Below are 144,179 nucleotides of genomic sequence, written 5' to 3' on the forward strand. Positions count from 1 at the left end.
TCGACTTTTTAAAGTCGAAACGTGATTCGACCTATTCAATGCTATTCGACAAGCAGATGAATTCAACTTGTCGAAAAGCACGTGGATCGGTGGAATAGCTGCCGATCCACGTGCTTGTGTTGAAAACGGGGCCAAAACCGACAGGACTGAGATGTAGTACCCGAGAGGAGGAGAGGGGAGGGGGAGGCGCAGGGAGACAGCCGCTGGCATACAGGGGAGATCAACGCTACAGTAGTGCTGCAGCAGGATGTAACACAGCTGTGCCGCTCATGGCTGTTTCCACCCGGCTCCAGCAAGTGAGGTCACGCTTGCTGGAGCCGGGTGGACACTGCCGTGAAGTCGGGCGGCTGTGTGACATCCTCCTGCAGCGCTACTGTAGCACTGATCTCCGGCGGCTGTCACCGCTGGTCTCTCCGTGCCCCCCCCCCCCCCCCTCCCCCTCTGGGTACCTCATCTCAATTCAACTTGAGTCAAATTGAGATGAGATTTGAATAGGGGTTGTCGGATCCATTCCGACAAATGCATGTCGGAATGGATCCGACTTTAATTGAATATACCCCTATATATTTGAGATATATGAATATATAAATATATGTGCATATAAATATATATTATAGCTTAGTAGCTCTTCCAACACACTTATGAGGTGCGCCCGTGAACTATAGCACATAATAGAGAAGCCATGGCTGCGGGAGGCTGTATTATGCCACAATGCAGCAACACCACAGGGCACAGTCTCCTGCAGCAATAAAGTATGAGCACACATCTATACATACATGTAATTTTCACTTTTATATATATACTAGCTGAATACCCGTGCTTCGCTATGGAATTTCAAGTATAATCACAAAGAGATGAAGGGGGTAATTCAGACCTGATCACTCGCTAGCATTTTTTGCAGTGCTGCGATCAGGTCAAAACTTTGCATGCGTATGCACCGCAATATGCTGGTGCGCCGCACAGGTACAAATGGATAGCCGCTCAGCGATGCGTTTGTGTGAATAATCCATTCGCACGGGCAATTGCAAGAAGATTGACAGAAAGAAGCCATTTGTGGGTGCCAACTGACCGTTTTCAGGGAGTGGTTGGAAAAAGCAGGGGTGTCCATGCAAATCAAAGTGTGTGGTGGTGTATCTGGGGCGCCCTCTTTCTGTGGTCATATGAGAAGACCAAAGCAATGGTCATCTTATCAAGTAGATGGATACATGAGCTCAATATAGGTATGATACCATTAATCTCGAGGAGTTTCAATATAAAATTTACACAAATTTAATAAACAATCACATACATAAAACAACTAATAAAAGCGTACCAATAAGGTAAGCTAGGAGCCGCAGGTGTTAAATAGGGCAGGGTGGTCCAAGCTTCACCCTGCTCTGGCTCCCAAGCTTATCGACGGGTCAATAACCCCTGGATGGATGATGGTATTCAATAATCAAACAACTCGTGATGTACTTTTTCAAAACATAGGAAAGCGTACCAGAGAGGTAGCTAAGGAGCCGCAGGTGTTGTAATAAGCAGGGTGGTCCAGACTTCACCCTGCTCTGGCTCCCAAGCTTACCACAAGGTTGGTGTCCGGTGCATGAAAGGTTGTGATTCCTAGTAGATCCAATATCCAACGCGTTTCGAGATCTATAATCTCTTCCTCAGGGCTTGATGGTTCTTCTTGTCTCCAAAGCAGGCTTTTAAAGATGGTGAAAGGTTGGTTCCGGGTCATAGGTCACCAGGACCGGAAGTAATCAAACGGAGTCCCAAACTGTCTTCATTTAGTTAAATAATTGCTAATAATAGTATGATATTGCGGTGGTCACGACTTGTGATAAAAACTGTGTGCAGGTTTAGGAGTTAAACATGCTCAAATGGAAAAAACGTCCGGCCCGGCGACCGGAAGTGACTCGGGCCGGAAGTCCTGGACCAGAAGTGACGAGTAGGAGTGTCCATGCGTTTGCAAGAAAGGTTCCTGACATCATAGTAACATAGTAACATAGTATTTGAGGTTGAATAGAGGCAAATTGCCCATTGTGTTCAACCTGTATTAAGTTGTGATGATTCTACATACTTGCTAAATAATGTTTTATGACTACTTAGCTACTATAACTCATGTTACCGCCGGATTAACCACGTTGATATTTTAAATAAGAATTTACTTACCGATAATTCTATTTCTCGGAGTCCGTAGTGGATGCTGGGGTTCCTGAAAGGACCATGGGGAATAGCGGCTCCGCAGGAGACAGGGCACAAAAAGTAAAGCTTTAGGATCAGGTGGTGTGCACTGGCTCCTCCCCCTATGACCCTCCTCCAAGCCTCAGTTAGGTACTGTGCCCGGACGAGCGTACACAATAAGGAAGGATTTATGAATCCCGGGTAAGACTCATACCAGCCACACCAATCACACTGTACAACCTGTGATCTGAACCCAGTTAACAGTATGATAACAGCGGAGCCTCTGAAAAGATGGCTCACAACAATAATAACCCGATTTTTGTAACTATGTACAAGTAATGCAGATAATCCGCACTTGGGATGGGCGCCCAGCATCCACTACGGACTCCGAGAAATAGAATTATCGGTAAGTAAATTCTTATTTTCTCTATCGTCCTAGTGGATGCTGGGGTTCCTGAAAGGACCATGGGGATTATACCAAAGCTCCCAAACGGGCGGGAGAGTGCGGATGACTCTGCAGCACCGAATGAGAGAACTCCAGGCAGGGCTGTATCTAGGGGTCCGAGCGCCCCTGGCAAAGTAGGGAGCTGGCGCCCTCCCTACACACATTTGGAATAAGGTGTGAGTATTGGAAAATGGGCATGGTCTTGTGGGGAAGGACGTGGACACAATAGTACTTACAATTCAAATTATGCCACACAGTAGTGTCCCTCATTCACATTACACCGCACAGTAGTGTCTCGTATTCACGTTACACCATCCCTCCCCCCTAACCCACCTTTCCCACAGCCTGACCATAACCCGCCCCTCCCAAAAGCCTCTTCAGTGGTGCCTAACCTTAACCCACTCTTCCTAATCTCCCTCCCTGCAGCCTATCCCTAGCCCTCCTGCCCTCGCAGCCTAACCTTAACCCTCCCACGTAGCTTGCCAGTGGAGACTTTGGCACCAACTCGATCCTGATTTTGGCATTCTGCATCGCTATCTATGTTGGGATGCCAGCATCAGCATTCTGAGCAGTTTCGGGATGCTGGCGTCAGCTTTCCGACCACCGGGATGCCAAACACCGGCATCTTGACTGCATCCTGAATGAAATGCTAATGAGATGCTGTGAGATGAGCCTCAAATTGACCCAGCCATTAACCAAACACCATTAGTTGGGTGGAAGGAGTGCTTCCTGTTAGAAAAAACATCAGGGTACCATCACTTCCAAGATAAAATGATAAATTATACAATTAACTGATATACATTTCCTTGAACATGGCCTTGAAATAGATAATATATGTATTTTCTTTATTACACTCAACAAGTTAAAGTTTTCATTTACTTTCTACTTACTTACATCTAGCATACATGAAAATCGTGTAGTTTTCCAGGTACTACAGACCCTTCTCCCAAACACTACCACTTTTTTATTATCTTAACAATATCTAACAATTGCTGTGTACCTGGTGAGAGTCTGTTACTGTAGTAGTAACAGACTCTCACCAGGTACAGTCTGACAGTACTGCTTTTCTATCCTTTGGCCGCGGGTGGCACAGCCAGGCGGCGCCCCCTCCTTGCCTGGCGCCCCTGGCGAGTGCCATCCTGGCCAATAGGAAGATACACCCCTGACTCCAGGTCCTCCTTAGCCAGGGTATCAAATTTGTAGGATTTTACAAACGTGTTTGCCCCTGACTAAATAGCCGCTCGGCAAAGTTGTAAAGCCGAGACCCCTCGGGCAACCGCCCAAGATGAGCCCACCTTCCTTGTGGAATGGGCATTTACATATTTTGGCTGTGGCAGGCCTGCCACAGAATGTGCAAGCTGAATTGTATTACACATCCAACTAGCAAAAGTCTGCTTAAAAGCAAGAGCACCCAGTTTGTTGGGTGCATACAGGATAACAGCAAGTCAGTTTTCCTGACTCCAGCCGTCCTGGAACCTATATTTTCAGGGCCCTGACCACATCTAGCAACTTGGAGTCCTCCAAGTCCCTAGTAGGCGCAAGACACCACAATAAGCTGGTTCAGGTGAAACACTGACACCACCTTAGGGAGAGAACTGGGGACGAGTCCGCAGCTCTGCCCTGTCCGAATGGACAAACAGATATGGGCTTTTTTGAGAAAAAAACCACCAATTTGACACTCGCCTGGTCCAGGCCAGGTCCAAGAGCATGTTCACTTTTCATGTGAGATGCTTCAAATCCACAGATTTGACTGGTTTTAAACCAATGTGTTTTTAGGAATCCCAGAACTACGTTGAGATCCCACAGTGCCACTGGAGGCACAAAAGGGGGTTGTATATGCAATACTCCCTTGACAAACTTCTGGACTTCAGGAACTGAAGCCAATTCTTTCTGGAAGAAAAATCGACAGGGCCGAAATTTGAACCTTAATGGACCCCAATTTGAGGCCCATAGACACTCCTGTTTGCAAGAAATGCAGGAATCGACCGAGTTGAAATTTCTTCGTGGGGCCTTCCTGGCCTCACACCACGCAACATATTTTCGCCACATGTGGTGATAATGTTGTGCGGTCACCTCCTTTCTGGCTTTGACCAGGGTAGGAATGACCTCTTCCTGAATGCCTTTTCCCTTAGGATCCGGCGTTCCACCGCCATGCCGTCAAACGCAGCTGCGGTAAGTCTTGGAACAGACATGGTACTTGCTGAAACAAGTCCCTTCTTAGCGGCAGAGGCCATAAGTCCTCTGTGAGCATCTCTTGAAGTTCCGGGTACCAAGTCCTTCTTGGCCAATCCGGAGCCATGAGTATAGTTCTTACTCCTCTACGTCTTATAATTCTCAGTACCTTAGGTATGAAAAGCAGAGGATGGAACACATACACCGACTGGTACACCCATGGTGTTACCAGAACGTCCACAGCTATTGCCTGAGGGTCTCTTAACCTGGCGCAATACCTGTCCCGTTTTTTGTTCAGACGGGACGCCATCATGTCCACCTTTGGTAATTCCCAACGGTTTACAATTATGTGGAAAACTTCCCCATGAAGTTCCCACTCTGCCGGGTGGAGGTCGTGCCTACTGAGGAAGTCTGCTTCCCAGTTTCCATTCCCGGAATGAAACACTGCTGACAGTGCTATCACATGATTTTCCGCCCAGCGAAAAGTCCTTGCAGTTTTTGCCACTGCCCTCCTGCTTCTTGCGCCGCCCTGTCTATTTACGTGGGCGACTGCCGTGATGTTTTATCCCACTGGATCAATACCGGCTGACCTTGAAGCAGAGGTCTTGCTAAGCTTAGAGCATTATAAATTTACCCTTAGCTATATTTATGTGGAGAAAAATCTCCAGACTTGATCACACTCCCTGGAAATTTTTTTCTTGTGTGACTGCTCCCCAGCCTCTCGGGCTGGCCTCCGTGGTCACCAACATCCAAAACTGAATGCCGAATCTGCGGCCCTCTAGAAGATGAGCACTCTGTAACCACCACAGGAGAGACACCCTTGTCCTTGGATATAGGGTTATCCGCTGATGCATCTGAAGATGCGATCCGGACCATTTGTCCAGCAGATCCCACTGAAAAGTTCTTGCATGAAATCTGCCGACTGGAATTGCTTCGAAGGAAGTCACCATTTTTTTACCATGGCCCTTGTGCAATGATGCACTGATTTTAGGAGGTTCCTGACTAGCTCGGATAACTCCCTGGCTTTCTCTTCCGGGAGAAACACCTTTTTCTGGACTGTGTCCAGAATCATCCCTAAGCACAGGAGACTTGTTGTCGGGATCAGCTGCGATTTTGGAATATTTAGAATCCACCCCTGCTGTTGTAACAGTATCCGAGATAGTGCTACTCCGACCTCCAACTGTTCCCTGGACTTTGCCCTTATCAGGAGATCGTCCAAGTAAGGGATAATTAAGACGCCTTTTCTTCGAAGAAGAACCATCATTTCGGCCATTACCTTGGTAAAGACCCGGGGTGCCGTAGACAATCCAAACGGCAGCGTCTGAAACTGATAGTGACAGTTCTGTACCACGAACCTGAGGTACCCTTAGTGATAAGGGCAAATTTGGGACATGGAGGTAAGCATCCCTGATGTCTCGGGACACCAGATAGTCCCCTTCTTCCCGGTTCGTTATCACTGCTCTGAGTGACTCCATCTTGATTTGAACCTTTGTAAGTGTTCAAATTTTTTTAGATTTAGAATAGGTCTCACCTAGCCTTCTGGCTTCAGTACCACAATATAGTGTGGAATAATACCCCCTTTTCTTGTTGTAGGAGGGGTAATTTAATTATCACCTGCTGGGAATACAGCTCGTGAATTTTTTCCCATACTGCCTCCTTGTCGGAGGGAGACCTTGGTAAAGCAGACTTCAGGAGCCTGCGCAGGGGAAACGTCTCGACATTCCAAACTGTACCCCTGGGATACTACTTGTAGGATCCAGGGGTCCTGTACGGTCTCAGCGTCATGCTGAGAGCTTGTCAGAAGCGGTGGAACGCTTCTGTTCCTGGGAATGGGCTGCCTGCTGCAGTCTTCTTCCCTTTCCTCTATCCCTGGGCAGATATGACTCTTATAGGGAAGAAAGGACTGAAGCTGAAAAGACGGTGTCTTTTTCTGCAGAGATGTGACTTAGGGTAAAAACGGTGGATTTTCCAGCAGTTGCCGTGGCCACCAGGTCCGATGGACCGACCCCAAATAACTCCTCTTCCTTTATACGGCAATACACCTTTGTGCCGTTTGGAATCTGCATCACCTGACCACTGTCGTGTCCATAAACATCTTGTGGCAGATATGGACATCGCACTTACTCTTGATGCCAGAGTGCAAATATCCCTCTGTGCATCTCGCATATATAGAAATACATCCTTTAAATGCTCTATAGTCAATAAAATACTGTCCCTGTCAAGGGTATCAATATTTTTAGTCAGGGAATCCGACCAAACCACCCCAGCTCTGCACATCCAGGCTGAGGCGATCGCTGGTCGCAGTATAACACCAGTATGTGTGTATATACTTTTTATGATATTTTTCCAGCCTCCTGTCAGCTGGCTCCTTGAGGACGGCCCTATCTATAGACGGTACCGCCACTTGTTCTGATAAGCGTGTGAGCGCCTTATCCACCCTAAGGGGTGTTTCCCAACGCGCCCTAACTTCTGGCGGGAAAGGGTATACCGCCCATATTTTCTATCGGGGGGAACCCACGCATCATCACACACTTCATTTAATTTATCTGATTCAGGAAAAACTACGGTAGTTTTTTCACATCCCACATAATACCCTCTTTTGTGGTACTTGTAGTATCAGAAATATGTAACACCTCCTTCATTGCCCTTAACGTGTGGCCCTAATAAGGAATACGTTTGTTTATTCACCGTCGACACTGGATTCAGTGTCCCTGTCTGTGTCTGTGTCGCCCGACTAAAGTAAACGGGCGTTTTAAAACCCCTGACGGTGTTTTTGAGACGTCTGGACCGGTACTAATTGTTTGTCGGCCGTCTCATGTCGTCAACCGACCTTGGCGCGTGTTGACATTATCACGTAATTCCCTAAATAAGCCATCCATTCCGGTGTCGACTCCCTAGAGAGTGACATCACCATTACAGGCAATTGCTCCGCCTCCTCACCAACATCGTCCTCATACATGTCGACACACACGTACCGACACACAGCACACACACAGGGAATGCTCTGATAGAGGACAGGACCTACTAGCCCTTTGGAGAGACAGAGGGAGAGTTTGCCAGCACACACCAAAAACGCTATAATTATATAGGGACAACCTTATATAAGTGTTTTCCCTTATAGCATCTTTTTTATATATTTCTAACGCCAAATTAGTGCCCCCCCTCTCTGTTTTAACCCTGTTTCTGTAGTGCAGTGCAGGGGAGAGCCTGGGAGCCTTCCCTCCAGCCTTTCTGTGAGGGAAAATGGCGCTGTGTGCTGAGGAGATAGGCCCCGCCCCTTTTTCGGCGGCCTCGTCTCCCGCTCTTAACGGATTCTGGCAGGGGTTAAATATCTCCATATAGCCCCCGGAGGCTATATGTGAGGTATTTTTAGCCAAAAAAGGTTTTCATTTGCCTCCCAGGGCGCCCCCCTCCCAGCGCCCTGCACCCTCAGTGACTGCCGTGTGAAGTGTGCTGAGAGGAAAATGGCGCACAGCTGCAGTGCTGTGCGCTACCTTAAGAAGACTGAGGAGTCTTCTGCCGCCGATTCTGGACCTCTTCTCGTTTCAGCATCTGCAAGGGGGCCGGCGGCGAGGCTCCGGTGACCATCCAGGCTGTACCTGTGATCGTCCCTCTGGAGCTAATGTCCAGTAGCCAAGAAGCCAATCCATCCTGCACGCAGGTGAGTTCACTTCTTCTCCCCTAAGTCCCTCGTTGCAGTGATCCTGTTGCCAGCAGGACTCACTGTAAAATAAAAAACCTAAGCTAAACTTTTCTAAGCAGCTCTTTAGGAGAGCCACCTAGATTGCACCCTTCTCGGCCGGGCACAAAAATCTAACTGAGGCTTGGAGGAGGGTCATAGGGGGAGGAGCCAGTGCACACCACCTGATCCTAAAGCTTTACTTTTTGTGCCCTGTCTCCTGCGGAGCCGCTATTCCCCATGGTCCTTTCAGGAACCCCAGCATCCACTAGGACGATAGAGAAAGTATTATAACCTTGGATAGCTTTTTCAATTCCGGGGCCGGACAGGCTGAAGTGTTCACAGCGGCTGAGTAAGTCTTGGGCTGTGCAGAGACTGCACAAGATCTGTTTGTACAGCTCTGCTACACATACATTCGCACACTTGCAAAGTGAAAATACACTCCTTTATGGCTGGCGACTATCTGTTCGCAGCAGTGCAAAAAAAACCTAGTGAGCGATCAGGACTAAATTAGGCCCCAAAAGCGCAGGTATTTAAGCAACTTTAATACAGCTCCACCCTCTGTATGTTAAATATGTACGGTTTGCAGGGATAGGCTGATTCTATTCCAAAGGGCCCTATGTCTCCTTGCTTAGCTTCTTGCTCTCCTTAGGGATCCTCTTTTGAGGTAAAAAGGTAAAGATTTTCGCACAACACTTAAGGTCACTGGGAGAGCTGTCGGTACCCTTTACACAGCAGATAAGCAATTGCTTACTATCAAGCTTTCAATTAATGCATTTAAGAGCCAAATATCTATCCTTTCCTCCTATTGCTCCCTGAGACGTTCGGCAATATTTAGACACTATCCTCTCTTGACTGGAAACAGGTTGGTTAAGTACTTATATCTGAAATCTATATATAGAAAAGGCAAATACCACGGACTGATCACACAATCTCCTGAATCATAAGGCTGGACTGCCTTGCCAGTGGCAGTTGCAGAGCAGTCCATTATTCAAATAGGGGAGCCACACCAAGTGATGTTTGACAGTGTTTAGGGGTGGCAGTTGATGTGGCTCCCGCATTTGAATAATGGACTGCTCTGTAACTGCCACTAGTCCAGGAAAAGAGCACTGTGTCCTCCACCCTAACTCTCCTCTCTGAGGGGGGAATTCACAATAATCCGCTCACCCCTTTTAACCCCTTTGTGGGTAGAATTTTTAAAAATCCCTTCATAGTCGGTGCTTACATCTCAAAAGTAAGTTACTGTCCAAATATCAAGTTCCTAGTCCTTATGGTTCAGGAGAATTTTTGATGCGTCAGTGGTATTTGCCTTTCATAGATAGATAGATAGATAGATAGATAGATAGATAGATAGATAGATAGATAGATAGATAGATAGACTGTAGATATGGCTATGTGGTGTAATAGCTTAATTATTTTATGCTAAGTACTGTAACTGACTAAAATTTGTCATCTTCACTTTGAGAGCTGTGGAAGATATTTGCAAACAAACTTGTTCTTTTATATACACTATATATATATATATATAGTATAAATATATATACACATATGATATACAGTATCCATACATATAATTTGGGTGAGACACACTATGTCCTTGGACATAGTGGGGGGAGTCCAATTGTTTCTTGTGTGCCATAAGTAATGGCTGTCTGGCAGAGCTATTCAATTGTAATGCAAATGTAACTGACTGTCACGAGGACCCGTTACTTATCAAGCCCAAAAGCACTGGGTTTAGCTGCGTAAAGCGGTTAAACCCCTCTAAACATTGGGCATGCAGCCGAAATGGCAGTTTGGGCGCTCCAGCAAACAACCTTTTACAGATTCCTGCTCACCACCTCAAGAGGCTGTGAGCAGAAATCATGCGGTCATGTCCTATTGGTAAAACAATTATATATTTACGTCAGGCATCCATTACGTATTTGCGCCCAAAAACCAGTTGAATTCCCCCCAGTGACTGGCTTATATTTCTCTATCTCTCTCGCAGTAAAGATATATATATAGAGAGAGAGGGAGATAAAAAGATTTTTCTATATTTCAAACATGCATACACACACACACACACACACACACACACACACACACACACACACACACACACATATTTAAATACTGCACTGGTCACACACCCATATCAGTAGCACCCCCATCACACTCCCACACCCCCTGCGGCAGCCCACAATATGCCCTTCATAAATTTCAGCTCCAGGCTCATGAGGACTTTAATATGGCACTGTGCACATTTAGGGGGTCATTCCGAGTTGTTCGCTCGTTATTTTTTTCTCGCAACGGAGCAATTAGTCGCTAATGCGCATGCGCAATGTCCGCAGTGCGACTGCGCCAAGTAAATTTGCTATGCAGTTAGGTATTTTACTCACGGCATTACGAGGTTTTTTCTTCGTTCTGGTGATCGTAATGTGATTGACAGGAAGTGGGTGTTTCTGGGCGGAAACGGGCCGTTTTATGGGTGTGTGTGTAAAAACGCTACCGTTTCTGGGAAAAACGCGGGAGTGGCTGGAGAAACGGAGGAGTGTCTGGGCGAACGCTGGGTGTGTTTGTGACGTCAAACCAGGAACGACAAGCACTGAACTGATCGCAGATGCCGAGTAAGTGTGGAGCTACTCAGAAACTGCTAAGAAGTGTCTATTCGCAATTTTGCTAATCTTTCGTTCGCAATTTTGATAAGCTAAGATTCACTCCCAGTAGGCGACGGCTTAGCGTGTGCAAAGCTGCTAAAAGCAGCTTGCGAGCGAACAACTCGGAATGACCCCCTTAGTTATTGCTCACAGTGTCGGACTGGGACATGTAAGGCCCACCAGGGAAATGCAGTGGTAGGGGCCTATGTTAGGGGTGTGGCCAGTCTGCAGAGGGGGTGTGGCCGGCCACCTCATTGGTTTGATTAACCATTAGAGAGTGCAACGTCTGGGCCCCTTCATAAATATATACAGTAAATTCAGCTGCTGCATTCATGATAATGTACCAGATTAATAACAGATTAATAACAGCAATGCACTGTAGAAAATACACCATAGTCCAGTATAAGGTAACATATGTATAATGTATATAATTCAAGTGCACAGTCTGGAACCTGATCCTTAGAGCAGGAGGTGGGCCCCCAGGCAGTAGGGCCCCACCGGTGGTTTCCCCTGTACCCCTGTGAGCCAGTCCAAGCCTGATTGTGCATAACTAAAGAGTTCTTCCTTTACAAAGCTGATCTTTCTAGTTCATTTGGTAAAATTTTGCTTTAATGAATAATATCACATTCTAAAAGGTTCTCTATTAAAATCACTTAACTGACTATTTTTCTCTTCAAAAGCATTAACAACATTGTTTTTTAAAATTTATTTAATTTAATAAATTTGAAAATGTATTTTTTTAAAATATTTAAACATTATATTATGCACATCTGCAGAATGGATCTCTCTCGTCAAAAACGGGGGGAGAGGGTGGGACGGCGCAGTTGCATGAAATCTGACCATGCCAGTTAAGTAGATATAAGTAGTGCTGGGAAATAATCCGCCCTAGTGTAAAGTAAAGAATTACGATATATATATATATATATATATATATATGACACCAATAGCATAGTACTGTATAACAGAATGTTCACCTTAATATATAATAACTATGCAAAATAGTTTAAAACACTCTAATCCCTCATACTGTTGGCCTGATGTTGAGGTTTTTAATTGTCCATTTTCAACCAGGGCTTAAGATCTAGGGCATTTTTGAAATTTCTATTTTCAGCCAAAATCAAGTCCGGGGCTTAGCAAAAATCTCATATAATGTAAACTTGTTTTCATCTTCTGCTTCAGAACCAGGTACCACAATCTACTTCTGTGACCTTAGTGATACAGTTTAGATAGATATCCGAAGTTTAAAGAAGAAATATGATCTTTTTTTTTCTTTTTCTTTTTTTTTTCCAGCCAAAATGAGGTCCTGGGTTTAGCAAACATCTCATACTGCAATACACTATCATCTCCTATTTTAAAACTAGGTACCAGAATTAACTTCTGTCAATTCAGTAATACATTTGGTATAGCTATTTTAAGATTCAAGCAGAAATTGGGTGATATTGAAACTTTCATTTTCAGCCAAAATAGAGTTCGGGGCTTAGGAAACATCACATAAACTGCTAAATTTTTATGGTTTTCTGTTTCAAAACAAGACAACAGACCCAACGTCTGTCACCTTAGTGATACATTTTTTATAGTTGTCCAAAACTGAAATCAGAAATTGTGTAATTTTTAAAATGCTGCAAAGTAAGAATGCTTTCAAAAATAGAAGCGTTAATAGTTTATTTTTATCAAATAACAAAATGCAAAGTGAATGAACAGAAGAAATATCTAAATCAAATCAATAGTTGGTGTGCCCACCCTTTGCCTTGAAAGCAGCATTGATTCTTCTAGGTACACTTGCACACAGTTTTCAAAGGAACTCGGCATGGAGGTAGTTCCAAACACCTTAGGGAACTAACCACAGATCATCTGTAGATGTAGGCTTGCTCAAATCTTTCTGTCTATTCATGTAATCCCAGACAGACTCGAGGATGTTGAGATCAGGGCTCTGTGGGGGCCATATCATCACTTCCAGGACTCCTTCTTCTTCTTTACGCTGAAGATAGTTTTTAATGACATTAGTATTTAGATAACAGTATCTGGCTACGCATTACTGTCACTTAAAGAACCCACATATACAATATCCTTTATTAATATTTAGCCATTGGGATCATTGTGCTTTATTACCAATGCAGGGAAATGGCACTTATGATCCAGTTTCAGTTTATATATAGGTTTCTCTAATTTCTTCTCTTCCCAAATATAGACAGGGAGACAGGGAGATTGCTACTATTTCAGGGAGTCTCCCTGACATTCAGGGAGGGTTGGCAAGTATGGCATAACCAGAAGGCTTTTTTCATGATGGATCTAAGCATTGCATATTTAAGCATTGCAAATTTAGTTATTGCGCATAACTAAAGACTACCACAAGAAGAAAAAAAAGCGCTGAGAGAGTATATTTTAAAATATATTTATGTTTTTATTTAGCTATTTTAACTTGCTATAGTAAAATATATACTTTTAAATAGCTCACTGTGAACCAATTACACTAACAATAATTAAAACAATAAAAAAACAATATTTAATTTTTAAAGGAGCATGGCCATGCGTATTTGCAATTGCACCTTTTAAAAATCCTGCATATTAATCACCTTTATCTGCATGCCTAAAACAACATTTGCTAAACACATACAGGAACCGTTCCAAATTGAATTGCATACTAACCCTTCTATGCTTGGCAAACTAATCAACAATCTTCCTTTTGCTTGGCAAATTGCAAAATAATTTAACCTGGCAAGAAAGGATCTATAGCAATTTGGATAAAGATCTTGAAAGTACGGACTATCTGTATTAAATGATTATTTGCAAGTAAGATATAAGTATCTGCATGCCGCAAGTTACTTTGGTTAGGAATTGGTTGTTATATTAACAGTATATTGACATCATGCCGGTATTTTATAAATAACAGTTTTCTTTGTGATGATTTGTAAAGGTAAAGGATGCATTGAGCTAGAGAACAATTAAATATTGTTTTTTTATTGTTTTAATTATTGTTACTGTAATTGGTTCACAGTGAGCTATTTAAAAGTATGGGTGGTAGTCATGTGACCGCCGGTCGGCTGACCGACAGTCACATGACCTCCTCCGTGAGCCCGATGGCTCACTATCCCGATGGTCGGCATGCCGACCAACAGGGACTATTTCCACTCGTGGGTGTCCACGACACCCATAGAGTGGGAATAGAACCCGTGGCGACCGCAGGTCGCCACCGAGCCCGCAGCGTGGCGAGCGCAGCGAGCCCGCAAGGGGCTTGCTGCACTCGCCCTTCCCCGCCGGGATCCCGGCGTCGGTATGCTGCCGGGATCCCGGCGTTGGTAAGGTGACCGGCGGTCAGGAGACCGCCGGTCACCCGTACTACACCCAAAAGTATATATTTTACTATAGCAAGTTAAAATAGCTAAATAAAAACATAAATATATTTTAAAATATACTCTGTCAGCGCTTTTTTTTCTTCTTGTGGTAGTGTTTGTTCTTTGAAGGGGGGGAGTAGCCCCTTCGGTATAGAAAAGCTGCAGACAGTTTAGTATTCAAGACTGAGCAATTAATTGGCGCCTGGTGATACTTGGTATCTCTTTTTTTTTTATTTTTTGCATAACTAAAGAGTTCTTCCTTTACAAAGCTGATCTTTCCAGTTCATTTGGTACAATTTTGCTTTAATGAATAATATCACATTCTAATGTGTTTTTCTGTTAAGTAGTGCTGGGAAATAATCTGCCCTAGTGTATAGTAAAGAATCACGATGTGTATATGACACCAATAGCATAGTACTGTATAGAATATTCACCTTAATATACAGTATAATAACTATGCAAAAATGTTTAAAACATTCTAATCCTTCATACTGATGGCCTGACGTTGAGTTTTGATTGTCCATTTTCAGCCAGGGCTTAAGATCTAGGGCATTTTTGAAATATCTATTTTCAGCCAAAAGGAAGTCCGGGGCTTAGCAAAAATCTCATATACTGTAAAATTGTTTTCATCTTCTGCTTCAGAACCAGGTACCAGAATCTACTTCTGTGACCTTAGTGATACAGTTTAGATAGATATCCAAAGTTTAATGAAGAAATACTGTATGATCATTTTTTACATTTTTATTTTCAGCCAAAATGAGGTCCTGGGTTTAGCAAACATCTCATATACTGCAATACACTATCATCTCCTATTTTAAAACTAGGTACCAGAATTAACTTCTATCAATTCAGTGATACATTTGGGATAGCTATTTTAAGATTTAAGCAGAAATTGGGTGATATTTGAAATTTTCATTTTTAGCCAAAATAGAGTTCTTGGCTTAGGGAAAAATCAAATAAACTGCTACATTTTTATCGTCTTCTGTTTCAAAACCAGGCAATAGACACAACATCTGTCAACTCAGTGATTCATTTTATATAGGTGTTCAAAACTGAAATCAGAATTTGTGTAATTTTTGAAATGCTGCAATGTAAGAATGCTTTCAAAAATAGAAGTGTTAGTTTATTTTTATCAAATAACAAAATGCAAAGTGAATGAACAGAAGAGAAATCTAAATCAAATCAACAGTCGGTGAGTCGACCCTTTGCCTTAAAATTGATTCTTCTAGGTACACTTGCACTCAGTTTTCGAAAAAAGAACTCAGCATGGAGGTAGTTCCATACATCTTGGAGAACTAACCACAGATCATCTATAGATGTAGGCTTGCTCAAATCCTTCTGTCTCTTCATGTAATCCCAGACAGACTCGAGGATGTTGAGATCAGGGCTCTGTGGGGGCCATATCATCACTTCCAGGACTCCTTCTTCTTTACGCTGAAGATAGTTCTTAATGACATTGGTACGTACATAACAGTATCTTGCTTCGCATTTCTGTCACTTAAAGAACCCACATATACAAAATCCTTTATTAATATTTAGCCATTGTGATCATTGTGCTTTATTATCAATGCAAGGAAATGGCACTGATGATCCAATTTCAGTTTATATAGCTCTACTTTCTTTTGCACAAATAAAGACAGGGAGACAGGGAGATTGCTACTATTTCAGGGAGTCTCCCTGACATTCAAGGAGGTTGGCAAGTATGACATAACCAGAAGGCTTTTTCCATGATGGATCTAAGCATTGCACATTTAGTTATTGTGCAAAACTAAACAGATCTTCCTTTACAAAGCTGATCTTTCCAGTTCATTTGGTACAATTTTGCTTTAATGAATAATATCACATTCTAATGTGTTTCTCTGTTAAGTAGTGCAGGAAAATAATCCGCCCTAGTGTATAGTAAAGAATCACAATGTATATATGACACCAATAGCATAGTACTGTATAACAGAATGTTCACCTTAATATATAATAACTAGAGATGAGCGGGTTCGGTTCGCCGAGAACCAACCCCCCCCCCCCGAACTCCACGTGGCAAACACGGGTCCGACTCGGAAAACCCGAACGAGGCAAAAATGTCATCATCCCGCTGTCGGATTCTCGCGAGAATCGGATTCCATATAAAGAGCCGCGCGTCGCCGCCATTTTCACTCGGGCAGTACAGAGAGGACGTGGCTACGGTCTCTCAGCTGTTCTCAGTATCAGTGCTCAATATCAGTGCTTATTGTCTTGTGCTGCATGGTGCTGCTCAGTAATACTAGTACAGTGTCTCTCTTGTGCTGCATCTTGCTGCTGTAGGGTGCTGTGGTAGTAGTGTCCTGCATCGGTTATCATCATTCAAGTCACAGTGGTATCTGGGGGGTGAAAATTCCAGAGTGCTTTTGTGCTGCTCACTAATACTAGTACAGTGTCTTGTGCAGCATTGTGCTGCTCAGTGTCAGTTCTCAGTAGTATCATCAGTGCTCAGTATCACTGCTCATTGTCTTGTGCTGCTCACTAATACTACATTATTAATACTAGTACAGTGTCTTGTGCTGCATCATTCTGCTCAGTGTCAGTTCTCAGTAGTATTATCAGTGCTCACTAACACTGCTCATTGTCTTGTGCTGCTCAGTAATACTACATTACTAATACTAGTACAGTGTTTTGTGCTGCATCGTGCTGCTCAGTGTCAGTTCTCAGTAGTATCATCAGTGCACAGTATCACTGCTCATTCTCTTGTGCTGCTCACTAATACTACATTACTAATACTAGAACAGTGTCTTGTGCTGGTCAGTGTCAGTTCTCAGTAGTATCATCAGTGCTCAGTATCACTGCTCATTGTCTTGTGCTGCTCAGTAATACTACATTACTAATACTAGTACAGTGTCTTGTGCTGCATAGTGCTGCTCAGTGTCAGTTCTCAGTAGTATCATCAGTGCTCAGTATCACTGCTCATTGTTTTGTGCTGCTCAGTAATACTACATTACTAATACTAGTACAGTGTCTTGTGCTGCATAGTGCTGCTCAGTGTCAGTTCTCAGTAGTATCATCAGTGCTCAGTATCACTGCTCATTGTTTTGTGCTGCTCAGTAATACTACATTACTAATACTAGTACAGTGTCTTGTGCTGTATAGTGCTGCTCAGTGTCAGTTCTCAGTAGTATCATCAGTGCTCAGTATCACTGCTCATTGTTTTATGCTGCTCAGTAATACTACATTACTAGTACAGTGTCTTGTGCTGCATCATGCTGCTCAGTGTCAGTTCTCAGTAGTATCATCAGTGCTCAGTATCACTGCTCATTGTCTTGTTCTGCTCAGTAATACTACATTACTAATACTAGTACAGTGTCTTGTGCTGCATCGTGCTGCTCAGTGTCAGTTCTCAGTAGTATCATCAGTGCTCAGTATCACTGCTCATTGTCTTGTGCTGCTCAGTATTACTACATTACTAATACTAGTTCAATGTGTTGGTCTGCATCATGCTGCTCAGTGTCAGTTCTCAGTAGTATCATCAGTGCTCAGTATCAGTGCTCAGTAGTATCATCAGTGCTCAGTATCACTGGTCAGTGCTCAGTGTCTTGTGCTCCATCTTTCTGCTGTAGGGTGCTGTGGTAGTGTCCTGTCACTGTGCATAGGTCATCATCATTCCAGTCACAGTGGTATCTGGTTTCTATCTAGTGGTATCTAATTCCAGACATTACTGCCGTCTAATTCCAGATATATTACAGGCATATAATTCCACACATTAAAAAATGAAGAACAAAAATGTGGAGGGTAAAATAGGGGAAATATCAAGATCCACTTCCACCTTATGCTGAAGCTGCTGCCGCTAGTCATGGCAGAGACAATGAAATGCCATCAACGTCGTCTGCCAAGGCCGATGCCCAATGTGATAGTAGAGAGCATGTAAAATCCAGAAATCAAAAGTTTAGAAAAATGACCCAAAAATCTAAATTAAAATTATCTGAGGAGAAGCGTAAACTTGCCAATATGCCATTTACGACACGGAGTGGTAAGGAACGGCTAAGGCCCTCTCCTATGTTCCTCATGACTAGTGGTTCAGCTTCACATGACGATGGAAGCGCTCATATTCCCACTAGAAAAAAAAGAGTTAAGCTGGCAAAAGCGCAGCAAAGAATTGTGCGTTCTAAATCACAAATCCCCAGAGTCCAAATGTGTCGGCGGGTGCGATGCCTGACCTTCCCAACACTGGACGTGAAGAGGTGGCTCCCACAGTCCAGTTCCTGATATTCAAATTGAAGATGTCACTGTCGAAGTACACCAGGATGAGGATATGGGTGTTGCTGGCGCTGAGGAGGAAGTTGACAAGGAGGATTCTGATGGTGATGTGGTTTGTTTAAATCAGGCACAGTTGTTGTCTGTGGGATGAATAAGGCCATTGCTATGCCTGGTCAAAATACAAAAAAAATCACCTCTTTGGTTGGAATTATTTCAACAGAATTACGGACAACATGTGTCAAGATGTGTGTTGCCTTTGTCAAGCCATAATAAGTTGGGGTAAGGACGTTAACCACCTAGGAACATCCTCCCTTATACGTAACCTGGAGAGCATTCATCAGAAGTCATTGACAAGATCAAAAACTTTGGGTAACAGCGGAAGCAGTCCACTGACAACTAAATACCTTTTTCCTCTTGTACCCAAGCTCCTGCAAACCACACCACCAACTCACTCAATGTCAATTTCCTCCTTAGACAGGAACGCTAATAGTCCTGCAGGCCATGTCACTGTCAAGACTGACGAGTCCTCTCCTAACTGGGATTCCTCCGATGGATCCTTGAGTGGAACACCTACTGCTGCTGTTGCTGCTGGGAGTCGATCGTCATCCCAGAGGGGGAGTCGGAAAACCACTTGTACTACTTCCATTAAGCAATTGACTGTCTAACAGTCCTTTGCGAGGAAGATGAAATATCACAGCAGTCATCCTGTTGCAAAGCGGATAACTCAGGCCTTGACAACTATGTTGGTGTTAGACGTGTATCCGGTATCCACCGTTAGTTCACAGGGACTTAGAGAATTGCTTGAGGTAGTGTGTCCCCGGTACCAAATCCCATCTAGGTTCCACTTCTCTAGGCAGGCGATACCAAGAATGTACACAGACATAAGAAAAAGAGTCACCAGTGTCCTAAAAAATGCAGTTGCACCCACTGTCCACTTAACCACGGACATGTGGACAAGTGGAGCAGGGCAGACTAAGGACTATATGACTGTGACAGCCCACTGGGTTGATGTATTGCCTCCCGCAGCAACAACAGCGGTGGCACCAGTAGCAGCATCTCGCAAACGCCAACTCGTTCCTAGGCAGGCTACGCTTTGTATCACCGCTTTCCATAAGAGGCAAACAGCTGACAACCTCTTACAGAAACTGAGGAACATCATCACAGAATGACTTTCCCCAATTGGACTCTCCTGGGGATTTGTGATATTGGACAATGCCACCAATATTGTGCGTGCATTACATGTTGGCAAATTCCAGCATGTCCCATGTTTTGCACATACAATTACTTTGGTGCTGCAGAATTTTTTAAAAAACGACAGGGCTGTGCAGGAGATGCTGTCGCTGGCCCGAAAAATTGCAGGCCACTTTTGGCATTCAGCCACCGCGTGCCGAAGACTGGAGCGCCAGCAAACACTCCTGAACATGCCCTGCCATCACCTGAAGCAAGAGGTGATAACGAGATTGAATTCAACCCTCTATATGCTTCAGAGGATGGAGGAGCAGCAAAAGGCCATTCAAGCCTATACATCTGCCTATGATATAGGCAAAGGAGGGGGAATGCACCTGACTCAAGTGCAGTGGAGAATGATTTCCATGTTGTGCAAGGTTCTCCAACCCTTTGAACTTGCCACACGTGAAGTCAGTTCAGACACTGCCAGCCTGAGTCATGTCATTCCCCTCATCAGGCTTTTGCAGAAGCAGCTGGAGAGATTGAAGGAGGATCTAAGATGGAGCAATTCCGCTAGGCATGTGGGACTTTTGGATCGAGCCCTTCATTCGCTTAACCAGGATTCACGGGTTGTCAATCTGTTGAAATCAGAGCACTACATTTTGGCCACCGTGCTCGATCCTAGGTTTAAAGCCTACGTTGTATCTCTCTTTCTGGCAGACACAAGTCTGCAGAGGTACAAAGACCTGCTGGTGAGACAATTGTCAAGTCAAGCGGAACGTGACCTGTCAACAGCTCCTCCTTTATTTTCTACCGCAACTGGAGCTGCCAGGAAAAGGATAACATTTCCAAACCCACCCACTGGTGGTGATGCAGGGTAGTCAGGAGCAAGTGATGACATCTGGTCCGGACTGAAGGACCTGCCAACGATTACTGACATGTCGTCTACTGTCACTGCATATAATTCTGTCACCATTGAACGAATGGTCGGAGGATTATATGGGTGACAGCCCACTGTAAGCATGTCAGACAGTCCATATGTATACTGGCAGGAAAAAGAGGCAATTTGGAGGCCCTTGCACAAACTTGCTTTATTTTACCTAAGTTGCCCCCCCCCCCCCCCCCTCCAGTGTGTACTCCGAAAGAGTGTTTAGTTCAGCCGGTCACCTTGTCAGCGATCTGTGTAGGAGGTTACTTCCAGAAAATGTGGAGATGATGTTCATCAAAATTAATTATAAATTCCTCTGTGGAAACATTTACCAACAATTGTCTCCAGAATGTGCACAGGGATGGTGGATTCCAGTGGGGACGAATTAATACTTAGTGAGGAGGAGGATGTACACAGTGAAGGGGGTGAGGAATCGGAGGATGATGATGAGTTCGACATCTTGCCTCTGTAGAGCCAGTTTGTGCAAGGAGAGATTGATTGCTTCTTTTTTGGTGGGGGCCCAAACAAACCAGTCATTTCAGCCACAGTCATGTGGCAGACCCTGACGCTGAAATGATTGGTCAGTTAAAGTGTGCATGTCCTGTTTATACAATATAAGGGTGGGTGGGAGGGCCCAAGGACAATTCCATCTTGCACTCCTTTTTTTATTTATCTTTGCATCATGTGTTGTTTGGGGTCTATTTTTTTAAGTGCCATCCTGTCTGACACTGCAGTGCCACTCCTAAATGGGCCAGGTGTTTGTGCTGCCCACTTGGGTCGCTCAGCTTAGTCATCCAGCGACCTCGGTGCAAATTTTAGGACTAAAAATAATATTGTGAGGTGTTCAGAATAGACTGGAAATGAGTGGAAATTATGGTTATTGAGCTTAATAATACTATAGGATCAAAATGACCCCCAAATTCTATGATTTTAGCTGTTTTTGAGTTTTTAAAAAAAAATCACCCGAATCCAAAACACATCCGAATCCAAAACCCGAAAGGGTGGTTTTGCCAAAATGCGTCTTAATCCAAAACACGACCGCGGACCCGAATCCAAAACCAAAACACGAAAAATGCCTGCTGCACATCTCTAATAATAACGATGCAAAAATGTTTAAAACAGTCTAATACTTCATACTGATGGCCTGACGTTGAGGTTTTTAATTGCCCATTTTCAGCCAGGGCTTAAGATCTAGGGCATTTTTGAAATTTCTATTTTCAGCCAAAATGAAGTCCGGGGCTTAGCAAAAATCTCATTTACTGTAAAATTGTTTTCATCTTCTGCTTCAGAACCAGGTACCAGAATCTTCTTCTGTGACCTTAGTGATACAGTTTCGTTAGCTATTCGAAGTTTAAGCAAGAAATATAATTTTTTACATTTTTATTTTCACCCAAAATGAGGTCCTGGGTTTAGCAAACATCTCATACTGCAATACACTATCATCTCCTATTTTAAAACTAGGTACCAGAATTAACTTCTGTCAATTCAGTGATACATTTGGGATAGCTATTTTAAGATTCAAGCAGAAATTGGGTAATATTTGAAATTTTCATTTTCAGCCAACATAGAGTTCGGGGCTTAGGAAAAAATCACATAAACTGCAAAAGTTTTATCATCTTCTGTTTCAAAACCAGACAACAGATCCAATGTCTGTCTCTTCAATGATACATTTTATATAGGTGTCCAAAATTGAAATCAGAGATTGTGTCATTTTTAAAATGCTGCAAAGTAAGAATGCTTTCAAAAATAGAAGTGTTAATAGTTTATTTTTATAAATTAACAAAATGCAAAGTGACTGAACAGAAGGCAAATCTAAATCAAATCAATAGTTGGTGTGTCAACCCTTTGCCTTGAAAACAACATTGATTCTTCTAGGTATACTTGCATGCAGTTTTCAAAGGAACTCAGCATGGAGGTAGTTCCATACAACTTGAAGAAATAACCACAGATCATCTGTGGATGTAGGCTTGCTCAAATCCATCTGTCTCTTCATGTAATCCTACACAGACTCGAGTATGTTGAGACCAGGACTCTATGGTGGCCATATCATCAAGGACACCTCGTTCTTCTTTATGCTGAAGTTAGTTCTTAATGACATTGGTACGTACATAACAATATCTTGATTTGCATTTCTGTCACTTAAAGAACCCACATATACAATATCCTTTATTAATATTTAGCTATTGGGATCATTGTGCTTTATTACCAATGCAGGGAAATGGCACTGATGATCCAATTTCAGTTTGTATATCTCTAATTTCTTATTCCCCAAGTAAGAATCAAGCAGAAATTGGGTGATATTGAAACTTTCATTTTCAGCCAAAATAGAGTTCGGGGCTTAGGAAAAATCACATAAACTGCTAAATTTTTATGGTTTTCTGTTTCAAAACAAGACAACAGACCCAACGTCTGTCACCTTAGTGATACATTTTTTATAGTTGTCCAAAACTGAAATCAGAAATTGTGTAATTTTTGAAATGCTGCAAAGTAAGAATGCTTTCAAAAATAGAAGCGTTAATAGTTTATTTTTATCAAATAACAAAATGCAAAGTGAATGAACAGAAGAAATATCTAAATCAAATCAATAGTTGGTGTGCCCACCCTTTGCCTTGAAAACAGCATTGATTCTTCTAGGTACACTTGCACACAGTTTTCAAAGGAACTCGGCATGGAGGTAGTTCCAAACACCTTGGGGAACTAACCACAGATCATCTGTAGATGTAGGCTTGCTCAAATCTTTCTGTCTATTCATGTAATCCCAGACAGACTCGAGGATGTTGAGATCAGGGCTCTGTGGGGGCCATATCATCACTTCCAGGACTCCTTCTTCTTCTTTACGCTGAAGATAGTTTTTAATGACATTAGTATTTAGATAACAGTATCTGGCTTCGCATTACTGTCACTTAAAGAACCCACATATACAATATCCTTTATTAATATTTAGCCATTGGGATCATTGTGCTTTATTACCAATGCAGGGAAATGGCACTTATGATCCAGTTTCAGTTTATATATAGGTTTCTCTAATTTCTTCTTTTCCCAAATATAGACAGGGAGACAGGGAGATTGCTACTATTTCAGGGAGTCTCCCTGACATTCAGGGAGGGTTGGCAAGTATGACATAACCAGAAGGCTTTTTCCATGATGGATCTAAGCATTGCATATTTAGGCATTGCACATTTAATTATTGCGCATAACTAAATAGTTCTTCCTTTACAAAGCTGATCTTTCCAGTTCATTTGGTACAATTTTGCTTTGATGAATGATATCACATTCTAATGTGTTTCAGTTTTAAGTAGTGCTGGGAAATAATCTGCCCTAGTGTATAGTAAAGAATCATGGTGTATATATGACACCAATAGCATAGTACTGTATAATAGAATGTTCCCCTTAATAAATAATAACTATGCAAAAATATGTAAAACAGTCTAATCCCTCATACTTATGGCCTGACGTTGAGTTTTTAATTGTCCATTTTCAGACAAAATGAAGTCCAGGGCTTTGCAAAAATCTCATATACTGTAAAATTGTTTTCATTTTCTGTTTCAGAACCAGATACCAGAATCAACTTCTGTGACCTTATTTATATAGTTTAGATAGATATCCAAAGTTTAAATCAGAAGTATGATCATTTTTGCATTTTTATTTTCAGCCAAAATGAAATCCTGGGTTTAGCAAAAATCTCATATACTACAATACACTACCATCTCCTATTTCAAATCTAGGTACCAGAATTAACTTCTGTCAATTCAGTGAATCATTTCAGATAGGTATCTTAAGATTAAAGCAGAAATTGAGTCATATTTAAAACATCAATTTTCAATCAAAATAGAGTTTGGGGTTTAGGAAAAAAAATCACGTAAACTGCTAAACCAGTGGTTCCCAAACTTTTTTGAATCATGGCACCCTAGAGTATCAGATTTTTTTTTTCACGGCACCCCTAAGCAAATAGTTTCATATTGAAAAATTTAGAAATAAATATTAAATTAAGTAAATTGTCTTTATATGTCATCCTTAGGGTAACTTATGTGGTGAGGGACAAGATTTGCTTCTGATTGTCAATATATTTTATGATTGTCAGCCATTAACACTGGTTTTGCTTTTTACATTGATCATGCAGAATTTGAATTGGTTCTGGACCACCAACCCGAGGCGCCCCTGCAAGTGTCCCAAGGCACCCCAGGGTGCCACGGCACACAGTTTGGGAACCACTGTGCTAAACTGTTCTTATCTTGTGCTTCAAAACCAGGCAACATGCCCAACTTCAATCAGCTCAATGATACATGTTATGTATATTAGGTGTCTAAAATTTAAATCAGAAAATGGGTAATTTTGTAAATTTTAATGTGCAGCCGAAGTGGAGGGTACCTGGTCTTAAGGAAATCTGACATATTGCAAAATTGTTATCATATCCTATTTTAAAATAAAGCACAATAATCAACTTTTACCAGCTCAGTGATCCAATTTGTATAATTATCTAAAGATTAAAGCAGAATTGCATAATTTTGCAAATTGTAGTTTCCGGTCAAAATGGGGAGCCTGGGGTGTATACTGCAAAAATGTTATCTTCTGTTTCAAAATCAGGCACCAGAATCAATTTCTATCAGCTCAGTGATGCATTTTAGATAAGCATCCATGTTGTACAGTAGAAACTGTGCCATTTTAAAAAATATTAATTTTCAGTAGAGATGAGCGGGTTCGGTTCTCCGAGATCCGAACCCCCCCTCGAACTTCACCTACTTTACACGGTTCCGAGGCAGCCTCGGATCTTCCCGCCTTACTCGGTTAACCCGAACACGCCCGAACATCATCATCCCGCTGTCGGATTCTCGCGAGATTCATTTTCTATATAAAGAGCCGCGTCACCGCCATTTTCACTTGTGCATTGGAGATTGAACGGAGAGGACATGGCTGCGTTCTCTCCCTGAAAAGCTCCGTAATCTGTGCTCAGTGTGCTGCAAATATCTGTGCTCAGTGTGCTGCAAATATCTGTGCTCGGTGTGCTGCAAATATCTACGTTCTCTGCCTGAAAACGCTCCATATCTGTGCTCAGTGTGCTGCAAATATCTGTGCTCGGTGTGCTTTATTGTGGAGACTGGGGACCACCAGTATAATAGTAGTACAGTACAGTAGGCCATTGCTGTATCTTGCAGTTCTGTGTCACTGCAAGTATCCATTCCATATCTGTGCTCCATTTTTGTGAGCAGTATATATAGTATTACAGTGCAGCATTTTGGTGACCAACAGTATATAGTTGTACAGTAGGCCATTGCTGTATCTTGCAGCTCTGTGTCACTGCAAGTATCCATTCCATATCTGTGCTGCATTATTGTGAGCAGTATATAGTAGGACAGTGCAGCATTTTGGTGACCAACAGTATATAGTTGTACAGTACAGTAGGCCATTGCTGTAGTATCTTGCAGCTCTGTGTCACTGCCAGTATCCATTCCATATCTGTGCTGCATTATTGTCAGCAGTATATAGTAGGACAGTGCAGCATTTTGGTGACCAGCAGTATACATATATAGTACAGTACAGTACAGTAGGCCATTGCTGTATCTTGCAGCTTTGTGTCACTACAAGTATCCATTCCATATCTGTGCTGCATTTTTGTGAGCAGTATATATAGTATTACAGTGCAGCATTTTGGTGACCAACAGTATATAGTTGTACAGTACAGTAGGCCATTGCTGTATCTTGCAGCTCTGTGTCACTGCAAGTACCCATTCCATATCTGTGCTGCATTTTTGTGAGCAGTATATATAGTATTACAGTGCAGCATTTTGGTGACCAACAGTATATAGTTGTACAGTAGGCCATTGCTGTATCTTGCAGCTCTGTGTCACTGCAAGTATCCATTCCATATCTGTGCTGCATTATTGTGAGCAGTATATAGTAGGACAGTGCAGCATTTTGGTGACCAACAGTATATAGTTGTACAGTACAGTAGGCCATTGCTGTAGTATCTTGCAGCTCCGTGTCACTGCCAGTATCCATTCTATATCTGTGCTGCATTATTGTCAGCAGTATATAGTAGGACAGTGCAGCATTTTGGTGACCAGCAGTATACATATATAGTACAGTACAGTACAGTACAGTAGGCCATTGCTGTATCTTGCAGCTTTGTGTCACTACAAGTATCCATTCCATATCTGTGCTGCATTTTTGTGAGCAGTATATATAGTATTACAGTGCAGCATTTTGGTGACCAACAGTATATAGTTGTACAGTACAGTAGGCCATTGCTGTATCTTGCAGCTCTGTGTCACTGCAAGTATCCATTCCATATATGTGCTGCATTTTTGTGAGCAGTATGTATACTGTACTGTGCGACGTGTTATACATCCTGTAATCTGTACTGAGCGATGTGTGAGATACACCTGGGGATTATACATCCTATATACTGTACTGAGTGATGTGTGAGATACACCTGGGGATTATACACCCTATATTATTATTATTATTATTATTATTAATATTATTATTATACTTTATTTATATGGCGCCAAAAGTGTTCTGCATCGCCCAATTACAGAGTACATAAATAATCAAACAGGAAAACAGCAACTTACAGTTGATGACAGTATAGGACAAGTACAGGGTAAATACACATAGTTACATCAGCAGATGACACTGGAATAAGTATCAGGTGGCAGAAGACTGCTGGATGTGGTGCAGTTGAAGATTATTAAAGTAAGACAAAGGATAAGCATATGAGGGAAGAGGGCCCTGCTTATGAGCAGGGACGTGCAGTCAGGGGAGGCAGTGCCTCCCCTGTAATTAATTATTAAAATAATATAAAGAAGACACTTATGACACATATTCTGTGTCATTAGTATGTCCTTTATTGAATTCTAATAATTTGCTGTGCTAAAAATGTGTTTGGGAGGCACTGATAGCAGTGCCTCTCAAACACAATGCAGACGGGATAGAGCGGGGGGCGGGGCCAAGCACTGCGCTTTAAAAGGCCATTCAAAACCAGCCTGAAAGCGGCACTGAAAAAAGTGCCTCGCTGACAGGGACACCACCCCCATGTCAGCGAGGCACCTGTGATTGGACAGCGGTTCCAGTGCTGGATCCGCTTGCCCAATCACCCAGACGCGGCGTGTCCCGGCGGTGAACGGCGTTGGAGGTAGCCGGGATGGCCCTGCAGCGTGTCCGGCTCTCCCCCCGTCCTCTCCTCCGCCCTCCAGCAGTAGCGGTGTCCGGCTCTCCCCCCGTCCTCTCCTCCGCACTCCAGCAGCAGCGGTGTCCGGCTCTCCCCCCGTCCTCCAGCAGCAGCGGTGTCCGGCTCTCCCCCCGTCCTCCAGCAGCAGCGGTGTCCGGCTCTCCCCCCGTCCTCTCCTCCGCACTCCAGCAGCAGCGGTGTCCGGCTCTCCCCCCGTCCTCTCCTCCGCACTCCAGCAGCAGCGGTGTCCGGCTCTCCCCCCATCCTCCAGCAGCAGCGGTGTCCGGCTCTCCCCCCGTCCTCTCCTCCGCACTCCAGCAGCAGCGGTGTCCGGCTCTCCCCCCATCCTCCAGCAGCAGCGGTGTCCGGCTCTCCCCCCGTCCTCTCCTCCGCACTCCAGCAGCGGTGTCCGGCTCTCCCCCGTCCTCTCCTCCGCACTCCAGCAGCAGCGGTGTCCGGCTCTCCCCCCGTCCTCTCCTCCGCACTCCAGCAGCAGCGGTGTCCGGCTCTCCCCCCGTCCTCTCCTCCGCACTCCAGCAGCAGCGGTGTCCGGCTCTCCTCCGACCGACACCAGGTTAGGTTAGTACATATGCGATTAGTATCACTGCGGTAGGCGGCGAGGGGCGGCGATGACATATAGTACATCCCGCCCAGGGGGAGAGGATGCAGCAGGAATCCCTGCACTGGCGATAGCTGCCAGCAGGCGGCGCCCTCCCCCCTCTCTCTCTGGGCGGGATGTACTATATGTCATCGCCGCCCCTCGCCGCCTACCGCAGTGATACTAATCGCATATGTACTAACATATGCGATTAGTATCGCAATGCGGTATAGGAGGCCCCCGCGATGATGTGTGCAGGGGTCTGCGGGGGTTAGCACGGGTCTCCGTCACCTCCCAGACCCGGGAGGTGACGTGTTCAGGGAGTCCCCGGGCTCCTCCTCCTCCCCCCTGTAGCCTGAAGGAGATAAGGCTGTGCTGCGGGGGAGAAGGAGGAGGGGGGCCGCAGCAGCACAGGTATGCCGGGGGAAAAGGGTCGTCGTGTGCGGCGCGGCGGGATGCGGCGGTAAGAATCCCATAGGCTTTTATAGGGTATCACCATAAAAAGATGGCGATATCCTATGGGGCGAAAACGCGGCGGTCGGGGGTTAGTACATACGAAAATGCGGTAAAACAGGGTTTTACCGCATTTTCCCTTTAGTACATCCCGCCCTCTGTCTCTATCTCCATGCTCTATGTTGCATCATCATTACTATGTTCTGCTGCTGGTGACGTCTGTAGAAGGAGGCGAATAAAACCTGTGCGGCGGGTGAGGGGGTGGGTGTCATACAAAAGGCGAGAGTGACCCGTGACAGTAGCTCACTCTCACCCACCATCACTGCAAGGAGCTGTGGTGTCCCGTGGAAGGGTGGAAAGCTCACGCTGCATCTGCCTGGGTGTCACAAGGGGCCACAGCATCCAGGAAGTGCACAGTGGGGGACCACGTGGTACTATTGTGATGTCATTAGATAAGTGATGCTCTGGGGGAGTACGTGAACACTAATTCATTGTTTTCTTACCTCTCCTGTTTCTCTCTGTGTGTGTGTCTCTCTCTCCCCACTGTGTAAGTATAATGTTAATTTTTACAGGTCCCCCTACCCTATTGGATTCTACTGGACAAGTGGACGTGACCAGCGTGGGATGTAGGTAAGTAATCTGTCTCTCATTTTTACAGGTATCGGCCCTATTGGATTCTACTGGACAAGTGGACGTGACCAGCGTGGGATGTAGGTAAGTAATCTGTCTCTCATTTTTACAGGTATCGGCCCTATTGGATTCAACTGGACAAGTGGACGTGACCGGCGTGGGATGTAGGTAAGTAATCTGTCTCTCATTTTTACAGGTATCGGCCCTATTGGATTCTACTGGACAAGTGGACGTGACCGGCGTGGGATGTAGGTAAGTAATCTGTCTCTCATTTTTACAGGTATCGGCCCTATTGGATTCTACTGGACAAGTGGACGTGACCAGCGTGGGATGTAGGTAAGTAATCTGTCTCTCATTTTTACAGGTATCGGCCCTATTGGATTCTACTGGACAAGTGGACGTGACCGGCGTGGGATGTAGGTAAGTAATCTGTCTCTCATTTTTACAGGTATCGGCCCTATTGGATTCTACTGGACAAGTGGACGTGACCGGCGTGGGATGTAGGTAAGTAATCTGTCTCTCATTTTTACAGGTATCGGCCCTATTGGATTCTACTGGACAAGTGGACGTGACCAGCGTGGGATGTAGGTAAGTAATCTGTCTCTCATTTTTACAGGTATCGGCCCTATTGGATTCAACTGGACAAGTGGACGTGACCGGCGTGGGATGTAGGTAAGTAATCTGTCTCTCATTTTTACAGGTATCGGCCCTATTGGATTCTACTGGACAAGTGGACGTGACCGGCGTGGGATGTAGGTAAGTAATCTGTCTCTCATTTTTACAGGTATCGGCCCTATTGGATTCTACTGGACAAGTGGACGTGACCAGCGTGGGATGTAGGTAAGTAATCTGTCTCTCATTTTTACAGGTATCGGCCCTATTGGATTCTACTGGATAAGTGGATGTGATCGGCTTGGGATGTAGGTAAGTATGTGTGAGTGTGTAAGTGTGTTTTAATAAAGTTAAACTTTCACGGTGTGTGTGTTGTGTTTTTATTTGGGTATTTTTGTTGTTGTAGAACTACAGGTACCAGTGGCCCATTATTTCCACGCATGCTGGTACTTGAGGTTCTGCATTGGCTCAGGGGCAGTAACGGGCATTGACTCGGCGGCGGTAGTGGTCATCGGCAGGATTCGGCGGCCATTATGGCTGTAGTGCCTCACCAGCCACTGACCTCACCGCACGCCACTGCTTATGAGAGTTTACAATCTAAAGGGGAGAGGTAGACAGACATGGGTGACACAGATGGGGTACACATATAACATGGAACAGAGGGTTAGGATGAGATTTGGCTGGGTTTGGTGAAGAAGTGAACCCCCAGAAGGCACAAGTCAATACTTAACATTGCAACATTTTACTGGGCTATGCAGGAGAAAATTAAAAATAGGGGGGAAAAAAAAAAAAAAAGAATCGATAACTTCTACCGCTTTCAAAAAGGTCAATGGAAGCTGAAATAATGGACAACTACCTCATGGAAGCCAGATACAGTATACCAAACAGTACTTAGCAGAGTTAGGAATGAGTGCTTAAGAAATACAGTAACATTTTGTCATAATATTTCAGAAACTGCATGGCTGGTCTCTTGCACTCTTTTGCTCTAATACACCACCTGCTTTAGGATTTATATTCAAAAACATTATGTCTCCATAATCCCAAAAACGTCAGTCTTCTTGGAAAGTGGTTTGTTCCTTTGTAAGGGAAAGAGAACAAACGTTCTCAACCAACGGTTTCTCAATTTCTTTTTCCTCTGGGAAGGGATTGTGGATTCGCAGGAATATCTGAGCATTTCTGTAATCAGAAAGCAGCGACTTTCTACAAATGTTTACGAATAACTCCAGTGATTTTGTCATTTTCTTCCAGTGATTTGGACCAATAATACCAATGATTAGAATGAATAATTCCAGTGATTTTGTTATTTTCTTCCAGTGATTTGGACCAATAATACCATTGATTAGAAAAAATAATTCCTGTGATATTGAGGTGTTTGTGTCGCTTAGCTTAGCCATCCAGTGACCACAGTGCACCTCTTTTCCTCTTTTCTTTGCATCACGTGCTGTTTGGGGACAATTTTTTGAAGTGCCATCCTGTCTGACACTGCAGTGCCACTCCTAGATGTGCCAGGTGCTTGTGCCGCCCTCTTGGGTCGCTTTGCTTAGTCATCCATTTTTTAAGTGCCATCCTGTCTGACACTTCCGTATATGTCCAGTGGTACTGCCATTTGATATAATTCCCGACATTACTGCAATTTAATTCCAGTGATTTTGTCATTTTCTTCCAGTGATTTGGACCAATAATACCATTGATTAGAACGAATAATTCCAGTGATTTTGTCATTTTCTTCCAGTGATTTGGACCAATAATAACATTAATTAGAACGAATAATTCCTGTGATATTGAGGTGTTTGTGTCGCTTAGCTTAGCTGTCCAGTGACCACAGTGCACCTCTTTTTCTTTTTTCTTTGCATCATGTGCTGTTTGGGGCCACTTTTTTGAAGTGCCATCCTGTCTGACACTGCAGTGCCACTCCTAGATGTGACAGGTGCTTGTGCCGCCCTCTTGGGTTGCTTTGCTTAGTCATCCAGCGACCTCGGTGCAAATTTTAGAACTAAAAATAGTATTGTGAGGTGTGAGGTGTTCATAATAGACTGGAAATGAGTGGAAATTGTGGTTATCGAGGTTAATAATACTATAGGATCAAAATTACCCCAACATTTTATGATTCAACTTGTTTTTGAGGGGTTTTTGGGGAAAAAAACACCCGAATCCAAAACACACCCGAATCCGACAAAAATTTTCAGGGAGGTTTTGCCAAAACGCATCCGAATCCAAAACACGGGCGCAGAACCGAATCCAAATCCAAAACACAAAACCCGAAAAATTTCCGGTGCACATCTCTAATTTTCAGCCAAAATGGCAGTTCCACAGTTTAGGAAAAACACACTACAAAAAAACAGCCACTAGATTAAACTTACAGTATGTCAACTCAATGATGCACTTGGGATATGTATATTAAAGCAGAATTTGGGTCAATTTAAAAATTTTCACTTTTAGCCAAAATGTAATCAGGAGCTTAGGAAAAATCTCATATACAGTACTGCAAACACTTTTATCATCCTTAATTTTAAAACTAGACAGCCAACTTCTGCCACCTTAGTGATATATTTTGTAAATGTACAGGATCTGATGATTGAAGTAGAAATTGTGTACTTTTTTTTATTTTTTACTTTTCAGCGACAATGGAGTCCAAGGTTTAGGAAAAATATCAGTGGTACATAATTTTCTTTAAAGAAAATGACATTTGATTTCTGTGTTACTGTAGATACTGTATCTACGTATCATGTTCCAAGACTGAGAGGGTGGAGATAGAGAAAAATTGCTCCCTCAGAAGCAATCCAGCTGGATATTTGTATTGGATAGATTCCTTCAAGGGAATGTAGGAAATATTTTTAAGTTATTTTTGTGAACAAAATGTACAATTATTAGAATTAGTTTCTTTCATTATTTCATTTTTTTAATGTTCTTTGTAATTTGTGTTTTGAATTGTTTTTGGGTAGGTTTACTTGTTTTTATTATTATTTATTTGTTTATAATAGTTGATTACTGCTGCACCATTGTGTGCCTAATGCAAGACTTTGAAAGTATATACAGAACTGCGCAAGTTTTAAGCAGATGTGGGGAAAAATACTGCAATGTGAGAATGCTTTAAAAAATATAATAGTTTATTTTTTATCAATTAACAAAATGCAAAGTGAATGAAAGGGTGGAAAGGGTGGTTACACCAAATATTGATATGATTTAGATCTCTCTTCTGTTCATTCACTTTGCATTTTGTTAATTGCTAAAAATAAAATAGTAACACTTCTTTTTTGAAAGTATTATTGCATTTTAGTATTTTTTCCACTTAAAAAGGAAAAAAAGGGGAGGCTGCGCTTCAAGAGGAAATGAACAATATCCACTAGATGTGTACAATTTTATGACAATTTATTAAAAACACCAACTCGTTAAAAAACAGTATTAGTCTGTACAGTTATATTGTGCCATGTGCATGCTTAAAAGAAATACATTTTACCCAAGATAGTGTTTCAGGACATATGTCATATGAGCTCTAAAGGATCCGTTCCAAATATTGCCCTTAGGAAGTATAAATCCAGTAATATTCCACTATGCAAGTCCCTTTTGGATGGTATCAAGAGAGTCCTTTATAAATTCCATATGCCGCTAGAGGATTTTGGATGGAATAAATGTCCCATAAACAGTGGGTACCTCATGCAGTGCGGTAGTTGGATGGTGCCTCTCTGGGACTCCTCTGGGTAGCTGGAAGATGGTATGGGCTGGTTCGGATCCAATTGAAGAGAGTCCTGCTCCAAAGGTTAGAAAGCCTGACGCGTTTCGCTGCATATGCCTTGCAGCTTTTTCACACAGTAGTATTTTTTCCACACCTGCCTAAAACTTTTGCACAGTACTGTATAACTGTATATATATATGTATATATATATATATTATATAGAAAGAAAGAAAGAAAGAAAGAAAGAAAGAAAGAAAGAAAGAAAGAAAGAAAGAAAGAAAGAAAGAAAGATGTGAGCCGACCCCCGGTGTTTTGGTTTTGGTGTTGAATCTGTATCTCCTTCGTGTTTTGGATCTGTATTTGGTTTTTCTAAAACCTCCCATTTTGAGTTTTGGTTTTGGATCTGGATTTTTTTTTTTAAATCATAAAAACAGCTAAAATCACAGAAGTTGGGTCTGATTTTGTTCTTACAGTATTACTAACCTCAATAACAGTAATTTCCAGTCATTTCCAGTCAATTTAGACCACCTCACAGCTCACAATATTGTTTTCATCTAGTTTAGGCCAAAGGTTGCAACGAGGTAGCTGGATGACTAAGCTAAGCGACAGCATTGGGCTGCACAAACATGTGGCCCTTAAACTTCCAACATGGCACATCTAGGAAACAGAATGGCACTGCAGTGGCAGACAGGGTGGCAGTTTAACAAGCTATGAAAATGTTTCTTGTCTACAAAAGATTACAGTCAGCAATGATCCAAACAGCGCATAATGCAATGAAAAGAGGTGCAAGATGGAATGGTTCTTTGGCCCTACCACCCACTTCAGTGACAGGGACTGCCACTTGTGACTAAAATGATTGATTTGTTTGGGCCCCCATAAAACAAGCAGGCAATGGTCTCTACGTACATAAACTGGCTCTACATAGACAAGATGTAGCCATTGTCACCATTATCCGATTTCTCACCCCCATCAGTATGAACATCCTCTTTTTCACACAATATTAATTTGTCCTGGCTGGAATCCACCATTACAGGTACTTCTGTATTTTTTGGACTTAATTGCCAATAAAGGTTTTCATTGTGGAATTGGTAATTCATTTTGATAAACATTCTCTTTTTCAAATTTTGAGGAAGTAATCTCTACGCCAATCACTAACAAGGTTCCTGGCTGCACTGAAAATTCTTTCTGAGTACACACTGGAGCATGGGCAACTAAAATAAAGCAAAGCCAGTTTGTGCAACTGCTTCCAAATTGCCTTTTTTTTCCTGCCAGTAGAGAAACAGACTGTCTGACATGTCTGTTTGGATGCTATAACTAAAGTAATCATCAACCATTCTTTGGATGGTGACCATATCAGATGGAGTCACGGTAGACATGTCATTAATTGTGAGCAGTTATTTTAGGACCAACCAGATGTCATAAGGTTTTGCTGACTGATCTGAATCACCACCAGTGAGTATCTTAGGAAAATTGAGTGATTCCTGGCAGTAGCAGTTGCCAGAGAAACCGAAGGAGGAGATGTTGCCATGTCATGTGCCACTTAAGCTGACAATTTGTTCACCGACAGCTCTTCGCATCTCTTCAGATTTGTGTCCATCAGAAAGAATGATACAATGCATGACTTAAACCTAGGATCAAGTATGGTTGCCAAAATATAGTCTCATTTCAAAAGATTGACACCCCTTGGATCCTAGTGAAGCAAATGAAGGGCTTGATCTACAAGTCCGATATGCTTAGCATACTTACTTCGTTTCATCTCCTCCTTCAATTTCTCCAGCTTCCTTTCTAAGAGTCTAATAAGAGGAATTACCTGACTCAAGCTGGCACTTCACTTGTTGCAACTCCAAAGGGTTTGAGAAACTGGCACAACATGATAAATATTATCCACTGCGCTTGAGTAAGGTACATTTTCCCTCCTTCCCTATATCATAGGTCATTGTGTAGCCTTGGATGGCCTTTTGCTGCTCCTCCATCCGCTAAAGCATATAAATGGTAGAATTCTATGTAGTTACTATGCCTTGCTTCAGCTGATGGCAGGGCAAATTCAACACTACTTGTAGGCACTGCAATTTTTTCGACATGTACTTGCTGAATGTCGAAAATGTCCCGACATTTTTCAGGCCACAGATAGCATCTCCTGCACACCCCTGTTAATTTTTGAAACCTTTTGAACCACCAACTTACTTGTGTGAGCAAAACAGGATACGTGTTGGAATTCACCCAGCTGCAATGCTCTCACAATATTGGTGGCATTGTCCAAAATCACAAATCCCCAGGAGAGTACATGACATTAAGAGTAAGACATTTTGCAATGATTTCCCTGAGTTTTTCTAAGAGGTTGTCAGTGGTATGCCTCTTAGTGAAACCGGTGATAAACAGAGTAGCCTGCCTTGAATGAGCTGGCATTTGTTAGATGCTATTGCTGCTGCTGCTGCTGTTGGTGCTGCTAAAGGCAATACACCTACCCAGTGAGCTGTCACAGTAATGTAATCTTTACATTGCTCTGTTCTGCTTGTCCACATATCTGTGGTTAAGTGGGCAGTGAATATAATGGCATTTCAGAGGACACTAATTAAGTTTTTCTTAACGTCCTTGTACATACTAGGAATTGCTTTTCTAGGGAAGTGGAATTTATATGGTATTTGGTAGCGGGGACACAGGACCTCAATTAACTGTCTAAAACCCATTGCATTATTGGCAGATACTGAACGCACATCTAATACTAGCATAGTTGTTATGGCGTCAGTATTCCACTGTGCAACTGGGTGATTGCTGCCATACTTACTTCCCCTTGCAAAGCATTTGCAAAGTCAATTGTTTTGTTAAACTACTACAAGTAAACTTCCTGATTCACTCACAGCAGCAGCAACAACAACAACAACAACAACAACAACAACAGCAACAACAATAATAACAACAGGCATAGCACTCAAGGGGGTAAATTTACTAAGATGGGAGTTCTATTTAAGATGGGATGTTGCCCTTAGCAACCAATCAGATTCCAGGTTTTATCTTCTAGAAGGTGCTAGATAAATGAGAAGTAGAATCTGATTGGTTGCTATGGGCAACATCCCATCTTAAATATAACTCCCATCTTAGTAAATTTACCCCAAGGATCCTTTTGAAGAAGCCCGGATACATAGCCAGATTAAGGGGAGGATGCAGGGCATACTGTACACCAGCCCCCCCTTTGTCAGGGGGCCCCCCGTCCAGAGCCCACTGACATCACTAGCTTTCCCTCTTAAGCAGCATCAGAACCAGCAGCCAGAATTTGAGCAGGACAGTATGCAGTGCAGCAGAGACACAGGAATATCATGTTTCATGAGCTACCGATGGGGCTTTCTGACAAAATGAGAGATAGAAGGGTGGAGAGAGCTGTAAGTGACACAGGGATCCCAGCCTCACCTTCTCCCCACCTGGGTGTCTGAGTACTGTATAAACTGTTATGCAACTAAACCATTTGGGTCTAGAGCTAGAGACACACACAGGGAGTCCTCCTGAGTCCTGCCCCAGTGTGTAAGTAGTACAGAGGCTGCTGCTAATATTGTATGTGACAAGATAAATTATTTAACTTTTCTATGTGTATTTTACGGTTGTCTTTTTTTTCCACTACAAGAAAAGTTTATAAAATAGTTGTCTTTCAAATATGTGGAGCTATAAACAGTACCCAGGCATTATTAAACTATCAGTAACACCATTGGTTAAAATGTAATATACACAATCTATACCTCCCACCATGACCCATTCCAGGAATGACAAAATGGTCTCTACCTGGACTTCCTTCTTAATTTATAATTGCAATTACTGTGTTGAAGTACCTTTCTTATCAATTAAATAGTTCAACACAGGTGATGACAATCATATATTAAATGGGAAGTCAAGTTAGAGATCATTTTGTCCCTTCTGGAATGGGACATGTTGGGAGGTATGCACAATTTAATCTACATCACCCACATTCCATCGGGGCCCCCGTCTTAAGTAGAGATGAGCGGGTTCGGTTTCTCTGAATCCGAACCCGCCCGAACTTCATGGTTTTTTTCACGGGTCCGAGCAGACTCGGATCCTCCCGCCTTGCTCGGTTAACCCGAGCGCGCCCGAACGTCATCATGACGCTGTCGGATTCTCGCGAGACTCGGATTCTATATAAGGAGCCGCGCGTCGCCGCCATTTTCACACGTGCATTGAGATTGATAGTGAGAGGACGTGGCTGGCGTCCTCTCCATTTAGATTATAAGAGAGAGAGATTTACTGGAGTTTAGGACTAGGAGGAGTACTGTAGAAGTGTAGAGAGTGCAGAGAGTTTACTAGTGAGTGACCACCAGACAGTGCAGTTTATTTAATATATCCGTTCTCTGCCTGAAAAAAGCGATACACACAGTGACTCAGTCACATACCATATCTGTGTGCACTGCTCAGGCTCAGCCCAGTGTGCTGCATCATCTATATATATTATATATCTGTCTGACTGCTCAGCTCACACAGCTTATAATTGTGGGGGAGACTGGGGAGCACTGCAGTGCCAGTTATAGGTTATAGCAGGAGCCAGGAGTACATAATATTATATAGTGAGTGACCACCAGACAGTGCAGTTTATTTAATATATCCGTTCTCTGCCTGAAAAAAGCGATACACACAGTGACTCAGTCACATACCATATCTGTGTGCACTGCTCAGGCTCAGCCCAGTGTGCTGCATCATCTATATATATTATATATCTGTCTGACTGCTCAGCTCACACAGCTTATAATTGTGGGGGAGACTGGGGAGCACTGCAGTGCCAGTTATAGGTTATAGCAGGAGCCAGGAGTACATAATATTATATTAAAATTAAACAGTGCACACTTTTGCTGCAGGAGTGCCACTGCCAGTGTGACTGACCAGTGACCTGACCACACTGACCACCAGTATAGTTAGTAGTATACTTATATTGTGATTGCCTGAAAAAGTTAAACACTCGTCGTGTGACTTCACTTGTGTGTTGTTGTTTTTTTTATTCTATAAAAATAAAACTCATTCTGCTGACAGACAGTGTCCAGCAGATCCGTCATTATATAATATATAATATATACCTGTCCGGCTGCAGTAGTGATATATATATATTTTTTATATCATTTATCATCCAGTCGCAGCAGACACAGTACGGTAGTTCACGGCTGTGGCTACCTCTGTGTCTGCACTCGGCAGGCAGTCCGTCCATAATTGTATACCACCTAACCGTGGTTTTTTTTTCTTCTTTATACATACATACTACTACGACATCTCTTTATCAACCAGTCTATATTAGCAGCAGACACAGTACAGTACGGTAGTTCACGGCTGTGGCTACCTCTGTGTCTGCACTCGGCAGGCAGTCCGTCCATAATTGTATACCACCTAACCGTGGTTTTTTTTTCTTTCTTCTTTATACATACATAGTTACATAAACATCTCTTTATCAACCAGTCTATATTAGCAGCAGACACAGTACAGTACGGTAGTTCACGGCTGTGGCTACCTCTGTGTCTGCACTCGGCAGGCAGTCCGTCCATAATTGTATACCACCTAACCGTGGTTTTTTTTTCTTTCTTCTTTATACATACATAGTTACATAGACATCTCTTTATCAACCAGTCTATATTAGCAGCAGACACAGTACAGTACGGTAGTTCACGGCTGTGGCTACCTCTGTGTCTGCACTCGGCAGGCAGTCCGTCCATAATTGTATACCACCTAACCGTGGTTTTTTTTTCTTTCTTCTTTATACATACATAGTTACATAGACATCTCTTTATCAACCAGTCTATATTAGCAGCAGACACAGTACAGTACGGTAGTTCACGGCTGTGGCTACCTCTGTGTCTGCACTCGGCAGGCAGTCCGTCCATAATTGTATACCACCTAACCGTGGTTTTTTTTTCTTTCTTCTTTATACATACATAGTTACATAGACATCTCTTTATCAACCAGTCTATATTAGCAGCAGACACAGTACAGTACGGTAGTTCACGGCTGTGGCTACCTCTGTGTCTGCACTCGGCAGGCAGTCCGTCCATAATTGTATACCACCTAACCGTGGTTTTTTTTTCTTTCTTCTTTATACATACATAGTTACATAGACATCTCTTTATCAACCAGTCTATATTAGCAGCAGACACAGTACAGTACGGTAGTTCACGGCTGTGGCTACCTCTGTGTCTGCACTCGGCAGGCAGTCCGTCCATAATTGTATACCACCTAACCGTGGTTTTTTTTTCTTTCTTCTTTATACATACATACTACTACGACATCTCTTTATCAACCAGTCTATATTATTAGCAGCAGACACAGTACAGTACGGTAGTTCACGGCTGTGGCTACCTCTGTGTCTGCACTCGGCAGGCAGTCCGTCCATAATTGTATACCACCTAACCGTGGTTTTTTTTTCTTTCTTCTTTATACATACATAGTTACATAGACATCTCTTTATCAACCAGTCTATATTAGCAGCAGACACAGTACAGTACGGTAGTTCACGGCTGTGGCTACCTCTGTGTCTGCACTCGGCAGGCAGTCCATAATTGTATACTAGTATCCATCTCCATTGTTTACCTGAGGTGCCTTTTAGTTGTGCCTATTAAAATATGGAGAACAAAAATGTTGAGGTTCCAAAATTAGGGAAAGATCAAGATCCACTTCCACCTCGTGCTGAAGCTGCTGCCACTAGTCATGGCCGAGACGATGAAATGCCAGCAACGTCGTCTGCCAAGGCCGATGCCCAATGTCATAGTACAGAGCATGTCAAATCCAAAACACCAAATATCAGAAAAAAAAGGACTCCAAAACCTAAAATAAAATTGTCGGAGGAGAAGCGTAAACTTGCCAATATGCCATTTACGACACGGAGTGGCAAGGAACGGCTGAGGCCCTGGCCTATGTTCATGGCTAGTGGTTCAGCTTCACATGAGGATGGAAGCACTCAGCCTCTCGCTAGAAAAATGAAAAGACTCAAGCTGGCAAAAGCAGCACAGCAAAGAACTGTGCATTCTTCGAAATCCCAAATCCACAAGGAGAGTCCAATTGTGTCGGTTGCGATGCCTGACCTTCCCAACACTGGACGTGAAGAGCATGCGCCTTCCACCATTTGCACGCCCCCTGCAAGTGCTGGAAGGAGCACCCGCAGTCCAGTTCCTGATAGTCAGATTGAAGATGTCAGTGTTGAAGTACACCAGGATGAGGAGGATATGGGTGTTGCTGGCGCTGGGGAGGAAATTGACCAGGAGGATTCTGATGGTGAGGTGGTTTGTTTAAGTCAGGCACCCGGGGAGACACCTGTTGTCCGTGGGAGGAATATGGCCGTTGACATGCCAGGTGAAAATACCAAAAAAATCAGCTCTTCGGTGTGGAGGTATTTCACCAGAAATGCGGACAACAGGTGTCAAGCCGTGTGTTCCCTTTGTCAAGCTGTAATAAGTAGGGGTAAGGACGTTAACCACCTCGGAACATCCTCCCTTATACGTCACCTGCAGCGCATTCATAATAAGTCAGTGACAAGTTCAAAAACTTTGGGTTACAGCGGAAGCAGTCCACTGACCAGTAAATCCCTTCCTCTTGTAACCAAGCTCACGCAAACCACCCCACCAACTCCCTCAGTGTCAATTTCCTCCTTCCCCAGGAATGCCAATAGTCCTGCAGGCCATGTCACTGGCAATTCTGACGATTCCTCTCCTGCCTGGGATTCCTCCGATGCATCCTTGCGTGTAACGCCTACTGCTGCTGGCGCTGCTGTTGTTGCTGCTGGGAGTCGATGGTCATCCCAGAGGGGAAGTCGTAAGCCCACTTGTACTACTTCCAGTAAGCAATTGACTGTTCAACAGTCCTTTGCGAGGAAGATGAAATATCACAGCAGTCATCCTGCTGCAAAGCGGATAACTGAGGCCTTGACAACTATGTTGGTGTTAGACGTGCGTCCGGTATCCGCCGTTAGTTCACAGGGAACTAGACAATTTATTGAGGCAGTGTGCCCCCGTTACCAAATACCATCTAGGTTCCACTTCTCTAGGCAGGCGATACCGAGAATGTACACGGACGTCAGAAAAAGACTCACCAGTGTCCTAAAAAATGCAGTTGTACCCAATGTCCACTTAACCACGGACATGTGGACAAGTGGAGCAGGGCAGGGTCAGGACTATATGACTGTGACAGCCCACTGGGTAGATGTATGGACTCCCGCCGCAAGAACAGCAGCGGCGGCACCAGTAGCAGCATCTCGCAAACGCCAACTCTTTCCTAGGCAGGCTACGCTTTGTATCACCGCTTTCCAGAATACGCACACAGCTGAAAACCTCTTACGGCAACTGAGGAAGATCATCGCGGAATGGCTTACCCCAATTGGACTCTCCTGTGGATTTGTGGCATCGGACAACGCCAGCAATATTGTGTGTGCATTAAATATGGGCAAATTCCAGCACGTCCCATGTTTTGCACATACCTTGAATTTGGTGGTGCAGAATTTTTTAAAAAACGACAGGGGCGTGCAAGAGATGCTGTCGGTGGCCAGAAGAATTGCGGGACACTTTCGGCGTACAGGCACCACGTACAGAAGACTGGAGCACCACCAAAAACTACTGAACCTGCCCTGCCATCATCTGAAGCAAGAAGTGGTAACGAGGTGGAATTCAACCCTCTATATGCTTCAGAGGTTGGAGGAGCAGCAAAAGGCCATTCAAGCCTATACAATTGAGCACGATATAGTAGGTGGAATGCACCTGTCTCAAGTGCAGTGGAGAATGATTTCAACGTTGTGCAAGGTTCTGATGCCCTTTGAACTTGCCACACGTGAAGTCAGTTCAGACACTGCCAGCCTGAGTCAGGTCATTCCCCTCATCAGGCTTTTGCAGAAGAAGCTGGAGACATTGAAGGAGGAGCTAACACGGAGCGATTCCGCTAGGCATGTGGGACTTGTGGATGCAGCCCTTAATTCGCTTAACAAGGATTCACGGGTGGTCAATCTGTTGAAATCAGAGCACTACATTTTGGCCACCGTGCTCGATCCTAGATTTAAAGCCTACCTTGGATCTCTCTTTCCGGCAGACACAAGTCTGCTGGGGTTGAAAGACCTGCTGGTGACAAAATTGTAAAGTCAAGCGGAACGCGACCTGTCAACATCTCCTCCTTCACATTCTCCCGCAACTGGGGGTGCGAGGAAAAGGCTCAGAATTCCGAGCCCACCCGCTGGCGGTGATGCAGGGCAGTCTGGAGCGACTGCTGATGCTGACATCTGGTCCGGACTGAAGGACCTGACAACGATTACGGACATGTCGTCTACTGTCACTGCATATGATTCTCTCAACATTGATAGAATGGTGGAGGATTATATGAGTGACCGCATCCAAGTAGGCACGTCACACAGTCCGTACTTATACTGGCAGGAAAAAGAGGCAATTTGGAGGCCCTTGCACAAACTGGCTTTATTCTACCTAAGTTGCCCTCCCACAAGTGTGTACTCCGAAAGAGTGTTTAGTGCCGCCGCTCACCTTGTCAGCAATCGGCGTACGAGGTTACATCCAGAAAATGTGGAGAAGATGATGTTCATTAAAATGAATTATAATCAATTCCTCCGCGGAGACATTGACCAGCAGCAATTGCCTCCACAAAGTACACAGGGAGCTGAGATGGTGGATTCCAGTGGGGACGAATTGATAATCTGTGAGGAGGGGGATGTACACGGTAATATATCGGAGGGTGATGATGAGGTGGACATCTTGCCTCTGTAGAGCCAGTTTGTGCAAGGAGAGATTAATTGCTTCTTTTTTGGGGGGGGTCCAAACCAACCCGTCATATCAGTCACAGTCGTGTGGCAGACCCTGTCACTGAAATGATGGGTTGGTTAAAGTGTGCATGTCCTGTTTTGTTTATACAACATAAGGGTGGGTGGGAGGGCCCAAGGACAATTCCATCTTGCACCTCTTTTTTCTTTTCTTTTTCTTTGCATCATGTGCTGATTGGGGAGGGTTTTTTGGAAGGGACATCCTGCGTGACACTGCAGTGCCACTCCTAAATGGGCCCGGTGTTTGTGTCGGCCACTAGGGTCGCTAATCTTACTCACACAGTCAGCTACCTCATTGCGCCTCTTTTTTTCTTTGCGTCATGTGCTGTTTGGGGAGGGTTTTTTGGAAGGGACATCCTGCGTGACACTGCAGTGCCACTCCTAGATGGGCCCGGTGTTTGTGTCGGCCACTAGGGTCGCTAATCTTACTCACACAGCTACCTCATTGCGCCTCTTTTTTTCTTTGCGTCATGTGCTGTTTGGGGAGGGTTTTTTGGAAGGGACATCCTGCGTGACACTGCAGTGCCACTCCTAGATGGGCCCGGTGTTTGTGTCGGCCACTAGGGTCGCTAATCTTACTCACACAGCTACCTCATTGCGCCTCTTTTTTTCTTTGCGTCATGTGCTGTTTGGGGAGGGTTTTTTGGAAGGGCCATCCTGCATGACACTGCAGTGCCACTCCTAGATGGGCCCGGTGTTTGTGTCGGCCACTAGGGTCGCTAATCTTACTCACACAGCTACCTCATTGCGCCTCTTTTTTTCTTTGCGTCATGTGCTGTTTGGGGAGGGTTTTTTGGAAGGGACATCCTGCGTGACACTGCAGTGCCACTCCTAGATGGGCCCGGTGTTTGTGTCGGCCACTAGGGTCGCTTATCTTACTCACACAGCGACCTCGGTGCAAATTTTAGGACTAAAAATAATATTGTGAGGTGTGAGGTATTCAGAATAGACTGAAAATGAGTGTAAATTATGGTTTTTGCTGTTAATAATACTTTGGGATCAAAATGACCCCCAAATTCTATGATTTAAGCTGTTTTTTAGTGTTTTTTGAAAAAAACACCCGAATCCAAAACACACCCGAATCCGACAAAAAAAATTCGGTGAGGTTTTGCCAAAACGCGTTCGAACCCAAAACACGGCCGCGGAACCGAACCCAAAACCAAAACACAAAACCCGAAAAATTTCAGGCGCTCATCTCTAGTCTTAAGTGCCCTGGGCACCCCTAAGGCTTAGTCCGGCCCTGCCCAGGTAGGAGAGGAGTTAGTCATGCTTATGAAATTGGATGTAGGACTACTTCCGATCATGATTGAAGATATTGACAATTAAGGTGTTTGTGGCAGAGATTGCAGGCACTTGAATCTAACAGAGAGAAGGGAGCTAGGTGATGCTGGACTGGTTGTTGTTATGTTTTTAGTCAAAGTTTCTGAATTGTAAAAAAAAAATTGCAGGAATGAGCTGTAGGTGACATAACAGGAAGGAGGTTCTAGATGGTTAAGGTCCCTACTGCTACTTTACAAAGGGTACAGATGGCTTGACACTTGTCCAGATTTGGGTAGAAATAATTCCACACAGCAGAGGTGGATTTTTTGTCTTTTGCCCAGGCATGACTTTGGTTTATTAATATTATGAGCAACAAATATTTCCACTGGTGCCTGATTTACACAAACAACATCTTCATTAACATCCTTATTATCACAGTTACACAAATATACTCCTCATCCTGGTGCATTTCCACTGAAGCATCCTCAATTTCTATGTCAGCAGACTTTTGCAGCTCATGCCCACATTTTCAGAGGGAGCACAAATGGTGGAAGGTGCCTCCTCTTTGAGTATAGTATTGGTAAGGTCAGGCCCACACATGGCACCTGCAGACACACTTAGACTCTCCTAAGGTATTTGTGAGGTTTCTGAGCACACAGTTGGTTCCTGTGCTTTTATGAGTTCAATTTTGTTTGACCCTTCTACAGAAAGAAGGGCTTACATCATCATAAGAGGCAGAACCTCCAGTCATAATAAAGGCCAAGGCCTTAGTCTTTCCTTGCCACTTTGGGGGTCATTCCGACCCATTCATATGCAGCGGCTCTTTGCTGCGGTGCGAATGGGTCTGGAAAGCGCATGCGCGGCATGCACGGCGCTGCCTGGCAACAGAGGTTGCTGGTCAACTACGCTTACAGAGAAGAAAACAGTCGCAGTGGTGACTGCAAAGAAGATGGACAGCAAGAGGGCGTTCCGGGGCATCAACCTACCGTTTGCTGCCATTTTCAGGGAGTGGTAAGCAAAACGCAGGTGTGTCCAGGCAAATGGAGGGCGGATGAGTGACATCAAAGCCGGGCCCATCATAGCTGGATCCATCGCACAGGGTAAGTAGTTCTAGGGCTACTCTAGTTTTGAGTGAAACATTTTTAGCATAGCAGGGCTGCACAAGCAATTGCAGCCCTGCTATGCTAAAATACACTACCCCATAGGTGGCGATTAGTTGATTGCACTAGCAGCAAAAAGTTGCTTGGTGCGATCAACTCGGAATGAGGGCCTTTGTGTGGTGAATGGCATATTGCCAATTTTATGTTTCTCTGTAACTATCTTTACTTTTTATGTTTTTTCTTTACCACTGTCAAATTATATATTTTTTAATTTTACATACTCTGACTTAAGCCCTCTATGCCCTTGGACATAGGCACTAGTATGTGCTTCCTGCTCTCCCTTCAACTGTTCATCCTCCATTTCTATCAACAAACACGAATGAAGTAGGGAACAGCACACACCACAATTTGTACAAAAAACGTACCACCTAGAGTGTCACAATACGTGTATGAGTAAGAAATAATGATCTAACACTGTGGTTTACTTTCACCTACAGTGTCACACAATACATGCATGAGTTAGAAATAATATAGTGCTGTTATTTACTTTCACCTACAGCTCCACACAATACACGTGTGATTAAGAATATATATCAAACTGCAGTTTACTTCAACCTACATTGTCTCAATACAGATGAAGCCTCCCTCATTGTTGCAGTTTCTCTGCCTAAACGTAGGATTAATCGCACCTAGGCAATAGCTTAGGTTGTTGAGTTTATGGACTGACAGGCGCATTGAGGCACGACTACATACGCAGCATGCAGTACACATCTCCACCACTGTGTGGCTAATGCTCCATTAATTCAGTATTGTAGCACGAATAGCGTAAGATTGATCTACAAGCTCTGGCAAAAGGTCAGTGACGATGTAATGTTACTGTATACTGTAAACACAGACGAATGGTCAGATGGAATCAATAAAAATATAAAAAAATCCATCAATAAAAATAGTTTATACAGACGCAAATGAATGTGTTAAAGCAGTGGTCCATTTCTGAGTTACTGTATGTGAGTGTCCAAGTCCTATAGACAAATCAATATATAAAAATAGTGTATACAGATGCAACTAACATGTTAAAGCAATACTGTAGTTCATTGACATTGACAAGTCAATAAATAAAAATAATGTTTATAGTTGCAACTAATGTGTTAAAGCAATACTGTAGTTCATAGACGTTAGAGATACTGTACTGTATATGAGCGTCCAAGTCCCATAGCTACTGTAATACTGCATAAGCAAAACTAATGAGAAGAGATCACTGCTTATATTTACACATGAGCTTGTGTATTTGTCATGAAGAGTCGTGGCTGAGCAGTGCAGTGTATCACTCCCTATGCTCAGAGTCCCAGGTTCGATTAACAAAGTGTGAAAGCCTTTTTTATTTCTGACACATTATTAAAAAAAATTCTATTGTAATATACCTTCACATTCAATGGAAATATGCACACAGGTCGCTACAAATTCTGTTGTGTCTGTATACACTATTTTTATTAATTGGTTTGTCTATGGGACCTCGTTGCCACTGTGCATTTGAAATAGCATAATATGATGCTCCTACAGCATTGCCCTGATTCATGCAAAACGTATGCCATCGCTCGCTCCATAGCTGTCTGCTTCCACAAAGCACAGGGTGATGAGCAGCAGACAATTTATGATCCCGCTCTGCGATCAAGTCTGGACTGCTACAGTATTACTGTACGGTGCCCACAGCTCGCTTATCCTCATAGCTGCTGTGTATTTTAGATAGAGGAATGAGACACTCCTACAACATTGCCCTGATTCGTGTAGAACCTGTGTGTATAGTTCGATTGAATGTGAAGGTATATTACAATAGAAAAAAATTATAATAAAGTTTCAGTATAAAAAAAAGGCAATCGCACTTTGGGAATCGAACCCGGGACTCTGAGCATGGGGAGCGAAATGCATCATGACAGATACACATGCTCATGTGTAAATGTAAGCAGTGATCCCTTCCCAATGGTTTTACTTATACAGTATTGGGTATGGGATTTGGATGCTCACATATCCCGAGCATCAATGGACTATATCTTTATCACGTTCGTTTGTGTCTGTATACACTATTTTTATTTATTGGTATGTCTACAGGACCTTATTGCCACAGTGTATTTGAAATAGCATAATGAGATGCTCCAGTAAAGTAGTTCTTGTGCTGTAGTGTACAGTACTGTATTTCAATGGAGACCACTCGCATGCGCAATGGTGATTTAAAAAAAGCAACATCTGGTGGATGATCATATTGTATTACACTAACCATAGTGTAAATGCCATGCTAAGCTCTGTGCACCTCCCTATGACTAGGTATGCCTCCTTGCGCCCAGGCACGCCCTATGACCCTGTGATCGTGACTAATGCCACAGACAGCATTGATGAGTGAGGCTCCATCTGTATACAGTATGATTATATACTGCATTCTGACCAACAGGGTCACAATAACAGTATAATATACTGGGGTATAGCACCAAAAAAATATATTTTTTCAATGATAAATTTAGCTTTTTTTTTGTTTAAACTGGGGCAGAATACCCCTAGATTGACAAGCAGCCTCCTTAGGTGCTTAGTATTAGTGGTAATGTAAGTTTAATGGTAATGTAATTGTAATGTAAGTGTAACTATTATTTGAGTTTGTTTTCCTGGAATGGGACCTGGAATTGGAGATGATATAGAAGCTGGCAGTAGGAAGCTAGGTGGTCTGATAAAGTTCCTTCTCATATAAGAAGTTTTCTGTAACTGTTACTATTGGTAAAATGAGAAACAGTAACTAGATTGACTTGTGTCTGAACTGAACTTCAGAGAGCTGAGCTGGAACTAGTATTGCTTTGAATCGTTAGGAACTAGATTAGCACTGGGCCAGGCTGGAACTGGATTTGCACTGGATTCGTCTGGAACTGAATTTGCTCTGGATTGGACTGGAACCAGACATGTACTGGACAGGGCTGGAACTAAGTTTGCATTGGACTGGGCTGGAACTAGATTTGCACTGGAACCAGACTGGAATCAGATTTGCACTTGACAGGGCTGGAACTGGATTTGCACTGAACAGGGGTGGAACCAGATTTGCACTGGACCTGGTTGGAATTGGATTTGCACTGGACCAGACTGGAACCAGAAATGCAGGATACAACAGACTGAGAAACTGGCCCCACAGGAAGACCTTTTAGAGGGGCTACTGCGTTGGTATTGGTTGCTGGAATCAGGTGATCTGAAGCATGCTTTTCATTGTTGGTACAGCAGTCGCCTGATTTGGACCAACATGGCCATGCTCAGTGACTGGAGCACGCTGTCACCCTACCATGTGGGTGCCGGCGTGGGGCGTAGAGATAGTGGGTGACTGGGGAGGCAGGAGTGACAGGGAGATTGGCTTTTTTGAATGCCGCAAATTTTACAGAGGTGTAGGAAAGTTAGGATAACAATGTTCCTGTGATGGTTAAAATTAAATCTACTTACCTCTATCTAGGCATAGATATGTAGCTTCACCCAGCTAAATCCCGGTTCCATGTAGTGCTGCGAGTGGGGGGCAGGTATCTACCTTGTGGAATACCTGTTAGTAGGAAAATCTGGGTGAGGTTCAGTGCTACTAATGAAGTCAGCGGGAGTGTGAGGTCCGGGATGTGGGTGTTAGCCAGGCTCAGGATTCCTTTATCTGTGCCTGTTACAGTTGCACTTCAGGGTCCTGCTGTGTTAAGGCTGGCTTGTAATGTCTTTTCCTGGCTGTAAAGATGTTTATACAGGTGCCTGTGTTGCTATTGGAAATTGAGCACACAGCAAATAATCAGTTTACTCATGACCATGGTATAAAAATAAAATATTGATTATGCAAAGTAGCTAGTGTATTTGGGTGACAGACTGGTACTCAATAGGATAATGCTATTTCTATAGGGCATAGCATATGATAATCAATTTATAATAACGGATAAACATCTAACTTGTGGTGCTCTTTTCCTAAAATAAATTATAGGAAACTCAGGGGCAGATGTATTAACCATGGAAAAATTATAAAGCTGAGATAAGTGGTAGGTGATAATGCACCAGCCAATCATTATGAGTTTGAAAAATGACAGTTAGGAGCTGACAGGCTGGTGAGTTATCACCTTCCACTTATCACTTCTCCAGGCTTAATACATCTGCCCCTCAATACTGTCAGTTTCTGTGAATGAACACAAGAGGGAGTATTTCCCCCAAAATATCAAATTGGATCATGCTAAAGACATCACTTGGCTAAAGCAGTGGTTCCCAAACTATAACAGCAAACTAGAGTAGCAGAATTGTTTTACGGGACCCTTAGGCCAAAAGTTTCTTATTGAGAAATTTAGAAAGAAATATTAAATGAAGTAAATTGTGTTTATGTGTCATCCTTAGGTTCCGTTATGTGCTGAGGGACAGGATTTGCTTCTGTTTGTCCACATATTTTATGATTGGCAGCCACCAGCGCTGGTCTTGCCTATTACATTGAGCATATATAATTTGAATTGGTCCTGGACCACCAATCCAGGGCACCCCTGCAAGTGTCCTGGGGCACCCCAGGGTGCCACAGCACACAGCTTGAGAACCACTGGGCTAAAGTATAAGTCTGGATCTGATACAAGATATAATTTAAGGACAAATCTGTGAAATATTTATTGTCTCCTTTTTATTATAATTGAGGCTATTGGAAATTAAGTCAAATGGTTGTCCTGAAAATAACATAGAAGGAAATATTTTCCCCCAAAATAGGGCTGGATTTAACGAAGTTGAAGCTGGCTGAACGCAGACTTTTTTATAGTGACAATCATGTACAAGACAAAACCATGCCTTGTAAATATTTGCCGCTTTAAAAAAAACATCAGAGTTCATTCGGGAATCCGCACCTCTGGCCAGCTCAGACTTTGTTACATCCAGTCCATAATCTGCGGTTGTCATACAGAAGATAGACTTTAAAAATGTAGAAAGCCATTAGGTCGACAGTAATAGGTCAACAGTAAAAAGGGCGACAGGTTCAAAAGGTTGACAGTGAAAAGTCAACAGGGTCAAGAGGTCAACAGTAAAAAGGACAACAAGGTCAGAAGGTCGACAGAAAAAAATTGACAGGGTCAAATGATCGACAGGGTCAAAAAATCGGCAGGGTCAAAAGATCCACACACAGAAAAATTGGGGTGTTATCTTGTTTTTAAACATTTTTTACCAAAATTTGTTCAAATGCATCCCCTCACAGGCTCGCTTCGCTCACCATGCTTCAGGCGCAGTGGCTCACTCTGCTTCGCTCTCCACAAGGTAACTAATGGTAATAGTTTGTGATAGTAAATGCAGCAAAAGTTGTAAAAATTTAAAAAACCTAAAAACAAAGGTTCGACCTTTGTCACCATGGATAGCCAATTTGATGAAATGTGTCCACTCGTGGTCTCACTTTGCTTGCCATGCTTTGTGTTCGTTGGCTCGCTCTGCTTCGCTCACCACAAGGTTACTAAAGGTAATAGTTTGTGACATGGATATTAAATGCAGCAAAAGTTGTAAAAATGTAAAATCCTTAAAAAAAGTGTCGACCTTTTGATCATGTTGACATTTGACTGTCGACCCTTTGACCCTATCGACTTAATGCATGTCGACCACTAGTTGTCGACCTATTGATTGTAGACTTTTTTACTGTAGATGTATAGACCAGATACCATAATCTGCAACCTTGTGAAGAAAACAGAGAACATACTGATAAATATTCCTGCTAGCATACAGTATCTGGATAATATACTACAATTGATATTGATATAAAAAGAATTATATTTTTAATATTGAGATAACAATAACTATTGTAAACCAATAAGATGATAATAAAATGGGAAATATAGGGGGCGTGGCCTGACAGGCAGAGGAACAGGACACATTTGTGTAGCGCTCCTGCCCAGCCGCATTAAAACTGCTTCTAGCGGCTCTCACCGGACCTTACCATACCTCTAAGAGGGACATGGGGCAATCATCCCGGTGACAGTGCCTGTCCCTAACTCCTTCTGTGTGTGTGAGAGCGCTCCCTTATCACACCATGTGATGGACTGACATTATTCCACTGTGGCCCTTATACTTATTTTTTAATCCTTTACATGGATCCATATTTCTCGTTTCTGGGCTCTCTAGTGCCAACTTTAATATGTCTAACAGAAACCGGAAAGCCTCAGCTACGACTACTCCTTCTATGTTCACTCCCAGAACCAAGGCATTGTCGCAAACTACACACCATGTGGGATCATCTCCCCCTGATTCCCCACCTGAGATGGACATCGACCCACCTATACACGCTGTCATCACTACTCTGGTAGATGGGATAAAACTGACATTCCAACAGGAACTCAAAAGAGCGGTGGACGATTTCAAATCAGAACTGGCCTCTATTGGTACAAGAACGGACACACTGGAGTCCAAAACAGACGAATTATATCAATACCAGGGAGCAACAGATAGAGAGCTCTCCCTCCTGAGGTCTGAAATTGATTACCTGATGGAAAAGCAAGAGGATTTAGAAAATAGATTGCGCAGGAACAACCTTAGGGTCAGGAATGTCCCTGAGACGGTCTCTGCCACAGCCATACCTGCATTTCTTAAAGACTTATTCAAGCATATTCTTCCTGACCTTCTGGAGGATGAGCTTCTTCTAGACAGATCACATCGTGCACTCAGAGCTAAACCGCCCCCCTGGCCAACAATTCAGAGCAGTGCCGTAACTAGACATTCTAGCGCTGTGTGCAAGAAACAGCATCAGTGCCCCCATCTTATTTAAAATAGGGGCAGTACGTGCTGTGGGCGCGCACCAACAATGTAGGGGTGTGGCTTCATGGGGAAGGGGTCTGGCCTCAAAATAATACTAGATCATATTACACTGCACAGTAGTCTCAATTATTCAAATTATGCCACACAGTAGCACCACTACACCTGGTAGAGCCCCTGTCAGACATTACATTATGGCAGGCAGAGTCTCCTTTTTACACATTACGGCAGGCAGAGTCCCCCTTTTTTACACATCACAGCAGCAGAGTCCCCCTTTTACACAGTACGGCAGGCACACTTCCGCTTTTACACAGTACGGCAGGCACAGTTCCCCTTTTTACACATTACAGCAGGCAGAGTCCCCTTTTTACACATACGGCAGGCAGAGTCCCCTATTTAGACATTACGGCAGATAAAGTCCCCTTTTTACACATTACGGCAGACATATACATTCCTCCTAACATGACCCCCTCCAGGAGGGACACAATGCTCTGCTTCTGCACTTTTCTCTTAATTTATGATTGTCAGCACCTGTTTTAAACAGGTTAATGGATAAGAAAGGTGTTTCAGCACAGGTGATATCACTCATAAATGAAGAGAGAAGTCCACGAGCAGAGCATTCTGTCCCTCCTGGAGAGGGTCATGTTGGGAGGTGTGCATATATAGTTATCAGCAACATATACTCTCTCTCTCTCTCTCTCTCTCTCTCTCTCTCTCTCCACCCGACACTGTCCCCTGTCAGTCCCTCTGCTCACCTTCTCATGCAGCTGCCATTGCCGGACCTGCCTCTGTGTGTGGGAGCCAGAGTGTGGGTGCATGATCCATGCATTCCAGGGGTCATGAAGCGGGTGCCAGGCACCCTGCCTATGCCTTTGTGGGAGCTGGGCAGCCTGCCTCTGTGTGAGGGAGCCGGGCAGCCTGCATGTGGAATCCCGGCAGCCGGACGTCAGGAGACAGGGGCCGGGCAGCGGAGCTCAGGAGGCGGGAGCCAGCAGCGAGGTTGGGAGACAGGAGTCAGGCAGTGAAGCTCAGAAGGTGGAAGGCGGCAGCGGGGGTCGGGAGCCAGCAGCGGGGCTCAGGAGGTGGGAACTGGCAGCCTGACTGTGAGGGCGAGAGACGGGCAGCGGTTTCAGAAGGTGGGCACACTGTCATCAAATATTACCTCCCCTTTCAATGCTCACTCCAGCAGCAGCACAGAGGTGGCTTGTAATGAGTCAGTCTGACTCATTACAATGCTGCAGAATTTGGGCCCCCTGAATGGTGATGTGGGCAGTTGCGCCCTGAGGGCGACTGCGCTGTGTGCCAGGCACACATGGCACACACGTAGTTACAGCCCTGACCCAGAGACATTGTCATCCGATTACATTGCTATCGAACGAAAGAGAAAATGAGAAAATTTTCATCACGACCAGAGATACACCAACCATTGCATATGAGGATATGCACATCCAACTATTCCAAGATCTAGCACCATCTACAATACAGAAAAGGAGGGATCTCCAACCTATCACAAGAATTCTCTTACAAAATAATCTAAAGTATCAATGAAACTTTCCTCTCCAGCTGCAAGTCCTAGCAGACAACGCTGTCCGTACAGCCAAAACACTTGAACAAGGCCAGAAAATACTTGAGGATCTGGATATCCTTCCGGCACCAAATATAGCTGTCCTTCTACCGGGTTCCCCTAAACCTCAATGCACTCACCCTCCTCAGGCGACATGGCATCAAGTTTGTCACGGTTCGAAAACGACTCTGCCCCTTCATGACCTGGGACTCCTGTATTCCTGGTTTGGCACACCTTTTTGGAGTGGGAGTGAATGGTGATTCTTCACCTCCTACACTCCTACTTAGTTATTCAAGCCTGCATCTACACCTGCATCACTGCTGTATAGAACTCTATATTTCAGTATCCTTTTTGTTGGTTTTTTCATATTACTATTCGATGACCTGCTTGTTGATCCTAACTATGCCTTTCTTGTTTACAGGTTTATATTGAATACTTTGTTCTTTTTCTCTAGTATTATTGTTCTTGTTTATAAATATCATGTCAATTGTGTTTCTATTTTCATGTTTTGGATCCTCTACCACTGCATATTCCATAATGGGAGTCCTACTATATAGTCTAAGGGCCCATTGTTTCCCACCAGCCCTAGCTTTACACACACACACACACACACACACAAACACACACACACACACACACACACACACACCATCCTCCCCGAGGGGAGATATTTGTTTTATCTTTTGTTCTCATATATATTCGCTTTTTTATTTTAGTGATTTATTTTCAATTGATATGTATAGCCCCTTATTTAGAGTCTATTTCTCAAAGGGATTATGCCTATTGAGGCCCTTCTTTACTACTCTGTTTCATCAATCACCTCTTTCTTTCTTCCTTTTTTTCTTTCTTTCTCTCTTTCCTCATCTTACTTTTTTATTTACACACCTTACTCTTTTTCTTTCTCTCCACCTCGACTGGTCTTGTCACAATAATCATGCAAACCAACATTGGCATATTAGAGCTTTTCATATTTGGCCTCCCCCATGGGTTTAAAGGTCTTTTTGTTAAACGTTAACAGTCTCAATTCCCCCAAAAGACATTCACTTGTTTTAGATACTTGTAGACGGGAGAAAGCAGACATCGTGATGCTCCAGGAGACGCATATGACCGGTGAACATTCTCAATTACGCGGTAAGCGCTTTCCCCAAACCTATTTTGCCTTTGCTTCCTGCAAAAAAAGGGCGTAGCAATTTTAATTTCTAACAAAGTAGTCCCCTTTGTTCTTTCCAAATCTTTAGTAGATTCAGAGGGTAGATATCTTATGCTAGTAACTACTATTGGGGCAGAGACAATTACCATAGTTAATCTATATGCACCTAATACGGGCCAGGGACGCTTTTTTCTTAATAAACTTAGACAAAAAGAAAAGTTTCATCAGGGCCATTTACTTATTGGCGGGGATTTTAACGCCATTTTAAACCCAACCATTGACAAAAAGGCTCCCACACAACTTAAACACTCATCAGAAGTACTACGGACAGCTAAAATTCTTGGTGATGGTATGAATAGACTCATGTTGTTGGACTCTTGGCGCCTTAAAAATTCTATGGCCAGAGACTATACCCACTTTTCCGGCCCCTAACAAATTTATGCCATAATTGATATGATCTTGATCTCTTGCTCCCTTGCACCTTCGATTTCCTATGCGGGTATAAAGCCCATCTTGTGGGCGGATCATGCGGGAACTGTCATTCTGTTTGACCTATATAATTCTCCTGGTAGACATAAATCTTGGCACCTTGATGACAGCTTACTTCTAGATCCTTCTATTCTTCAGGATATTAGATCTGCTATATCAGAATACTTTGAGATCAATTTGTCTGACGAGATCGCTAACAGTGTTATTTGGGAGGCTCACAAAGCTACGATAAGAGGTAAACTCATTAGTAAATCATCTCAACGCCGGAAGCAAACCCAGAATGAAATCTCCTCTTTAGAAACTGAAATATCTACACTTTTAACTGAACATAAGTTACGCCCCAATCCTACCTTACTCTCCCAGATAAATACTCTAAGAGGTAGACTTAACACTATATTGTCACGCAGGTCGGCTTTCATTTTAAAACGACTTCAGCAGAAGTATTTTGATAAACCAAACAAAGCAGACTTCGTTCTGGCAAATAAATTAAGGCAACAAAGGCTTCGAGCCTGAGTAACAAAATAAAATTTCAGCACTCAGAGACTGCTACATATGATCCCGAGAAAATAGTCTTAGAATTTCGGACCTACTACAAAAAACTCTATAATCTCACTAATCCCGCATCCCTTCGAGAACCCTGGGATACTCCTGCCCTCTCCGTTTTTTTTCTGATACAATACTTCCTCGTATTTCTGACCAGCAACTTTTAGAACTAAACGCTGATATTACGGAGGCAGAAATATTAGTTGCTATCAAAGGACTTAAAACATCTGCGGCTCCAGCCCTGGATGGATTCAACCCCCAGTACCATAAAAAATGTGCTACAGTCCTTACTCCATTTCTTCAAACTTTTTTTGATGATTTGTTAAACAGTGCGTCTTTTGATGTTATGATTTCCTTGGCAAATATAGTTGTTATTCTGAAACCCGATCGGGACCCGGACCTAGTCACTAATTATAGACCTATTTCACTGTTGAATGTTGACATTAAAATCTATGCGAATCTATTGGCGAATAGGCTGGGCCCCCTTCTTCCTAAACTGATCCACCCTGACCAGGTCGGTTGTATACCTGGACGACAAGCGCTTGACAACACACGCAGGACGATTGATTTGATTCATGAAATACATAAGTGGAAGATTCTAGCTCTGGTCATGGGATTGGACGCCAAAAGAGCGTTCAATTGAATCCAATGGCCTTTTATGTTTCACACACTCCAACATGTAGGCCTCATGGGCCGTTTCTTTCAAGGAATGTCCGCATTATATGATAACCCCAGAGCAACTGTACTTGCCAACGGAGTGATGTCACCATCCTTCCCAATTATCAATGGAACACGTCAGGGTTGCCCTCTTTCCCCCCTAATATTTGCCCTCTCTATAGAATCGCTAGCTGCATGGATACGTGCTAACCCACATATGAAAGGAGTGAAGGTGGGTTCTCTTGAACATAAAATCGCATTATATGTGAACGATGTTCTACTCAAAATCTCCGACCCTGTACACTCTTTGCCCCATCTTTTCCGGGAAATAGAGGAATTTGGTGTACTCTTTGGCTATAAAATTAATGCAGACAAGACTGAGGTTTTGGACTTTTCTATTCCACAAAGTACTAAGGAAAGCCTGAAATGCGCATTTCACTTTCGATGGAACACGTGACAGCTGACGTATCTGGGAGTTACCATCTCCAAGAATTACAACCATATTTTTCAAGCCAACTACCCCAAACTACTTGCACAATTCCAAAGGGATCTTGAAAACTGAAGGAGTCGATATATTTCCTGGATCCGCCGTATCAATGCCGTTAAAATGAATCAATTGCAGAGACTTCTCTACTTATTTCAAACACTCCCAACTCGGGTGCCTCCCTACGTTTTCAAGCATCTCCAACATACCACCTCACAATTTATCTGGTCCAAGAAGAAGCCCAGAGTTAAGCGTCCAACATTACAAAAACACACATCGGAAGGCGGCCTTGGGGTCCCAGACTTTAATGCCTACTATATAGCTGCCAAACTAGCACAATGTATTCAATTGAATAAATAAGAATTAAAGGGTTTGGGTCTCGATAGAAACTGACACTCTTAACGTACATTATATATCTTCTTTATTGTGGCTTCCTGGTCTGGCACAACCTTGTATGGCTAAATCTTACCCGGTAGTATCCCACTCCCTAGACATTTGGGACTTGGCTAATCATAAATATCAATTGGCCCCATACCCTAGCCCCGTAATTCTGCTGTTTGATAACCCCACATTTAAACCAGGTTGTCAGCCAAATGCCTTCACACACTGGCAGGAGGGAGGTATAAGACTGCTGAACGACCTCACAACAGATTCGTTGTTCCCTACCTTTTTTGATATCCAATCCAAACTCTCTATCCCCCATAAATTTTTCTTCCAATATTTGCAAATCCAACACTTCCATTCTACGCTCTTACTACAACTTAATCATAGATCCCTTACTACTTTAGAAGACCTTGCACTCCCCAAGGACTCGAGCAAAGGACTTATTTCTACTATATATGCATCTCTTATGGTGCCTTCACGGAAGGATAGAGATCCTCATGAAAGAGCATGGGAATCAGATTTAGGAGAAACACTTGACGATGATGAGTGGTCTACCACTGATTAGAACCTAACGTCAAGCTCCATCTGTGTACGAGTAAAGGAAAATGCATATAAGCCTTTTTATAGATGGTATTATGTCCCCAATCAACTCAACAAAATGTACCCCGAGTTCTCTTCTCTGTGTTGGAGATGCAAAACATTGGACTGAACGTTTATACATATTTGGTGGGAATGCCCTAAATTATTCCCTTTATGTAGAGAAATAGAGTCTTTAATTAACTCAATTCTAGATACTCAAATACCCTTATGCCCCAAACATTTTCTCCTCGCTGTGTTTCTACCTTAAGCTTCTCATTATCAAACTAAATTATTCACCCATATAGTTCTGGCGGCTAGATGTGTCATAGCCTCAGCCTGGAAATCCTCGGAAGTTCCCACCCTAGGGGAAATTATAGGGAAAACTTGGCACACCCATTCTATGGAACATATTACTAGCATCTTAAAGGGATCCTCTAAAAACTTTCTTAAGGTCTGGGAACCCTGTACCTCTTTTTTTTAAACCCCACAACCCTTTCATTGACTAGCCTTTGGTCTCCTATACACATAAACTGCAAATATATTATTACGATGATTTTTAGATTATTATCCGGAAACATGACCAGTCAAGGTATTCCCCATCCTTCCACTCTATATCTTTCCTATTCTCTCTTTATTCTCTTTCTCCTTTAACCCCTATCTCTATTCTCATTCTTTTTCTTTCTCTCCTCCTCTCCTCTCTCAATTCGTACACTGTTTCTCAATATATAAAAAAATACGATGAGACTGTTTAATGGTCTACAGATGCATATATTTACAGTAATCTTTCTATATCAGGCACTGGTTTCTCAATCACTGTACAGTATCTTTTGGGAATCCGTTAACCTTGTATGAACCCTGTTGTACGTTGTTGCTAAACAATTTCTGTAATGTATCTCATCTCTCTAATAAAAAACTTTACTTTAAAAATGGACCAAATATAAACATGCTGTGTGAACATGGGCCCTCATTCCGAGTCGTTCGCTCGTTCTTTTTTTTCGCATCGCAGTGAAAATCAGCTTAGAGCGCATGCGCAATGTTCGCACTGCGACTGCGCTAAGTAATTCTGCTATGAAGAAAGGATTTTTACTCACGGCTTTTTGTTCGCACCGGCGAACGTAGTGTGATTGACAGGAAATGGGTGTTACTGGGCGGAAACACTGCGTTTTATGGGCGTGTGGCTGAAAACGCTACCGTTTCCGGAAAAAACGCAGGAGTGGCCGGAGAAACGGGGGAGTGTCTGGGCGAACGCTGGGAGTGTTTGTGACGTCAAACCAGGAACGACAAGCACTGAACTGATCGCACAGGCAGAGTAAGTCTGGAGCTACTCTAAAACTGCTAAGTTTTTTTTGTTCGCAATATTGCGTAAACTTCGTTCGCACTTTTAAGATGCTAAGATACACTCCCAGTAGGCGTAGACTAAGCGTGTGTAACTCTGCTAAATTCGCCTTGCGACCGATCAACTCGGATTGAGGGCCATTGTACATTAACAGCAAATACTCATATGAGTAAATATTTGTATTCAATCACCTTTTCTATCTTTTCAAACTATTCTAATATAATCTGTTTAAATGAATATTTCAATTGAGATTAATCACTTAACTGGCTAATATGTTTTCCCAAAAATGTCCCCAAAATTATGTTGTTTTTTTAAATATTAGAATATGTAAATAATAGCTATTTAAACCACATTCAGTATGATTTTATGAACAAATATGCAGATTTATTAATAATATTCTACTAAATAAGGATGAAATAATCATTATTTTTCTATAATGTGATCATTTAAAAAATAAACTATTTTGGAGACATTATTGGTTAAAATAGCTTTATACTGTACTGTACACCCATCATAAATTTGTTGATTTAACTATATAAAACATTTTTTTACACTTCTAATGCTAGCCATACATCAGACCAACTTCAGACCAACTTTTCTCCAACTCTCCAAACCTCCAACCGTCCAACTTGTCTGTCCAACTAAAACAGTGCTCCACACATCTAACCAACTTTTCAGCAGACCAGCAGACCAGCCAACTTCTCTCCAACTTGTGATGTCACAGGAGTAGGTGGACAGTGCCTGACCACTTCTGCATGTTTTGAATAGTATATTTAAAAATTGAAAACTGCAGGTCTATTTAGTTATTTAAGTAAGAAAAAAAAAGGTTTTTAGTACTTTTGTATAGAGACCTACATGTCCCAGTCTGTCAAGGAAAGCTAGTACTTGCAGAACCTCAAGTGCAAGCTTGCTCTTGTACCTGAAGTTCAGTATCTCTTGCATTGATTTATTTAAATGTACCCTTTGGACTACTTATGGATAGCGGGACCAGGTATGAAATAATTGAAAGATAAAAGTAACCATTTGGGAAGATGAGTTCCAATGCCTTTGCCAGCATTAACATGCGGTTGCCGTTACAATGGCAACTCGGCCCCTCATATGCAGGGGTGAGTTAACTGGATTGAGCCCAGTGACCTATAATGACTGTAATACAGAGCCGGATTAAGGCTATGGGGGGCCCGGGGCACTTCAAACAATGGGGCCCCTAATAAAGAGGCAGGCAGATGAATTATATATATATACACATACATACATACATACATACTATACATACACACACATATACAGTGGTCGAAGTGGGAATTTTGAAGTGAGGGTATGGAAAAAAATTCCAGGGTGTACTGTTGCGCACGTCAAAGGCGTGTGCGCTGGAAAAGGGGCGTGTCCTTAAGAGGCACTGGATGAGAGGGAGGACACATGGCAGAGGAAAGACTGAGGGGGAAGGGGGCATTGGCTGAGATGGGGGATACAGAGTGGGAGGAGGACATAATGGGGAGAGTGGCAGAGGAAGGGGGGTTGCTGGGTGGGAGAGGGACATATTGGGTATTGGAACACTGGGTGGGAGAGGATGCAGGGTGGGAGAGGGATATATTGGGTATTGGAACACTGGGTGGGAGAGGATGCAGGGTGGGAGAGGGATATATTGGGTATTGGGACACTGGGTGGGAGAGGATGCAGGGTGGGAGAGGGATATATTGGGTATTGGAACACTGGGTGGGAGAGGATGCAGGGTGGGAGAGGGATATATTGGAGATAGGGACACTGGGTGGGAGAGTGTTGCAGGGTGGGAGAGGGGCACCAGGTGAGAGGGGGGATGCAGGGTGTGAATAGAACATATTGGGGAGAGGGAAAGAGGAAGAGAATGGGAGAGGGTGGGAGAGGGGCACCAGGTGAGAGGGGGTTGTGCAGGGTGAGAGAGGACACAGGGTGAGAGGGGAGTGTGCAGGGTGGAAGAGGACACAGCGTGAGAGAGGGGTGGGAGAGGACACAGCGTGAGAGGGGGGTGTGCAGGGTGGGAGAGGACGCAGGGTGATAGAGGGGTGTGCAGGGTGGGAGAGGACGCAGGGGGAGAGAAGGGGTGTGCAGGTTGAGAGAGGATGCAGGGTGAGGGGGGTGTGCAGGGTGGGAGAGGACACAGGTGGAGAGAGGGGGGTGTGCAGGGTGGGAGAGGATGCAGGTGGAGAGAGGGGGGTGTGCAGGGTGGGAGAGGACGCAGGAGGAGAGAGGGGGTGTGCAGGGTGAGAGAGAACGCAGGGTGAGAGGGGTGTGTGCAGGGTGGGAGAGGATGCAGGGGGAGAGAGGGGGTGTGCAGGGTGATAGAGGATACAGGGTGAAAGGGGTGTGTGCAGGGTGGGAGAGGACGCAGGGTGATAGAGGGGTGGGAGAGGAGACAGCGTGAGAGGGGGGTGTGCAGGGTGGCAGGGTGATAGAGGGGTGTGCAGGGTGGGAGAGGATGCAGGGTGAGAGGGGGGTGCAAGGTGAGAGGGGGGTGTGCAGGGTGGGAGAGGACGCAGGGTGAGAGGGGTGTGTGCAGGGTGGGAGAGGACGCAGGTGGAGAGAGGGGGGGTGCAGGGTGGGAGAGGATGCAGGTGGAGAGAGGGGGGTGTGCAGGGTGGGAGGGGATGCAGGTGGAGAGAGGGTGTGTGCAGGGTGAGAGAGAATGCAGGGTGAGAGGGGTGTGTGCAGGGTTGGAGAGGATGCAGGGGGAGAGAGGGGGTGTGCAGGGTGATAGAGGACACAGGGTGAGAGGGGTGTGTGCAGGGTGGGAGAGGACGCAGGGTGATAGAAGGGTGGGAGAGGAGACAGCGTGAGAGGGGGGTGTGCAGGGTGGCAGGGTGACAGAGGGGTGTGCAGGGTAGGAGAGGATGCAGGGTGAGAGGGGGGTGCAAGGTGAGAGGGGGGTGTGCAGGGTGGGAGAGGACGCAGGGTGAGAGGGGGGTGTGCAGGGTTGGAGAGGATGCAGGGTGATAGCGGGGTGTGCAGGGTGATAGTGGGGTGTGCAGGGTGATATAGAACGCAGGGTGAGAGGGGGATGTGCAGGGTGAGAGGGGGGTGTGCAGGGTGGGAGAAGACGCAGGGTGAGGGGGGGGGTGCAGATTGGGAGAATACACAGGGTGAGGGGGTGTGCAGGTTGAGAGAAGATGCAGGGTGAGGGGGGTGCAGGGTGAGGGGGGGTGCAGGTTGAGAGAAGACACAGGGTGAGGGGGGTGTGCAGGCTAGGAGAAGACACAGGGTGAGGGGGGGGTGCAGGTTGGTAGAAGATGCAGGGTGATTGGGGGGGTGCAGGGTGGGAGAGGAACATATATGATGTTTTTGATTTCATACTAAAGCCTACAAGTAAGTTCACTGTTTGGATCAAGCGGAGGCAGGAACCGGGTTCACCGTGCACCCCATGTGAGAGGCCGGCGGCGGCAGGAACCGGATGCACAATGCACCACATGTGAGAGCCCGGCGGCGGCAGGAAAAGGAACAAGGAGCACCGCGGGAGTCCGGCAGCAGCAGGGACGAGTGCCGGGCGCATCGCACGTGGGCGCCCGGCGGGGCTACAGCAAGGACAGGAGCAGCATCTATAAGTGCAGCAGGCTGGCCACTTCCTCCACCTCCTGCTGCACTCAGCTGTCCTGTCCTGACATCTATGCGGCGCCGGCGGCTACGAGTATGCCTGCCAGTGCCGAGGGGATCCTGGAGCGCTGCAGATTGGATCGGTAAAGATCCGACCTGTGGCGGATGGCAGGGGGCCCTTTTAGAAAGGGGGGCCCGGGGTACTTACCTCCAGGAACCCCCCCTTAATCCGGCTCTGCTGTAATAGCCAGAGGTCAAAGTGAGCCGGAATAGCGCGGAACTGCGTTCCGTCAGTTCCATTTGGAGATGAAACCAGTTCTACCTCCTCCTGCTCACCTAACCCACGATGTCTGCTGGTGGTCCAGGGAGATGATGGGCGTCCACTGAGATTTTATTACCAGCGGGCGCCCGGCTCCCTCTTCACAGCAGCAGCCGGAGGCAGGAGCTCATGCCTGAGCTCCGGCTTCTGGCTTTTGCAGTGTGCGGAGTGCGCTATAGGAGAGAAGTCATGACATCTCTCCCATAGTTCCAAGGGAAGGAAGGACGCCAGTGGTCGGATGCAGGAGCTGGGCTTCAGGTGAGTATATATTTTTTTGTGTGTAAGCAGCAAAACTAAAGGGGACATATCTACAGGGGCAGAAATGTACTGGGGCATATAAACCCTCTCCGTTAAGCAAATAAGGGTGTGTACATAACATATTCCCCACCACTCAAAACTGCTCGATGGGCTGGATCCAGCTTATGATGGCCAGGGGTGTCAAAGCACACAGGAGCATACGGGGGGGAGGGGGGATGGGGGTGTACGGAGCCAGTCACTGCCCTGTATGTGACATATTGCTACCCCTCACTCACCTCTGACTCCTCAGTGACAGCCCGCCGCTCTCCATCCCTCCATCCTCACATCACTGCCAGCTGACATGCACCAGCCGGGCTCTGGGCATCCTGCGCGCTAGCTCCGCTCCCTGTCGCTCTTGTTTGGAATGGGGAGTTGATATATGCAGCATTAGCTCCGATCTGCACTAGCTGCCGCCAATTCAGGGTGGACAGGGACAGCCTGGCAGTGATAGACTGCCACACCACTGCTACCGCTGCCGAGGATACAGGGGCAGCCAAGCAGCAGTCATAGATTGCCTGAACCTCCTCCCAGCTCCCGCACCAACGCTGCCATAAGTACGGATCCTACGGTAGCAGGGGTAGCAGGGATGGACTGCCGCCGCTGCCCCTGGTTCTCCTCCAGCCATCGCCGCCGCTGCCAGGATGACAGGAGCAGCCTGGCAGAAGTGATTGACTACCGCAGCTGCCCCTGAACCTCATCCCAGCTCCCACTCCACAGTGCCACTGCAGCCGGCAGGGCTGGAAGGGCAGCCAAGCCGGCAGTGATCGGGAAGAAGTAGGCGGACACTGCTGGCCAGTGTCCGCCTACTTATCGTTCAGTTGGGGAAAGTTCTCCCTACACTTGAACGATTAGTTGGGAAACTCAAAAAGGTTTGATTTTCCCAAGTAGTTTGACCAACCATTTCTGGTCGTTTTTTCAGCGTGTGGGAGCAAACGGCTGATTATCTTTTGTTCCCACACACTGCCCAACTATCGTTCCAACCAGCCAACTAGTTGGCTGTTTGGAACGATATCATTCTGATGTATGGCTAGCATTACACAACTTCACAGTCCTGCAAGACGAGCAGCCAGCAGCAGGGGGCAATCTTAGAGATCACCCATGACTGCTGGTTGGGAAGGGGAGAAGGCAGGGGAGGAGGGAATGCTGCTGCTGTAGCCAGGTAGAGTCTCTCTTCCTGCAGCCTCTGGTGGGCAATCCTTTTAGGCTGTATACAATACAGTACAGTTTTATTGTCATCAGTAAAAGACAAGTTTAACAAACGAAATTCTTTCGTCCAAATACAGCAATTACAGTAAAATAGCAATGTCACTAGCAATAAAAACATACATATACAATTCAGACATTTAAATTTCCTACTGCTGATGGAAGGAAACTGTTATGTAGACGTCCAGTGCGTGCCTTCAACGTCCTAAACCGTTTTTGGGAAGGTAATTTCTCAAACACCTTGTGAAAAGGATGGCTAGAGTCTAGTAAAATATTTCTAGCTCTCTTCCAAACTCTAGATTAGTAAAGATCACGAATGGTTGGTTATCGCACTCCAATGAGCTTACCGGCGGTCCTTACCGTGCGTTCCAAAGCACTCCGCTCACTTGCAGTGCAGCTGCCATACCAGACTATAATACTAAAAGACAAGATGCTCTCAACAGAGCATCTAATCTATAAAAATTTAGCATAGTCAATTTGCTCACCCCCTCAGCCTTCAGAGGCCTAAAGAAGAAGAAACACTGCTGTGCTTTCTTCATTAAACACATTGAGTTTGCCGACCAAGTCAGGTCCGAGAAAACCAAAGTACCTAAAAACCTGAATGAATCGACAACCTCAACATCCATATCATTCATGGATACAGACAGTTTGGGCACTAAGGCTCTCCTTCTGAAGTCAACCACCAATTCTTTAGTCTTAGATTCATTTAAAATCAGATGATTAGCCCTGCTCCAAGTGACTAACTTACTGATCTCGTATCTATACTAGGTCCCATCATCGTCAGAGATCAACCCCACAACCACTATGTCATCAGCAAATGTAATGACCTTCACAGAATCAGAGGATGCTGTGCAATCGTGAGTGAACAATGAATACAGAAGAGGACTGAGTACATAGCCCTGGGGGACACCCGTCTTCAACATAACCTCAGTGGAAACAACCCCTCCCAGTCTTACCACCAATCTAATATCCAGTTACAAATAAAGCCGCTCATGCCTAGATTAAACAGTTTTGCCATCAAAGACACAGATATGTATAACAGTACTGAACGCAGAACTAAAATCTATAAAAAGAATCCTAACGTTAAAATTTTTTGTTCACATCTACGGTAGATGGGATAAAGTAAATGCAGAACAGTATTCACTGCATCTTCAATGCAGAGATTATCCCTGTATGCAAAATGAAATTAATCAAAGTCCGCTGGGATGAAAGATTTGATGTGTCCCAAAACGAAGCACTGAAAACATTTGATCACCAGTGAAGTTAGGGCGATAGGTCTATAATCGTTCAGACTCTTGGCTAAGCCTTTTTTAGGGACAGGGACAATGTTAGTAACCTTGAAACACTTAGGCACCATGAAATTAAAAAGAGAAACATTAAAAATAAAAAGTAAATATCCCTCCGAGTTGCTCAGCGCATTCTCTGAGAACCTTCCCAGGAACACCGACAGGGACAGCACATTTGCTAGGATCAACACACTGCAAGCAATTTATCACGGCTTCCTCATCAAGCCGAAGGAGAAGTTCACTGTCCTGAGGTATGTGAAACTTAACAGGCACACTATTATCACTATCAAACCTCAAATAAAATAAGTTTAAATACTCAACCAACTCTCTACTAGCCTCACTCGTGTGAGTTTTCTTCATTTTACAACCGGTGATTTCCTTAATCAACTACCATACATTTCTGGGATCTTTATTATGTATGCTTGTCAGAGGCGTATCTAGGGTAGGGCGAGTGGGGCACCTGCCCTGGGCGCCTTGGCAGGCCCTGGAGAGGGGGGCGCCGCCGGCGGCCAGGGCATCATGCCCCACTCGCCCCCGTCACGCCGAAATCCGAAATGTGAGGGGAGGAGAGCGCACCGTCTCTCCCTCCCCTCACCGCCGCTGAAAGCCCTAGCAGCGCTGCCAGCAGCGCTGCTGTGTCCGGCCTCCGGCGGCGTTAGCCAATCAGAGCTTGCGGACCGGCTCCTGATTGGCTGCCGGTCCGCGAGCTCTGATTGGCTAGCGAACCGGCGCCACACAGCCGCCAGAGACCTGTCCTGGAGCGGTGAGGGGAAGGAGAGGAGCTCTCCTCCCCTCACATAGAACAAGCGGCGCTGCCGCGCCGGTGATTCGGTAAGTGACTGGGGGGAGGAGGGGGGGAGAGAGCACAGTGGGGCATGTAAGTGGCACAGTGGGGCATGTAACTGGCACAGTGGGGCATGTAACTGGCACAGTGGGGCATGTATCAGGTACTGTGTGGGGCATGTATCTGGCACAGTGAGGTATGTAACTGGCACAGTGGGGCATTGTATCTGGCACTGTGGGGCATTGTATCTGGCACTGTGGGGCAATGTAACTGGCACTGTGGGGCATGTATCCGGCACTTTGGGGCAATGTAACTGGCACTGTGGGGCATTGTATCTGGCACTGTGGGACAATGTAACTGGCACTGTGGGACAATGTAACTGGCACTGTGGGGCATTGTATCTGGCACTGTGGGGCAATGTAACTTGCACTGTGGGGCATTGTATCTTGCACTGTGGGACAATGTAACTGGCACAGTGGGGCATGTATCTGGCACTGTGGGGCATTGTATCTGGCACTGTGGGGCAATGTAACTGGCACTGTGGGGCATGTATCCGGCACTGTGGGGCAATGTAACTGGCACTGTGGGGCATTGTATCTGGCACTGTGGGACAATGTAACTGGCACTGTGGGGCATGTATCAGGCACTGTGGGGCATTGTATCTGGCACTGTGGGGCAATGTAACTGGCACTGTAGGGCATTGTATCTGGCACTGTGGGACAATGTAACTGGCACAGTGGGGCATGTATCTGGCACTGTGGGGCATTGTATCTGGCACTTTGGGGCAATGTAACTGGCACTGTGGGGCATGTATCCGGCACTGTGGGGCATTGTATCTGGCACTGTGGGACAATGTAACTGGCACTGAGGGGCATGTATTTGGCACTGTGGGGCATTGTATCTGGCACAGTGGGGCAATGTAACTGGCACTGTGGGGCATGTGTCCGGCACTGTGGGGCATTGTATCTGGCACTGGGGGGCAATGCAATTGGCACTGTGGGGCATGTATTCGGCACTGTGGGGCAATGTAACTTGCACTGTGGGGCAATGTAACTGGCACTGTGGGGCATGTATCTGGCACTGTGGGCATTGTATCTGGCACTGTGGGGCAATGTAACTGGCACTGTGGGGCATGTATCCGGCACTGTGGGGCATTGTATCTGGCACTGGGGGGCAATGTAACTGGCACTGTGGGGCATTGTATCTGGCACTGTGGGGCAATGTAACTGGCACTGGGGGGCATTGTATCTGGCACTGTGGGGCATTGTATCTGGCACTGTGGGGCAATGTAACTGGCACTGTGGGCCATTTTAAGTGGCCACACCCCTTCTGGAGCATGGCCACATCCCTTTTTCCGCCCCGCGCGCCTTCGACGTGCGCACATGCTTCTTTTGCTATGTTTTTTTTTTCTTTGGGGGGGGGGGGGGCGCCATTTTACATCTTGCCCTGGGCTCCTGGGCTCCAAAAACCCTAGTTACGCCTCTGATGCTTGTATTTTCAATTTTGGCTGAGTAACTGGGTTTAGCCCTCCTAATACCCCTACGCAAATCAGTCCTGGCCTTCCTAAGCTCCACCTGATTCCTTGATAAAAATCCCCTATCACGAGCATCAAGCAAGGAGCAAACTTTCGCGTTCAACCACGGCTTCTCATTTGCAAAAACTCTAATATTTTTCCTAGTGGTAACACTTTCCATACAACAATTTACAAAACCTAGGACCAGTCGTGCTAACAATTCGACATCTATTACATCGTGAACTACACTGTCATCGATAAACATATCCCAATTGGTAAATTCAAATTTGTCCTGTAACTTAACCAAAGCGCCTTCCGGTCAAATAGTAACCATTCTCCTGACCAGTTTAGCTCTCTTTACCAGAGGTTTGTAAATCGGTATAAGAAACAAGGACATATGGTCAGATTTACCAATATGGGGGCAGTCAACAGTTTCATAAGCAGAATTAAAATTAGTATACATCTGGTCTAAAACAAGAATACCTCTGTAAACATTTTTATAAAATTCGGCCTCGACGTAAGTACTCTGAAACTTTCCTAATACATCATAAAGACAATTTAAAGCATAGCTTGCGTTTGTGTGAGGGGGTGTACACTGCTATCACAATCACTACCGAGATTTCTCTCGGCAAGTAAAAAGGACTAAAAAGGTTTGCCTAAGGATGCAAGCCTAGACAAGCAGCTATGGGTTGAAACTGTTTCCACGGGTGTAGTATGGTATGCCGGCGGCCGGGCTCCCGGCGACCAGCATACCGGTGCCGGGAGCCCGACCGCCGGCATACCGACAGTGTGGCGAGCGCAAAGGAGCCCCTTGCGGGCTCGCTGCACTCACCACGCTGCGGGCACGGTGGCGTGCTACGCGCGCCACGCTATTTATTCTCCCTCCAGGGGGGTCGTGGACCCCCACGAGGGAGAATAGCTGTCGGTATGCCGGGTGTCGGGATCCCGGCGCCGGTATACTGTGCGCCGGGATCCCGACATTCGGTATACTGAAGACCACCCGTTTCCACAGCAGTGTACCTGAAAAAACATTCTTCCACAGCTGCCTTAAAAGACAAAACACGTTTTGAAGTGTGGTCACAACTAAAACCCAATGTAAAGCATCTCAGAACTTTTGGAAATATGGCCTACTGTATATACAGTACATATACTGTACCAAAGGAATGAACATGCAAGCTGCAATCAAAATCAATGAAGTGGTTCATGCTTGGCTATCGCCATAAAAGTAAAGATTATGGAATCCAAGTACCAGAAACCTTGTCAAATCAAGAGATGTCATATTTAGAAAACAGCACAAAGTACAGAAAAGCTGGAATCTGAAACGCAGAGCAGGCATGTGTCTCTGGATATGCCAGCAGCTGGTAACATATTTGAACTAGAAGCTACTAGCGTGGACATTCAGCCACAGAAATGAACTTCAAGATCAAATCTTGGAAAACACTAATGTAGCATTTCATATGCGGACACAGCCACAGTCACACACAGAATATAGGCATGTTGCATATCATTTTAATCAGCATAAGCTGCCTGTGCGCCCTAAGCATATTGTTTTATGAATAAGATACATTTTAATGGAAATAGTTGCATGAAAAGACGCTCAGAGCTACCGAGTCATGGCATGGCATAACTAGAAGGGCTGTTTAATGAGCCGGGAGGCTAGATGTATGTGGACACATCTGTATAAATAGAACAAAATGAAAGCGCTAAGCTGCTAGCGAATAAATACAAATGTATAGCATATGTATTTACAGTAGTCAAATAAGTATATACAGTAGGCAAATGAGTAGAAATATATGGAAATGCAAACATATAGATTATTGTTTGGCCGACATTTTAAGGGCACGGACCGGGCAATGCAGGTGTACCCAGACCATGCGGGGGGGCGGGCGGCTGCGTGACTTCACACGCAGCCGCTGCGACCCAGACAGTGATGGATAGCTCCCTGCCAATGCGCAGGAGCTGCGCTGGTAGGGAGCTACTCATCAAGTAAAAAAGCATCACCGCTGTGCAATGCTTTTGTACTTGTGCGGGGGGGGGGGGTAGGGCCTGACATGCAGGGTGGATTAGCCCTGTGCTGGGCGTCCCCCCACATGTCTGTGTGACTGATCGTAGATGTGCTAAATTTAACACATCTACAATCAGGTCTGAATTAGGCCCTAGGTACGGAGACATTGTTCAGCACTATGAGCTGTCCATCACAATGAAGTAATCTCCATGAGCAGCGTTGTAGGCAAAGACAGGGAAGTGGCCTATATGCCATCTCGCAGTCCTCCTCAGTTCAGTGGCTCCCTCTGGCAGATCCAAGCTGCAGCTGCTCCTGGGAATGATTTGAAATGTGAGTCCCGGTACAGCATTGTCCACCAGCCGTGATCCTGGTGAAAGCAGAGAAGTTGGCTATATGACATCTTACACACATCCTGTGAGTTGCACGGTGTCAATGGTGAAGCTTTATAATTGGCCCAATGCATTTTGTTAAATAATTACTTTTTCAACAATTCCTATAACATAATATACAAATGTTGCAGTTTATTATGCAGACACAATCAGGGCCAATCAAGAGAGACCCTAGCAAAGAAAATGGCTCAGCTAGGATGGTTGGGAATCCTTGAAAAAGTCATTATAAGATGAAACATGTTGGACCAATCACATTGCTTCACCGCTGACACCATCCAACTCACAGAACGTGTCTGAGACGCCATACGGTTGGCTTCACTGGATGGATGCATATGGGTAGGGGGAAGGGGGGAGATGCATTCGGCCACTATTTTTGAGTCAGTGCAGGTATGTACCACATAACTCCAACCTTTTCAGAGCTATAAATCAGGACAGAATTGGATATACCATGTGATCTGCCAAACCTACACCCATATACAAGTAACCACATCCATAACTGTTGACATTCCAGTCAAATATTGCTAATTCCCACCCCTTTGGACCCTTCTCTACTGTGTAGAGAAGCACCCTTCTGTCCAGGACATCCTCATCCCCCTTACAGTCCAAAAGAAAGAGAAGGAGGAATACATGGGATTGGGAGGATGTCATATCTGTAACTTGAATATTTTTCCGTGGAACGGATGCCTGTGTCTTGAAGAAAGTGATTCTAGTTCTAGAACTTTTCTACAGTACATGGGGTGTAGTATGTTATTCCAGCGGCCGGGCTCCCAGCGGCCAGCATACTGGCGCCGGAATCCCGACCGCCGACATACCGACAGCTGGGCGAGCGCAAATGAGCCCCTTGCAGGCTCGCTGAGCTTGCCACGCTGCGGGCATGGTGGTGCGCTACGCTTGCCACGCTTTCTATTCTCCCTCCAGGGTGGTCATCGACAACCAAGAGGGAGAGAAGGTGTCAGTATGCCGGTGGTTGGGATTCCGGCGCCGGTATGCTGGTCGTTGGGAGCCCGGCGGCAGGCAAACTGAAGACCACCCAGTATATGCACTAATTCAAATGACCTACTGTACAGTGTATACAGAGCCGGCCCTAACCAATATGATGCCCTAGGCAAGATTTTGGCTGGTGCCCCCTAGCACAACCCCTGGTTCCGCCTCTGACTTTGCACCTCTTTCCCAGCACCATCACCCCTCACCCATAGCAGTCCTTATTTTGGGGTTTGTACCCCCTATATTTTAAATTGGAACAGTTCGGGGTGTGTTTTTGCTGGCTAGGGGCATGGCCCCACAATAGTAACCCCAATTCCAATTACGCCACACAGTACTGCAACTTTATTCACATTTGATCATGCGATAGTGTCCATAATTCATATTACATCCCACAGTAGTATCACTTTACCTTAAACGTTACTCCTCACAGTAGAGCCCCTTATTCACATTACATCACACTGAATTGCTCCTTATTCACAATACACCACATGCTATTGCTCTTTATTCACATTGGACAACACAGTAGTGCCCTTTCTATATGTAACGCCACATAGTAGAGCACCTTATACACATAATGCCACACATTAGTAATGCATTTATACACATAATTCCACACAGTAATGCCCCTTACACATATGAGACACATTATTAATGTCCTTATAAACATAATGTGCCTTACACATTATGACAACCTTTATTAATGCCCTTATACACATAACACACATAGTGCCCCTACACATTTGCTGCACATTATTAGTGCCCCTATACACATAATGACACACATACAGTAGTACCCTGTTACACATATGCCGCACATTATTAATGCCCTTATACACATAATGACACACATAGTGCCCCTTTACACATATGTTGCACATTATTAATGCATTTTTACATGACACACATAATGCACCTTACACATATTCTGAACACTACTACACAACCAACCCACTCACATGCACACAGCACTCACACTGCCACTAACACTGTGACCTCTGCCTCTGCTTGGATACAGATGTGTCCTCATAAATCTTGCCTCAATGCTAACATCGGGCACCTTTTTTATGAAAATGCATCTTATTTGCATTGCTATATGGCTAGGATGCACAAGCAGCTTATGCTGATTAAAATGATATGCAGCATGCCTATATACTGTGTGAGACTGTGGCTGTATCTGCATATGAAATGCTACACACAGAATATAGGCATGCTGCATATCATTTTAATCAGCAGAAGCTGCTGATGCCCCTAGGCATATCAAATGCCCTAGGCAATTGCCTAGTTTGCCTATGCCTATGGCCGGCTCTGAGTGTATAACAGATGGTTATATGAGAATTCTGGACAGCTGGAATACTTTTATCTATGGAACTATTGCGTGGGGGATGGGGTACAGATCAAGTAGTAATTATTTACAGAACAGGTGCCAGATTATAGTACTGGGCCACTACCTATAGAACTGCACAGTAACAATGCTTCTGGTAAACAGATCTTAGAGAATCACTCTGGGAATAAAAAAAAGATAATCGGGTCAAGGTTGCTGTAGCTAGCTATTGGCATAAATCTTAATCTCTAATATCTAAACCACTGATCAGAAATAAATAGCCACAAAGAGAATAAAATTTGGTGAAAACAAATGTCACAATTATTGAATAATAAATGAAGTTAGGAAACGTGGGGAAAAGGTGTAAACAAAGGTATTTCTCCACCAGCCGCACTAATCACTGAGCACAAGACATGTGCCGCATCCATAGTGGTGCAAGCATATCAGGTAACCCTGTTGGGCTGATAATTAGCCTCATCCTTGTCACTTCTCTGCAGTCACTTCCTACTCCACAGGTATCCACTGATATTTTTCCACCCACTTTTTCCACTTTTTATAGGTTGACCTTTTGTCCATGTCGATATATTGTCAGTGTCGACCTAATACATGTTGACTATATGGGGTCGACCTAAGGACTGTTTATCTAGACATTGTAGATCTTCTATGCCACACCTGTACATTCTGCAATCTAAGGCACCGTGCTGCGCACGAACGCCTCTGGTTGCAGTTTTGACATGATTCCATGGAGCAACGTGTAAGCTGCGCCTGCATACTTGGAACATCTAGCTCAATTAGCCATGAAATGTGCTTATCAGTTTTGGATGACTTTGATTTATTGATTTTTAACACATGCCCTGTGGGGTTACTGAACCCATTGCTTTTTCTGTCTTCCCTCTGTACTTACAAGGTGTGTCTTCGTACAATAAGTCATTTGTCACCTTTATGTGTTGCTGCCCAGCTCATGACACAGTTCTGTAAAGTTTCCTGCTTGGTTGGTTCTGAGGGCTGCGCTTACACCAAATTGTTTATATAAGTAGCAGCCATGGAGAGATAGGGGTTCCACTTCCCCTATACTATATATATATATGCTAAAAAGATTGTTATTCCCAGCACTGACTCTTAAACTATAAAATACGTATGCAAATTTGTCAAAATATATATCCAATTTTTTTTTGGGGGGGATGCAAATACAAATATAGGGGTAGATGTATTAACCTGTAGAAGGCATAAGGAAGTGATAAAGCAGTGTTAAGTGCAAGGTGATAATGCACCAGCCAATTAGCTCCTAACTGTTAATTTACATATGGGAGCTGATTGGCTGGTGTGTTTATCACCTTGCATTTATCACTGGTTTATCATTTCCTTATGCCTTCTCCAGGTTAGTACATCTGCCCCACAATTTGTACTCACATCCAAAAATAAAAATAAAAATGGGATATACAGTATATTTTGACAAATTTGCATACGTATTTTATTGTTTAAGAGTGAGCGCTGGGAGTAACAATCTTTCTGTCAAGTTTAATTTTCTACAAACACATCCTTGTCCGGCGAGTATTATACAGTGATCCATTATGGAATCCTGATGGCCGGGATCCGGGCGGTCATAAGACCGACGCCGCAATCCTGATGGCAAGCGCAGAATGTCCTTTTGCAGGCTCACTGCATTCACCACACTTTTGGTCTGGTGGCCAGCTTTGCTCACCACACTAATTTATTCGCCCTAGGGGGGGGGTGTGGACCAACCCCCGAGTTGGGATTTAGGGCTCTGGTTGAGATTCCGACCACCGGGTTTCCCTTGGCTGTTAGGATTCCGGCGTTGGTAATCTGTCTGCCGGGATCCCAACAGCACGAAAAATAACTGCTTCCCTTATACAGTATATTTATTCTAATAACTAGAACATAAGACTTGTCAGGTCCCTTATAATATTATTATTATTATTATTATTATTATTATGTTTTATTATGCAGTTTCTTATAGGCATCTTATATGTATGAACAAGTAACAATGAATGAATTGGCATTACAACCACTACTCTACGCTATATATAAGTTACACCACTTTATCTCATGTCTCTATAAAGGAAAATGAGAGATACTGTATTTGGTAATATATATGGACAAATTACTAATTTATAGGGGCAGATTTACTAAGCCAACTAGTTCCTGTCATTTTTTTAAACACAGCCTGTAACATGGCAGTTAGGTGCTGATTAGATGGTACTTTATCTCTCTCTACATTATCACTCGCGACACTTCTGTATGAAGTGGGTCATGTAATGAGACTTGACCAGGATTTCAGATTTATTGTAGTGTGCAGATGTATAACCGTACAACCACAGAACACATGAGTACAGCAGCCCATCCGGTCATGTATATGCAGTGATAATACAGTATGAAGGATGATGCAGGGTCTCCCTGGAGCTGAGTATTACACATTCGTGTAGTACCGTGGTGCTCAGATGCAGTAAAGAAACGTTTTGGCAGTAAATACTGTTAGTAAATTAAATTCCCTCCTTCAACCTTCCGGGGCAATTAGGGATGAGCGGGTTCGGTTCCCTGAGAACCGAAACCCCCCCCCACCGAACATCATGTCCCAATCCCAGATCCGACTCCCGCTCAGGTTTTTCCGCCAGACTCCGAAACCAGAACGAGGCAAAATGTCATCACCCCTCTGTCGGATTCTCATGGGTTTTGGATTTCATATAAGGAGCCGTTCGTCGTGGCCATTTTCACTCCAGTCCTGGAGAGTGTAGCAAAAGGATATGACTCCTCAGTGTCTGTGCAGGAAAGTGGTGTGGCACGTGGGGTGGCGACCTGCTCTTTTGTGTCATTCCAGTGCTGTCTTGTGCTGCATCAGTCCAGTGGTGGTGTCTTGTGCTGCATCAGTCCAGTCACAGTGGTGGTGTCCTGTGCTGCCATAAGTCCAGTACAGTGGTGCTGTGTTGTGCTGCATCAGTCCAGTGGTGGTGTCCTGTGCTGCCATAAGTCCAGTGGTGGTGTCCTGTGCTGCGATAAGTCCAGTGGTGCTGCTGTATAAGTCCAGTACAGTGGTACTGTGTTGTGCTGCATCAGTCCAGTGGTGGTGTCCTGTACTGTCATAAGTCCAGTGGTGCTGCCATATAAGTCCAGTCCTGTGGTGCTGCCATATAAGTCCAGTAGTGCTGCTGTATAAGTCCAGGGGTACTGCCGTATAAGTCCAGGGGTACTGCCGTATAAGTCCAGTGGTGCTGCCATATAAGTCCAGGGGTACTGCCGTATAACTCCAGTCCAGTGCTGCTGCCATATAAGTCATGAGGTACTGCCGTATAAGTCCAGTCCAGTGGTGCTGCCATATAAGTCCAGTGGTGCTGCTGTATAATTCCAGGGGTACTGCTGTATAAATCCAGGGGTACTGCCGTATAAATCCAATAAAGTGGTACTGCCGTATAAGTCCAGTGGTGCTGCCGTATAAGTCAGGGGTACTGCCGTAAAAGACCAGTCCAGTGGTGCAGCCATATAAGTCCAGTGGTGCTGCCATATAAGTCCAGTGGTGCTGCCATATAAGACAGGGGTACTGCTGTATAAGTCCAGCCCAGTGGTGCTGCCGTATAAGTCCAGGGGTACTGCCATATAAGTCCAGGGGTGCTGCCATATAAGTCCAGGGGTACTGCCGTATAAGTCGAGGGGTACTGCCATATAAGTCCAGTGGTGCTACCATATAAGTCAAGGGGTACTGCCATATAAGTCCAGTCCAGTGCTGCTGCCGTATAAGTCATGCGGTACTGCCGTATAAGTCCAGTCCAGTGGTGCTGCCGTATAAGTCCAGTGGTGCTGTCGTATAATTCCAGGGGTACTGCTGTATAAATCCATGGGTACTGCCGTATAAATCCAATAAAGTGGTACTGCCGTATAAGTCCACTGGTGCTGCCGTATAAGTCCAGGGGTACTGCCGTAAAAGTTCAGTCCAGTGGTGCTGCCATATAAGTCCAGTTGTGCTGCCATATAAGTCCAGGGGTACTGCTGTATAAGTCCAGCCCAGTGCTGCTGCCGTATAAGTCCAAGGGTACTTACTGCCGTATTAGTCCAGGGGTGCTGCCATATATGTCCAGGGGTACTGCTGTATAAGTCCAGTCCAGTAGTGCCTTTGTATAATAATAATAATAATAATAATAATAATAATAATATTTTTATTTATATAGCGCTCTTTCTCCAATAGGACTCAAGGTGCTTAACAGATACATAGCATAATATAGTACAGAAAATAATGAAGTACAGAAAAGCTTTTCATAAAATACAGAAGCATGTAGATGCTAAAGGGACATTATGGAAATGCTTGAGTAAACAGGAAAGTCATGAGTCTACTTTTGAAGGATTCTATAGTTGGGGCCTCTCGGACTGTGCGGGGAAGTGAGTTCCATAGAGTCGAGCCGCATGACTAAAAGCTTGTCCCCCAGATGAATTACGGGAGATTCTAGGTACATCTAAAAGTTCTTCATCTACAGATCGCAGTAATCGAGTGGGGCAGTATGGGGTCAGAAGCTGTTTCAGGAACCTTGGACCCTGGTCATGTAATACTTTGAAACTCAGTAAGCCAATCTTGAAGATGATTTGCCAGTGAAGGGAGTAGAGTATGGGTGTAATGTGGCTAGAACGGGGCTGGTTGCACCACCTGTAAGTGGTGCAATTCTTTTGCTGGGAGACCAAGGTAGAGGGCATTACAGTAGTCCAGGGGTGGCCAACCAGTCAGAGACAAAGAGCCCAAAAAAATGTGTTAGGTACGTCAAAGAGCCGACATCGAACCGAAGGCGCACATGCGAAAATGGGGTGTGGCCTTGTGCCTTCTAGGCCACGCCCCTGGTATAAAACACACTGAAAAAGCCAGATCCAACATAAAATACATTGAAAAAGCCACTTCCACATAAAATAATTGTAAAAGCCAGATCCACATAAAATATATCCAGATTCACATAATACACCTCAGCTCCCCCATATGTCACTCCAACCAGCACCCTCTTGTCACTCTTGTCACTTCAGCCAGCACCCTCCTGTCACTTCAGCCAGTACCTTCCTGTCACTTCAGCCAGCACCCTTATGTGTCACTTCAGCTTCCCCCAGTTCATGCTATTGCAGCAGCCTCTTATGTGTCTGTTTGCTGGTGGGTGTCTCATCTCTAGTATCTGTCTCCCTCAGTTCTAAGTCCATGTAGTGTTGTTGCGTGTTTTTCTGGAGAGCAGTGGTTACCGGATCTGTTGTGGTCATGTGACTTTGGGGCAGATGTATTAACCTGGAGAAGGCATAAGGAAGTGATAAACCAGTGATATGTTCAAGGTGATAAAGGCACCAGCCAATCAGATCCTATATGTAAATTACAGGTAGGAGCTGATTGGCTGGTGCCTTTATCACCTTGAACATATCACTGGTTTATCACTTCCTTTTGCCTTCTCCAGGTTAATACATCTGCCCCTTTTGTGTTAGGAGCCACATTTGAAGAAAGAAAGAGCCGCATGTGGCTCAAGAGCCACAGGTTGGCCACTGCTGCAGTAGTCTAATCGAGATGATACAAATGCATGCATGACTTTTGGCAGATCATCTGAGGGAATTAAGTGCTTTATTCTGGCTATGTTCTTCAGGTGAAAGAATGAGGATTTGATTGTGGCTGATATCTGATGTTTAAGTGTGAAGCCACCATCCAGGACAATGTCAAGATTCTGCATACTATCAGTGGTTTGTAATTCTGAATCCCTGAGTATAAGTCCAGTTGGTTGGCTATGCTGCAGTATAAGTCCAGTAGTGCTGCCATATAAGTCCAGGGGTACTGCCATATAAGTCCAGGGGTACTGCCGTATAAATTCAATGGTGCTGCCATATAAGTCCAGGGGTACTGCGGTATAAGTCCAGTCCAGTGGTGCTGCCATACAAGTCCAGTGGTGCTGCCGTATAAGTCATGGGGTACTGCCATATAAGTCCAAGGGTAAAGCCATATAAGTCCAGTCCAGTGGGACTGCCGTATAAGTCCAATGGTGCTGCCGTATAAGTCCAGGGTTACTGCCGTATAAGTCCAGGGGTACTGCCGTATAAGTCCAGTCCAGTGGTGCTGTCATATAAGTCCAGTGGTGCTGTCCTGTTCTGTATATTATTTACTCCAAATAAAGGGGTTATTAATATTTAATCCAAATAATTTCTACAGGGTTTGCCCTGTGTGGTTTAGGGGTACACTCTCCTGTGCAGCATATAGGGCCTAATTCAGACCTGATCGCTGTTCGGCACACATGCAAGCAGCGTTCACAAGCAAGTGAGCGCATTGCAAGAGTGCAAATTCACGCCCACCGTGGGGTGTGGTATAGCTCATAGACAGTTAAAAGATAGACAGTCATTAGTTAGACACTATATGGTCGACAGTCAAAAGTCAGACAAAGTCAAAAGTCAGACAGGGTCAAAAGTCAGACAGTCAAAAGTCAGACAGTCAAAAGTCAGACAGGGTCAAAAGTCAGACAGTCAAAATTCAGACAGGGTCAAAAGTCAGACAGGGTCATAAGTCAGACACAAAAAATAAAAAATTTTTAACCCAAATTTGGTGAAATTTGGCTCCTCGTGGGCTCGGTGTCTCGCTTCGCTCCGGTTTGCTCGCCACAACTTTACTAAAAGGTAATAGTTTGTGACATGGATAGTAAATGAGGCAAAAGTTATGAAAAAAACCAAAAAAAATTTTTTTTGTGTCTGACTTTTGACTGACTTTTGACCCTGTCTGACTTTTGACCCTGTCTGACTCTTGATTGTCTGACTTTTGACCCTGTCTGACTTTTGACCCTGTCTGACTTTGACTGTCGACCATATAGGGGTATATGCAATTGCGGTCGAATTCGCGGCAATTTTCGCCGTTTTTTAATTCGACTCAATTCGACAGGTGAATCCCGGAAGGTGGCTTCCGGAATTCACCATATTCAATGAAAAACGGATTCGCCAGAGTCGCGGGCGAAAATCGGCCGATTTGGCGGATTTTGCCGCGATTTTAAAAAACGGTAAAAAAACGTGAAAAACCCGAAAAAAAAATGGCGTGGGGTCCCCCCTCCAAAGCATAACCAGCCTCGGGCTCATCGAGCTGGTCCTGGTTCTAAAAATGCAGGGGAAAAATTGGCCAGGGATCCCCCGTATTTTTAAAACCAGCACCGGGCTCTGCGCCTGGTGCTGGTGCCAAAAATACGGGGGACAAAAAGAGTAGGGGTCCCCCGTATTTTTAACACCAGCATCGGGCTCCACTAGCTGGACAGATAATGCCACAGCCGGGGGTCACTTTTATGCCGTGCCCTGCGGCCGTGGCATTAAATATCCAACTAGTCACCCCTGGCCGGGGTACCCTGGGGGAGTGGGGACCCCTTCAATCAAGGGGTCCCCCCCCAGCCACCCAAGGGCCAGGGGTGAAGCCCGAGGCTGTCCCCCCCCATCCAATGGGCTGCGGATGGGGGGGCTGATAGCCTTTTGTGATAATAAAAAGATATTGTTTTTTCCAGCAGTACTACAAGTCCCAGCAAGCCTCCCCCACAAGCTGGTACTTGGAGAACCACAAGTACCAGCATGCGGGAGAAAAACGGGTCCGCTGGTACCTGTAGTACTACTGGGGAAAAAATACCCAAATAAAAACAGGACACACACACCTTGATAGTAAAACTTTATTACACACTACCGACACACACATACTTACCTATGTTGACACGCCGACTGCCACGGTCTCCGACGATCCGAGGGTACCTGTGAAAAAATTATACTCACCTTCCAGCGTCCAGAGATAAATCCACGTCCAGAGAGTAAAATCCACGTACTTGTTTAAAAAAAAAAAACAACACGCAAAAACCCGCTCCATACCGGACTAGAAAGGGGTCCAATGTTTTCACATCAGACCCCTTTCTCCCGAATGCCGGGACATCACGTGACTCCTGTCACTGACGTCCCTTCAGCCAATCAGGAAGCGCTACTTGGCTGTGCGCTGTCTGTACTGTGACAGCACATCGCAAAGCCGCTCCATTACGTTCAATGGTGGGAACTTTGCGGGTAGCGGTGGGGTCACCCGCCGGTCAGCCGCTGACCGGCGGGTGACCTTACCGCTAGCCGCTAAGTTCCCACCATTGAAAGTAATGGAGCGGCTTTGCGATGTGCTGTCACAGTACAGACAGCGCACAGCCAATCAGGTGAGCGCAACGAAGTTGCGCTTCCTGATTGGCTAAGAGACCTTTCTGTGACAGCTGTCACTGACAGGTCTCATTCGTGGAAAGGTGTCCCATGTGTCAGCATGGGACCCCTTTCAGTCCGGCATGGAGCGGGTGTTCGGTTTGTTTTTTTGCCAAGTACGTGGATTTATCTCTGGACCATGGCTGAGGTGAGTATATTGATCTTTTCTTTTCAGGTATCCGTGGATTCTACATGGAGAAGAGGACCGATGTCGGCTTGTGAACATAGGTAAGTATGTGTGTGTCGACGTATGAAATAAAGTTTTACTGTCGACGGTGTGTGTGTCCTGTTTTTATTTGGGTATTTTTTTCCCAGTAGTACTACAGGTACCAGCGGGCCCGTTTTTCTCCCGCATGCTGGTACTTGTGGTTCTCCAAGTACCAGCTTGCGGGGGAGGCTTGCTGGGACTTGTAGTACTACTGGAAAAAACAATATCTTTTTATTATCACAAAAGGCTATCAGCCCCCCCATCCGCAGCCCATTGGATGGGGGGGGACAGCCTCGGGCTTCACCCCTGGCCCTTGGGTGGCTGGGGGGGGACGACCCCTTGATTGAAGGGGTCCCCACTCCCCCAGGGTACCCCGGCCAGGGGTGACTAGTTGGATATTTAATGCCACGGCCGCAGGGCACGGCATAAAAGTGACCCCCGGCTGTGGCATTATCTGTCCAGCTAGTGGAGCCCGATGCTGGTGTTAAAAATACGGGGGACCCCTACTCTTTTTGTCCCCCGTATTTTTGGCACCAGCACCAGGCGCAGAGCCCGGTGCTGGTTTTAAAAATACGGGGGATCCCCTGTCAATTTTTTCCCCGCATTTTTAGAACCAGGACCAGCTCGAAGAGCCCGAGGCTGGTTATGCTTTGGAGGGGGGACCCCACGCCATTTTTTTTTATGATTTCACCGTTCCAGCATAAAAAAAAATAAAAAAAAAAAAATAATATTTTAAAAAATATATAAATAATATTTGTGCCTCCAAAAAAAAAAAAAAAGTACCTAATCCCTTCTAATATAAATAGATCTGCTATTCCCCCCAAAAAAAACACAAAAAAAAACATGTTTAAAATTTTTTTATTTGTTTTCACCCTCCAAAGTGTGGCGGATTGAAAATGACGAATTTGCTGTCTAAAAGCACTGCTGTCGAATTTCCTAACTTGAATTGAATATGCTTTGGTCGAATTGCAGCACTTGTATCATTGCAGAAAAGTCGAATTTGCAAAAAGTCGAATTTCAAAAAGTCGAATTTTGAAAGTCCGTTTTTTGGTCGGAAAGCACTGAATTGCATAGGCGATTTTTTTTTTTGGTCGAAAATGACCCGAAATTCGACAATTTCGGGAATTCGACCGCAATTGCATATACCCCATAGTGTCTAACTAATGACTGTCTATCTTTTAACTGTCTGTCTATAGACAGGAACCCCCCACCGTGCACGATTACAAACGAATGTGTAGCAGTGCACAAAAGAGGTTATACCATTCCGCATCGCACGGGAGCGATGTATATGCAAGGTTACAAATGGCTTCGCTAGGAGCACATACTGTTTTGCAAAATGTGCATTACATTCGCTAGATAGCTAAACAATTTGTCCATTCGCATTGCATTAGCTATCTTGCAAATGTTCGCACATTGGGCCCTTTTTTTCACAAAGATTTGTCCAATCAATTAACCTAAGGAATTGTAATGTGATTGTTCAATTAAGTCATCCAACACTGCAAAATGAAGTGTCTGAAAACATAATTGCTCAATTACACTCAGAAGATAAGGCAACAGAAAATGAACCCACAAAATGTGTTTGTTGTCCTATTTGCATCATTCCCTTATTTTTTTTATGTAATCTATTTTTTAACACCACCCCCTTAAAAATCAGATGTACAGTTGTAACCCTCCACCCAAAAACTGGGGAAAAAAATGTTTTGTATTTTTAAAGCAACATACTGAAAGTGACTGGAATTATAAAAATTTTAAAATACCCATTAAAAGTGTGTAAATTGAGTAGAATAAAAACACAACACAATTGCATACTTTGTTCAATTTACTAAGGTTTTTTTATTAAACAATCAAAAAACATATAAAAAATAACACAATCAAATATTCAAAATAAACGTAATAAACTATCAACATTAGAAAGTAGGACCACAATGTTGGCGCTCATCAGGATCAGCTGGCTCCGGATGGCGTGACTTCTAACTCCATCCTCAGGATATGTAATAAGTGGGGAAGAATGTGTAAGTACAGTAATTACATGAACACATTTAAACATACTTTTGGACAATCAACACAAATATAGGGCAATATAGATGCCACTGTGAAGCTGATTAAGGTACAGGTTGAGTATCCCATATCCAAATATTCCGAAATACGGAATATTCCGAAATACGGACTTTGTTGAGTGAGAGTGAGATAGTGAAACCTTTGTTTTCTGATGGCTCAATGTACACAAACTTTGTTTAATACACAAAGTTATTAAAATATTGTATTAATTGTCCTTCAGGCTGTGTGTATAAGGTGTACATGAAACATAAATGAATTGTGTGAATGTACACACACTTTGTTTAATGCACAAAGTTATAAAAAATATTAGCTAAAATTACCATCAGGCTGTGTGTATAAAGTGTATATGAAACATAAATGTATTCTGTGCTTAGACTTAGGTCCCATCACCATGATATCTCATTATGGTATGCAATTATTCCAAAATACGGAAAAATCCGATATCCAAAATACCTCTGGTCCCAAGCATTTTGGATAAGGGATACTCAACCTGTATTCACATATGCTACTTACTAATGTGATCCAAACTTTATTACACATCTCCAAACAATTATAACCTAACATACTGTGTTTCACATAATAAAATATAAGTCAAACCTTAGGAAATGTAAACCAACAAATCTCATGTCCACTGCATCTGTCTTATTTCAGGAAAACGTCTTCACAAACTACAATTATGGAGTCTGTTAGGCCACTACCCAACTTACAGTATGTAATAGTATCACACACATCCTAAGATGACCCACTAAAAATAGGGTGAGTCCAATGCCTTTTGGAAAAAACAACACACATTTTTTTTTAAAGGTTTTGTGAAATTGTATTAACATCATTATTGTTGGCAGAAAAAATTAAATTTTTAAATCCGATTATGACCGTGCATATACTTTTAAATTGTCTTCATTTAAAAGCACACATCCATGGTAGTGTTATAAACCTAATCTGGTTCATCCTACCTCTATGTCTGTGATGACCAACTTGGCCAAACAAATGTTATTTCACTATAATCTGCTCCACTACCTGTGTGTTGGCCCTGTGTGTTTGTAGCTGCTGTGGCACTACACATCCCAGCATAGCCTGCCTCAGTGACAGGCTGCCTTAATAGTGCAACTGTGGCAGGGAATAGTTGGATGTGGATTGTGTAGACATGTTCTTCTTAATTTAGATACATAAAGTGATTGTGATATGTGACATTGTACTTACTAGGCTCCACATCATACCGCATATGTCCACCTTCTTCTTGTGCCATACTGGCCCACTCGCCCTCCGACTCATCATTATCCTCCCTCGAAAAGGGTGTTTCTGTGGGGCTTGGGGAAGGGTCTTGAAAGGGGCTGGGAGGGTGGATGGGGGAAGGCCTATGAAAGGGGCTGGGAGGGTGGATGGGGGAAGGCCTTTGAAAGGGGCTGGGAGGTTGGATGAGGGAAGGAGGATCTGATTGGGATGGGGTGGGAAGGTCAATAGCCATCACCATTGGTGTGTGGCCAGGAGAATGATGAGGGGAGTGTGACTGAGGAGGGGAGGGTGGTGGAGAGGGGGAGGATGATTGAGGGGGGAGGAAGATTGGGAGGGCAGTTCAGAGGGGGAGGAAGATTGGGAAGGGGAGGGAAGTTCAGAGGGGGAGGATAGTTGAGGGGGGTGGGTAGTTCAGAGGAGGAGGATGGTTGAGGGGGGTGGGTAGTTCAGAGGGGGAGGATGGTTGAGGGGGTGGGTAGTTCAGAGGGGGAGGATGGTTGAGGGGGGGTGGAAGATTGGTCAGGTGAGGGTTGTTGAGGGGGGAGGTTGTTGAGGGGGGGAGAGGGTTCTTGAGAGGGGGAGGATGGTCTTCTTGGGCGACCATTGTTGTTCCTTTGTGCTCGGCCTAAGAAGACAGAAATACACCTATTTGTGAATTCTTATTTTGTTGTTTTTATGAGTATTAAACAACAAAGTTTTGTTTGTTTTTTTGTTATATTTGACTGAAGTCTAATACCATTTCTACCCCCCCCCCCCTCCCAAAAAAAAAAAATGGTCATTCAGCTTCCACATTCATGTTACTGCATAATGATTTGAGATGATATGAAGGTTTTTACTTTAACAAATGATAATATTTTTTTCCAAAAATTATACTGATGTTAATAATGTGTGTTAAAAATGTATTTTGTACAAACAGATTTTTGTTCCAAAATTACTCAAATACAAAATATAATACATGTTGTGATGTTATAAATAATGTTCAGTATGTGTGTGCTTTCTTTGTGCTATCTTCGAAAAAAACTGGATATGCCATACCTACCTAGAAACAACACATATACTGTATACATGCAGACATGCATCTCTGCCTCTATACCTATATTACACCCACCAAAAACACACACACACACACACACACACACACACACACACACACACACACACACACACACACACACACACGTTTAGGTGTATAAATAACATAAAATAGAGTAGACAACAAATCCACTCATGCAAACCTATGCTACACTATAGACTCATGTAGACCTATGCTACACTATAGACTCATGTAGACCTATGCTACACTATAGACTCATGTAGACCTATGCTACACTATAGACTCATGTAGACCTATGCTACACTATAGCAGGGACGTGCAGTCAGGGGAGGCAGGGGAGGCAGTGCCTCCGGGATCAGTACTAAATCCTGCTGGATGGGATCCCGGCGGTCGAAACACCGACGCTGGAATCCCGACCATACAATCCCGACAGGGGTGGTGAGCGGAACGCAGCACCTTGTGGGCTCGCTTCGCACGCCACGCTACGGGCCCGGTGCCTCGCTACTCTCGGCACACTAATTTATTCTCCCTCTATGGGTGTCGTGGACACCCACGGAGGGAGAATATGTCGGGATTGTGCTGGTTGGGATTCCGGCGTCGGTATTTCGACAGCCGGGATTCCGTCTGTTGGGATGTTGAGTGCATCCCGTGCCTCCCCTGTCCTTAATGATTAAGATACTAATGACACAGATTCTGTGTCATAAGTATCTCCTTTATCATTTCTATTATTTAAATTATGTAAAAAAAAGTTTTAAATGTGTTCGGAGGCACCGCTCTCTGTGCCTCCTGCTGTCAGTATGTAAGGGCCGGAATCGGGGGGCGGGGCCAAACAATGGGTAGTAGAAGCCCATTAAAAAAAACCTATAAGCGGAGCTCCATGAATGGGGAGAGGTGGGGAGAAGTCAGCAGCTGCAGGGTTCCGTTGGTGGGGGAGGAAGCAGATGCTGCCACTGTGTACTACAGGGAGGGTTGTCACAGCTGTCACTGTGTTGGGTGGGGGGAATACAATAGCATGTGCAATTTATTCTATTTCATAAATGGCCCATCCATTACTTTGTATATATATATATATATATATATATATATATATATATGTTTGTGTGTGTCTGTCTGTATATATATATATATATATATATATATATATATATATATTTCTATCTGTGTGTGTATATATGTGTATTGTATGCATACATATGAATATATACTGTATTTATGTGAATACACACAGGGCGCACGCAGTGATAGCCAGGGTACGCAGGTTGGGATTGCAATGTGACACATAGTGTGATCAAACTTAGGTAAAGCATGCTTGATAACTTATTTTTGATAAGGGAATTCTATAGCTCTATCTATCTATCTATCTATCTATCTATCTATCTATCTATCTATCTATCTATCTATCTATCTATCTAGGTGGAGGGGGCACCAACATCTGTCTTGCCTCCAGGTATCTGGGAGGAACTTACTCCACTGGTTACAGCAGTCCCATCTCTACTGTGGCTGTCTTGTCCCTCCTGACTCCTCAGCTGGGCTCAGCAGACTGTGGGGTTACATGCTGGATTGTTACTGTCTCATAATGCTGCTCTTCAGGAAGCTGTGTCCCGGCGTATCCTGTCTGGACTGATCCCTGCGGATGTCCTTTCCTGGTTCCTGTTGTTTCGCCAGCATACTTTCATCGTTCGCAGGCTCCTGCTGCTACAGATGGCTCATTTCACCTCCAGTAACCAGGTATTTGTTTTGTCCCCTTGTTAATATTTGTGTCTCCCCCCCCCCCCCACCCATTCCCACTCATCCTTCTCCTGTCTGCTTTCCCTGTAACTATGCACTGAATTCAAAGCTGATCGTAGATATGCAAAAAAACGCACATGTACGATCAAAATCTCTGGCATGATGGGGGGCCCAACACAGGTATACTACGCCCCGCATGCCAGGCCCTATCCTTTGCCCGCAGATGTGCAAAAGAATCATACCTGGCGAGCAGCTTCCTGCCTACACAGCCTAGCTGTGAAGGCAGGCAGCTACCTGCCATGTTTTTAGACGTCACACGCAGCCGCCACGGCCCACCCTGCAAACGGTCCGGACAAGTCTGCATTGTCCGGACTGCACCCCGAAAAGGTCACCGCAACGCTGTCGAAACGCCCTGCAACCTCCTCTGCCTATAAATCAGCACAGGCCCATTATTTCCACTGGAAGTTGCAGGACTTTTGTATACAGTAATTTGTATTTGAATCTTGCGTCTAGCTTTTTGGGCTATGGTAGTCATTCAGACCTGAACACAGCTATGCATCTGTACGCAGCGGCTGCATTCGGGTGGTCTGCGCATACACATTGGCTGCAGTGTGCGTGCACGACCTTACACATTGCAGCTGGATGCTACCGCAATGTGATTGACAACGACAGCCGTTCACGGGGCGGCAACATGGTGTTGGTGGCGGCGGGACAAACAGGAGCATGACGTGACCAATTAAAAAAATAGCCAGGCTGCACTGCCAGGGGTCCAGCTTAGTTTAAAGAGTACACAATCTAATTGCGGACACATCAGGAGGCGACCTCACACGTTCTGTGCGGCCTTGCAATGTGCTGGGTCGCCCTCAGTATGTGAGGAGATGGACGCAGATCTGAGTGCGTATGCAGCGATCTGCATCCATCTCTGAATCAGGTCCTACAGTATGTCCCTACACATTGTTCTCAGACCTGCCGACATTAACTGCTCTGTGTGTTATAATTAGACTGCAGTTTTTATTTCTTAATATTGCCTGGTCTCCAAGTTTATTTTAGTGTGCTTTTCCTTTGCCTTATTTCCCCATTTGTAACTGCTTGTAGTCCCTTTTCCTTGCATTAACTAGTTCTGATTTTTACTTACATACTGGCTTATTGCTATATTTGGTGGTCTCCCCCTATTCCTCCTCTCTCTCTCTCTCTCTCTCTCTCTCTCTCTCTCTCTCTCACCTCTCCAGTCACCCAGTATTCCTCCTCTCTGCCATCTCCCTCTATTCCTCTCTCTCTCTCACGCCCATCTCCCCTGATTTCTCCTCTCTTCTGTTTCCCCGCTACCTCTCCTCTTTACCGTATACCCCTATTCCTCCTCTCTCTCTTGCTCTCTCTGCCATCTCCTCTATTCCTTCTCTCTCTCTGATCTCCCTCTATTCCTTCTCTCTCTCCTATCTCTTTCTATTCCTTCTCTCTCTCTTGCTCTCTCTGCCATCTCCTCTATTCCTTCTCTCTCTTCCTTCTCCCCTTATTCCTTCTCTCTCTTCCTTCTTCCCCTATTCCTCACTCGCTGTCTGCTGTCTCCCCCATTCCTCCCCTCTACCTCTACGTTGTCTCCCCCCTATTCCTCATCTCTCTCCTATCTCCCCTATTCCTTCTCTCTCTCCCATCTCTCTCTATTCCTTCTCTCTTTCTTCTCTCCCTATTCCTTCTCTCTCTTCCTTCTCCCCCTATTCCTTCTCTATCTTCATTCTCCCCCTATTCCTTCTCTCTCTTCCTTCTCCCCCTATTCCTTCTCTCTCTTCCTTCTCCTACTATTCCTTCTCTCTCTTTCTTCTCCTACTATTCCTTCTCTCTCTTCCTTCTCTCATATTCCTTCTCTATTTTCCTTCTCCCTCTATTCCCCTCTCTCTGTCTGTCCTCTCCCCCATTCCTTCTCTCTACCTTTGCATTGTCTCCCCCTATTCCTCCTCTCTCTCCTGTCTCCCCTGTTCCTAACATCTCCATACTTCTCCTCTCTCTTACATCTCCACACATTCCTCCTCTCTCTTTCACATAAATTTATAAAAATTGACAATATATTAGCCACCTGCTTATCACAAGTTTGATGAGCAGGCAGGCTGCGGGCATTGGCGGCAGCAGTAGTGGGCATTGGCTCAGCGGCTATAGGATTCATCGGCGGTACTCAAAGGACATTATGGCTGCAGTCTCTCACCAGCCACTGACATCACCACACGCCACTGCACTATAGACTCATGCAAACCTATGCTACAGTGTGCATTACTTACTTGCTTGAATTTGCTGGGGCAGCTGCGCCAGCAGACACGGCTGGTGGCGACAAAAGTCCAACCACCGGTGCTCTAGCAGCACAAAGGTCCGCCTTGATTGGACCCTCACCCGCAGTTTGCGTCAAACCTCTGCGTAGGCCGCTCGCTTCTGGGCATTGGATATGTAAGGACCACAGCGGCCTACACAGCGGTCCGTGACTGCGGTCAGTGGCCGCAGCTCCCTCGGGGTGAAAGCTGCAGCTCGCATGGTGCCAATGGTGCAGTGCTGAGAATTGCACATATTTATACTGTCTGCTTATGTTTGGTTGGTTGTGAGCTGTGATGCACACATATATAAGTAAACTATATTGTACATTATTAAAGTTAACAGTCTGGTCCTCTGACCCAAGGGCGTGTGTGGATACGTGTGCGTACTCACATGCATATGTATGCAAATGTGTGTTGCTTTTACAAACTTACCAACATCCGCAGCTCGATACTCAGCTAAACATCACAGATTTTTTTTATGTTTGACAATGGATTTTGTGTTTGTTTATAAAGAAAAAAAAAGATTATTGCATGTTGTCCTAAAAAGCATAGTGTCATTTTTTAAAGCAGCATTGCATATTATCAAATATCAAATAAAATTCAGTTCAACATTCCAGATATACACAATAAATATGATGTCAACAAAACAGTACTGTGCTGAATTCACTATTTGGTATACTGTGATTTAATTTTAAAATCCATTGTGTCAAATATTTGAACACACAAAAAATAAGATCTTTAAAAATGTTATGTTAAAAATAATGCATTTTGAAAATGACATTAATTCCAAATCAACCATTTTACACACATATGTTGTATGTGTGTAACGTTTTACTTACAATATTTACATAAACACTTTTCAGATGTATTTATATATACTACATACCTGAAGTACTGATGTACTATTCGAGCTCTAATGGCATGTCCCCGCTGTGCCTCTGATCCCCGCCTGTATGTGTGGCCAACCCCGGCTACTCATCCTCTGGGGACAATTCCTCACTTTGCAGAAGCTCAGCACGCCTCCTTACAGCAATATTGTGCAGGATGCACACAGGATCACAATTTTACTTACCATATCTGGCGAATACATGAGGTCGCCACCAGTGCGGTGGAGCACACGGAAGCGTCCTTTCAGGATGCCAATTGTGCGCTCCACCAGCTGCCTAGTGGCTGTAAGCATGGAATTAAATGTCGTTCGTGGTCCTGGTTTGGGACTGCTGTAAGGAGTCATAAGCCAGGGGCTGCAAGGATATCCTTGATCTCCTGAAAAAACACAGAGCAATCATAAGTGTCAAATATGTTCCACAAAAATAACACTAAACCAAAAAACCTTTAGTACATGCTGCCAAAACAACTCACCCAGTAACCACATATCTTGGCCTTCCAAAAGTCTTCATTTTTGGCATACCCCTGATTGCCAAATCACGTGGGAATCATGGGTACTTCCTGGGTAGTGGGCATTCAGGGAAAGGATCTGGCGGGATGGGCCACAAACAACCATCACATTCAAAGAGTGGAACATTTTTCTGTTCCTATAGATTTCTTCATTATATGTTGGTGCCACAAGTGGAACATGTGTCCCATCCACTATCCCAATAACATTTGGGAAGTGACTACCCCCTTCCTGGAATTACCGCTTCAACACAGCAGAAATGACACGCCTCAGGATCCTAGAAAAGGTAGGCTGGGACACGCCTACCAGCACACTGACCACATGCTGGTAGAACCCTGATGTGCAGAAAGGTAACACAGCAAGGTATTGTGTCAGTGCTGGTATTGCTGTAGGATGCCGAATTGAACTGTCTAGATCACTCTCTATTATTGATAGAGTTTCTAGGATGACATGAGGGGGCAACCTATAGCGGCGCATCACCTCATCATCTGTCATTCCAAAAAGGGTGACACGGGTTCGGCATATACTAGGCCTTGCACGCCTCCGTTGCCTTCGAGGATAAGGGGCAGGTTGGGGTTGGCCACCTACCACATACATATATGCAGCAGAAAGCATCTATAAAAAAGATTTCACAGAATAAAACAAGTAATGTTTTATGTACCAAAAAAAAAACAACCACAAAAAAACGTACAGCTGTTGGATAATCCATATCTAAAAGTAGCACACCAGGAGAAAATGAACATTGTTAGATTACAAAATAAGATTTGATTTTGTTTTAATTTGTAAAAAAAAACAAAAAACCCCCCCACAAGATCACACACTTCACAGCAAACATATACTTACCAGCAGATAAAGTACTCCAAAAAGGACAAGAGACAAAATTACCAAGGTAATTTGTCCGGCGCTGTCAAGAGGATATGCTTGGCCTTTAAGCTGCTGTTTAAAGGGATAGTTAGTCCCTGGATAGACAATGGAATAAGAATATATACAGCGCTAAAAAAACTGGATATGGAAAAACAATCACAATTTATTATAAAAATTGTTGCAACAAATAAATTCATATATATATAAAATAATTTTTCATATGAAAAGATGTCAAACAGGGCAGGCACAGCAAGTTTGTTTGGTAAGTTACCACACGAGGATGCCGGACATCATGCACTGGTAAGAGTCCCTGGAATTATTGCCACAGTCCTGGGTGCAGTTTTCAATGCTAGCAGTAAGAGTCCAAATGCAGAGGCAGACCTTTATGTGCTTGGTTCCGGACCAGAAGCGGTCCTATTGAAAGCTGGATCTGTTGCGCCTTAGTGGACTTCTGCAGTTTTCCCAATTTGCTGTTGGACTTCTAGGCTCGTTCCGGGTATAGATGGTAATTCCAGTGGTGTACAGCTCCTCAGAACCAACGCGTTTCGCTGTATCCACAGCTTTATCAAGGTATATGTGCCCATTGTGTGAATGCCCTTTTTAAAGGCTGTGCTAATTGCCCATTGTTGACAGCTGAGATCCATTTCAAATATCTTAATACATAATAAAACAAAACCATATCCAGTTTAAATTCTTTATATTTGAAGGAGACAAATGTATATAGATATTAAAAACAACTTTGACTGATATAAAAGAAGATATATAATAAAAACGACAGGGCATTTCCTGTTTATGCATGCAGGTCACATGACCGCATACATGAATATCCTGTCAGTGGAACGCAACTTTAATAGTCATTGGTTCAGATTTATCATGGGACCCGATCACGTGACCCATTCCGATCACGTGATCGGCGCACCGCCGAAAGACTCCGGCAGCTCGTACTGCTCCGGGTGCCGCACTTCCTTATGCGTCAGGTCACGTGACAGATGCGTGCACGTGACCGGCGTGACTGACAGGAAATGCATCATTCCCTTAGCTTGATGCATAGAGTGGGTCACATGATCTGATCCTCGAAATGGCGGTATTGCCCTTAGTTCATTGATTATACTTATTGGACAATAAAGGTTCGATGTTATGTATGTAATCAGTCTATATTATAGTGGTGTCATAGGTTCTTTATACAGATGTGTGCAAATAAATAAATAATTATAAGGCAGAAATGACTACATCCGTTTTAAATATTAGATAAAGCCTATACGTTCAAATATATAAGCATCTAGGAAAAGATCTTCCATCATTCCACATTATTCATAGGATATAATCGTATCACCAAATATATAATAAATATAGATACAAATAGTCCTAAATGATTTATTAAAGGACCATCAGATGAACACATATATGACAGAAACCCTAGTATCTTCTCTCACTACTGACATCTTGTGGTGAAATTCCATAGTGACCTTTAGAAAGAACTGCTTAGCAGTTACTATGGCCCTCATTCCGAGTCGTTCGCTCGGTAATTTTCATCGCATCGCAGTGAAATTCCGCTTAGTACGCATGCGCAATATTCGCACTGCGACTGCGCCAAGTAATTTAACAATGAAGATAGTATTTTTACTCATGGCTTTTTCTTCGCTCTGGCGATCGTAGTGTGATTGACAGGAAATGGGTGTTACTGGGCGGAAACACAGCGTTTTATGGGCGTGTGGATAAAAACGCTACCGTTTCCGGAAAAAACGCAGGAGTGGCCGGAGAAACGGGGGAGTGTCTGGGCGAACGCTGGGTGTGTTTGTGACGTCAAACCAGGAACGACAAGCACTGAACTGATCGCAGAGGCCGAGTAAGTCTGAAGCTACTCAGAAACTGCTACGAGGTGTGTAATCGCAATATTGCGATTACTTCGTTCGCAATTTTAAGAAGCTAAGATTACGGTAGAGTTTATGCGATCATAGCGTGCGACTCAATCATTACATATTTTCACTAATAATGTATTTTGTAGATCATGGTCCCTTTGATAGATTCTGAAAGTTTGGTTAATATAGAATGTTTATGAACAGAGGAATCCCTCTTTGTTTGATACGAAGGGTCAGACAGGAGTAATACAGTGGTGTTTAGTATCCATCGGAAGAATATTTAATTAGAAATATTCCGGTGTTGGTTTGAAGCAGATCAATCGCTCGTGCGAATAGTTATGGACATAAGAAGTTTATGAAAATTTACTTTATTTGCACTTTATTACCCATGCGGCGGGAAACCCAGTTTCCCTCCCACCTGAGCAGTTGGAAATAGTCACAGCCCACCTGTATGAATCAACCTATGACCTTTTGTTATAATGCGAAGCCGAATTCCTGTGTCTAATGAACAATGAGATTGTAGGGACCATTGAATTGTATTGTGTGTGGGGCATAAATAGGCAGGCCGACCGTATCCAGTTCACTCTCTTCAACGGTTCTCATTGCTGATAATCGGGAGCTGGATATCGAGGCGCATGCGATCGTTTCCCCTTGTGCGTAAGTTTTCTCCGTAATCATATTGTCTTACTGTGAGCCATCTCTCTCTCTCTCTCTCTATCTCTCTCGTATTTTCCTTTAATTGTATTGTATTGTATTTCCTGTGTAGTTTATCTGGTTAGTTGGTTTATGTTATATTGTAGTGTATCATTTGTACTGTGATTCTTTTTGCAAGTATAATAGTTATAATACATATAATAGGTTTTGGACCCTAAGCCCAGGTATCTGTGCATTCTTTATGGAATTAAGTATTCTCTGAGCGTCGGTGACGCTCAAGCAGCTTTGTAGTTAATCAGGTTACACCAGGTTGCACTTACACTCTGTCTCCACACTAAGGTATACTGTGTATCTCATCGTTAAAGGTATAGATATAAAGGTTTAAACGTTGTAAGCGTCTGCACACTAGTGATCTCCTCGTGGTCCCGAGCGTACGCTACGCTATAGCGAATCATTACGTTAGTCGGCAGCCAATAGCGTGCCTGCCTGTGATCACTGGGCCGTAAGCGAACGTGACGCTTGAGCGTCTCGACTACGGTTGAGCGAACGCTACACAACTTGCGTACCCTTACGGTACTTCTTACGTAGATAGCGTATAGTGTTCTTAGACCTCTTAAAGTGTTTTATATACGATAAATATTTAGCTTTATCAATTGGCGGCTCGCCCGTCCTTCACATATCTGCACTAGGTAGATCAGCAGACATTATCCCTCAGCAAAGGGCGGGAGGTTGTATCCCTCGTAGTGCAGGATAAGCGTCTGCTTCGCTTAGGTAAAGAGTGCTGAAAGAATCCGGGAACCGGAGGTAAGAACAAAACGCTAGTGTCTTTTAAAACTGTTTATTTTTCTGTCTTGCGTACACACGCACGCACACACATATATATCTGCATTTCCTTTTCTTTTTCATTTTCGTATATCACTCTCCTGTCTGCCAGTTTTATAGTTGATAGAAGTGCTAAAAAAGATTTGCCGTTATTTCATAGTTTAAGAGTAAAGGTAATATAGTTAAAAGATAGACAAAACACACAGTTTTGCCTGGGAGATAAGGCGAAGTCAGTGTGTTGTGTGGTAGATGATCAAGGATCATCTACATTGATAAAAGTATAAATTGTGTTACTGTGGATCTTTGCTTTGCGTATACGTGTCTCTAACAAAGACTTGCGTACGCAATCCAAAGGCCGACGCACGCAGCGTACGTTACGCAACGGAGCGTCCGGTTACGCCCACGTAGCTCAAGTCACGATAAGTTGATTTTTAACGCAAAGCGATAAATAACGCGAGGCGAGAAATAACGCAAGTCTATTTTTGGGTGTCCGAAATTTTAATTAACAGATCCTGCTCCTAATTGGTAACACACCTGATCTGAAGAAAAATTTCTGCGCAGAAATAGAAATAGAAACAAAAGTGTACATGTGATGAGTGAGTGTTTTTACAATTTTTAAAGGTTGAACCACAAGAAAAGTCGAGTACTCGTGAGGTACATGCGTGTAAGTGACGTGCACGGTGGCTAGGGAGGCATCTCTGGTTAAATATACAATTTTGAGCATTAGAGTATAGCAGACCAGGAGGTCGTACTGTAACAAGACCAGGAGGTCATAGCAGACCAGGAGGTCCAGGTACAGCCGACAAGGAAGTCCGCTATACAGTTCACAGGCACAACACCGAAAAGGGTTGGTGCAACACCCATATAGGCCATATAAGCTCTGGCTGAAGGAATTCGCAGTCGTAAGTTTCGATTCCATTGGTCTTTCCGTACATAAGCTTAGTTGTTTGTGTACTGAACGACTGGACCGCACGTAAGTGTGTGCAGTAGTTAGTAATCTGACCTAATACCATTAGAGTAAAGGGGTCACAAACGCTATCTGTACACTCTAACGTGATTTGTGTAATTTTTTTATTTTAAGGGAAGTTTGCTGCTCACTCAGGAACTATCCAGCAACCAATAGTTACTGGAAAGAGTAAGTGTTCTTCGGATAACCCTCGCAGGTTCCAGTAAATAGAGGTTCAGGTCGCAGGGGCCCTAGGTCGAGTACGTCAGCACCATATCGGTGTGATCAGGTCGTATTGGTCGGCGTGGGCGAGTGAGTGGGGTACTCGGTAAACCGCCACCGTCAGCCTATTGTTGACATTTGGTTTTGCGTAAAGGGTTGGCTAAATAAAGCAACACTTTCGAACTATGGGGGCCACTTGTTCAGGTAGGGGGCGATCAACCTCGGTTCGGGTTGATTCAGTGGTCCGACCAATTGGGTCGGCCAGGTATATAATGTGTGAGAAATATGGAAGTCACACAGAAACTTTATGTGATGAATGGGAGAGAATGACTGTACATGACGGGGAGAAATTCCCAAGAGTAGGGAGCTTCAGCTCAGAAGTGTTACAAAATTTAAGGAGGAGGATATGTCTCATAAAATCAACAAAGAGACGAATCCAGCATTATGATTATTTACAGTTGTGGCAACAGGAAGGTGAGATACAGAGAGGTTTGGCTCAGGCGGCGGGATCTGGCTCTAACAGAAAACTGATTGCCACGGCCCCACCGCCACCATATATATCAGGAGAGAAGTTGATTGCGGAGAAAGACGCACTAAGGTGTAACACAAAATCACTTAGTAACTGTGTAAATGTTAATGATAATGTTAACCCATTAACCCATGCAAGTATTAACCCGTGCAAGTTGTACCCTGTTTTGAACTTTCCTCAGGAGTGTGATCAAGAGGACGAATCGGCAACGATTTCAGCGCTCTCTCTAGCAGCCACCATAGCAGAGACCACAGTAGGCACAGCTCCACCCACGAGATTAGTAAAGGCCCCTAGCGGAGGGATAGGTGAGGTCGTATCAACTGGTAAGTACGGCACCATGCATTATGCTGAGACTATTTCACCACAGCCTGTAGAATCTACACAGAATGAGGTTGTTAGAATTACACCTGTTAGAGTAATAGCAGTGCCAAATGGGAAAACAGACGCATCAGGAGCCACTCCCATTAGGAACATTGCCATGTACACTCCATTTTCCCGAATGGAATTGAGGACCATAGTGTCTGAATTTCCTGACCCTAGAAAAGACTTAGTTGCCAGTCAAAAATACATCAGAGACTTAGGTAACACTGCAGAGCCCAACAATAAAGACTGGCAGATATTGCTGAGAGCATGTTTACCCTCAAATGTCGACGCAACTCAATTTTTAGCTGATTGCGGACTAGATCATGATGTCCCTCTTACAGATGTGTACAACCAAGATAATGTGAAAAGAATAAACTTGCAGCTAAAAGAGTATTTCCCAGCAGTAGCTAAATGGAATAAGATATTCTCCATTAAACAGAAGGAGTCAGAGACAGCTGCAGAGTATTTTCACAGAGCATTATTAGAAATGGCAAAATACACAGGCATAGAGGACATTAAAACAGACACAAACCATCGGGAAGTAGCAGTATCGGTACTGATGGATGGTTTAAAAGAGTCATTGAAGACTAGGGTACAGACCACACAACCATGTTGACGAGGTCTGTCTGTGGCTACTTTGAGAAAGGCTGCTATTGATCACGATAGAAACATCACCAGACACAGGGAACAACAAGGTGATAAATTAATGTCAGTAAGTATACAGGCTCTGACCACAAGGCAGCCTTTGTTTGTATCACCAAATCCTGTGGGTAAGTCAAGTATGGTTACTTGTTATTCTTGTCACAAACAGGGACACATGGCACGAGATTGTAGAGTAAAGAATCCACGAAACTCATACCAGCCCCCTAGACAACGACACGACACACGACATTGGGAGCAAGGTCCGCAGAAACGGAGTTATGAGCCACATACAGGGGAAACAAAAAGATATCCCCCAAACAGAGACTGGCATGCCTCTGGTAGTTCCCAACTATCTCCCTCACAAGTAGTTGCTGCCAGCGGGATTCAGGGAGGTCACCATACCCAATAGGGGTGTGGCCATACCTGTAATCTGCAGCCAGTAAAATTAATTGCCAACCTTGGAAGTGAACCCGAGATCGCAATTAATGTAGCTGGTAAAACTTTAAACTTTCTTGTAGACACAGGGGCGGCCAAGTCAGTGATAAATTCGACAGTGGGCATGAGAACCACTGGTAGGACAATTCCAGCCATGGGAGTAACAGGAGTAGTCCAGCACTACCCTGTTAGCAAACCAGCCGAGATTACAATAGGGCCTTTGCATACCAAGCATTCCTTTTTGCTGGCTGCATCGGCACCAACCAATCTCCTGGGAAGAGACTTACTGTGTAAAATGGGGTGTGTCATTTATTGTACTCCTGAAGGTGTATTCTTGGACATACCTGAGAAACACGCTCAGGAAGTGCGAGACATGTTAGACTCCCCATCAAAATTAATGTCACATACCATTATGACAAATAGGAATCCATCCCAAATAGAAGAGATGACATCTCAGATACCAGAGTCACTTTGGACAAAAGACGGACAAGACACTGGATTAATGGCAAACGTAGCTCCAGTAGTTGTACAAGTAAAAGATGGTAGGATAGCTCCAAAAATCCCACAGTACCCTCTGAAGCCAGAGGTGGAGTTAGGAGTTTACCCAGTAATAGAGCGCTTGCTACAACAGGGCATTCTGGTAAGAACGTCCAGCACTGCTAATAGTCCCATCTTCCCTGTGAAAAAGAGTGGGGGGAGGGGTTACAGACTAGTGCAGGATCTAAGGGGGATTAACAAAATAGTTGAGAGTCAGTTCCCCGTAGTGCCAAATCCAGCTGTCATCCTAATGCAAATCCCTCCCACTGCCAAATTTTTCACTGTTATTGACCTCTGCTCCGCTTTCTTTTCGGTACCTCTGCACCCTGACAGCCAATATTTGTTTGCATTTACATACAGAGGAGTCCAATACACGTGGACTCGATTACCCCAAGGTTTCATAGATAGTCCAAGTATATTTTCTCAGGCTTTGCATGATTGTTTACAGTCTTTCCAACCAGACAGTGGATCAGTATTGATACAGTATGTGGACGATTTATTACTGTGTTCAGATTCACTGGAAGCATCTCTGAAGGATACGAAACAGCTCCTGTTTCATCTTTCAGACACAGGACACAAGGTTTCCAAAGACAAGTTACAATTATGCCAAACTAAGGTAAAATATTTGGGACACTGTCTAACACAAGGACTGAGACACCTGACCGCTGATAGAATCCAAGCAATTAGAGACATGACTCTGCCACAAACCCAGCAACAGATCAGAACGTTTTTAGGAATGTGTGGGTATTGCCGTAATTGGATCCCAGGGTTTTCCATTTTGGCGTTACCTTTGCAGGAAATGGTCTCCTCAAACAAACCTGATAGGATTTCGCATACAGACGAGTCCGAAACAGCATTTGAGAGACTCAAACAGTGCCTAACGCAGGCACCAGCACTAGGTATGCCAGACTATGGGAAACCCTTTGAACTATACGGAACAGAAAGTGCTGGTTGCGCGGCAGGTGTACTAACCCAAAAACACGGTGATGCCAGCAGGCCAGTTGCATACTACAGCGCTCAGCTAGACACGGTAGCGCGATCCCTCCCCACATGCTTGCGAAGCGTTGCTGCGATAGCATTGCTAGTGACAAAAAGCGAAGATGTCGTGCTAGGCCACAACCTCACAATCCATACGCCACATGCAGTATCAGCCTTATTGAATTCTGCCCAAACCAGACACGTCTCATCAGCGAGGTTTACAAGATGGGAATTGGCACTAATGGCCCCCGTAAACATCACCATAAGGAGATGCAGTGCATTAAATCCTGCAACGTATCTCCCAGGTGTGCCTGGTCAGGCACAAAGGGTGGAAGGTGAGAGTGATGGGGAAGGAGGATTTAATACAAAGGAAGATACACATGATTGTATGGAATATTTGACCCAAAATTTTACCGCAAGGCCTGACATCAGTGACAACCCACTGGAAGATGCAGAACTCACGTTCTACACGGACGGTAGTTGTCATAGACAGTCAGACTCGGGAGACTTGTGTACTGGATACACAGTCGTAGATGACCAAGACACCATAGAAGCGGAACCGTTAGGCCCACCTCACTCAGCCCAGGTTGCTGAACTGGTCGCCCTAACCAGAGCATGTGAATTGGCTAAAGGTAAGTCAGCCAATATCTACACCGATTCTAGATACGCATTCGGGGTAGTCCATGATTTCGGAGCCCTATGGCGCCTCCGAAATTTCATGACGGCCGCTGGTACACCGGTAGCGCATGCAGCTCACATAAAAAGGCTTCTAACAGCGATACAGGAACCCGACAGAGTGGCTGTTATCAAATGTAAAGCACACACATATAGCCAAGACCCGGTATCACTTGGTAACAGCCGAGCAGACGAAGCTGCTAAGTTAGCAGCTGCTACCCCCATACAGACAGACACCACACAATTGATGGTATTTAATACCATTAACACACAGAAGTTGTGTGAAATGCAAAATTTGTGTTCCACACAGGAAAAGGCAGTCTGGAAGGCAAAGGGATGTGGCCAGGAGTCCTCAGGACTCTGGACGGATGGACATGGTAAACCAGTGGCCCCCAGAGCATATCTTCCATGTCTGGCTGAAGCAGCTCACGGGCTGACTCATCTAGGCAAGGAAGGGATGTGCAAATTGGTAAGAGCCTATTGGTGCGCCCCAGGATTCTCCTCTCATGCGAGTAAAAGAGCAATGTCATGCCTTACCTGTTTGAGAAAGAATATTGGAAAGGCAATACCTACAGAACCATCCCATATCCCACCTGCCGGCGGCCCTTTCCAGGTAATACAAATTGACTTTATACAATTACCCCCTTGTCGGAATTTGAAATATGTACTTGTTTGTATAGATGTTTTCTCAAATTGGGTCGAAGCATTTCCTGCGGCTACAAATACCGCTATGTTTACTGCTAAGAAAATTGTGCAGGAATTTGTATGTAGATATGGTATCCCTAGAATAATCGAAAGTGATAGGGGTACCCATTTTACAGGTGATGTCTTTCAAGGAATGTGTAAGTTGATGGGAATTGATAGCAAGCTGCACACTCCGTACCGTCCACAGGCGAGTGCGAAGGTCGAAAGAGTGAACAGCACTATTAAAAATAAATTGAGTAAAGTGATGGCAGAGACAGGATTGACATGGCCAGAAGCTTTACCCATTGTATTGTACAGTATCAGAACCACTCCCAGGTCCCCTCTTAATCTGTCTGCCTTTGAAATCTTGTTTGGTCGACAACCGCATGTTATGATTAACCCTCAGGATGATTTGAAATGTAACAATGAAGTAACTGTAAAGTACTTGATTAACATGAGTAAACAGTTAAGGAATCAGAATGATAGTCTGAAGTTGGTGATTCCTGATCTACCTGATAGTAATTGTCATGACATTGAACCTGGGGATTATGTAATGATACGGAATTTTCTACGCTCAGGTTGCCTTATTGACAGATGGGAAGGACCATACCAGGTCTTATTGACTAGCACTACAGCACTGAAGGTTGCTGAGAGAGAGACTTGGGTCCATTCATCCCACTGCAAGAAGGTTGCTGATCCAGAGAAGTCCCGTGATAAGGAACAGACGGTAGAGGTTGTATCACTGGAGTGTCTGTTCCAGGAGGACTGAGGCGGCACCTGAGCCTTGAAGACCGAGAGCTGTTGTCGACTCCCCACTCCCTTTTATTGTTTTCCTCCACTTCCCATCCCCTCTCCCTCAAATTTATTTTTCCTCCTTCTCATTCTTCTCCGTTTCCTCCTATAAGATGGACTTGCCCCAAGAGACTGTGATCCGGATTTTCCTGTTGACCATGATGTTGACCAGAGCAGTCTGTTCCGGCGAGAGTACCATGGAGGTCGATAGAGGTTCTGGAATGGGTTCTGACGATAAAGATGGAGGCGTAGTTTTCCAGGATCAACCTAACCAACAAGCAAAGGCGAGTATCAGAAAACGATCCGATAGCATTGACCATAGAAGAAATTGTGACGGATTGTTAGCTGAGGAAAACTGTATCTGTAGGCTCTGTAACAATGTCATCGAAGATGGGTGCATTAAGAAATGCCAATCCAGTTTTAATATCCATATGGACCGGCATCCATTGAGTGACTATCACTCCTTAGTGGGTAATGTGTTAAACAAAACAGATTGTTGGGTATGCTCTCAAGTACCTCAAGGTCATAGCAAATCAGGGCTAGTACCATTTCCTTTAACGATAGGGGAGGTACTTGAGTTAAATGGTGGGAGACCGGTGGACAGGAGGTTTAATATCTCCAGCCCTCCTAGTTTGAAGCTCCACCAATACCATGTGGATAGGTCCCTATTATGTTTCAACATCTCCAATCCCAGAAAGCCGGGAAATTGGGAAGTGTCATGGAGTAACCACACCATGACCTTTTCGCATAGAGCAGATAGAATGCCTACAGATACAGAGCTTGTACGCCACATAGCCAGTAGAGGAAAATCTTTCCGGTATAGGTACACCTTAGGAAATAGGATTACGAGAGTTGGAGAAGTATCACCAGGATACTGTGCACATATCATACAACCTGATACGTGTATTAAGCAGATGGAAGAATTAGGGTTAGGAGAGTTCACCTGGAAGGTGTGTAATATGGTTATGTCCTTCTCCGTCCCATATGTTCTCCCCGATGATGCATATTTCATATGCGGGAGAAAGGCGTACAAGTGGCTTGCCCCAAACTCTGAAGGATTGTGTTATATTGGAAAAGTATTGCCTGAAGTGATGACTGTAACACATGATAAAATGAAAGACATACATCGTGGTGCCCAAGCTCCTTATACTCACACCCATTACGAGCACGTTGTTAAAAGGCACCTGATAGAGAAGACAGAGCATCCGGCCTCTGATCTGATAAGTGAATCCACCGGGATTCAATTCTTAATCGCGTTAGATTTCACCCGCACCGCTAGAGGAGTGCTAAATTATAAATACATATCGGCGCTCGCAAATTTGTTAGATAATATCACTGAAATGTATGATGACACGTTTAGATATACTGGAAGGGAACTTCAAGCTTATAAAACAGAACTGGTGCAGCATAGAATGGTTCTTAATTACCTCACAGCAGTGACAGGCGGATATTGTGTTACATTAGCAACACAGTACGGCGTGAAGTGTTGCACGTATATCACGAATAGCACCGAGGATCCGGTCGAGGTCATAGACCAAAAGATGTACGATATTCTCCAATTGAAGTGGGAATTTCGCCGAAAACACAATCTCACTCTTGCTGCTGTAGGTAATGAGCTGACTGGTTGGGTGTCATGGTTGAACCCGCGAAATTGGTTCTCCGGTTTGGGAGACTGGGCTCAAGGAGTCATAATGGATGTTGGGAAGTTTCTCCTATGTATCTTAGGTGTTGTCATATCAATTGGCTTGATATTTAGATGCGGTCAGGCTTTAATGAAGTGCAAACATCGTACTAAGGTAATGAGTTTGAGGAGTGAGGAAACTGTAATTAACCTGGATTTGATTTATGACCCAATGATAGAAACAATGATGTGATGAAAATGCGATTTCTACGGTCCGTTTCTTTCACCTGTTTTTCTGGTTTTTCTCCAAGATAAAAAGACCCACTTGGACGAGGAAGTTGACGAGACGCTATACAGACAACGGATAGACCAAAGAAGAAGTTTTGACCACTTGAGATATGGACATTTGATGAACTTTGCCATGGATCCCCAGTTTCCCTAGAATTCTTAAACTTACGCTAGCCCAACATTTTTTGTAAATCTAATGGCATTGACAAAGCTTTTTGCTCACACCTAATGGGCAACACAGCGCAAAGAAGACGACTTTCAACTGATACCGAACAAAACTTCAACCGACAGATGTACATTAACCTGACATAGAATACCACCGCATTTACCGTAATTATGTCTTTTCTTCATTTCTACAACCCTCAGGTAATGACACACATAGTATAGGGAATACAGGCACAGATATCAGCAATCACATATTCCCCCATTCATGTATCATCAACTAAAATGTGCTCCCCATTTTGTTCAAAATCCGAAAAGAGCTCGGTAAAGTTTGACAGCCCATCCACAGACCCGTACCACGGGATAAGAAGGAATTCAAATGTATACTTCGCAATACCTCGAAGCTTGATTTACAACACGTACGGCACGATGATACATGACCCCCCAAACATGGACTCATACACACATGCTTCTGCTATCTCACTAGGTCATACCCTCTTCCCACCTACTCCTCTCTCCTCCCTTACCCAACCATGGAAATGAATTAACCCCTGACATATATTTTTCTCCTTTTGAAATGTTTTAGAAGGTGGCAGTTATTATTGACTGCCAAAGGGTGGACTGTCAAAGTCAGAAAAATATCTCTATGCACACTACCATATTTGCACCTCACACAGGTCCGTGCTGCGCATGCGTACGCTCTCCCGTACGTGCGCATACTCACAGTCGCGGGCACCCGCAGGCGCATGGTATGCGTATTTACGGTAGAGTTTATGCGATCATAGCGTGCGACTCAATCATTACATATTTTCACTAATAATGTATTTTGTAGATCATGGTCCCTTTGATAGATTCTGAAAGTTTGGTTAATATAGAATGTTTATGAACAGAGGAATCCCTCTTTGTTTGATACGAAGGGTCAGACAGGAGTAATACAGTGGTGTTTAGTATCCATCGGAAGAATATTTAATTAGAAATATTCCGGTGTTGGTTTGAAGTAGATCAATCGCTCGTGCGAATAGTTATGGACATAAGAAGTTTATGAACATTTACTTTATTTGCACTTTATTACCCATGCGGCGGGAAACCCAGTTTCCCTCCCACCTGAGCAGTTGGAAATAGTCACAGCCCACCAGTATGAATCAACCTATGACCTTTTGTTATAATGCGAAGCCGAATTCCTGTGTCCAATGAACAATGAGATTGTAGGGACCATTGAATTGTATTGTGTGTGGGGCATAAATAGGCAGGCCGACCGTATCCAGTTCACTCTCTTCAACGGTTCTCATTGCTGATAATCGGGAGCTGGATATCGAGGCGCATGCGATCGTTTCCCCTTGTGCGTAAGTTTTCTCCGTAATCATATTGTCTTACTGTGAGCCATCTCTCTCTCTCTCTCTCTCTCTCTCTCTATCTCTCTCGTATTTTCCTTTAATTGTATTGTATTGTATTTCCTGTGTAGTTTATCTGGTTAGTTGGTTTATGTTATATTGTAGTGTATCATTTGTACTGTGATTCTTTTTGCAAGTATAATAGTTATAATACATATAATAGGTTTTGGACCCTAAGCCCAGGTATCTGTGCATTCTTTATGGAATTAAGTATTCTCTGAGCGTCGGTGACGCTCAAGCAGCTTTGTAGTTAATCAGGTTACACCAGGTTGCACTTACACTCTGTCTCCACACTAAGGTATACTGTGTATCTCATCGTTAAAGGTATAGATATAAAGGTTTAAACGTTGTAAGCGTCTGCACACTAGTGATCTCCTCGTGGTCCCGAGCGTACGCTACGCTATAGCGAATCATTACGTTAGTCGGCAGCCAATAGCGTGCCTGCCTGTGATCACTGGGCCGTAAGCGAACGTGACGCTTGAGCGTCTCGACTACGGTTGAGCGAACGCTACACAACTTGCGTAACCTTACGGTACTTCTTACGTAGATAGCGTATAGTGTTCTTAGACCTCTTAAAGTGTTTTATATACGATAAATATTTAGCTTTATCATTACATACATAACATCGAACCTTTATTGTCCAATAAGTATAATCAATGAACTAAGGGCAATACCGCCATTTCGAGGATCAGATCATGTGACCCACTCTATGCATCAAGCTAAGGGAATGATGCATTTCCTGTCAGTCACGCCGGTCACGTGCACGCATCTGACACGTGACCTGACGCATAAGGAAGTGCGGCACCCGGAGCAGTACGAGCTACCGGAGTCTTTCGGCGGTGCGCCGATCACGTGATCGGAATGGGTCACGTGATCGGGTCCCATGATAAATCTGAACCAATGACTATTAAAGTTGCGTTCCACTGACAGGATATTCATGTATGCGGTCATGTGACCTGCATGCATAAACAGGAAATGCCCTGTCGTTTTTATAATATATCTTCTTTTATATCAGTCAAAGTTGTTTTTAATATCTATATACATTTGTCTCCTTCAAATATAAAGAATTTAAACTGGATATGGTTTTGTTTTATTATGTATTAAGATATTTGAAATGGATCTCAGCTGTCAACAATGGGCAATTAGCACAGCCTTTAAAAAGGGCATTCACACAATGGGCACATATACCTTGATAAAGCTGTGGATACAGCGAAACGCGTTGGTTCTGAGGAGCTGTACACCACTGGAATTACCATCTATACCCGGAACGAGCCTAGAAGTCCAACAGCAAATTGGGAAAACTGCAGAAGTCCACTAAGGCGCAACAGATCCAGCTTTCAATAGGACCGCTTCTGGTCCGGAACCAAGCACATAAAGGTCTGCCTCTGCATTTGGACTCTTACTGCTAGCATTGAAAACTGCACCCAGGACTGTGGCAATAATTCCAGGGACTCTTACCAGTGCATGATGTCCGGTATCCTTGTGTGGTAACTTACCAAACAAACTTGCTGTGCCTGCCCTGTTTGACATCTTTTCATATGAAAAATTATTTTATATATATATATGAATTTATTTGTTGCAACAATTTTTATAATAAATTGTGATTGTTTTTCCATATCCAGTTTTTTTAGCGCTGTATATATTCTTATTCCATACTCCAAAAAGGACAATGGCAGAAGGGCCAAAATAAACAGATGGGTACTCCCCAGAAAAAAAGCAACACAAAAAACAAACATAAGCACACTAAGAAATCCCTACACCCCACCACAAGAACACACACCTCACAGCAAGAATATACTTACCAGCAGATAAAGTTTACGGCTGTATCAAATAACATAAAGGAAATCAGACTAAAAATGTTATTGAGTCCCTCACCACTAAAAACAATACAAAATACATACCAAAGTTAAAGAAATACATTCTTAAAAAAAACAGTGCGTTCACACAACAACAACAAAACGCTCCTCTCCACATTATTCCAGCTTGCATACACATCAACAAACCATATAGAAAACACACTTCTATCCCAAAACTACACGTGTCTGCATTACAGCACATATACATTACTCCATGGACACAATCTTACAAACACTGGATTTGGACACACATCTAAACACATACATATCTTACCTGGAAAAATGAAGACAAACAAATAAATCACACACCAACTCCTATACAAATACTTCACAACAACTCCTTGAAAACTCCTCTACACCAACTCCAGCATACACCTACAAACACAGGTTGCATAGAACATGCTTAAATAGTCTTAGCAATCAAAGCACAGGTAACAACTGTGAATACATCTCCTGTGCTGAATTATGCTAAGCATGCATACACAGGTATATATACACCCCACCCCTAAGACCCATACACACATGCTTTCAACACCATGGAGGATGAGGAACTTAGACAACTAAATGCACAGCTCCGTGCTATCTTAAAGCACAAAAGAGAGATGGCATTAATGAGAGCACAGCAACAAACACCTGCCACTGCAGAGAAGGGAGGTGCAGGAGCCAGTAGCAAAGATCCACCAGCTACTAGGCAACAAATACAAGAAGAGGCTGGTGTAAGTTACCAGGCTGAGGAAGATGTGGCCCACATTGATGAGGAATAATAACATAGTAACATAGTATCTAAGGTTGAAAAAAGACAATTGTCCATCGAGTTCAACCTATTTGTGGTCTCCTATGCACGATTAATTTGTATAAAATTTTGACTGAAGTTGATGACTGCCGTTACGTTTTACCCCTCTTTTTTATAATAACCATAGTGCGTGACTATGCCCCGTAACCCTGGATATCCTTATCCATTAGGAATTTATCTAACCCATTCTTAAAGGTGTTGACTGAGTCGGCCATTACAACTCCCTCAGGCAGGGAATTCCAAACACGTATCGTCCTTACCGTAAAAAAGCCTTTACGCCGTATTGTGCGGAATCTCCTCTCCTCTAATCTGAGCGAGTGTCCACGAGTTCTCTGTGTTGATCTACCCAAAAACAGGTCCTGTGCAAGATCTGTATATTGTCCCCTTATATATTTGTAAATGTTGATCATGTCCCCTCTTAATCTCCTCTTTTCCAGTGTAAACATGTCTAGTCTTGCAAGCCTTTCCTCATATTCCAGCATCTCCATACCCGTAATTAGTTTGGTCGCCCACCTCTGAACCTTTTCTAGCTCCAGGATATCCTTTTTGTAGTATGGTGCCCAGAATTGTACACAGTATTCAAGGTGTGGCCTCACAAGTGATTTATATAACGGGAGTATAATACTCTCGTCCCTAGCATCAATTCCCCGTTTTATGCATGCTAATATCTTATTAGCCTTCTTTGCTACAGTCCTAATTTGGGTACTACTGCTTAGTTTGCTATCTATGAGGACACCTAAGTCCTTTTCCAGTACAGAATCCCCTAATTTTACCCCATTTAGTAGGTAGGTGTTATTTTTGTTCTTGTTACCACAGTGCATTACCTTACACTTGTCTGTATTGAAGCGCATTCTCCATTTTGCTGCCCAAGCTTCTAATTTAACTAAGTTGTTCTGAAGCGACTCAGCAACCCCCTCCGCATTTATAACTTTACACAATTTTGTATCATCTGCAAAAATTGACACCATGCTCTCTAGACCTTCTGTTAGGTCATTAATGAAAATATTGAACAATAGCGGTCCTAATACTGAGCCTTGCGGCACACCACTTAGCACTTCAGTCCAATTTGAAAAAGATCCATTAACCACAATGCGCTGCTCCCTCTTATCTAACCAGTTTTTGACCCAAGTGCATATTGTGTTTCCTAGCCCTGTTTCTTGTAGCTTGTAGATAAGTCTCATGTGTGGTACAGTGTCGAATGCTTTGGCAAAATCTAAAAAGATTACATCCACCTCTTTACCCTGATCTAGGTTTGCACTTACTGTTTCATAAAAGCCAAGTAAGTTGGTTTGACAGGATCTGTCCTTCATAAACCCATGTTGATTCCTTTTAATGACCTTATTGACTTCAAGGAACTTCTGAATACTATCTCTTAGAATACCTTCCAATACTTTCCCCACTATAGATGTAAGACTAACTGGTCTATAATTACCTGGTTCAGCTTTACTTCCCTTTTTGAATATAGGCACTACTTCCACTATATGCTAGTCTTTGGGAACCATACCTGATATTACTGAATCCTTAAAGATCAAAAATAGCGGTTTTGCAAGTTCAGAGTGAAGCTCCATTAGAACCTTTGGGTGAATACCATCGGGACCTGGTGACTTATTAATCTTTAAATGTTTTAATCGGTCACAGACTACTTCCTCGCTTAAATAAGTACCTATCAGTGGGATATTCTCATTATTGAAATTATGCGTTAGTACCTGAATTGGGTCCTCTCTAGTAAATACTGTTGAAAAAAACTCATTTAGTGTGTCCGCTATGTCATTATCATTTTTGCTTAAGGCTCCCAACTTGTCTTTTAAAGGGCCTATACACTCCTTCTTTAATCTCTTGCTATTAATGTATTTAAAGAATTTTTTGGGATTCGCTTTGCTTTCCTTTGCTACTAGTTTTTCAGTTTCTACTTTAGCCGCTCTTATTTCCTTTTTGCTATTTTGTTACATTCCTTATAGTGCTGAAATGACTCTGCTTCCCCTTCAGATTTGTATTTTATAAATGCTTACCTTTTCTAGCCCATAAGTTCCTTTATCTTTTTGTTAAGCTACATCGGTTTATGATTTTTATTCCTTTTTTTGCTGCTTGTAGGAATAAATTTGAGAGTATTTTTAGCTAGCAGTAATTTTAGTACCTCCCATTTCTCCGTAGTATTTTTTCCTAAAAACAAACCTTCCCATTCAATATCCCTGAAAAATACCCTCATCTTTTAAAAATTCGCTTTGCTAAAGTTTAGAGTCCTAGTTGAGCCAGTATAGGGCTGTTTATGAAAACTGATATTGAATGTGACCATATTGTGGTCGCTGTTTCCTATGGGTTCCCCTACTATAATACCTGATACCAAATCCCCATTGTTTGTTAATACCAGGTCTAAGATTGCATTGTACCTAGTTGATTCCTCAATTAGTTGAACTAAGTAGTTATCATTAAGTGTGCTTAAAAACATATTGCCCCTGGCAGTATCACATGAATCATTTTTCGAGTTTATCTCTGGATTGTTAAAATCTCCCATCACTACTATGTCTCCTACTCCTGCTGCTCTTTCAATTTGCTTTAGTAACAATTCCTCATCAGATACATTAATACCAGGCGGCTTATAGCATACACCCAATACTAACTTTTTTATTCCTTTTCCCCCGCATGCAATTTCTACCCATAATGTCTCGGCAGTGTCTACAGTCCCCTCCGAAATATATCCCCCCGTATATCAGGTTTTAAAAACGGCTTTAAGTAAAGACACACCCCTCCACCCTTTTTATTTAGTCTGTCTCTCCTAAACAGTGTATAGCCCTCTAGATTGACTGTCCAATCATGAGATTCGTCCCACCAAGTTTCAGTAATGCCTATAATATCATACTGTTTGCTTGCTGCAGGTATTTCTAGTTCGCACTTTTTACCAGTAATGCTTCTAGCGTTTACATACATACAACTAAGATAAGTATTTTCCCTTGCGTTAGGGACATATTTCACCTTATGTAGCAATAATCGTCATTGGTTAGTGCTTTGGTAAAATCTGTTCTAGTACCCATGTTAGTAAACTTACCGCCTGCTCTTACCCTCCCCCCAACTTCTCCCCCATTTCGTTTACTACCGCCATCCCCACTATTCTCACTGCATGACCCGTAGTTTCTAGCTAAACCCTCCCCCCAGGCTCCTAGTTTAAAAGCAAAGAAGAAGAATTGCAGCGCATATAGATTAGAATTAATAACAAATCTATTTATTAAAACACATATATAAATAAAAATATATATATATTCAACGAACTGTGCAATTTACACCACCGGCCAGTCAGTACATTTTTACAATAATTGATGTATGCATATACCAAACATAACATAAATTGTAACAAATTGCTTCCTATCTGTTCAATATATTTGGGCAATATCTGCTAAAATAATTAAAATATATTATAATATATCTGATAATCACTCAGACTGAGTAGTGCGCTCAAAGGTTTTTCCCGTGAGTTAAAATACCAGTCATTTTTGATGAGAAAGATGGTGATGGTCAAATATAAATTTCTCACTTCAGGTGCAGTAAAATATGCTGTAAATGGATGCAACCTGTGATTGAGCCGATGCTCACACTAAAATTGTGTCTGGCCAGACGTTTAATGCAATGCGGTCTCACCACTCCTGTGCGGGGGTACCTTCACCCGAAATGTCCTCCCGGCTGCTGGTGCTCTCAACCTTTTATTGCGCAGTCATCTCTGGAGGATCATATAGACGGTGAAGGATTCCAGTCGCATCTAAATGGAGTGTATGGTTTTTCTGTAAAAACCTCCGGGCAGCAGTATAGCAGTTAGAATGAGTGGTTAACGCGTTTCCCCGCCTCCCTCCGGATTCAGCGGCTTCTGATGAAGCCGCTGAATCCGGAGGGAGGCGGGGAAACGCGTTAACCACTCATTCTAACTGCTATACTGCTGCCCGGAGGTTTTTACAGAAAAACCATACACTCCATTTAGATGCGACTGGAATCCTTCACCGTCTATATGATCCTCCAGAGATGACTGCGCAATAAAAGGTTGAGAGCACCAGCAGCCGGGAGGACATTTCGGGTGAAGGTACCCCCGCACAGGAGTGGTGAGACCGCATTGCATTAAACGTCTGGCCAGACACAATTTTAGTGTGAGCATCGGCTCAATCACAGGTTGCATCCATTTACAGCATATTTTACTGCACCTGAAGTGAGAAATTTATATTTGACCATCACCATCTTTCTCATCAAAAATGACTGGTATTTTAACTCACGGGAAAAACCTTTGAGCGCACTACTCAGTCTGAGTGATTATCAGATATATTATAATATATTTTAATTATTTTAGCAGATATTGCCCAAATATATTGAACAGATAGGAAGCAATTTGTTACAATTTATGTTATGTTTGGTATATGCATACATCAATTATTGTAAAAATGTACTGACCGGCCGGTGGTGTAAATTGCACAGTTCGTTGAATATATATATATTTTTATTTATATATGTGTTTTAATAAATAGATTTGTTATTAATTCTAATCTATATGCGCTGCAATTCTTCTTCTTTGCTTGTTTGATTTTTCATTTAATAGGGGTGAGTAGCCCTAGATTGCTGGCAGCATATTGATTAGGAGTGACAGAGCGCCAGATTCAGCATTTTTTTGTTTGGTCCTAGTTTAAAATCTCCTCCAACCTTCTAACCATCCTTCCCCCCAGCACCGCTGCCCCCTCCTCAGTCAGGTGCAATCCATCATGACAAAAAAGATGGTGCCTGACTGAGAAGTCCACCCAGTGTTCCAGGAACACAAACCCCTCTTTCCTACACCAGTCTCTAAGCAACACATTTACCTCCCTCATCTCCCTCTGCCTCCCTGGACTAGCGCGTGGCACAGGTAATATTTCGGAGAATATTACCTTAGATGTCCTTGCCTTAAGTTTCTTTACTAAGTCCCTATAGTCTTTCTTAAGGACATCCCACCTTCCGCTAACTTTGTCATTGGTGCCAACGTGCACCAAGACTGCCGGGTCTCTCCCAGCCCCTCCCAACAATCTAGCTACCCGGTCTGCGATGTGCCGTACCCGAGCACCCGGGAGACAACAGACTGTACGCCGATCATGGTCCCGGTAGCAGATTGCCCTAGCTGCACCAAATACCCAAACCAAGCAATCAGAGCAACACAGTGAAGAGGAAGATGGAGATACATCGTAGGCTAATGCATCGCAGGCAGTTACAAAAAGGAGGAGATACCAACCTCCATTTACAAAGAGGGAGTTGGGCATTCTGGTCCCCCAAGCCATAGACAGAATCCATTTTGGAAATATAAACATGGGTGCTGGGATTAAGGATCGAATCTGGAGGGAGATAACCGACTCGGTGAATGCAGTTGGCCCAATAGTCTGCACACCACAAGAAGTGAGAAGACGCTAAGTACATACTGAGCCACACTGACAAACACTATAGTATGCATTACCTAAGTTGTATTAACAATTTGAAAACTAATGTTGCCTAGAACAACCAATACTATGACATATGTAACCTTACAGAAGGTCACCCTAAAAAAAGTGCCTAGTTTAGTTAATACATCCATGAGGATTTTCAGTTGTAACATTGAATATAAAAATGATGAATGTGGGCAAGTTTGTTTTAAAAATGTAAGTTGTGTTTTTTGAGTTAGCCTTAGCTAGATCATTGCTGGAATGTGTCCAAAAAGTATGCTACAAATGTACTTATGTATATTTTCACTTTCTTTCACCCATCACTCAAAACATGTAGTTGGGCTGACTTTAAGTCCTGCCTGAAGTAGAAAAAGGCATTGGAACGCTTTGAGGGCCACAGGGGGAGGTCCACTCCCTGAGAGTGTGGAATTTACAGACCTGGAGGAGCTAGCGATGGTCAGTGTGTCCTATGTGGAGGTGGCAGTTGTGTCTGAAATGGACACCGACACACCTGCCATGGAATGTCCACATGCCTTGGAAGGTAATATTTTAAACATATATTGCCAACTGTTTACTGTATACAATTATCAAATCATTAATGTTTTCTTTTTGTTCCCTTCTCTTTTTCCAAACACAGCACAGGAGGTGCAGCTCACGGAGGCTGAGGAGGGGGAAAGTAGTGATACCTCCAGTGTAGGTGAGGAAAGACCACCATCCCAGGCCCACACTGGTCCCCCCCAAATCGGTCTCCCAGAGATTCTCACTGAGTGCATCATGGAAACATGAACAGTACTTTCCAGAAACAGATGCTCCAGGAGGTCCGGGAGCTGTCCTCCAGGATCAGTGAGCTGACTTTTACAATGTACCAAGGCATGTGCGACATAACCTCCTCAGTCCAGGACCTCAACACCACTATTGGGCAAGGCATACAGACCATCGCTGCCCTCCTTGGCCACACTCTCATGGAGGCCACACCAACAGGACCGTCCCCTACCCCTACCCAGGAACAAGATCCCACTGGGCACGGCCCTTGAAGATCAATGCGCAGACCTACAAAAGAACAACAACCCCTTCAGGCGGGGGACTAAAAGGAAAACAAAAATTATCTCCAGATGCGGTCATATTTCCCAGCACCCATGTAGTTTATGTTCCAAAATGGTTTTGTAATGGTTTGTGGGACCAGAATGTCAAACTCCCTCCTGCTGAATGGTGTTTGGCGTCTCCTCTTTTATTTCAGTGCCTGTGATGCATTAACCTGTAAAGTTGACCCACCTTCCTATTAACACTGTGGCTTTGATAGGTGGGTTTGGGTTATGTGGGCAGATTTAACCTCATTTTGCACCACATCTTCCTCAGCCAGGGTAATGAGCCCAGTTTCTTTTTGTGTTTACTGCTCAGTAGATGGGGGGTCTTCACTACTGGGTAATGGCATCCTCTTTTCTGCACAGGCAGGAGTTTGTTGCTGTGCCATGCTATGTACTGTTTTTTTCTGAAAACTTTTATTTTTGAATGTCTAAGTTTATTTGTTGTATTTATTTAAAAAATAAACACCCTTACACAATGCCTCCTAACTTCTGGCAACCGAAAGGAGGGACACCTGTGGTGTGGCCTATGGAAAAGAGGGTGTGGCTTCACGGGAAGGCCCGCAATCATGAGCCACGCCCCATTTTCATCACTATGGGCGCATGCCCAGCGCTCTGTGAGCTGCTTGCATGGCCCCTGTCCTCCTGTCTCCACTGAATAGATGCTGTCTATTCACCGCTGCTCTGCTAAGCAGGGCAGCAAGTGCAGGAGCATCCCAACTGCCCCCACCCCACCGCGGGACACTGCAGCCCGCAGGTTGGACAGCGGGAAAGTCCAAAATAAACGGGACTGTTCTGTGAAAATCGGGACAGTTTGGAGGTATGTTACACTTTGATAATAGCTTGCAATTTTCTTATTGTGGCCCATGGTAATGTATTTGTTTGTGGCAAAGTAAACAAATGCTATTTGGTATGGTTGTGTGTATATGAAAAACATAGTAGGAGGAACATTTTGGGTGATGGGAGTTTACTTGAAGATGGGATGTTGCATATACAATAAATAAAACTTACATTCAAAAAACTGCCTCAGTCTACAAAATAAGAACAGGAATTTGTTTGGTTACTATGGGCAACATGACATCTAAAATAGAAAGCACATCTGACCTAATTAACCCCTATGAATGTATCAGGGAAAGCATGAGTTAATAACATGGCAGGTTAGCATGCATTATGTCGTGTAATTTAAAAAAAAAAAAAAAACAACAACACAAAGATAGTAATCCGGCACACATGTCATGATTGTGTGAAAATTACATACAGTTAGTGATGAGCGGGTTCGGTTCGGCGGAATCCGAACCCCCCCCGAACTTCACCCAATTTACACGGTTCCGAGGCAGATTCTAATCTTACCGCCATGCTCGGTTAACCCGAGCGCGCCCGAAAGTCATCATACCGCTGTCGGATTCTCGCGAGATTCAGATTCTATATAAGGAGCCGCGCGTCGCCGCCATTTTTCACTCGTGCATTGGAAATGATAGTGAGAGGACGTGGCTGGCGTCCTCAGTTTTATTCAGGTGGCTGCAAATATCTGTGCTCACTGCTTTATTGTGGGGACTGGGGACCAGCAGTATTATATAGGAGGAGTACAGTGCAGAGTTTTGCTGACCAGTGACCACCAGTATTATACGTTCTCTGCCTGAAAAACGCTACATATCTGTGCTCAGTGTGCTGCATATATCTGTGCTCACACTGCTTTATTGTGGGGACTGGGGACCAGCAGTATTATATAGGAGGAGTACAGTGCAGAGTTTTGCTGACCAGTGACCACCAGTATTATACGTTCTCTGCCTGAAAAACGCTCCATATCTGTGCTCAGTGTGCTGCATATATCTGTGCTCACACTGCTTTATTGTGGGGACTGGGGACCAGCAGTATTATATAGGAGGAGTACAGTGCAGAGTTTTGCTGACCAGTGACCACCAGTATTATACGTTCTCGGCCTGAAAAACGCTCCATATCTGTGCTCAGTGTGCTGCATATATCTGTGCTCACACTGCTTTATTGTGGGGACTGGGGACCAGCAGTATTATATACTAGGAGGAGTACAGTGCAGAGTTTTGCTGACCAGTGACCACCAGTATTATACGTTCTCTGCCTGAAAAACGCTCCATATCTGTGCTCAGTGTGCTGCATATATCTGTGCTCACACTGCTTTATTGTGGGGACTGGGGACCACCAGTATTATATAGGAGGAGTACAGTGCAGAGTTTTGCTGACCAGTGACCAGTGACCACCTGTATTATACGTTCTCTGCCTGAAAAACGCTCCATATCTGTGCTGCATTGTAGTATATAGTAGGAGTACAGTGCATAATTTTGCTGACCACCAGTATATAATATATAGGAGTACGGTACAGAAGGCCACTGCTCTACCTACCTCTGTGTCGTCAAGTATACTATCCATCCATACCTGTGGTGCATTTCAGTTTTGCACAGTTTGCTGACCACCAGTATATAATATATAGCAGTACGGTACAGTAGGCCACTGCTCTACCTACCTCTGTGTCGTCAAGTATACTATCCATCCATACCTGTGGTGCATTTCAGTTTTGCACAGTTTGCTGACCACCAGTGTATAATATATAGCAGTATGGTACAGAAGGCCACTGCTCTACCTACCTCTGTGTCGTCAAGTATACTATCCATCCATACCTGTGGTGCATTTAAGTTTTGCACAGTTTGCTGACCACCAGTATATAATATATAGCAGTACGGTACAGAAGGCCACTGCTCTACCTACCTCTGTGTCGTCAAGTATACTATCCATCCATACCTGTGGTGCATTTCAGTTTTGCACAGTTTGCTGACCACCAGTATATAATATATAGCAGTACGGTACAGTAGGCCACTGCTCTACCTACCTCTGTGTCGTCAAGTATACTATCCATCCATACTTGTGGTGCATTTCAGTTGTGCGCAGTGTATATATAGTAGTAGGCCATTGCTATTGATACTGGCATATAATTCCACACATTAAAAAATGGAGAACAAAAATGTGGAGGGTAAAATAGGGAAAGATCAAGATCCACTTCCACCTCGTGCTGAAGCTGCTGCCACTATTCATGGCCGAGACGATGAAATGCCATCAACGTCGTCTGCCACGGCCGATGCCCAATGTCATAGTAGAGAGCATGTAAAATCCAAAAAACAGAAGTTCAGTAAAATGACCCAAAAATCAAAATTAAAAGCGTCTGAGGAGAAGCGTAAACTTGCCAATATGCCATTTACGACACGGAGTGGCAAGGAACGGCTGAGGCCCTGGCCTATGTTCATGGCTAGTGGTTCAGCTTCACATGAGGATGGAAGCACTCATCCTCTCGCTAGAAAACTGCAGTGCCAATCCTAGATGGGCCAGGTGTTTGTGTCGGCCACTTGGGTCGCTTAGTTTAGTCACACAGCTACCTCATTGCGCCTCTTTTTTTCTTTGCATCACGTGCTGTTTGGGGACTATTTTTTTGAAGTGTCATCCTGTCTGACACTGTAGTGCCACTCCTAGATGGGCCAGGTGTTTGTGTCGGCCACTTGGGTCGCTTAGCTTAGTCACACAGCTACCTCATTGCACCTCTTTTTTTCTTTGCTTCATGTGTTGTTTGGGGACTATTTTTTTTAAGTGCCATCCTGTCTGACACTGCAGTGCCACTCCTAGATGGGCCAGGTGTTTGTGTCGGCCACTTGGGTCGCTTAGCTTAGTCACAAAGCTACCTCATTGCTCCTCTTTTTTTCTTTGCGTCATGTGCTGTTTGGGGACTATTTTTTTGAAGTGCCATCCTGTCTGACACTACAGTGCCACTCCTAGATGGGCCAGGTGTTTGTGCCGCACACTTGTGTTGCTTAGCTTAGTCACACAGCTACCTCATTGCGCCTCTTTTTTTCTTTGCTTCATGTGCTGTTTGGGGACTATTTTTTTGAAGTGCCATCCTGTCTGATACTGCAGTGCTTCTCCTAGATGGGCCAGGTGTTTGTGCCGCACAGTTGTGTCGTTTAGCTTAGTCACCCAGCTACCTCATTGCACCTCTTTTTTTCTTTGCATGATGTGCTGTTTGGGGCCTAGTTTTTAAAAGTGCCATCCTGTCTGACACTGCAGTGCCACTCCTAGATGGGCCAGGTGTTTGTGCCGCATACTTGTGTCTCTTAGCTTAGTCATCCAGCGACCTTGGTGCAACCTTTTGGCCTAAAAACAATATTGTGAGGTGTGAAGTATTCAGAATAGACTGGAAATGAGTGGAAATGAATGTTATTGAGGTTAATACCGTAGGATCAAAATTACCTAATTAAAATAAGGATAATAATAATAATAATACCCCCAAATTCTATGATTTTAGCTATTTTTGTGTTTTCCCCCCAAAAATCATCAAGATCCAAAACCAAAACCAAAACCCGAAAGGGTGGTTTTGGCAAAACCAATCCAGATCCAAAACACGAGCGGGGATCCAGATCCAGAATCAAAACAAAAAACACGAAAAGTGCCCGCTGCACATCTCTAGTGGAAATGCAATGCCCGGTCATGATGGAGTGACATGTCTTCAGAATATGACCTCTATCATACTACTGATATGCAGTCATTATGTCGGCAATCCAAATGTTTACATCAGAATGTCAGCAAAGTCTGAATGTCAACATCAGAATGTCAACATGGACAAAATGTTGACATTCATATGGAATAGGTGTATGGTTATTGTTAGACTGTGGTTAGGGTTAGGCTTGTTAGGGTTAAGGCTCAAATAAGCGAAAACATTACTTCAACTGTGCTGACTTAACATTCTGGAAATACTGACAATATAGGTCCATTTCAACATTATGTAAGTCGATATATTACGTGTTTTCATAATATAGTATTAACATTCTGAATGTTGACATGTTGTACCACACCCCATACTACTAGTGTGGAAATTCTGGCTGAACCTGCAGCTAGTAAAACAATGTGGAGATGTTGGAGAGAGATGAAGTGGAGACATTGTGCAAAGCAATCAGCTTCTGTCATTATCTAGCACGGTCTTTGAAATAAAAGCTAGACGTTCATTGGTTAGCTTGGGCAACTGCTCCACTTTACCTCTCTCCAAGGCTTTATACATCACCCTAAATGTGCTATTAGTTTCCAAAAAACATGTGCCCTTATTGTATTCGAATACAAGCTGGCGTCCTCTTTACATGTAAGTAGAGATATGTGGGTTCGGGTTTAGCAGGATTTACCCAGATTTACTATGATCTCAAAACAACATCTTATTGGCTATCTGGCTGTCACGTTTTGGATAGCCAATGAGATAAATCCAGATAAATCCAAACTCGCAATAAATTTGGCAAAAGCACAGAGAAAATACAAACCCGCACATCTCTACTTTTAAGACATTATATCATCCCTCTGATTGATCTATTTTGACATGTTTAGGCTTCATCATAGGTGTGCGCAGGGGGGGTGCCTGGTGCGCCCAGGCACCCCCTAATGTCCGGCACCCCGATCTCACATGCCTGATGCAGCGAACGCCGTGCAGGCTAATTACTTTACCCTCTGCGTTGCACCCTGTCAGGACTGCATTACTGACCGGACACCTGGTTTAATCAAGGGTGCCACTGCCACCGGCTTTCAAACTCCCGGCTCCATCTCCATGTACAAAAACTGCGTGATGTGACGTGATGACGTCATGCTGCTCGCACACCCACCTGTCACACCTGCCACACGCCCACCTCTCTCCTTCTATTCTATGCCAACGCCAGCCACTGATGAGGAGCAGCATGCAGCCAGCATTGACACGTCACTCGTTTTTCCAGCAGCAGTACTAGTCAGCGACTGTCAGTGTCAGTGAGTGACTGACTTGTAAGTAAGCTGCTGGAACTTGCAGGGGAAAGAGAGGGGGAGCCAGACCAGGCTGAGGAGGAGCAGTGTAATTGCAGTGAGTGCCATCAGGGGTGTTTGGAGCACACCACAACATCTGACAATGCATCTGCTTTATTAGGAATGGTACAAGGGTGGATATTTTATATTGCGTTGACCATCAATAGATGGTGCTAGACACGCCCAAAAGGCAGTGCTAGACACACCCCTCCAACGGTGCACCCCCTAATAAAATATGCTGCGCACGCCTATGGGCTTCATACACTACATTCCAATGTCAATATCAGTAATTTTTTGGTGTAGTACTAACCATATTACCTCTGTCCATAACCACTATGGTTCTTGTCAAATGGATGCCTAGTAACATCCGGTTCCTTAATGATATTACTGTACCATTCTTATGACAGTTTGATTGTGGATATCCAATCAAGATGGTACTGTACATTGCTAATTCTTGTTTTCACTAATATGTGCAAATACTGTATATCGTTTTCAACAAATAGAAAAATGTAACAAAATGCAGCAAGATATAAACACCACGACTATGGACTATGCGATACTGACTGTGTGGGGTATTCAATTCTTGTCAGAAACTGCCGTTTCGTCGGAAAGACGGCAGTTTCCGACAGGTTTAGGTCATAAGGGATTCCGACCTATTCAATTCCGGCTGTTTTTTACCGACAAGTCGAGAATTCCCGACTTGTTGGAAAACACGTGGATTGTCAGAATCCATGTGTTCTGTCGGAAGTGCGGCCAAACCCGACAGGTTTTAGACCCATTTCCGACAATGTCAATCCGCCTTTAAAAAAAAGTCGGACTGGCATTGTCGGGAACGGGGCAAACCTGTCAGGTTTGTCTGCGGCATTGAATACTGATCTGTCGGATTTTTTCTGTCAAAAAGGATCCAACAGGAATTGAATATACCCCTATGTGTGCTTGCGATACTGGCTATGTACGATTTTGACTAAGTGCCAATTTTGACTATACTTTAGTACTAGATAGTCAAAATTAACTTGCCTGCACAGTCTATCTAGCCTTGCGATACCGACCCCGTGGGATCGAATCGGTATCGACCCCGTGGGATCGAATCGGTATCACAAGATGGCTGACACCTTGCGATTTGCACTAACTTTCCTTGCGATTTTGACTTTATAGTCAGAATCGCAAGGATATATCTCACCATGTGTACACACCTTTAGTCTATATGTGTATTAGACTCATGAACAAAATGACTGGAGAACCATTAGAAACTTGCCCCAATTCTCTATATACTGTATATTTGCATAAAGAAGAGTACAGTATATTCAAGTTGTCATCCCTCATCCACATATTGATACTGAAAAGGATGTAACGAAGCAGGAACATTTGTGCATACATGGCAACTGGGTTGTGGCGAAGACTGTGTGTGTGTGGAAGGTCACACTTTGGAATCAACCAAATAATTGGACACATTTGCACCTCCATGTTGGCTTTCATCAGAGATGCCAACCTCAATGTCAGATTCGGAGTTTGATTTGGGCTCTGGACTGGGACCCTTGGGCAGTACTGGTTAGAGCTGGAGGGAATTAAGTTAGGTGGTCTTGATGCTTCTTCTTATTCAGTGCTGCAGTACCTTCTGGATACTTACAGAGCAGGAAGTAGAACAAATAAAATTCTAGGCTGAAGAACTAGTATGCTATTCTACAATGATAGCAAACACTAGCTGAAGCCTCAAGAAAGGGTATAGGAGGACTACTCACTGAAGGTGATATGTGTCAACAGAACACATATGCGCACCACTGGTAAGACTATCAGTGCTCGCTAGAATGCACCTTTATGTGTACTCTGCAGGCTGTGAATGACACTGCATGCTGGTATTAGATATGCCCTCTGCAGGCTGTGAATGGTACTGAACAGTATATAGGGAATGCACTCTGCAGGCTGAATGAAAATGCACTCTGGAGTAGGATGGAAAAGATCTGTGCAGGAAGCTGGAGCACAAAGATAGAGCCAGAGAACTCAGGAACACTAATGTATACAATGGAGTGTGCAACAGGCAGCAATATAATCATGAATCAGGATGCAGAGCTGCTGACACTAGAGCCAGTGACAAGTAAGATACAAGTTGTACTGACAATGAGCATGTGTAATTAAGGCATTTAAATAAGATGCTCTCATCAATCATTGGTGGCTTAAGTCATGTGAGAAGTAGCCCTTTGTCGATTGGACAACCAGGAGTATGCTGACCAGTCCAGTATGGGATCCTGGCTATCAACATATCAATGCCAGAATCCCAACACAACTGAGAATGCCAGCGCTGGAATCCCGAATGGTATCACAATCCCAGTACCGGCATACAGACACCTGGATTCTGCCAGGCTGCAGAAGAGGTAAGCCACATATGGGGGTAGGTTAAGGCTGTGGGAAGAGGGGTTAGGCACAACCTGGGAGGGTTAGGGTTAGACTGCAAGAAGGGAGGGTTAGGGTTAGGAGTAAGTATACTTACCTCCCCCCCTACTAGGATTCCCACTGTCAGGATGCCGTGATTGGTATTCTAACCACTGGCATTGTGAACCCAACCTCATGGAACCCATGCAATGCTGGCTTCAGAAGAAACACCAACACCCAGGTACTAACTTGAGCCAGCTTTTTATGTTCTGACCAGTGGGAGCATGCCAGCCGATGGCAAGAGAGCGCCACCTGTGGTAAGGGACAATCATAAGGCCTTCGGTAAGAGGAACTTGGAACCCATTGTGTGACACCCAGGGTGTACTCCAAGCACAGTAATAAAATAGGCCGGGGTATGCTGCACTCTTCTGTGTGTTGCACTGTACTCTGCTGTATTGGCTGTGCTTTACTCTATTGCGCTTTGTTCATGTGCATCTATAAGCCGTGTGATCTGGGCAGTTCGAGCTGAGCTGCAAGTTTAAAAATCGAACAATTAAAAATATATATCTCTGGTTTTGGTACTGGTTGGTTGGTGCATTTTATTCAAGTGGGTTTGTTAATGTGCATCTATAAGCCCTGTGATCTGTGTGGTTCGTACCGAGCTGCAAGGTTAAAAATAGAAAAATAAAAAATGTATATATTTGTTTTTTGTACTGGTTGTTGGGTGCACTTTACTCAAGTGCGCATTGTTCACATGCATCTCTAAGCACTGTGATCCGCGCAGTTAGAACCTAGCTACAAGTTTAAAACTAGAAAAATAAAATATATATCTATTGTTTTTGTACTGATTTGTTGGTGTGCTTTACTCAAGTGTGCTTTGTTCACATGCATCTATAAGCCCAGTGATCCATGCAGTTCAAGCCAAGCTACAAGTTTAAAAATAGAAAAATAAAAAATATATATTTATTGTTTTTGTACTGGTTGGATGGTGCACTTTACTCAAGTGTGTTTTGTTCAGGTGCATCTATAAGCCCTGTGATCTGCGCAGTTCGAGCCGAGCTGCAAGTTTAAAAATAGAAAAATAGAAAATATATCTATTGTTTTTTTACTGGTTGTTGGGTGTGTTGTTAACCTCAAGTGCGCTTTGTTCACGTGCATCTATAAGCTCTGTGATCCGCACAGTGATCTGCAACATGACAAATTAATAAATATCAGTTTACAGAAGAGCAACCAAAAATTAGTGCAGCAGCTGCTGCCACCAGTCATGATGATAATGCTAGTCCAGCAAGTCATCTACTAAAGCCGATGCTCAAGGGCATAGCGGGTCTAAGTCAGTGCATCTGAAAGCAAAAACCCAGTATACAGTGTTAAAGAAAAATACACCTCAAATAAAGGAAAGGTTTGGTGCAGAAAAACATAAAATGGGCAACATGCCATTCACCACACGCAGTGGAAAGGAAAGGCTCAGGCCTTGGCCTTTATTTCTGAGTGGTGGTTCTGCAACTGTCAGTGAGGCATCTTCTACTGCATTTCATGAAGATAAAATAACTTTTCACTCAGAGTCTAAAAGTGTCAAAGAAATTAAAACCACTAAGGCAGTAGAACAAACTGTGCATTCAGAACCGTCAAACTATCCTGGGAAACGCTTAGGGGTGTCCACATTAGCTATGTGTGAGTATGACATTTCTTACACTGTCCTCCTAGAAAAGCACCTTTTCCCTCCTTCCACCATTTCTGCACCATCTGCACATGTGAGGAGCAGTACAAGTAAAGATGGTGATGATGAGGAGGACATAACAGAAATTGAGGATTCATGTGTGGAAGTGGATCAGGATGAGAGGGATACAGTATGTGTTTACTACTACTACCTGACACTGAGGATGTTGATGATGTTGTTTAAGTCAGCCACTGGCAGCTGCAGTTCTTGTCCATGATAAAAAAAAGAAAGTGATGCCTGGGAATAAGACCAAAAAAGCCACCTCTTGAGTGTTGAATTAATTTTACCCAAATCTGACAATGTTTGTGAAGGCATCTGCTCCATTTGTGAGGCCAAAGTTAGTAGATGTAGGGTCTTTAGCCATCTAAGCACCTCCTCCATGTTACGTAATTTGCGACGAGTTCATGAAATTAATTTTACAAGATTATAATGTAATTAACACCCTCATCATCAACCTCCTCATTAGTGATTGAAGCTAGTCCTTCCAAAAAATTGTCTTGTGAGGGCCCTAACAAAGCAAGCACTTCAGCCACAAAAGTGTCAGTCACTGAAGTGTTGGTTTCTTAAACTGTGCTTGTCCTTTTTAATATTTAACATAAGGGTGGGAGGGCAAGGACAATTCCATCTTGCACCAACTTTAATTTCTGCCACTGCTGTGTGACAATGTTTCATAGATGTGCTATAAACTGCCATGTGTTTGTGCCACTGCACTGTCGCTTAGTAACCAACCAGGTCACTGCAGCCTTTGCCCAATAATGGTGAAAACAATATTGTAAGCTGGGAGGTGGTTAAAATTGACTGGAAATGACTGTAAAGTAATGTTATTGAGGTTAATGTTACTCTAGGAATAAAACAAAGTCCAAATTAAGTGATTTTAGCTTTTTTGTACATTTTTGAAAAAAGATCTAAATCCAAAACCAGTCACGGCGGTTTGTCAAATCCAAATATAAAGCTGGACAATGAGTCAGAGCCAAATCCAGCAAAAATGGTCTGGCGCACATCTCTAATTTCAATAGATAAAGCACCAGTGGCGCACGCAGGGGGGTTTCCAAGTCCCCCCCACCCCAATGAGCCGAATTTTCTATTTTGAGATGGAGACAGCTGTGTCTCCTTCTCAGCAAAAGCTGCGATCGCAACCACAGAGCCGCAGCAGCAACAGAGAGCTATGGAGCTCTCTGCTTATAGAATGTTCCTTTGCATGTGTGTTTGTGTGTGTGCTTGTATATGTATGTGTGTGTATTTATATATGAATGTGTGCTATATATGTATGTATATGCGTACTGTATATATATATATATATATAGTCTATCATAGAAAAATACTGCCCCTCCATCTCACATATAAGAACGGACAATAGATTTACGGCCCTACAAAGACTGGGATCCAACAGTGACCAGGAGGTTTTTTTTATCCAGAGGAACAGGCACTCGAGCAAAAGATAGAATAAGGAACCCAGTAAGAGAGGATATCAGGCATGCATCCACGTTAAAGAGACAATATACAGAGGAAAACGGGGCAGCAGGGGGGAAAGAAACCAAAAAAAAGAACCTTGCATTAATGATCCCAAAGGATAAAGGGATCTTTAAGTTATCGAAGCATACGTTATCCATACCAGAAGTTATCTTGCTAGCAAAGGGCCTCACATTTGCACCCACAGGAGATCTAAATAAATTCGAGACCTTCATTGATCTTAATAAATTCATCAGAAAATTAACATTAAAAAGATTTTTTTTTAAGGAAGGAACACGCTGTTATGAACAACTATGAGAATTGTTCTAAATCTGCCCCGAAATCCGTGTCCAAATATTACCCATTGGAGTCCAAGGGAAGCAACATCAATAAGTTTTACGATCTGGTCAAGAAAGATCTTTGCGAAATAGACCAGAAACCTATTGCTGTTATAAAAAAATGCTGACAAAGGGGGGGGGGGTTGGTCATCATGGACCGTGATATGTACATGAAGGAAGCGTTAAGACTGTTGGGAGACATTAATTCATATAAAAAATTTGTACATGATCCCAAAGACTTATACGTAGAGGAATTGAGAACTATGCTTTTACACAGTTTACGTAATGATATAATTACCAAGGAAGAATTCCAATATCTGATGAGAACTGACCCCATTACCCCCATATTTTATTTCCTGCACAAAATTCATAAGAATGCATCTAACCCGCCCGGAAGACCTATTGTGGCGGGTATCAACTCCCTTACTTCAAATCTTTCTGAGTTTGCTGATGTCTTTCTGAATGGATATGTGAAAAAATTACCATTGTACCTCAAAGGCACAACCTCAGTATTGAATTTACTAAAAGATATGGAATGGAAGGACACATATATGTGTGCTACAGTAGATGTTCAATCACGGACAAGATTTTGGATGAGGCGATTGCAAAGACAAATAGTCTAGAGAGGGAGAAACTTCTGAAGTATAAAAACAAAGAGACCAAGAAAGACTCTGTAGCCTTCATTACCACATACAGCCGACCTGAAAGTTCAATTAAAAATTCACTCAGGACCCACTGGGGAATTTTGCTTATGGACCCTATACTAAAGAAGATACTCCCTCCCCATCCGGAAATCATCTTAAAAAAATCCAAAAACCTTAAAGACCTAATAGCACCGAGTATGTTGACACAAAAAATGGACAACGACTGCACTATGTTAAAGTGTGCAGGCTCATACAAGTGAGGACGATGCAATGTGTGCCAATACTTACATCCCAAAAGAAAGACCTTCACCGACAAAGGAAATACAAAGGAATACAAGATCAAAGACTTTATGAACTGCAATTCTTCATAAGTGATCTATTTATTACAATGCAAGTGTGGTACACAGTATGTGGGCAAAACCAAGAGGATACTAAAACTAAGGATACAAGAACACATTTGGAACATCAAGAATAAAGTAGAAAGTCATGTGGTATCTAAACATTTCATCACGGAACACAACTCAGATCCAGACGCACTAACATTTAAACCCATTGAACTTCTGAAACTAGGAGAAAGAGGAGGAGACTTGGCAAATAAATTATTATCTCACGCCGCGAGATGTTCTGGATCTTTCAACTAAAGACTATGTACCCTTCAGGTTTCAATGACAGTTATGAAATTGCGCCCTTCCTGTAAAGACGTAATTTATGTATATATTCCTCACACCTATTTGTATACTATATATGATTCATTGTTTCACTTTAATAACGATTAATAAATATTGTAGAATGTGTACAGCACGATATTACCTATAGTCAAACCACACTGGAAATGCCCAAATAAGCCCGGTCTTGGAAGCTAAGCAGTGTTGGGCCTGATCAGTACCAGGGAGGGGGACCACCTGGGAATATCAGGTACTGTAAGAACCAAACACGAGTACAATAGTCCAGTAACAAAAATAATTTGAAATATATCACTATATAAAGGATGATAACTATTTAATATCATTTTAATACAGCACTTTTAATTATATTTATCACTCACTTAATTTTACACCCTATAATTTTAAGATTAGTACTAATTATATAAGCACTTACCATTTAATTATGCACAGTAATTTACAAAGCACTGTAATAAGATTAATACATTATGTTTGGTAAACACATCTAGCACTTTATAACATCCAAAATTAAAAACATATAATCTTCCCTATGTTGTTTTATACAATAATATATGCGCAAAACAATATCATTACTAAATATTTTATTTTTCTCCCCTTTTTACGAGACACTGTGTATTGTGTCTGACAGTGCGGCTGCTAAAGAATGGCTACTCTATAAGAATGTATAAGAGAAAACTCCAACAAGATGACCGCCGCCAAATGAACTGTCTGAGAGACACCATAAAGCCTATTGAATGACTATGCAGGGAATCGCGGAGGGTGCATGCGCAGACGTATCCCGGAAGTGGGGTGGAAGTGCCGGGCATGCCCAGAACTGAGTGTCCGTCACCGGAAGTGTGGCGGAAGTGCCATTTTTTATGTTATATTATGTATTTTCTGCTGCTACATCTATAAAAACAACTCGTTTTTAGCATAAATAAATGTTATTAATCAGCACTTTAGTCACATCATATAGATACCAGTATTTACTAGAGTTGATATAATTAGGTCACACGACATGTGATGATGTCAGAATGAGAAACCTCATTACTATGGGTATAAATAGACATATAGTCCCATTATGTCCCTACCCCTTCAAGAAGTCTGTGTGAAGAAATGCGTTGGCCCTATCCCTTAGATGACCTCTGTGTTTTCATAAAAAATCATTTTTTTTGTAATGAGTTTATTATGTCACATGTGAAGTTTTTATATATAGATTTTTTACCTTTACGCTCCTGTTGTTACAATAAATTGTATATATTTTTATATACATCTGGTATTGCTCCCTTATTAATTATCTTCTGCACCATTGGTCGCTTATCCCCATTCCTTTTTGCTGTGTATGTATATATATATATATATATGGAGAAAACTTCCCAAGGGAGCTAAGTGCAATTCTCTGGTATGTTACAAATTTAACCGTGCATTAATCAGTCATCATATAAATGACAACTTTTTATTTAGTAAAAATACAGTAAATTAAAACTGTTTGAAATCATCTTATGACAATGAGTGGTGCTTTATACATGCAATGGTTAGGTTGACATTATTCCATTCTAGTCATTCAACATTATGACAAATATTCTTCTTTGAAGAAATAACAAGATCACTGTCTATAATTCCAACGCGTTTCGTCCAATGTACTTCATCAGGGTTTTTATTTACAATCTAAATAATATGAAGAAACATTTGTAAATATCCAACTTATATGTTTATGGTATCATTACACCACCTTGTGGAGATATATAAACATACCAAGAAATTGCAATACAGATATTCATCATAGCAAATCCTCAGTAGGCAGATATAATGTTAGAATGGTATCAGACAATAGTTCACCACATGGGCTATCTGTAAAATCATTGTATATATCATATAAATGTACATAAAAATACGATCATTAAGATCAAGAAACAATAGTGGGGAGGAACATGGGGACAGGAATTAAACTGGTTGGTGAATATGAGAGAATTCTCATAGGCCTATCCAAGCCAGATTGAATATAAAGCGTGATTATTTGGAGTAACCTAAGAATAAAATCTATTTGTATTCTTAATTAACACAATTATAATAATATCATATGTGTGAGATTATCCCACTACGTCTGAAGTAGCTTGTAATATCGCAAATATATTCACAACATGTCCAATTCATTTATACATAGTTGGTAACGTGCAGGGTTTACAATACCCACAAATGTGTTTACTATTGATTTTTAAATTTCCACAAACATTTTACTTATATTAGCACATATTGCATTTATTATACACAGAGCCGGCCATAGGCATAGGCAAACTAGGCAATTGCCTAGGGCATTTGATATGCCTAGGGGCATCAACATCTTCTGCTGATTAAAATGATATGTGGCATGCCTATATTCTGTGTGTAGCATTTCATATGCAGATACAGCCACAGTCTCACACAGTATATAGGCATGCTGCAGATCATTTTAATCAGCAGAAGCTGCTTGTGCATCCTAGCCACATAGCAATGCAAATTTCATACCAATGCATTTTCAGAAAAAAAGGTGCCCGACGTTAGCATTGAGGCAAGATTTATGAGGACACATCTGTATCCAAGCAGAGGCAGAGGTCACAGTGTTAGTGGCAGTTTGAGTGCTGTGTGCATGTGAGTGGGTTGGTTGTGCAGTAGTGTTCGGAATATGTGTAAGGAGCATTATGTGTGTCATGTAAAAATGCATTAATAATGTGCAACATATGTGTAAGGGGCACTATGTGTGTCATTATGTGTATAAGGGCATTAATAATGTGTGGCATATGTGCAACAGGATACTACTGTATGTGTGTCATTATGTGTATAGGGGCACTAATAATGTGCAGCAAATGTGTAGGGGGCACTATGTGTGTCATTATGTGTATAAGGGCATTAATAATGTGTGGCATATGTGTAAGGGACATTATGTGTAAAAGGGCATTAATAAAGGTTGTCATAATGTGTAAGGTGCATTATGTTTATAAGGACATTAATAATTGTTTATACATTAATAATGTGTCTCCTATGTGTAAGGGGCATTACTGTGTGGAATTATGTGTATAAATACATTACTAATGTGTGGCATTATGTGTATAAGGTGCTCTACTATGTGGCGTTGCGTATAGAAAGGGCACTACTGTGTTGTCTAATGTAAATAAAGAGCAATAGGGTGTGGTGTAATGTGAATAAGGAGCAATTCAGTGTGATGTAATGTGAATAAGGGGCTCTACTGTGAGGAGTAACGTTTATGGTAAAGTGATACTACTATGGGATGTAATAGGAATTATTAAAATATGATCAAATGTGAATAAAGTTGCAGTACTGTGTGGCGTAATTGGAATTGGGGTTACTATTGTGGGGCCATGCCAGCAAAAACACATGCCTTTTTGGGCTGTGCGCAAATTGTGCGGACTGTTCCTATTTAAAATATAGGGGGTACAGACCCAAAATAAGGACTGCTATGGGTGAGGGGTGATGGTGCTGGGAAAGAGGTGCAAGGTCAGAGGTGGAACTAGCGGTTGTGCTTGGGGGCACCAGCCAAAATCTTGCCTAGGGCATCATATTGATTAGGGCCGGCTCTGATTATACATACCAATAGAATTTTCATTAGGTAGAGCCCATAAAACAATTTTTTCACTATACAAAACCCAAATGATTTTTTTTTAAAACAATGTGGGTGACTGTAGCAGTGCCTATAACAGGAAGGATATGATAATGATACTGACATAAATACATAGTAAACAATGATATTGGTACATATGTCTTATAAACAGTCCTTGCCAAGGAAAATACATTATCATTCACACAGAAGTTTTCAAATTTAAGGCTGTAACTATAAAGTAGTCAAAAAGCAGTATTTATAATGCCTTTTCAAAAACTCTACATTGAATCTATACAATACAGATAGGGCTAGCAGCGTTCTAAACCACTATCCCAATTACAGCATTACAAGAGGCTCAACCCAATGAAAGTTCTGTTGGTATGTATAATAAATGCAATATGTGCTAATATAAGTAAAATGTTTGTGGAAATTTAAACATCAATAGTAAACACATTTGTGGGTATTGTAAACCCTGCATGTTACCAACTATGTATAAATGAATTGGACATGTTTTAAATATATTTGCGATATTACAAGCTACTTCAGACGTAGTGGTATAATCTCACACATACGATATTATTATAATTGTGTTAATTAAGAATACAAATAAATTTTATTCTTAGGTTACTTCAAATAATCACGCTTTATATTCAATCTGGCTTGGATAGGCCTATGAGAATTCTCTCCTATTCACCAACCAGTTTAATTCCTGTCCCTATGTTCCTCCCCACTATTGTTTCTTGATCTTAATGATCGTATTTTTATGTACATTTATATGATATATTCAATGATTTTACAGATAGCCCATGTGGTGAACTATTGTCTGATACCATTCTAACATTATATCTGCCTACTGAGGATTTGCTATGATGAATATCTGTATTGCAATTTCTTGGTATGTTTATATATCTCTACAAGGTGGTGTAATAATACCATAAACATATAAGTTGGATATTTACAAATGTTTCTTCATATTATTTAGATTGTAAAAAAAAACCTGATGAAGTCCGTTGGACGAAACGCGTTGGATTTATAGATAGCGATCTTGTTATTTCTTCAAAGAAGAATATTTGTCATAATGTTGAATGACTAGAATGGAATAATGTCAACCTAACCATTGCATGTATAAAGCACCACTCCTTGTCATAAGATGATTTCAAACAGTTTTAATTTACTGTATTTTTACTAAATAAAAAAAAATTGTCTTTTTATATGATGACTGATTAATGCACAGTTAAATTTGTAACATACCAGAGAATTGCACTTAGCTCCCTTGGGAAGTTTTCTCCATTTCTATTATCCTGTACCCCATCTAACAGGGGGTAATTCCTGAAGGTGTAGCTGTCCCATGACGTCAGCACTAGAAAGGCTCTTAATATTTATATATATATATATATATATATATATATATATATATATATATATATATAACTTTGCCTCTATGCCGCACTCCTGGATCGTAAAACACCACCCAGAACTAGTATCTGTGTTATCAATGTTACATAGAATACACAATTTCATCAGGATCAGGATAATGCAGCTACTGGTGTCTGAGTGGTGTTTTATGATCCAGGAGTGCGGCATAGAGGCAAGGTTGTAAAAGACTAAACACTGTTGTGCTTGGCGGTGCAGGCACCCGGAGCAGTGCAAGTTCATTATTAGGAGAGCCGGATACAACAAAGTATATATATATATATATATATATATATGTAATACCCTGAAGTTTTTTTTTTAAATAGGGACCCCCTGTTTTTTTTTTATATATTGAAAGTCTCCATACTGTCCCTATGCAGCCCTATAGTATGACAGGTCTGAACTTTATGTGACCCTGTCAGATTGGGACAGGGATTTTGCCGCCAATTCTCTGGTCCTGTCACCTCTTACCCAGCAACATAAAAAGTCTGGAAAACATGTCCCCAGCTGATTGGGTCCCCTGGGTTGTAGGGCAGAGTGACCAGGGGGTGGTCTGTTGCTGGGGCCCCGGGAGCCAGTCATCATAGAGGAGAGGGGAGGTGGAGGAGCACCAGGACCCTTAAAAGAAGCCTCACAGAACAGGAGAAGGAGAGCCCTGGTATGGGAATATTACCTGGAGGAGTTGTCAGCATGTAACCGCCGGGAGCCAGAAGAACGGGACCCCCACCCTGAAGTCTGCCTGCTTCCCAGCTGAACCGCTGCCGGGATCGTGAGGACCGTCTGCGCTGAGAGAAGCAGAGGGGAGATCTGATGACCACAGCCAGCAGCGTGCCGAGGAGCGGAGACAGCAGCGCTGAGAGGACCAAGAAGACTCCTGGGGAAGAATAAGTGCTGCCCGTGTCACTGCCTGTTGGGACGGAACACTGGGGAGAGCCACCGCTGGAGAAGAGACTGCGTTGCCAAGCCAGAGGGTGAGCGCCAGACCAGCGGGGTTGCGGATTACCCCATTTCCGAGGAGCGACAGCGGGCGGCCAGTGATGGGGAGAGCAGGCATCGCGGAGGACTACCCCGTATGCGAGGACCCCTGCAAGGACCCCGCTCCCCCGGCTGGATGAAGAGGACAGCACGGTACGGAGGACAGCATAAGAGGACCTGCGACCAGGACCCCTGGCCACCTGATAGCACCGCGGCTGAAGAAGAGGACCCCGGGCTGCTGAGAAGGACGATGTGGATCGGCGCGGCGGCTGGAGGACGACGAGGACCCGGATAGCCAGTGAGAGAAGATGGCGCGGACCAGCAGTGGGAGGACAGCGCAGACCAGATCCGGCAGCAGGAGGAGGGAGGCTCCGGACAGCAGCGCCGAAGACACCAGAGGCCGGATCGTAGGTGGCAGAAGCGCCGCAGCAGGGGGTGAGATCAATGCAACCCTTTCGCTGCAACACTCTGCCCCTGTAATGCCCTCCGCTGCAACACTCTGCCCCTGTAATGCCCTCCGCTGCAAGACTCTGCCCCTGTAATGCCCTCCGCTGCAAGACTCTGCAAATGGGGAACATTTTATTAAAAGGGGGTAGGCACCCCTAAGCCCCTTGGGTGCCGCAAGACAAGTTTAATGGAGGGGGTGCGCTCTCCTCATTACCTCAGTGCCCCTGCATACTGTTCAAAGTGGGTGGGCTCCCCTTGATAATCGGTACCCTCAGTTTTATTATAATTGAAGAGGGGTGTGTCTTAAGCCAATGATTATAGTTGATGAAATTATCTGCAATTGAGTTATGCTGGTATCTATAGTTCTTTCATGCAAGCTCCGCCCAGCAGTTTAATAGTCAATGTTAATGTGCTTATCTGTAATTGAGTTATGCTGGTATCTATAGTTCTTTCATGCAATCTCCGCCCAGCAGTTTAATAGCCAATGTGAATGTGCTTATCTGTAATTGAGTTATGCTGGTATCTATAGTTCTTTCATGCAAGCTCCGCCCAGCAGTTTAAAAGTCAATGTGAATGTGCTTATCTGCAATTGAGTTATGCTGGTATCTATAGTTCTTTCATGCAAGCTCCGCCCAGCAGTTTAATAGTCAATGTGAATGTGCTTATCTGTAATTGAGTTATGCTGGTATCTATAGTTCTTTTATGCAAGCTCCGCCCAGCAGTTTAATAGTCAATGTGATTGTGCTTATCTGCAATTGAGTTATGCTGGTATCTATAGTTCTTTCATGCAAGCTCCGCCCAGCAGTTTAATAGTCAATGTGAATGTGCTTATCTGCAATTGAGTTATGCTGGTATCTATAGTTCTTTCATGCAAGCTCCGCCCAGCAGTTTAATAGTCAATGTTAATGTGCTTATCTGCAATTGAGTTATGCTGGTATCTATAGTTCTTTCATGCAAGCTCCGCCCAGCAGTTTAATAGCCAATGTGAATGTGCTTATCTGTAATTGAGTTATGCTGGTATCTATAGTTCTTTCATGCAAGCTCTACCCAGCAGTTTAATAGTCAATGTTAATGTGCTTATCTGCAATTGAGTTATGCTGGTATCTATAGTTCTTTCATGCAAGCTCCGCCCAGCAGTTTAATAGTCAATGTGAACGTGCTAATCCGCAATTGAGTTATTGCTGGTTACCTGAGACTATTGTTTAGAAGCCATAACCAGCCTGCTTCAAGTGAGCACCAGTTACCTGCTTACCTGCCACCTGTACTGATAACGCTGGTTACCTGAGACGGTTGTTTAGAAGCCATAACCAGCCTGCTTCAAGTGAGCACCAGTTACCTGCTTACCTGCCACCTGTACTGATAACGCTGGTTACCTGAGACGGTTGTTTAGAAGCCATAACCAGCCTGCTTCAATTGTGCACCAGTTACCTGCTTTCCTGCCACCTGTATTGCTAATGCTGGTTACCTGAGACTGTTGTTTAGAAGCCATAACCAGCCTGCTTCAAGTGTGCACCAGTTACCTGCTTACCTGCCACCTGTACTGATAACGCTGGTTACCTGAGACGGTTGTTTAGAAGCCATAACCAGCCTGCTTCAATTGTGCACCAGTTACCTGCTTTCCTGCCACCTGTATTGCTAATGTTGGTTACCTGAGACTTTAGTTTAAAAGCCACAACCAGCCTGCTTCAACTGTGCACCTGTTTCCTGCTTATCTGCCACTTGGATTGCTGACGCAGGTTACCTGAGACTTTAGTTTAGAAGCCATAACCAGCCTGCTCCAACTGTGCACCTGTTTCCTGCTTACCTGTCACTTGTATTGTTAAACGCTGGTTACCTGAGACTTTAGTTTAGAAGCCATAACCAGCCTGCTCCAACTGTGCACCTGTTTCCTGCTTACCTGTCGCTCATATTGCCAAACGCTGGTTACCTGAGACTTTAGTTTAAAAGCCACAACCAGCCTGCTTAAACTGTGCACCTGTTTCCTGCTTACCTGTCACTTGTATTGTTAAACGCTGGTTACCTGAGACTTTAATTTAGAAGCCATAACCAGCCTGCTCCAACTGTGCACCTGTTTCCTGCTTACCTGTCGCTCGTATTGCCAAACGCTGGTTACCTGAGACTTTAGTTTAGAAGCCATAACCAGCCTGCTTCAACTGTGCACCTGTTTCCTGCTTACCTGCCACTTGTATTGCTGACGCAGGTTACCTGAGACTTTAGTTTAGAAGCCATAACCAGCCTGCTCCAACTGTGCACCTGTTTCCTGCTTACCTGTCGCTCATATTGCCAAACGCTGGTTACCTGAGACTTTAGTTTAAAAGCAACAACCAGCCTGCTTCAACTGTGCACCTGTTTCCTGCTTACCTGCCACTTGGATTGCTGATGCAGCTTACCTGAGACTTTAGTTTAGAAGCCATAACCAGCCTGCTCCAACTGTGCACCTGTTTCCTGCTTACCTGTCACTTGTATTGTTAAATGCTGGTTACCTGAGACTTTAGTTTAGAAGCCATAACCAGCCTGCTTCAACTGTGCACCTGTTTCCTGCTTACCTGCCACTTGTATTGCTGACGCAGGTTACCTGAGACTTTAGTTTAAAAGCCACAACCAGCCTGCTTCAACTGTGCACCTGTTTCCTGCTTACCTGCCACTAGGATTGCTGACGCAGGTTACCTGAGACTTTAGTTTAGAAGCTATAACCAGCCTGCTCCAACCGTGCACCTGTTTCCTGCTTGCCTGTCACTTGTATTGTTAAACGCTGGTTACCTGAGACTTTAGTTTAGAAGCCTTAACCAGCCTGCTTTAACTGTGCACCTGTTTCCTGCTTTCCTGCCACTTGTTAATTTTATTAGGATAATAAAATGGAGTTAGATCCTGTATATGTGTGTGTGTTGTCATTGTGTCTGAGAGGTAAAGCAGGTCTGCCGCTCTGATCACCCGAACCTGATTCACATCAGCACCCCACAATTTAGTTTAAGTGTTCGGCACCGTAAATGTTATGTGTTTGTGGGTGTTACATCTCTTTGGCGTCACAAACAGGATCAGAGAATATCAGGCGGGCCTGTGCTCCAGACACAATGACTTGTTTGCCAACAGAGCTGTACCCAGTTCAAGGCTTATGTTAACCGATGTATAGTGTTAAGGTGTATACGTGAGGACACGTATAATTTTAGGGGGGAGGAATGTAATACCCTGAAGTTTTTTTTTTAAACAGGGACCGCCTGTTTTTTTTTATATATTGAAAGTCTCCATACTGGCCCTATCCAGCCCTATAGTATGACAGGTCTGAACTTTATGTGGCCCTGTCAGATTGGGACAGGGATTTTGCCGCCAATTCTCTGGTCCTGTCACCTCTTACCCAGCAACATAAAAAGTCTGGGAAACATGTCCCCAGCTGATTGGGTCCCCTGAGTTGTAGGGCAGAGTGACCATGGGGTGGTCTGTTGCTGGGGCCCCGGGAGCCAGTCATCATAGAGGAGAGGGGAGGTGGAGGAGCACCAGGACCCTTAAAAGAAGCCTCACAGAACAGGAGAAGGAGAGCCCTGGTATGGGAATATTAACTGGAGGAGTTGTCAGCATGTAACCGCCGGGAGCCAGAAGTACGGGACCCCCACCCTGAAGTCTGCCTGCTTCCCAGCTGAACCGCTGCCGGGATCGTGAGGACCGTCTGCGCTGAGAGAAGCAGAGGGGAGATCTGATGACCACAGCGAGCAGCGTGCCGAGGAGCGGAGACAGCAGCGCTGAGAGGACCAAGAAGACTCCTGGGGAAGAATAAGTGCTGCCCGTGTCACTGCCTGTTGGGACGGAACGCTGGGGAGAGCCACCGCTGGAGAAGAGACTGCGTTGCCAAGCCAGAGGGTGAGCGCCAGACCAGCGGGGTTGCGGATTACCCCATTTCCGAGGAGCGACAGCGGGCGGCCAGTGATGGGGAGAGCAGGCATCGCGGAGGACTACCCCGTATGCGAGGACCCCTGCAAGGACCCCGCTTCCCCGGCTGGATGAAGAGGACAGCACGGTACGGAGGACAGCATAAGAGGACCTGCGACCAGGACCCCTGGCCACCTGATAGCACCGCGGCAGAAGAAGAGGACCCCGGCTGCTGAGAAGGACGATGTGGATCGGCGCGGCGGCTGGAGGACGACGAGGACCCGGATAGCCAGTGAGAGAAGACGGCGCGGACCAGCAGTGGGAGGACAGCGCAGACCAGATCCTGCAGCAGGAGGAGGGAGGCTCCGGACAGCAGCGCTGAAGACACCAGAGGCCGGATCGTAGGTGGCAGAAGCGCCGCAGCAGGGGGTGATCTCAATGCAACCCTTTTGCTGCAACACTCTGCCCCTGTAATGCCCTCCGCTGCAACACTCTGCCCCTGTAATGCCCTCCGCTGCAAGACTCTGCCCCTGTAATGCCCTCCGCTGCAAGACTCTGCAAATGGGGAACATTTTATTAAAAGGGGGTAGGCACCCCTAAGCCCCTTGGGTGCCGCAAGACAAGTTTAATGGAGGGGGTGCGCTCTCCTCATTACCTCAGTGCCCCTGCATACTGTTCAAAGGGGGTGGGCTCCCCTTGATAATCGGTACCCTCAGTTTTATTATAATTGAAGAGGGGTGTGTCTTAAGCCAATGATTATAGTTGATGAAATTATCTGCAATTGAGTTATGCTGGTATCTATAGTTCTTTCATGCAAGTTCCACCCAGCAGTTTAAAAGTTAATGTGAATGTGCTTATCTGTAATTGAGTTATGCTGGTATCTATAGTTCTTTCATGCAAGCTCCGCCCAGCAGTTTAATAGTCAATGTTAATGTGCTTATCTGTAATTGAGTTATGCTGGTATCTATAGTTCTTTCATGCAAGCTCCGCCCAGCAGTTTAATAGTCAATGTGAATGTGCATATCTGTAATTGAGTTATGCTGGTATCTATAGTTCTTTCATGCAAGCTTCGCCCAGCAGTTTAATAGCCAATGTGAATGTGCATATCTGTAATTGAGTTATGCTGGTATCTATAGTTCTTTCATGCAAGCTCCGCCCAGCAGTTTAATAGTCAATGTGAACGTGCTAATCCGCAATTGAGTTATTGCTGGTTACCTGAGACTGTTGTTTAGAAGCCATAACCAGCCTGCTTCAATTGTGCACCAGTTACCTGCTTTCCTGCTACCTGTATTGCTAATGTTGGTTACGTGAGACTTTAGTTTAAAAGCCACAACCAGCCTGCTTCAACTGTGCACCTGTTTCCTGCTTATCTGCCACTTGGATTGCTGACGCAGGTTACCTGAGACTTTAGTTTAGAAGCCATAACCAGCCTGCTCCAACTGTGCACCTGTTTCCTGCTTACCTGTCACTTGTATTGTTAAACGCTGGTTACCTGAGACTTTAGTTTAGAAGCCATAACCAGCCTGCTCCAACTGTGCACCTGTTTCCTGCTTACCTGTCGCTCATATTGCCAAACGCTGGTTACCTGAGACTTTAGTTTAAAAGCCACAACCAGCCTGCTTAAACTGTGCACCTGTTTCCTGCTTACCTGTCACTTGTATTGTTAAACGCTGGTTACCTGAGACTTTAGTTTAGAAGCCATAACCAGCCTGCTCCAACTGTGCACCTGTTTCCTGCTTACCTGTCGCTCGTATTGCCAAACGCTGGTTACCTGAGACTTTAGTTTAGAAGCCATAACCAGCCTGCTTCAACTGTGCACCTGTTTCCTGCTTACCTGCCACTTGTATTGCTGACGCAGGTTACCTGAGACTTTAGTTTAGAAGCCATAACCAGCCTGCTCCAACTGTACACCTGTTTCCTGCTTACCTGTCGCTCATATTGCCAAACGCTGGTTACCTGAGACTTTAGTTTAAAAACCACAACCAGCCTGCTTCAACTGTGCACCTGTTTCCTGCTTACCTGCCACTTGGATTGCTGATGCAGCTTACCTGAGACTTTAGTTTAGAAGCCATAACCAGCCTGCTCCAACTGTGCACCTGTTTCCTGCTTACCTGTCAATTGTATTGTTAAACGCTGGTTACCTGAGACTTTAGTTTAGAAGCCATAACCAGCCTGCTCCAACTGTGCACCTGTTTCCTGCTTACCTGTCGCTCATATTGCCAAACGCTGGTTACCTGAGACTTTAGTTTAAAAGCCACAACCAGCCTGCTCCAACTGTGCACCTGTTTCCTGCTTACCTGCCACTTGTTAATTTTGTTAGGATAATAAAATGGAGTTAGATCCTGTATATGTGTGTGTTGTCATTGTGTCTGAGAGGTAAAGCAGGTCTGCCGCTCTTATCATCCGAACCTGATTCACATCAGCACCCCACAATTTAGTTTAAGTGTTCGGCACCGTAAATGTTATGTGTTTGTTGGTGTTACATATATATATATATATATATATATATATATATATACCGTATGCTGCTTCTGGAAACAATGTGAACAATGAAATTTCAGAACTACTTCCTGCATTGTGCGAGTTGAGGCCGTAGAAACCTGAGTGACCATTACATCCAGGAGCTTACTGTCAGAAGCGGGGAGAATCTGGATTTCTAAAACGCTGCTTAAAGGTGGTTATAAGACCACTTAATATGGTACACCTCCTACTTTAGGGTGTACTTTTGGTGGAGGTTGATTATAATGTCTGTACTGCACTAGAAGGCGCCTTTCTCGTTTTGTTTTTTAGAATATTTATATATATATATATATATATATACCATATATAAATATTTACAGTATATATATATATATATATATATTGTATATATACATATACGTACAGTGCACATACTATACACACACATACCCACACACCAACCCATGGAAACCCGCTTCGCTCAATCCTGCGTTTGCCCCTGAGCACTGAATCTGACTCACCTAATATTTGTCAGTACTGATAAACATCATCCAATTATGTTCACCCTCTGCTTAGGTACTTAGGGGGTCATTCCGAGTTGATCATAGCTGTGCTAAATTTAGCACAGCTACGATCCTCCACACTGACATGCGGGAGAACGGCCAGCACTGTGCTAGCCCGCTCCGCATGTCAGTCCCTGCCCCGTCGCTGAAGTACAAAAGCATCGCCCAGAACCAATGCTTTTGCACTTCAGGAGTAGCTCCCGGCCAGTGCAGCTTTTGCCAAATGCCGACGTGCCACCCCCTCCCACCCAGCGACCGCGCAGAGGCGATCGCTAGGCAATGACAGACATCAGCTATCAGTTCTGACCTGATCGCTTTGCTGCGATGAACTGCAGCGAGCAATCAGGTCAGAATGACCCCCTTGGTGACCTATGACCTAACATGATTTTTTGTTTTCTGATAGAGATTGTTACGAATGTACCTCATTCTTCTCTTTTCTTTTCTATATATATTGTTCAAGTTAGCAATGATCTGTCGCAGCAAATGATACACTTAAGAAATTGCTTCAATTTGATCACTGGACATCTGTTTTTCTTATATGGTCTACGTGCTCTTTTTTGATAGTATTAACGTCACTAAAAACACAGAAACATTATTACCTGCAGCATTACAATGTGTTTACCTTTTTTTTGCCAATGCATCGCATGTGAGTATATAATTGGGTCTTTAGATATGTACCTATTATTGCACATTTCTATTTCTATTCACATACATACTGTGGGCCAGATACATCATCGCTTGGAAAGTGATAAAATGGAGAGTTAAAAAGTACCAGCCAATCAGCTCCTAACTGCCATTTTTCAAACAAAGCCTGTGACATGGTAGTTGGGACCTGATTGGCTGCCACTTTTTCACTCTCCATTTTATCACTTTCCAAGCGATGATGCATCTAGCCCTGTATGTTTTTATTGTATGTTGTTGTTTTTTTATCAGCGCAAGCCCGTAACCAGTTGCTGCCGGGTTGCCTGGGGGAACCTTTGTTACCATGGTCACCACAGACGCTGTGACGCACGTGAACGGTCTACTAATGGATTGCTAGGAGACTCAGGTAATCAACGGCATGGTACGGAATCACGTGACCAGCGCCTTTATGTCACAACACTGCTCACTGGAGCCGGGGCGGAAGTAGCAGCTTTGCCCGGTCTTTGTTGTACTTCCCACCGACGGCTAATCTATAAAGGCATTGTTTTATGCATCATTTTCACTTCTGCTTCACCTTGACAAAGCGGTGTTAATGCCCCGAAACGTTGGCTGTTTTCTAGATGTGATGAATTAAACCACACTTATTTGGAAACATTTACTGTGAAAGTCTTTAAGTGCCGCTGCTTGTATTTTATATATATATATATATATATATATACATATATATATATATATATATATATATAGGTTGAGAATCCCATATTCAAATATTCTGAAATACGGAATATTGCGAAATATGGATTTTTTTGAGTGAGACTGAGATAGTAGAACCTTTGTTTTCTATAGCTCAATGTATACAAACTTTGTTTAATACAAAAAGTTATTAAAGATGTTGTATTAAATGACCTACAAGCTGTGTGTATAAGGTGTATATGAAACAAATTAATTGTGTGTATGTACACAAACTTTGTTTAATGCACAAAGGCCCTCATTCCGAGTTGATCGTAGCTGTGCTAAGTTTAGCACAGCTACGATCCTTAATTCAGACATGCGGGGGGACACCCAGCACAGGGCTAGTCCGCCCCGCATGTCAGTGCCGCCCCCCGCACAAATACAAAAGCATCGCACAGAGGCGATGCATTTGTATTTGAGTAGTAACTCCCGGCCAGCGCAGCTCCTGCGGCTAGCCGGGAGTTACTCGTCGCTCCCGCTGGCCACAGCGGCTGCGTGACACGTCACACAACCGCCGCGGCCGGTCCCCCAAACTGTCCATCCACGCCTGCCTTGGCCGGACCGCTCCCCCTAAGCGGCAGCTAAACGCCGCCGTTCAGTCCCCTTCCGCCCAGCGACCGCCCTGTCTCAGAGGCGATCGCTAGGCAACGATGACTGCCATGCACCGGCGCACTGCGGCGCCAGCGTATGCGCAGTTCCAGCCCGATCGCACAGCTGCAAAGAAGTGCAGCATGCGATCGGGTCGGAATGACCCCCAAAGTTAAAAATTTTGGCTAAAATGACCTTCAGGCTGTGTGTATAAGGTGTATATGTAACATAAATGCATTCTGTGCTTATACTTGGGTCCCATCACCATGATATCTCATTATGGTATGCAATTATTCCAAAATACGGAAAAATCTGATATCTAAAATACTTCTGGTCCCAATCATTTTGGATATGGGATATTCAACCTGTATATATACTATACACGCACATAAACACACACCAACCCACGGAAACCCGCTTCGCTCAATCCTGCGTTTGCCCCTGAGCACTGATTCTGACTCACCTATAATTTGTCAGTACTGATAAACATCATACAATT

The 144,179-nt window shown here is 43.8% G+C and overlaps 1 long non-coding RNA gene and 1 pseudogene across 1 annotated transcript; both read left to right on the forward strand.

The window, feature by feature from the left end:
- The first annotated feature begins 9,550 nt into the window (after nt 1-9,550).
- On the forward strand, nt 9,551-116,425 carry LOC134943368 (uncharacterized). Its single transcript, XR_010181499.1, has 4 exons — nt 9,551-9,693; nt 87,785-88,099; nt 114,654-114,857; nt 114,954-116,425. It is a non-coding gene; the product is annotated as an uncharacterized LOC134943368 (long non-coding RNA).
- A 12,125-nt stretch (nt 116,426-128,550) lies between these two features.
- On the forward strand, nt 128,551-128,669 carry LOC134946143 (5S ribosomal RNA; annotated as a pseudogene).
- The last annotated feature ends 15,510 nt before the right edge of the window (nt 128,670-144,179 follow it).

The sequence above is a fragment of the Pseudophryne corroboree genome, chromosome 7 (genome assembly GCF_028390025.1).
Source record: "Pseudophryne corroboree isolate aPseCor3 chromosome 7, aPseCor3.hap2, whole genome shotgun sequence".
Taxonomy (NCBI): domain Eukaryota; kingdom Metazoa; phylum Chordata; class Amphibia; order Anura; family Myobatrachidae; genus Pseudophryne; species Pseudophryne corroboree.